This window comes from Pituophis catenifer, unplaced genomic scaffold (assembly GCF_029215685.1).
Source record: "Pituophis catenifer annectens isolate HBS135680 unplaced genomic scaffold, rPitCat1.0.hap2 SCAF_1, whole genome shotgun sequence".
Lineage (NCBI taxonomy): Eukaryota > Metazoa > Chordata > Lepidosauria > Squamata > Colubridae > Pituophis > Pituophis catenifer.
The window spans coordinates 286,918,294-287,034,148 of NW_027256881.1; the positions used below are offsets into that span (position 1 = coordinate 286,918,294).

Below are 115,855 nucleotides of genomic sequence, written 5' to 3' on the forward strand. Positions count from 1 at the left end.
GTTTGATTTTTTGGAGTGAAAAATTTTAAAAATGGCTAATGGCTTTTCAGAATTTATGATACAGTTGGATGCAAATACTAAGTTACTAGAGTCTAAAATGGAAGAAACTCAAGATAATTTGGACAATAGAATTCAAAAAATTGAAAATGATTTGATAAATATTCAAGATAATAGCTCAGAAGAAAAACCTAAAATGGAGGCTGATCAAAAGACTGGCAATGTAGAAAATTTGCAACAGAGGATTGAAAGAGAGGTTTTAATGGTACAATATAATTTCACTGAATATGCGATAAGACTGAGAGGTTTGCAGGAAAATAACAGAGATGATTTAAGGAAAATATCTTCTGAAATTCTAGCTGGGATTTTAAAGGTTCAACCTGATGAAGTGTTTTGTAGGATTGACAGAGTTTACAGAATAAACTCCTGGATTGCAAAGCAAAGGCAATTGCCTAGAGATGTGGTGATTTATTTTACAGATAAAGAAATTAGGAATAACATTGTGCAAAATTCCTTCAATTCTAATTTGCAATTGTATGGAAGAAAGATTTGGATTTACAAAGAACTCCCACCTAAGATATTAACGGAAAGGAAGAAATTTGGTTTTTTGGTGACTGAGTTAAAAAAAAGAAATATTCCATTTAGGTGGGACGTCCCAGTTGGTATTATATTGAGATATCAAGGAGAAAGATACCAGTTAAATACTGTTGAAAGAGCGGAAGAATTTTATCAAAACATTTTGAAAATGAATTTAACATCTTTAGGCACAATACAGGATAAGCAGAAGGAGTTGGAAATAAAGGGAAAATATCGAATTACAGAGACTGTACCAGATAAATTGCCTTTGGATTTTTTGGATACCCCAGCCGGATTATTTACAAATTTGAGAGAAGTGCCATCTGACTCTAACGTGATGACTTATCAAGTCAAAGACAAGTATGGATACCAACCAGATGATATACAAGGGGCAAAAAAGAAACACGAGATACAAAAACAAAACCAACAAGATCAACCTATAAAGCAGAATGAAAACCGATTAGTTGATATACAATCTGTAGAAAGGAAACCAGGATGGAAATTAAACCCACAAAAAGAAAAGAAAAAAAGAAATAGGTCGTACAAAAATAGAAATTTCTAAACCAAGCAACAGTGAAGCCAGTGACTTTAAAAAATGTATGAATATGTGAAAAGATAGTGGAGGCGAAGTATTGGTTAATATTATCCTGAGGACAGTGACAGACCTCTGCATTGCCGTAATTCTGGGATGTGAAAAGAGCCTTAAACTGTTGGATTTGAATCATCTACTTTGGATTTTTTTTATTTTTATTTTTTTGTACCGATAAATATATTATAACTATCTTGAGTTACAAGGCAAGAGAGTTACGTTGGGGCATGCAGAAGATCTGGTTGTTACCCACTAGGATGATGGGAATCAATAATCCTGATGAAAGCCACAATTACAACTATATGGAATATAACTATAATGTCACTCGGGTGGTTGCTTTTACTTTTATATATATATGAAGATATTTACTACTGATGGGGGCAGATATGATTGAAGATTTTGAACAAACTGTTGCATCAGGAAGCTATGTTACCCTATTATGGATGATGGTCTTAATAATCCAGCGGAAAGACTTCAAAGAAGATATTATATGGACTATAAACTTAAAGTCATTGTCTTTTCTTTTCTATTTAGATATATTGGAATATATACGTATATATATATATATATATATTTTTAAGCAGAGTGGGTAGTGATTCAAAGATATTAAGAATTGTTGTGTATGGCAATTTTGCAGGAAAGTGGGTGAATAAGCTAGTTTACAGACTGATTAGTTTAAGAAAAGGGATGTTTAAGTGATATATTTAGGGGAGTGGAGGAAATGGACAGAGTTGAATAAATGTTAAATTAGGATTTATGGGGCAGGCCGCTTTAAAATGTTATATTAATATACACAAAAGATTAAATGTTAAAGCAGGATTTACTATATATTTTTAAAGCGGAAGGTGGTTTTGAAATGTTGTAAAATAATATATAGATAAAAGTTTGAAAGAGGAGAAAAAGGGCAGATTATTGTTAAATTGGGGGTTATAAAAATATGTTAAATTAGAAGTCATCATATAATGTCATAGTAGAATCTTTTCTCTTTCTCTTTTTCTTTTTTTTTCTTTTTCTTTTTTTTTCTTTTTTGAAATGTATGGTTAAAAGGGGATGTTATAATATTAATAATATTTCTAGTAAGTAAAGGTCAGTATTTAGAGGAGGGAGTAAGTAATCTGTTATGAATTAGGTTTTTTGTTATGAAGAAGTCACAGGGGGGGAGGGGGGAGGGGGGTTAGGGAGGGGGAAGGGGGGGAAAAAAGGGGGAAAAACTTGTATTTGAAAACTTTTTCAATAAAAAAAAAACATTGTAGATTGCATTTCTAAGAAATAAAAACGAATATTGAAATAACATAACAAAGTACTATAGCAGGATAACCTAGAAATACACCAAACAGGTTTTTTTTCAAATATCTGTTTTTACATTATTCCTATATTTACTTACATTTGAACAGACTTTATTTTTTAAAACAAAAGTCCACTTATGTTGCAAAATTTCAAAATATGCAGGATGGGAGTGGTGGTTTCTGTCTCTTAATTATAAAAGATGTTTTAAGAGCCTCCTAAGAAGCGGTGAAATCCACTTACTTTTGCTACCAGTTCGGGAACGGGAGTGCGCAGATGCATGCACAGATGGTAAAAAACCGGGATGTAATGATGTCCCAGCAGGTGGGCAGAGCCTCCCACCACCGGTGCTACCGGTTCGGTGAGCCAGATAGAACCGGGGGGGGGATTTCACCACTGCTCCTAAGTTCTTGGAAGTATTCCTAAACTTACAACCATTTATTTAATGTCCAGCACTGAAAAAAGTGATTTGTGACAAGTTTTCACACTTAACAACTGCTGCAACATCTCCATGGTCATGTGATCAAAATCCAGGGGCTTGGCAATTGGCATATATTTATGACAGTTGCACCATCCCTGGGTCATGTGATCAGCATTTGTAATCTTCCAACTGACTTCCAACAAGCAAAAATGACAATGAAGGAAGCCAGATCTGCCTAGCAACCTCATGTTTCACTTAATAACCACAGTGATTTACTTAACAACTGTGGCAAAAGTGTCATAAAGTGGAGTAAAACTCAGTTAACAACTACCTTGTTTAGCAAAATAAATTTGGGACTCATTTGTGGTTATAAGTCAAGGACTACCTATATTTATTTACTCTGTAAATTGATATCCTGCTTTTCTGTCAGTTGGGCTTTCAAAGGGGCTCTTAGTATAAAATGTTGTCTATTAACACACAAACACACCCAGTGAACACTGAACTACTATTAGTACCATTTCTTAAAAACCTTGGCTGAAGAAGACAATTATTTCTTTTCTTGATTGGAGAAAAAATGATATCGAAATATAGCTCCTTAGCTTGAGCATGAGACATGGATCACTGCATTGTGAAATTTGGTAAGAGCACTTCTGCTGCCAGTCCTGAACAGGTTTATGCCAAGAAAGGCATGTTCTACATAAACTCTACATAAAAAAGGGCATCTCTACCAGTGGTGGGTTTCAAAAATTTTTACTACCGGTTCTGTGGGTGTGGCTTGGTGGGCATGGTGTGGCATGGCTTGGTGGGTGTGGCTTGTGGGCATGGCAGGGGAAGGATACTGCAAAATCCCCATTTCCTCCCAATCAGCTAGGACTTGGGAGGCAGAGAATAGATGGGGCGGGGCCAGTCAGAATTTTTACTATCGGTTCTCCGAACTACTCAAAATTTCCGCTACCGGTTCTTCGGAACTGGTCAGAGGTGCTGAAATCCACCTCTGGTCTCTACCCTGATGCTTAACTTGGGCAGGGGTTGGATTAGAAGACCTCCAAGGTCCTTTGCAGCCCTATGACTCTATGATCCTCAGGACCTTTCATATGAATGGACTTCAACTTCCAGAATTTTCCCACTAGCAAGCTAGCTGGGGGAATCCTGGAGTTGTCGTCCATGCAGATTAAAGTTGTTCAGATTGAGAAACATTAATTTAGCTAAACAAGGGGAAATCTTATTAGTATTTAAATGGAAGACTGCCAGGCTTGAAAATTAGGTTGGAAAGACAAAAACATCCTAGAAAAAAACATTTGCAAATTACTTTTGCACTGTTGCCAAGAAAATGACATGTCCACATAGATAGCAGGAATTAAAGTTTACTCAAGGAGATTTTTTTTTTTTTTACTCCTGGCTCATCAATTGTCTTTCCCATTTACCAGGTAAGATGAATAGATAAGTCTGAAAGAAAAGAATAAATACTGAGATATAAAAGGAGGTTACATTTTTTAAAAAAAGCTTTCCTGGACAAAATAGGCTGCCAAGCCTGGAATGAGTTTTGAATAATAGCTAAATTCATGAGTCTATCCAATTATCAAAACCATATTCTATAGCAGATTATTATTTTGTTATTTAACTATTATTTATTATTTAGGTGTTTTAATGAAAGGTGCTGCATAATTCATTTATTATTTCACATGGCAGGGTATTACAAAGTTTGATAGGAGAATGAGAGAGAGAGAATGAGAGAGAGTGACCGGTGTGGTCCCTCCATTCTATCCTGCATTATGCTTTTTATTAGCATAACCTTAGATCACTGATGGCTAACCTTTTTGTTGTTGGATGCCGAAAGTATGTGCATGCACGTGTGACAGCATGCGTGCGTGACACCACCAATAATGCAATGTGGGGGGCCCTCACGCATGCGCACATGACCCCCCCATGCTCCCCGCACATATGCACACAACCCCCACAATGCTCCTCTTCCCCCCCATGCATGTGCATGATCTTCCCGCCCCGTTATATCTACACCCATATCTATACATTGGTATCTCTATACCATAGGTGTTATGTCTGCCTTGTATGCAGCTTTACTCCTCTTTAGCATTCATCTGCATTGTTTTGTGATGCATTTCCTACCTATCTAGTATTTACCTCTATTTGCTCCTGTGAGGTACTTACTGTTCCTGTTGTATATATGTATTTATATTCTTGATGGCTTGTATAGCGTTTTAACTGCATTTTGATTAAAACTACTTGAAACACCTGCAGCCTCCTGGGACCAAAAACAGGCCGCAGGGGGCATCACACAACTCCACCTTCCCCCCCTCCCTGCACATGCGCACTCATCTCCCGCATGCGCCCTGCCCCCATCCTGAAAATTATCTGGCCGGCGGGAGGTGCGCATGTGCAGTGGAGCTGAGCCGGGTGACGGCTCACATGCCCACAGAGAGGACATGTGAGCCAGCTGCGGCACATGTGCCACAGGTTCGCCATTACGGACTTAGATGTATTTTTTTCAGAGAAGGTGTTCCTATTTTGAAGCAGACAACTGATTTCCCACAACTGCCTTTATTTTCTAAAGGCAGTTAGTTTATTATATTATTATTTTCTAAACTAACATTATTAGTTGAAACATCTCTGGTGAAATTGTAGGTTTGAATGAATCCATGAGTAAACTGAAGCTGAAACTTCCTCTACATGGTGCAGAATTCAGTACAAAATATCTCTGCAAATTTGAATCCATCTTTGCTCTTTTATGAATAGTTAACACACAATTTGACTTAAAGTTTGCATGCAACTGTAAATGCCCAAGATCTCCAGGTTCTTCTTACTCTCATTTAGGGTCATCAATATGTTTTGCTTCCAAATAAGTTCCCAATGGCATGAACTTGTAAGAGGAAGGACATCTTCTAATTGATTCTTAAATTGTTTGAGTCCTTCTAAATACCGGAAGCATTTAACTATAATCTTGTTGCAGTAATAACCTAGGCTTTGATGTGTGAAGCACATTCAGAGATGATATCTGATAATGAGATTGTTCCATTAGAATCATAATTTCTTTCAACAATATAGTAAATAGAAACTACAGTATACCTTTGTAATGTAATATTACATATGAAGGAAATCAACACAATCCTTTTCTTAAATCTATGCCAATTCCCTGCTGTTTTTCAATTTGTTAAATTTGTTGAAATTTATAGTTTAGTTATATCATGGTGTGAGGAACATGGCCTTGGCAATTATATTTGAGAAAGACAAGACCTTAGAATATACTTTTCCAGTGCTAGAATGCAATGGAAAATAATATATTTATTAATTTTATTCACCCTCATTTAATTTAGCCTTGTGATAGAACTTTGGACAAAAAAAATCTTCCAGATGGCACAGTCCAAATGTTTAAAGATTTCTATGACACTAATAATCATTTTTACTTTATTTATCAATGTCAACAGCAGATATTGCTTGCATTTATCAAGTAAACATATATACATGTACAAGCTGAATAGATGGAAAGAGCTGTGACCTATTTAGCCAAAGCAAATAAAATCTCATTACCCTGTCTACAAATATTCCACTTAAGACGTTACATCACTGGTTTTAATTTCCAAATCACAATAATTAGACTATAATTATATACATTTTGAGTAGTAAGACGTTCATCAAGGTGAGCAGGCTATGACTGTGTTCAAAAAAAAGGGAATTTGGGAAGGTGTAAAGGGATGGCCATGAAAGAAGGAGGTAGAGGCAATGATTAGTTAAGAAACTAATTTGAGAAAATGTCTCAGACATACCTTTTCTAATTCACACAAAAATAAAAAGAAGAAAAGAAACACATTCAGGCTTCAGGCTTGCAGGATTCCTCTATGGCTGTTATAATAAAAGTAGTCTTCCTCTTTATGGCATTGGTTTCTTAGCCGGGCCTACCTTATAGGATTGACAAAAAGGCTTTCTTTCTTTCTGCAGAATTGGAGGTTTCTCTCCTCATGTAAGGAAACTGTGCCCTTCTCCATTCTCAAGGGTACACTAGGTCCCATAAACAGATACTGAAGAGGGAAGGAATGAAGGGATTTAATATTACACCTAATTTATTTTATTTTATTTATTTATTTATTTATTTATTTATTTATTTATTTATTTATTTATTTATTTATTTTTGTCAAACATATATAAGAATACAGATAAAAGTATGAACATGATTATGAATACATGAAATGGATACGAATAAAAAGGGACATTAGGACAGGGACGGTAGGCACGTTTGTGCACTTATGCACCTAATGGAATAGACAAAATGTATAAAACTATATTTTAAAAACCTTCAGGGTTTTTGCAGCCACCAAAAGCTATGGATGAAATTCCTTAAGCAGCCCTGTCATTAATTTCTAATGTGATCGAACGTATGGATTATTATATTAAAGAATCATCTTAGCTTCTATTAATTATTCTATTTCCATTTAAACTAAATTAATATTTCTTTTTGCTTTGGCTTTGTCTGGTTTTCAAAAGCCAATGCATGCCTCCAATGTACCCTGTTTTCCCCAAAATAAGACATCCGCTGATAATAACCCCAATTGGGCTTTTGAGCGCATGGCAATAAGGCCAAGCACTTATTTCAGGGTTCAAAAACATATAAGACAGGGTCTTATTTTCAAGGAAACATGGTAATTCATCCAATAAATTTTATATTTTAGGGGAAAAAAAATTACTGATAAATGTTAAGCAAGTAAGCTGAAAACCTGCTGCTCCTTGACCCACTTTACACTATTAAATTTTATGCCAGCAACACTACCTGTTCAGGATGCTTTCTTTCATAAAATGAATAAATAAGATCGATCACAAGTCCTTAACTGCAGAGGTATTCAGAATTCAAATAATTGTGTGTATAAAGTATATATGCAAATCCCCATGTGTACATTTGAAAAGACAGCGGAAATACATATTTCCAAATGTCCTGTTCTCTCAGAGTTAATGAATATTCTCTCTGTTTACTTTGCCCTCCCATATAACTTCTAATCCGTGGGTGTGGTGAAACTGGCTGATTAGTACCTGTTTGTGGGCCACAGTTTGCAGAGTTTGAAACACGGTAATATGAAACCAGTCCTCTTAGTTGATGTTCACTCGCTGCAAGCTACATTCCAGACCAAACCTGCACCAAAAGCGGAAGAGTGTTTTCTTTTTATTATTATTATTCAGCTTCAAGGGCAGTACAGTCAGTTAACTTCCACTCTTCAACATTTGGAATTCTCCAGAAGACAAGGCATGTTTTAGCAAAGAACTTCAAATAAATTCCAATCCATCAAGATTTTCCACAATTTCTGATACGTAGCCGCTCTGAAGATTCTGCTAAAGCAGCTTTTGACCACAGTGGGGATCTTTCTGAAATTTTCTGCTGACAGCTTTTTGTGACTCCTGAGCCGGCATAAGGAAATAGCAAACTGCAAGTACCAGTTGTTCAGTACTAACCTTTAACTCTATTTTCTAGAAAGTAAAAAGCTTCGGAATTCACCAAACTGTGCCTTGTGCTTTCAGTCGATTAGTTTGCAGATTTGCCTTGACAAAAAAAAAAAAGGCCTTTTGTGTAAAAAGTAAGTTGTGTTGCTGCTGAGAAAACGTGGCATGCAAAATGAGTGAAATCTTCCTATTTCTTCTGTACTAAAGTTGTAAGCGTTGGCAGGGATTTGCATTTCGTACCACTATGTTGTAGGAAAAACAGTGTATGATTTAGAGAAACAGCTTCCCTCCATAATGATTCAATTTACTTACTGAATGAAAAAAAACATTTCTTGGAAGCAATTATATAGACATAACTAATTCTTGTTCCAGGAATATATGTGTGTTTTGATTTGCCCAACATGGAAAAAAATAGTGATTGCAGTAAACTGCCTAATCCAGGGAAGGAGAAAGAGACTGAAGCAAGCCATGCTTTCTTAACTAAATTTTCTATGAAAGCCCTGTTTGGATTTAGAGATAAATTAGAACCAGGAACTTCAAAACAGCAAGTGGTTTTAAAAGGAGTTCATAATGTCAATGGGGATATTGATAGCCATGTAGACAAAGAAGATGAGAAGAACATAGTAAATGAAGAAGCTGATCTAAATACAGCTGATCTGCTTCCAGAAACGGTGCAGGAGGAAAGTACTGTTCAGGCTGTTCCAGAAGCTGACACAAGAGACATATTTGTTTTGAAGGCGGTCTCAGGAATGGATGATTGGGCTTCAAATGACCCTGCAGAAACCATTACTGGTGCTTCAAATGTGTGCAGAATTTATGCTGGAAACTTTGTTGATTCTGAAGATAATGACAGCATAGATAATACCTCTATAGACTATGCTTTTGTCTCAGATGATCATCAGGCTGATGTTTATGGGACAAGAGACTTGGAAACACAGCAAAGGGAGCAGAAGGAGCCGTCCCTCTCCGATTCCTATTCTAGCCACTCTCCTTTGTGTGAATTCAGCAAACAAGATTATAAGGATTCCATTCTTGTTCAGGGTACTTTGGCTCATACAAGTGACACAGAATTAGACAATGAGGCTACAGATCTAGACTCACATGGAAATGTAACAAACTACCCTGTGTTAAATTGTGCTGTATCATTGGAAGATAATTATCAAAATAAAGAAGACACAGAACTATATACAGAAATGGGTAGTACTATAGCAGGGGATAACACAGAGCCAATTCTACCAAGTTGCAAATGGCCGTCAAAAGAAATGGAGGATACAATACCAGAAATGTATTCAAGTTCAAAGGTTAGAACACCAATCAAGGAACCTATTGGTTCAATTGCTACAGCAAAAGATATTCAGGAAGCTGAAGAAGAGCAGGGATCTCTTTCAAGTAACTGCAGCGCTGATTCTCCTACAAAACCAGCTTTGAGTGAAAAGTCCTTTCAGCTCCCAGCCTTCTTTAGTGGATTACGTGTTCGAAAGAAAGGGTTGTCTGCAGATCCAGAGGAAACTATCACCGAAATCAAACAGAAAGACAGTGATCTAGCTATGCTCAAACTAAGACAGCCCGTTAAGAAGTCAAATCTTGCACCTGAGCCGGTAACCAAGAAGAAAATATCAGAGCCGAAAGGTTCTCCTACCTTTCTAGAACAGCTTTCTCAATTGTTAGGGCCTAAAACTGAGGAGAAAAGTATTGATGAAGTACTACTAGCATCTGGAGAGGTCCAAGAAAGGAAATCTTATGTGAGAGCGGATCCAAGTGAAGAAATGAAATCAAGTCCTGCAGAATCTGCACTGGATGCATTTAAAGCTTTATTTACACGTCCTCCCAAAAAAGAGACAACTGCTGACACTTCAGAATTAGAAGCAATAAAACGCAAAATGAAACATGAAAAGGAAACTTTGATGGCAATATTTGAGAGGTCTAAACCAAAATCCGGTGATGCAGCCACAGAAACAAAACCAGTAGGTTGATTGATTCTCTTGTGTGCTACATTTAGAATATAGTTGCAAAAGCCTGGAGTTTTTGATATTTAGGTTTCTTGAGTGGGAAGAATTAAAATAATGATAGTAACTTCTAATGCAGAAAATGTACCACCAAACTGAGGCTGCCCCCCATTTTATTTTTCTCAGCACAGTATTAGATTATCTTGATAAAAGTTGTGCATAAAAACAGTATTATATAAAATAGCAATGTACATTATACAAATATAGATTATAAATTAGTAGGCAAAATCTTGTATGGATGAATTGTCAGATTATATTTCATTTAGAGAGAGAGAGATGACAATTGAGAGGCTTATTTCCCTATAATTTATAGATTTGTGACTTACTCATTATTTTAATTTGTTTTTAAACAAATCAACAATTAGTCAACATATTGGTAGGCAAATACTCCTGGTAAAAACATTTAAAAATAATTTGTTTATATCTAATGCATTAACATTTTGCTTTTGTCCAAGAGATTTAAATCAGGATCATGATATATGTTACACTTTTATCTTTAAAAATAAACCTACAGGGTAATGTAAATTGATGATTATTATGCTACACAAATTAACACCATGGGTGTTAACAACCTGGACATTCATCTAGTTTGACACTGTCAATTTAATCTTGTGCCATTGTGTGTTGTCTATCATTTTCTATAGTTGGTAATCCCATGTTTGAAATGTATATAAAGATAACATGCTTACATGGGAGTGTTAAGTTACTGTGATACCTTATACAAAGAGGGAAAAATGCAGAAGATGATCCACTAGTAAAAAAATATAATATGATTAAATTCCACTTGAACCACATAAAAAGTCCCCAGATATGTGCAAGCTTTCATATTCCTCCTCTTCAGGTTAAAAGTACTGCAAAATAAAAATAGGAAAAGAAAAAAAAAGTGTATTTACAATAATTTATAAAGTTAATGTTGAATATTGTAATACATTTTTTTATAATACATTTTTCTGTGGTTTTGTTTTGTTTTATCAGGCTGATGTAATTCCTTCAGAACAGGATGACAAGACTCCAGGAAGACTCCAGACTGTCTGGCCCCCACCCAAAGCAAAGGATGAAGAAGAGAAAATAGGCTTAAAATATACAGAAGCAGGTAACTGAAAACAGGGATACATAGAATTAGTAATGATAGATTTCTTACATGAATGTTTACACAATATGCTTGAAAACAAAAGTTATTATATCATTTCCGGGCTACAGTTTCAAAGGTTGACGTAAGTAAATGATTTTGAGGTCAAATAGTTCTGTTCCTTATTACAATGCTTATCCCATAATAAGTTCCTCTTTCAAATAAATTTATAAACAAGAAATGCATTTTGTACATTTTTTGTAAGAATTACAAGGCTCAGATTAAAATACGTAAACATTTGCTGGAAGATTAATAGAAATAAGCAAAATGATTCAAAATCTTAAACACCATACATACAAAAGGCATATTTTTTAAAATGTTCTTCATTTTTTTCCCATATTGATCCTTTTTATTAGTTTAGAATATAAAATATAAAAATACAAATGCAAATAATAGGGGAGAGAGAAAAGAAGGAAAAAAGAAAGAAAAGATGTTGACTTCTGACTCCCTTTGGTGTAATAGAATAAGATAGTAACATCAAACTTCAACTTTTTACTTTTACCTAATAGTATAAACTAGCCATTTCTATAACAACAAATCTATCTAATCGGTAAAGCCCAAAATCAAAGTTTCATTTTTTTCCACCTCAAGCACAAAGTCCAGAAGTGGTTTCCAAGTACAAATAAAAGTAATTGTGTGTTTTTCTGTTATCAAAACAGTCAATTTAGCCATCTCTGATAATTCCATCAACTTTTGCAGCCATTCATCCATTGTGGGAATCGAAATGTCCTTCCATTTTTGTGTATAAAGTAATCTTGCTGCGGTCAACATATACAACATCAAAGTTCCAATTTTTTTCCCAAGTCTTTTTTCATTAAACCCCCGAAAGAAAAGTTTCTCTTTTATCTTTATATTCACTTTAAGAACCTTCTATATTAGAATATGAATTTCTTTGCTTTATCATATGTCCACCATAAATAATAAAAAGTCCTTTCTTTACATTTGCATTTCCAACAGTCATTTGAAATACATTTATAATTCTTGATAAAATGTCTGGTGTTAAATACCACATATACATCATATTATGAAATTTTTCTTTTAAATTGTAATTTAGTGTAAATTTTAAACCTTTTGTCCACGTATTCTCCCATTTTTCAGGCATTACATTAAATCTAAAGTTCCTTGCCTACTGAATCATACTATGCTTTATATATTCACTTTCCAAATTCAAATTCAATAACATTTTATAAACCTTAGCAATAACACGTTCATCACTACCACACAGTAGGATTTCCAATTCATTTTTAACAAAATCAAATTCATAACTCTTTTTGTCTAATTTAAACCTTTTTTTCAACTCTAAATATGTAAACCAGTGACAAACATGTCCTTCTGATTCTAGCTCTTCTTTACACTTGAGGATAGAGATCACCGAAATTAAAATATATTATTTTACCATAAGTCTATTCTGGGTTCTCTTCAGGTTGTATAAATCTTTTGCTTTTTAATATTCTAAAAAAATATAAATAGTGAAAACTGACTAAATTATAAAATTGCTTCATGAAAAAAGTACTAAAATGTTAACATCCTGAGTTATTAGACAATTAGGTGAGTGTATGTGATTGAATTTGTATAGGTGCCAATATGTGTATATTAACTGTATGTTACTGATAATGTGTGAAAAGCTGGCATTGTATAGAAAGACCTATAAAATGTGTCACATTTTTAGGCAAAAAATGATTTTTTTATTTTCATATGGTTTTTTTATTTTAATATTTTTATTTTAGTTTAATATGCTATAAACTTTCCTTTTGCATATAATACCTAGGCATTATGCAGAATGACAAGAACCATTTAGGCAAAGTATGAAAAGAGAGTCATGTAAAGGGTTACTGTTAGGGTTAACCCCTCTTTATTGAAAAGACATAGATAAAAATGAAAGAAGAAGTGCAAAATAAAGTACAGAACTTTCTTACTGAAAAAATAAATCAAGAGGAAAAAGACCAGCATTGTTGCAACAAGGAAAGCTAGAATGGCATTTTAGCAGAAATGTTTTATACTTTGCTGGTTTGCCTTTTGGCAATGCATAGAATGCCTAGGAAATGAAATATTAAGCATTTCATACATTGACATCACAGCTTTGACATTCTATAGAATTCCTAGACATTCTATAAAATGCCTAATTTCACATGTTGATGGTAACCTATATAAAACGTTATCATGGTCCGTGACAAGTGAGACATAATGAAAGACATAGGAACGTAACACAGAAAGCATTAAAACGTATATTTGCAAGGTTCTAAAATCAGGAGTTAATAGCTTTATGATATGTCACATATATATTAGAGTTTCTGAGCAATCCTTCTTAAATGTGATATATATGAGGATACTTTTTAAGGAAATCTTTTTCAAACCATAACCCCAAACTTTAAGAATCATGATGATGCTACTGAGAATCTCAGAAGGAATCTGTAGCATCCTGGGAAGCAGCTTTGACTCCCCCCCCCCAAAACAACTGTTTGATTGGGCTAGGAAAAAGAAACACTGTCACACTCCCTTGGGGAAAAGTTTTGATTATATAGAATGTGCTCTAAATGGCATTTTCACTGTTCGCTGCACATTTAACAAAAGAAGAGAGTTTAGAATGCATGGGGCTGCACTCAAAGATTCTCACCTAGTTTGAGAAATGCCAGAATTAGTCACACTTCAATAAGAAAGTAAAAAAATTATTCATGATGTCTTAATCCACCAATCTTCAGTGAAGGGCTAATACCTTATAATGTGGGCTGCTCTGGGTGGACGCAGTGTTCCAAAGACTTGAAATATTATTACTTATCTAACACATGCAGATTCTCATCACGGCTATTCATCGTTTTGAGCCTAAAACGTTAGCAACTTATTTACAGTCACTTTTGAATCAGCCATTTCCCTCCTAATGAGGGAATTTAGATTGGCTTCCAGGTGAACTTTTAATCCTAAATGACACAATCAAAATCATTAGCTGATTTTTATGCTATAATGACTTCTAGAGAATTCTCCCAGGCTATAGCTGTCACAGAACATTCTACTTACATAACAGTATAAGCACCGAGCTGAATCCAGCTCCTTTTCTGAAAATAGGATCATTTCCTTGGTTGACATCTGCTCAGGATATTTTCACCAGTAAAAAAGGAAACATTCATTAATACCCTTTTTCAACTTCTCCCACTATTGCACATAATCATGGGCATATTTTATCTGATTATGGGAGCATGGTGAGGTTTACAGAACAGAATAACAGAGTTGGAAGGAACCTTGGAGGTCTTCTAGTCCAACCCCCTGCTCAAGCCAGAAACCCTGTACCATTTCAGACAAATGATTATCTAATCTCTTCTTAAAACCCTCCAGTGTTGGAGCACCCACAATTTCTGGAGGCAAGTTGTTCCATTGATTAATTGTTATAACTGTCAGGAAATTTCTCCTTAGTTCTAGGTTGACTTTCTTCTTGAGTAGTTTCCATCTATTCCTTTGGAGAATATGTTGACCCCCTCTTATTTGTGGCAGCCCCTTAGATGTTGGAACACTGCTATCATGTCACCACTAGTCTTTCTTTTTATTGAACTAGACATACCCAATTCCTGCAACTGTTCTTCATCTGATTTAGCCTCCAGTCCCCTAATTATTTTTGTTGCTCTTCTCTGCACTCTTTCTAGAGTTGCAACACCTTTTTTATATCGTGGTGACCAAAACTGGATGAAATATTCCTATTGTGCTCTTATCAAGGCATTATAAAGTGGTGCTAACATTTCATGTGATCTTGATTCTATCCTTCTCTTAAGCAGCCTAGGACTGTGTTGGCTATTTTGGCAGCTACAGGACACTGCTGGCTCATATTTAAATGATTGTCCACTAGGGAGAATTGTCCACTAGATTTATAGGGTAGGGGAATATCAACAAAATTGCTGTGCCATCTCTTCTGCCAGTGGACCTCACCTTTGAATTCCATGGATATCCACTCAGGCAGATTTTGAATCTAATCCAATATTTGATTTATACTATATGCCTATTATCCTAACCCTAACTTCTTGACCTTGGCAACTTTAAGATGTGTGGACTTCAACACCCAGCGTTTCCCAGCCAGCTTGCTGAACTAGAGTTTTTTAAAAATCTCAGAAAAGAGATTCCTGACCTGTCTGTTCTGCGCAAAGAAATTACAGACATGACCATATATTTTGGAAAGCTTGATTGAAGAGCAACTTTCCCTTTTTATTGTAAAAAACTATGTAAAAATCATTAGAAATTTAGAAAATTGGAATTTAATGAGACATCTTATCAAATGTGTCTTACCTCACTACAAAATAAAAAAGGGCATAGGGATTGAGCATTTATCAGATTAACTGCTCTAATTCAGTACTGTCTGGTCATAAATTTGTACTCTCTAGACGGAAACATTTATGTACCACCTCAAATAGTGTTTTTCTGCTTATGGAAAGAGAAAATTGCATCTTTAAAATATTTATATAAAAATAGTATACAGGCAAAAAAGAGAGGTTCTTCGTTATATTATTTGTCAATATGTAAGTATTATATTTCATATTACAACCATTGCTTGTGGCTCTGACAATGTACTATGCTCAAAATGATGCTGTGCATTTCAATTGTACTGAGGTACTGTGTATCTAATTATTTACTAAAATGGCTTTCTGTCTTCCCACTCTGAACAATGGCAGTAATTTGAATTTTTTTCTGATACAAGTAGTATAAAAAGAGAACTTTGATTAGCTGACAGTGTTGGAAATAATCACAGTAAGACATAATTTATTTTATGTTTTTCATTTTAACTAGCATTTTCTGGTAAGTTTATATGTTTCATTTCCATTTCATCGCCTTTTACAGTTATTTAATCCTGCAGCAAAGTCATGCTGTTTCTATGGCACCTTAATTTCCATGGCAACAGACTGTGAAGCTATAAATACTATTTTTAATTTAGTGTGAGAAAAAGAAGTAAGGTTGTGAATGAAAACAAAACCAAAGTACCTTAACTGAAAATTGAAAATAATAGTATTTGTCATAAAAAAGCAGATTTCAGTTGTAATATTAATTGTGTTACAGTATCTAACAATATGTTTTAATTACAATAACCTGTTTTGGGTTCAAGTGATAGGTGATCTGGCATTTTGAGTGATTTCAAGTCACAAACTCACAAGTTTAGTTTTCCTTTTTTCATGACAAATGGAAGGTTTTGAAGACTTGCCCATTGTTTATTAATCTGCAGATTTTTGTACATTCCTGAGTAAAATTGTAAAAATCTTCATTCTTTTACTATTTTTGGAAATTATGTTTTAGCTGAGAAAAATAAAATCCTTCTAAAGAGAATTGAATCAGATGGTGCATTAATTTAACCGTATTTTTTCTCAATATGGTACTCTTAGGGATACTGGATACCAAATCCCATTCAAGCCAATTGGTGCATTGACTTGGGGATATGGAAGCTGTTGGTGAGGCTATTTTGGGAAACACTGAATTGCAAAATAGTACTAAATAATTGTACTATATGTGTTACAATGTCAATTTAAATTTATACTCTGTAAACTGCTTACTTTGGAAAAAGTAGATTTCTGTCAAAAAGGTTCTATTAAATTTAATTTACTTATTTATATAACCTATATAATATTATTTGAATATCCTTCATTGTCAAATACTGTATGTAACAAATATACTACCTTTTATAATTAAATCCATACAATGCTGAAAGTCCTTTTTTTTAACTCAAGAAACCACTCAAATGATAAACAAAAGCTAGCGAACCCTTTTGTGATATAGTTCTGGAACAATTGTCTCTTTCTAAATAAGATTTTCAGTTATTTATTTTACTATTTTTAAGAATAATCTAAAAGAAGGCATAGAATTTACATGTGTGCATCCTGTTATAAACCTTTGTGAATATTCTATGAGAAGATCCAGAATTAATTTAGATGATGTCATGAACTGAAGTAGCAATAACAGTATATCTGAACTATAATCTGCTGTCCGTATGTGTATCCTCCATGCTGAATGACAAACCAATCTTGTATATCGCTTTATAAATTGTATTTGTAGAACCCATGTGGACAATTACGTTCTAGTTGGATGCAGTGATCAATAATGGTTTGTACTAAATATAAAATAAAATATAAGTGAATCTTATTAAAAGAATAAAAGGGATATGGGTGGTTACGGCACATCCTATAATTCAAATAATGTTTGTATCTGAAATGACTCTTTAACAGGGAACTATGTTGTATGACACAAAGTAAACACTCCATTATTATCATTCCTTTGTTTAAGATGGGAAATGGGAGTGTGAAGCATACCAAAGGCATGTCTATTTAACTTTCTTCAATGTTTGCCAGTTGGGCGTAATTATTTGCTGGACTCTAATTTTGAATGTTTGGCCTTACAGCAGAATAACTACTCAGTTTTATCAATTGATCTGGCAGTGGATTAATTTTTCTCTAAGTCATGAGGCAGCCACATATTTACCAAAATAAAAAGAGGGATTATTTATGGGGCCTAATTAGTGTTGTCTATATGATAAATGAATAGGCATGAATGTGCTGTGTATGGACAAGGGAGCAAGTGCTTCATAGGTATTATGTGAATGTAAATATGGTTGAGCATTTACAGATAAATTAGGTAGAAACTCAGGAAAAGGTTTATTTTGACTGATTTGCATTTATGCAAAATTATCTTCCTGTATTTTTTTTTATGAAAAGTTCAGTATCTATAGGAATAACATGTTGCCTGAATTGTTTTTGTAATCTTTAAAAAATTAAACTGGAATAGCAAAGTGCCAAATTTACCAAACCTTGAACTTCCACAATCTCCAATACTAAAAATCATTGAACTATGCCCAACTGCCAGTAACTGCACCTTAGTTATTATTTGTTTTTGTTGTGAACCTTGTTTTGCTTTTGTTGTATTGGCTTGTTGAGACACTGGTCTCCAGCAATTTTTAATTTCAGAAAGTTTCCATCATCTGACTACTTCTGTTCCTGATTGTTATTAATATTGTATACTAATAGTGTATGTAGAAGACAGATTAGAAACTTTAAAGCAGTGTTTCTCAACTTCAGCAAGTTTAAGATGCATGGATTTCAACTCCCAGAATTCCCCAGCCAGCAATGAATTCCACTTGCTGATTTTGAGAAATACTGCTTTAGACTGTTGGAAGTGCAGAGTTCCATTGCTATCTGCAAGTATGTGTAGTTGTTTGAAACCTTTTAATTTAATTGAACCTTTGCCAATTCAGTGGCTGGTGTTGATTTTTAGAAAGTTTATATGGACTTAATATGGCATACCTAGGGTTATTTGGACTTGGAGGGGAAATAAGGTCAGCTCTGGTTAGTGTTTGGATGAGAAACTATGAGAAAATATCAGAGCTATAATCTAGACAGGGAAGTTGTAAATTCATCTAGAAGGCAACAGGAAACAATTTCTGTATTATATAGCATATAGACTTCTTTATTGGCCAAGTGTGAATGGACACACAAGGAATTTGTTTTGGTGCATATGCTCTCAGTGTACATAAAAGAAAAGATACGTTCATCAAGAATCATAAGGTGCAACACTTAATGATAGTCATAGGGTACAAATAAGCAATCAAATCATATTAGGAAACAGTCAATATAAATTGTAAGGATACAAGCAACAAGGTTACAGTCATACAGTCATAAGTGGGAGGTGATGGGAGATAGGAATGATGAGAAGATTAATGGTAGTGTAGACTTAGTAAATAGTTTTACAGTTGAGGGAATTATTTGTTTAGCAGAGTGAAAAAATGTTCTTGTGTCTAGTTGTTCTGGTGTGCAGTGCTATATAGCGTCATTTTGAGGGTAGGAGTTGAAACAGTTTATGTCCAGGATGTAATCCAATAATGGATATGCTTGACTCAAAGGAGACCTTGACATAAATGAATGAATAGATAGATATGAGAGAGGGGTGGGGGAGATAGGTAGATAGACTGTAGCTCATGGAAGAGTAAATTTCCCTACCATGCCAAGATAGGGAAATATCCTGTGCAAGAAGAGCAACAAAGATGATTAGGCTAAAACATATAAAGAACAGTTTCTGGAATTGGGTATATCTTGTTTAATAAAAAGAAGGACTAGGGATGACATGATAGCAGTGTTCCAATATCTCAGGGGCTGCCACAAAGAGGAAAGAGCGAAGCTATTCTCCAAAACACCTGAGGGTAGGACAAAAAGCAATGGATGAAAAATAATCAAGGAGAGAAGCAACCTAGAACTAAGGAGAAAGTTAGAACAATTAATCAATGGAACGACTTGCCTCCAGAAGTTGTGAATGCTCCAACACTGGAGATTTTTAAGAAGAGATTGGACAACCATTTATCTGAAATAGTATAGGGTTTCCTACCTGAGCAGGGGGTTGGAGTAGAACATCTCTAAGGTCTCTTCCAAGTCTGTTACTCTGTTCTGTTCTAAATATATGTATCAGTTGCCAAATAAAAGCCTTCTCTATAGCTCTTAAAGTATTTTCCAGAGGTTCACCTAGCTTCTTGGAAATATATTTCAGAACTAAAATACTGTGTTTCATTGAGGAATATATAAGAACACAGAATGTAATAATATTTGATTGGAAAATATGTAGGAGACATGGAACATTAATCTGTTAGTGTAATCCAGATAAATTAATATTTTCTAGGTTACAGAAGCTGTATTTTTGAAGATGCAGTCAGAATGGATTCCTCAGCCTTTCTACCTGAGAATCTTATACAGCATATCAGAGGGATTGAACCTGGGCTTTTGATGTATGCAAAGATGACATGTAACTGTGAAACAGAACTAGGATATAATTATGGTCACAATATCATCAGTACATTACAAAATTGAAAATATGAGTTTTATTTTACAAAAATCTGATTCAGTACAGTACCGTTGGATGCACTTCCAGTGGAAAATCTTTCAACTGCCACCATGAAAACCAAAATATTTATTTTTCAATCTACTTTTCCTTTTCTTGATTTCATGAAATCCTAATATGACAGAGTTTTTATCACCTTTTTATTGACCTGTTTGCTGCATTACAGTTACTTGATATTAGAATGCATAGTTTGGGAGAGTAAGGTGCAGTCATTCTACCAACGTTTCTTAAAATGTTTACATTTGTGTAAAGAGTCTGTCTGTTGTTGGTCTATATTTTATGTATATATTAAAACGTCTGTTCTGGAAATGATACTGAATTTACCATGACCATTTTATTTTTTTTTTGCTCATACTCAATAGTTCTAAAGATAATCACAAATTGTGTACATCACAGATTAATCTAGAATGCTAGGATTGCTAATTCTAGAACAGTTGGAAGCATTTTCAATTGCCTGGATTAAATGATAAATCAATATATTCTGGTTACAGTAACTATGTGTTGTGTTGTAGTTAGTTTTTCCATCACTTTCAACATATCATTTGTATTCTCTGTCAGTAATTACTACTTTGAGTTGTTGTAACATGATGCTTGTGTCATGAGTGATAGTAGTTGGCCACCTTCTCGTCTGTCAGCTTTTTACTGCCTTCAAAGTTGCAAATGATTTATTCAAATACATTTAAAGTATTCCTAAATCGATCTTTTCTATGCCTGTATTCTGACTTTCACTTAAGCCTTTTGCATTTGTTAGAAGAAAAAAAATGTTCCAAAATGTTGGGCATTGTACCATGTACAGTTCACCTTTGTTGATGCACCTTTGTTGATTTGCAAAGCAAAATTTTATCAAAGCTTTAGAAATAATATAGTGCATTATTCACTATATTATTATTCATTATTCATTATAATTCACTTCAATGTTTTTAACCATGCAGTTCGATTTTAACAAAGCATAAACTACTGACATCTAGTGGCTAAATCAGAAACTTGAGGAATATTGAAAATATATCTAATATCTTCAATATGAAGATAAATGTGAAAATTAAACTGAAATGAGAAGATATTTTAAAACTTTTCCCTTGCCATCACTTTTTCTGTTAAAAATTGTTTTTTCATTTGATTTTCTCCCTAAGAAAAAAGTTCCTAGGTCTATAAATTTTTTAAGCTTGTATTATTATAAATATTTTTTTTAATTGAAAAAGTTTTCAAATACAAGTTTTTCCCCCTTTTTCCTCCCCCTCCTCCCTAACCCCCCCTCACCACCCTCCCTGTGACTTCTTCTTCACAACAATAACCTAATTCATAACTAATTACATAATATTTTACCATTCCCTTACTCCCTCCTCTAAATACTGACCCTTAGCATAATATTATTATAACTCCCATTTTAGCAATAATCTGCCCTTTTTCTCCTCCGCCAAACTTATATCTATATATTATTACAACAACATTTCCTACTTTAACATTTAATCTTTTATATATATTAATATAACATTTCAAAGCAGCCTTATCCCTACATCCAAGTTTAATCATTTATTCAATTCTATCCAATTCCTCCACTCCCCTAAATATATCACTTAAAAATCCCTTTACTTAAACTAATCAGTCAATAAACTAACCTATTTCCACCCAGTTTCCTACAAAGTTACCATGCACTACAATTCTAAATATAATCCACTGCCCACTCTGCTAAAATATATATATATCTATGTATACATTCCATTATATAAAAAGAAAAAAGACAATGACTTTAAATTTATAATCCATATAATATCTTCTGTAATGTCTTTCCACTGGATTGTTAAATCCATCGTCCATAATAGGGTAACATAGCATCCTGGTGCAACAGTTTGTTCAAAATCTTCAATCATCTTCTGCCCCCATCAGTAATGAATATCCTCATATATATATAAAAGTAAAAACAACCACCCGAGTGACATTATAATTATATTCCATATAGTTGTAATTGTGGCTTTCATCAGGATTATTAATTCCCATCATCCTAGTGGGTAACAACCAGATCTTCTGCATGCCCCAGCGTGACTCTCTTGCCTTATAACTCGAAATAGTTATAATATATTTATCGGTAAAGGAAATCCAAAGTAGATAATTCAAATCCAACAATGTAAGGCTCTTTTCACATCCCAAAATCACGGCATTGCAGAGGTCTGCCACTGTCCTCAAGATGATATTAAGCAATAGTTCGCCTCCACTATCTTTTCACATATTCATTCTTTTTTTTTAAAGTCCCTGGCTTCACTGTTGCTTGATTTAGAAACTACTATTTCTATGAGATCTGTTTCTTTTTTTCTTTTTCTTTTGTGGGTTTAATTTCCATCCTGGTTTCCTTCCTACAAGTTGTGTATCAACTGTTCGATTTTCATTCTGTTTTATAAGTTGATCTTGTTGGTTTTGTTTTGATATCTCATATTTCTTTTCTATCAGTTGTATGTCAACTGGTTGGTTTACGTACTTGTCTGTAACTTGATGATTCATCACATTGGAGTCGAATGACACTGCTCTCATATTTATAGACAATCCAGCTGGGGTATCCAAAGAATCCAAAGACAATTTATCTACCACAGCCTCTGTGATTTGATATTTTCCCTTTGTTTCCAACTCCTTTTGCTTGTCCTGTATTATGCCTAAAGATGTTAAATTCATTTTCAAAATTTTTTGATAAAATTCTCCCGCTTTTTCAACAGTATTCAGTTGGTATCTTTCTCCTTGATATCTCAATATTAAACCAATTGGAACATCCCACCTAAATAGGATATTTCTTTTTTTTAACTCAGTCACTAGAAAACCAAATTTCTTCCTCTCCGTTAACATCTTAGGCGGGAGCTCTTTAAAAATCCAGATCTTTCTTCCATAAAATTGCAAAGTAGAGTTAAAGGAATTCTGCACAATATTATTCCTAATTTCTTTATCCGTAAAATAAATCACCACATCTCTAGGCAATTGCCTTTGCTTTGCAAACCAGGAGTTTATTCTATAAATTCTGTCAATCCTGCAAAACACTTCGTCAGGTTGAACCTTTAAAATCCCAGCCAGAATCTCAGAAGATATTTTCCTTAAATCATCTCTGTTATTTTCCTGCAGACCTCTCAGTCTAATTGCATATTCTGTAAAATTATGTTGGATCATTAAAACTTCTCTTTCAATCCTCTGTTGTACATTTTCTTCATTACCAGTCTTTTGATCAGCCTCCATTTTAGGTTTGTCTTCTAAACTATTATCCTGAATGTTTGTCAAATCCTTTTTAATTTTTTGGATCTTGTCATCCAAATTATCCTCAGTTTCTTTCATTTTAGACTCTAATAATTTAGTATTTGCACCCAGCTGAATCATAAAGTCTGCTAAACCGTTAGCCGTTTTTAAAATCTTTCGATCCAAGAAGTCAAACTTAGATTTCACCAATTCACCAATTTCTTTAATTTCCTGCTTAAATTTTTCAAGTTGCTGATTCACAATCTCATCCCTTCTTACAATCTCCTCTAGGAAAAATTCTATTATATTAAAATCAGGTTTCTGAGACTGGAGAGTTAGAACTTGTTCACATAATTTGTTAATGGGGGAATCCCCCCCCACTGCCTGTTTGTCTAACTTTATAGGTCTCAGTGCCATTTTTCCACCCAGACAAGATTTACTAGAAAAGAGAAAAAAAGCTTTTTTTCCCAACCAAGATCAATATCAGATCTCCAGGAGAAAAAGAAAAAAACAAAACAAAAAACACGAGAGTGAGGTTTTGCCTTCAATTGCAACCAGAAGTATTCATTCCGCTACTTTGTAATAGAAAACGGAAGGACTTTCCCTTTCAGCCTCTCTTCAAGCCGCGGCAGTCGCCATTTTAAAAATCTTTTTTCCTTTCCCTTCTTAAGTAGCTTCAGTAACTTTTATAAAATAAGTAAAATACTTGCACTTCAGGATCAGAGGTCCAGCTCACGTCTTCTTTAATTAATTTATCAAATTAGCAGGCTTGCTTTTGCCACCTAGCTCTGCATGTAGCAGAGATCTCCCAAAGCCCGGAGCATCGGCTGGGGATATGGGGAGTCTCTTCCGCTCCGTCCCAAAAGTAAATAAAAAACCTTTGGGATTAGGCAGAGAGCTCTACCCACCCCAGCCGGCTCTATCTCCGTTTCCTCATGGAAACGGAGTTTTTTCGAGCCGCCATTCCGCTGTAAAGGCGGCTCTTACAGGCAGTGGGTTTGACGATCCCGAAGGAGCGTCTGGCAGCAACAAACAGCAAACCGGAAGTCCAGGTATATTTGTGTGGTTACTGGTGGTTAGTGAGGTCCAGTTCATTATTTTCTTTTAAGGTGCTGTCTGTTTCTAGATGCCATTTCTTTTGTATTACATTTTTTGGTTTATTAATATTGTTGTGAATTTTACATTTTATTCACCAGCTAGGATTACTTTGGTGAAAAGTCTGGCTATATAAATAGAAAATAAAGAAAGAAGGCCTCTTCAGATGTTTTTGCCTCTCCAAATACAGTATTTTACTTAGAAACTGTGGTAAGGCAGAGTAACTGTGGTAAATGGAAACATTTTATAAAAGGATAGCACTGTACCTTTAAAACAAAGACATATTGAGAAATGTTCTCAGTCTCTCTCTGTTCATCCCCTACTTCCAAGTGTTGCATTGGCTGCCCCTGCTGTCTATGTTTAAAAAAAACTACTTATTTTTTCAAGGCCCAGCAATGCAGACTTCTTTCAGTGCTAAGCTTTGAGCATTGCGTGCTGTAGATATTAGTACTTTCCTACAAGACTTCTTAATACTTGCTGTACTGATGACTTTATGGCTGCTGGGCTTTCTCCAAAATTAGCAGTTTTCAGTGCTGGTAAGTGAGGAGGAAACAGACAAGCGGGTGGAGGAGCAGGTTTTACCTCCTCAATCTAGCAGCCTCGGCTACACTGATATCATGGGAGGGTGTGTCAGCTTGTGTGTTTACAGGTAAATATGGTGAAAATGCCTGTGTAGAGCCGCTGTTGCATCTTTCCGCACTACTATGATGTGTGAGCTAGGGTGTTTGACTAATACTAGGGAGATCCAGTCTCAACTTCACCCAAAGTCATGAAACCTCAATGAGTGACTTTTGGGCAATCATTCTCTCTCAGTTCAACATCCTTCACAAGGTTGTTGTGGTAGGAAAGGGCACTATTTATTTTAGTTATTAATCAGAGTTGTCTGGCCACCCATCTCACGGAAAGTGACTTTGTATCCTGTCTTGAGATCCTGATGGAATTAGGAGGAATAATTCTAAGTAGCAAGCAAGTACTGGCAGCCTGTGGGTCCCAAAAGGTTCCCCACCCTTGTTGTAAAGAGCCACTTCCTTTGTTTTAACAGCTGTGTGTTGTGGAAGGAGTTCCTCTTCTAGCTCTGCCCTCCACCAGTGAAACTCTTAGGGAGGTGGAAGAAGAACTCTGCTTTATCTGGTTCCCCTGAGGAGGAGGTTTTACTGTATAGAGGTGCTCAAGATGATAAAAGGACTGACAATGAAATCCCATTTCCTCCTTCATACAGCTATGAAGCATGAACCATAATGGTAACCGTGTTGGCAAAATTCAAAATCCAGATCATAAGTTCTTAATTAAGTCAGTCAAGATTTAATAATAACAACTCTATAAACTTTTGAACATCTGTAAGGTATACCACACTATGAAATTGCGGTTCTCATTTCCAAAATTGCTGTAAAACAGATTTTTCAGTGAGGTTCTGTACTGTAACCCTCATGTTTCTTTGCAGAATCCTGCAGCCAATCCTTGCCTATATATAGATTGGTTTATAATATAATGCCCTGGTCTGTCTTCTCTTCTGTTAATCTAATTTACAAGAAGGATTGAAGTACTTGTTTTGAAGGATTTCTCATGAATATTTCCAGCCTGCTTGAAATGTAATAATCCTGAATAATATACTTATCAAAGGCAAATATATTCGCACAGTTTCTTGTTTATCTGAGCTTAGCTGTTATTTAATGTGCAACAAATACTGAGCTTCTGCTGTCTTATCTAAAAACAAATATTAGTCTTCATCTTAAATCAGATTAAAAAAGGTATTTTTGTCCTATAACACAATTTTATTTCTAAAGGATTCTCTCCAATATTTACATCTTATAAAGATCTAAAATGAGTATGCACTTTCAGCAGAATTGCCAGCAATAAAATCGGCTTAAATTCTAACTCAGCCAATTAAACAAACTCATGAGCGTTTCTTTTGATTGGCATAATGGCATTTGGAGAACTGTCATCACAAGTAGCCTCAGCTCTTGAATCAATCCCTCATCCAAGTACCTTCTGGACCAACCACTTGAACATTGGTGCCTTCTCAGCAAGTTTCTTAATGGCACAAGCAACAGCAGAAGCTCAATCTGTGCTTTTTCTAATTTATTTATTTATTTATTTTTGCCCAAATTGCAATTAGTGCAGCATTCTTCTAGGACAGTGATGGCTAAACTTTTTGCCATCACGTGCCAAAAGCGGGGGGAGTGCGGGGGGATTACGTGCATGCACCCATAATTCAATGCCCCCCTGTGCCCCGCACATGTGCACGTGAGCCTCCACCCCCTGCACTCCCCCCACTTTTGGCACGCGACAGCAAAAAGATTACTGGTGGGCCCAGTAGGCCCGTTTTTCGCCAGAGGGTTTCTTGGAGCCTGGGGAGGGCGAAAATGGACTCCCCCACCCCCCCTAGAGGCCAGAAATGCCCCATTTCCTGACTTCCGGTGGGCCCAGAAGGCCCAAAAATCAGCTGGCCGGCATGCGCATGTGCACTAGAGCTGAGCTAGGGCAACGCTCGCATGCCCACAGATATGGCTCTGCGTGCCACCTGTGGCACACGTGCCATAGGTTCGCCATCACAGTTCTAGGACATCTTTCCAGTCCAGTAACCTTACAGTAACTTTACTAATATGGTCAGAAAGTTTTGTATGACCTGGTATTCAGTTGTCCAATTCTATCAGTTGCTGATAGAGTCTTAAATCCAACACTTTTAGCAGCAGTTCAGTGTTATTGGTGTTCCTTGCTTTTATCTTACGTTTCAGCTTTCATGCTGGTCTGTTGGATTGAAATAGAAGCACTTTGTATAAGAGAATGACTAATTGTTTCAATTTAATTACCATAAAAAAACATATTAAGGCTATTTTTTTTAAATTTTACTCTTCAGCTCACTTGATATCTCTTAAGGAGACACAACTGGGTTGATAGAAGATATAATCCATTGGTTTTGTCTGTGCCAAGCTGATGTTACATAAAGGCAATGTCTATCTGATGTGAGGGCCATGTATATGAATTGTATAAAAAACATATTTAATTGATCTAGGACAATAATAGGCCTGCTAGATAAAAAATGTGTGTCCAAGTTATTATTTTTAAGTAAAAAATTAACAAAAGTGGGTGAGAGGGTGTGTCTTTGATGACAATAAGATGTAACAGATTGCTTAAAGTTTTTTTCCTTGCCCTTTTGTGAGAAAAAAAATCTAATTGAAATAAACAGTAGATATCAGCAGTTCATTACTGCAATGGGCATAGATTTATTTTTTCACTCTTGGATACATTTAATTTGGCTACTCACCTAATATATGTAGTTTAATATAAGAACTATACATGAGAGAAGAAGAAATTTCAGGGTATTTGAAGTTACATTTATCTTATAATCAGGAAGTGACGTTTTGTTTTGTGTTTTGTTTTGTTTCGTTTCGTTTCGCTTCATTTCAGGGAGGGAGTTATATGTTTGCATAGATCAGAATGCCTTGGGGATTTTTTAGGAATTTTTTTTCACTTTCATTTTTTTCATTTTCAAAAAAAATGCTAAAACTGTATACTCTGGAAATACCACAATAGTCTTATTACTTTTATAAGATGAGATGACAGAAAAAAGGAAGCAAATTTTCCTGTCTTTCTTTGACATAATGTACACCATTTATCTTATTATGTGCATATATACCCGTTCTAATATATACAATATAGCTCTTTTAGCATTTGCTTGCTTAATTGTTCATATTATCTATTTGTTGTTTTGCTTCTTTGTTGCCCTTTGTCTTGTTTTATCCCTTTAATAAGAATCAATAAAATCAGGAGTTTTAGCTACCCTTTAAAAACTATATTTCTCTTAATAGTGCCTTGTGTTCCTTATGGCCCTGACCCTACAATCTCATAATCGTCTGTTTTCACAACAGTGTCGCCTGCTTAGGGTTGAGAGGTTGTGGGCCAAGCTGCAGAGTCAAAAAAAATTGCTGTGGGAATTAGTTCTGCTTCAACCCAAATTGCTTCAATGGAACTCTCAGTCAGACGCTATCTTGGCTCCTCATTCCTTGACATCTTTCCTTCTTTTCTTTGGAGCAGAAGGAGGAAGAAGGAGAAGGAGAATCCTTGGCAAACATGACAAAATCTGTATGATACATCCACAGAGTAGTTAAAGAGTTAGGTAATCCATGGGTCCGTCCTCCCATCCCTCTGATTCAAGAGCTAAATGAATTTGTAGCTGCCAATTATACTTTTTTTTTTCAACAAAACCTTAGTCAATTCTACAACAACGTCTAGGAAACTGATTTGGCTTTCCAGTAGCCAACTTTAGGACATGGTGGTAAGGGGAGAGGAAATCAGTTAAAATCTGTAATTTCCACAATCATATTGACTTCTGGATCACAGTTCTATCTATAAATTTTAATAGCCCTCCATTCATGAAGAAAGCACCTCAAGAACCAGCCTCTTATGCATAGTAATAGACATGATATTCAAGAGATAGAAGATGTCAAATTTCACTTTTGTATCACAAGTTCATATTAATCTCATAGAAATATATTCTTCACTTGGATAAAAGCCAGTTGTAGAAAAAAAGTTCCTTTAGGTCAACATGAATTTATGACAATATGTACAAACTTTGACAGAGAAGGAAGAATACACCTTTCTCAAATAAGACTGAGGAGGAAATGATAACATTTATTAGTACTTGGGATAACAAAATGTTTATTGTTCTTCTTTAACAATATATATATACATACACACACACATACATACACACATGCTTCATAGTTTTATTTTCTTTAGAGAAAATATGGCAGTTTTGTCTAATTCTGTTTTGTCTATGATCATTTGATGTGGGAATACTAGTACACAATTTTGTACTGTACACAATTTTACCTTATTTAATTGAATTTGCTGTGAATTTTTATTTATTATTGCTAGGTCTTTCAGTAATCTAGCCACTATGACTCCAATATAATTTATCGAATAAGTATATTGAATTTAGATTAAATAGCAACCAATTTATTAAAGTTAATAGCTATATTTAGGGAAATGCTATTTTAGAGTGTTTCTGAGTTATCGAAGTGAGAAAGTGGGACCTTCATATATAGCTATCAAGGTTATGATAGAATATCTCAGATGGTCACCAAGAGACAATTCCATGTGCATTATTTCATAAGTATTTTTTGATTATCATATGTGTGTATCAGTGGTGGGTTGCCTCTAGTTCGCATCGGTTCTATAGTAGAACTGGCGGGAGGCCCCACCCACTGACCCTGATGTCATGAACATGTTTCTGCGCATGTGCAGAAGAACGCGTGAGCAAGTAAAACGAGCATGTGCGCATGGCCCCGTTGCGAACCGGTAGTAAAGGTAAATAGAACCCACCCCTGGTGTGTATAGATTAACTGTCACTTACGTTCTTTTTCTCCCATTTCTTTCACCATCCTAATATCATCTTAAGTTTTTCTTTTCATAAGATACCTTTTCTAACTCCCCTACTACAGGTTAGGAGTTATAGAATGTATGTATATATCAATACACTTTCCATTCCATATTGCCTTTTTGTGTTTTACAAACCATTGTTTAGTTTTGTTTGTACAATATACAGCAAGAACAGCAGACTGTTCTATTACTAAAATATCATTACAGTAGCAATGTAGTAATAACAAAGAACGTTGCTAACATTGTAAATATATATACATAATTCCTCCCTCTTCCTATGTTTCAGCTCTGATACATTTTCTGGATTATTTTTAAGAATTCCTATGTCAGGAAGTGTGTGAGCACTAAAGAATCAGTCACTCACTAACCACAATATTCATCCTCACATCCACAAGAGTCCACACATTGTGCTGACTTGAGACTAAGCTAACAGTTTTGTGGGAGGTCGGAACAGAGTTGGAGTCATTCAGTGCCTGTCTGCATTTTTAAGATACTCTATTTGAAGTAGCTTTTCTGAATACCTTTATAAGTGTCTCAGTAACCCAGCACACAGAGATACCATTCCACTAAGTTCTACTAATGATGCTACATGCTAACCCATATATTCATTTTTTGCTTACTTTCTAGACATAGTGAGTTATGGAAAAGATAAAAATGCTTATACCAGTATTACCCTAGAAGCCATGACATATACTTTTCTCTCTCTTTTTTTGTCATTTTTAACTGTTTTCTTATAAAACCTTTACGTTTTCTTCTTTTTGAAAATGTATGTAACATCATCACTATAATGTTTGTGTTTTGCTATTTTTTGTTATTACCTAATTGAACAGCAATAAAATATAAATAAAAATATTACCCTAACAGCCATTAATACAAAGTGAAAAGCAAAACAATTTATTTTGGCAAAATGTAAGCAACTTGTGCTTCAATATATTTTACAGTTTCCACTTTATCGTTTACTGCATTGCAGCCAGGAAAAACTGCATGATATCAGATCTGGTAGCTCCTTTGATATTTGTGCTGGCATCTCAGGAACCTTTGTAACATTGGTCTGACATATTATTTCACTTTTTATAGAGTACCATTCTGTGATTTTGCAGTTAAAAAGGGAACATAAGGATGAAATTGAGAAACTAAAAGTAAGTATACTTGGGCATTTATTTCTATAAAAATATTTCCTCTTCCACTGTCGAAATGTTATATAAATTTGTTGAATGTTCTTATTAGGCATCTTTTGTATTGAAAATATTTTTCATCTTCAAATATTGTCAGAATTTTAAACAGTCTCAAATAACACTTCCTTAGAGACATAGTAGATCTCTGTGAATGCCAAGCATTGTTATCTGTTAGAAACACCACAGGATAATATAAATCAATCTTGTCCTATCATTCATGCTGAACTGTTGACTTCATTTATCTTAAAGGAACCATCCTGGTATTTAAAGATTAGGAAAAATATGAGTTTTAGGTTAATATATTTGCATTTCTTTGGTTAGCTATTTGCATTTATTTAGTTAGCTACACACGGCAGGAGATAAAGTTGAACACCTTTCATGTGCGCTGTCTCCGACGTATTCTTGGCATCATCTGGCAGGACAAAGTTCCAAATAGTGCAGTCTTGGAACGTGCTGGAATTTCTAGCGTGTATACACTATTGAAACAGCGACGTCTACGCTGGCTTGGGCATGTCGTGAGAATGGCTGATGGTCGGATTCCGAAAGATCTCCTATATGGAGAATTAGTGCAGGGAAGGCGCCTCAGAGGGAGACCACAGCTGTGATATAAAGATATCTGCAAGAGGCACCTAAAGGCCCTGGGAATGGACATTAACAACTGGGAAACCTTGACCACCGATCGTTCAGCTTGGAGGCTAAAGACGCAACATGGCCTTCTCCAATTCGAAGAGACACTTGTTCGGCAGGCTGAGGCAAAGAGGCAGTCCCAGAACCAGCGAAATCTGGGAGCTGGGCAGGGGACAGAATGTATCTGCCCTCAGTGTGGAAGGGATTGTCACTCTCAAATTGGCCTTTTTAGTCACACTATATGCTGTTTTAGGACCTCTTTCCAGAGCCCGATACCATAGTCTTTTGAGACTGAAGGATAACAATGAATGCCAATGGTTAGCTATTTAATGCAATTGGGTTTTCAGGAACAACGATTTAAAGTCTGTTATGTAAGAGCCTTCAGTTTTTGTGTTATTCGGTAACAGTATATCTAGTTAAACTGATCCATTGCTTCAGAACAGGGCCGTCTTCACAGCATTATGGGCCCCGGGCAAAACACTGTACTGGGACCCCTATAACAACTACTCACAGGAATAAAAATGTAAATGGTCAATAAAATTGTATTTATTTTATTGGCACTTCCAACAAAATCGGTGTTGAAACATTAAAAACATGCAGGATTTTCTCATCATCTAAGGGTAAAAAATCAGTGTTAATTTTTATTAATGCTTGTTAGTATTAATTTTTTAAAAATGCAGTAAAATGTAATAAATATGTTGCTGTATTTATATGATATACAAGGTGCATTGAAGGGTTAACATACACAGATTAGTATGGGGCCCCTATGCTTGTGAGGCCCACGGGCAAGTGCCCATCAGGCCCATGCATTAAGACAGCCCTGCTTCAGAAACCCACACATCTGTCTGATCTGAAAAGAAAAGGATATAGAATAAATAATCTCATTTACAAAAAGTAATACTTTTATTATTCTATTTTCCTTCATTAGTAAGTATTCCCAACACAAGAGTAAGTTAAATGAAAAACAGAAGCATATGCCATTGTGTATTGCATTTATATCCAGGGTACCTGATGCGTACATAAGCTTTTTTATAGTCTTTGTTGATAATACCATTCTTCTAATTGTAGTTAAATATTTCCATTGGACTATACTGTAGTCCTGTTATACTGTAAAATGTAGCATCCAGTATACCTATTTGATATACCTAGTGTCAATTGTGTTGTGAATCCAAAACCACCTGGGTCTATATTGTTTCACCCCATTGATTGGGGAGCGGGGGGGGAGGACAATGCATTTCTCAGTTTCTGGGTAACGCAAACTTGGGAAGGTCAACTCTTTCATCCTTTGAGACATTTAAAGCAAAATAGTTGGGACCTTATGGTTCTCCAGATGGTGTTGGATCGGTCCTCATCATTCCTAACCGTTGACTATGTTGGCTGCATCTGATGGAAGATCATTCCAACAACATCTGGAGAATGACGGGGTTCCTTGTCTGTTACATACGACCAAATCTTATAAAAATGCATTTTAAAAAAAATATCCACTAGAGGTCAGTTAAGCATCTCTTTCTTTTCCTGGTAGAGAAAAAAAATGTTACAAGGTTAGTTGCTTCCTGTTTTCTCCTATCTTAGAAATATTAAGATTTTGTAGAATGTCCAGGCCTCTGGCTATATATTTTGCATCCTAATGGAGTGGAAAATTCAGAACTTAAATACAAATACTCAAATGAATTTTCTTTATTGAATATGAGCAACTAATTGCAAAGCAAAGCTCAGTGTTACCGTGTTTCCCTGAAAATAGGACCCAACCGGAAAATAAGTCCTTGCATGATTTTTCAGGATGCTCGTAATATAAGCCCTACCCCCAAAATAAGTCCAGTTAAGATTGTCAGCCAGATGGACGCATTTAGTACATATTTTCCCGAAAATAAGACCTAACCAGAAAATAAATCCTAATGAGTCTTTTGGAGTAAAAATTAATATAAAACCTGGTCTTATTTTGGGGGAAACATAGTAGTTATCATAGTGATCTCTTCAAAAGAAGGTGAAAAGAAATAACATTCTATGGATTAAGAATTAGGGTGCACTTTCATTAAATTCTTTAAGAGAATTACAAATTTAATTCTTTGTTAATTAATCAAATTAGCATTTTCTGGAACATCTCAGAGAGTGAGATCTTCATATGCTTATCAGTTTTTATAGTAGATATCTTTTTATTTTAATGTTAATAGTTAATACTAATTAACCTTTACTTAAATTAATATAATAGATTAATAAATACTAATTTATTATTATAAGCAGTCTTCAAATTTAACAGTAAGGTAAGTCAGGATCCTAAAATTCAAAAATTCAAACCCTGTATAAATGTTAGAACTAAGTATTGAATTTATATTGTAGTACAGTTAGTCTAATTTAAAACCACAATTGGGATTAGAATATCCATTTCTGAGTATGATGATTGTTAAGTGAGTCATGCTCAATTTTATGATTTTATTTGCCATTGTTATTAACTATGTGGTCATTAAATGAATCTTCCCCCCCCCCCACTTTCACTTTACTTGTTGAAAGTCAGTTGGGAAGGTAGCAAATGGCAATCACATGATCTGGAGATACTGTAACCATTTTAAACACATGTGGTTGCCAAGCACCCAATTTTTAATCCTGTGACCATGGAGATGCTGCAATGGTATAAGTATGAGAACTGATCATAGGTCACTTTTTACAGTGTCATTGTAACTTTGAACGATCACTAAACAAATGGTTGTAAGTTGAGGACTTACAACCAGAAAATTGCCCTTGGGCAAGTAACGCGTTTAAGTGAGGTGGCAAACTATAATAGAATACAAAAGAATACTGTGCCACCTTATATTTCTACCAGATTCGTTATTTATTTATCTATTTATTTATTTATTGGTTCGATTTATATGCCGCCCTTCTCCGGAGACTCAAGGCGGCTTACAATGCATTAAGCAATAGCCTTCATACTTTTGTATATACCTGCTTAGTAGGGATTTCGCCCCTCCCCCCCAGCGGTGTTCTCTTTTATACAAAGTCAGCTTATTGCCCCCACAAACCGGGTCCTCATTTTATCTACCTCAAAAGGATGGAAGGCTGAGTCAACCTTGAGCCTGGTGAGAGTTGAACTCGCAGTAATTGCAGGCAGCTGGTGCTATTTAACAGCACTTTAGTCTGCTGCGCCACCAAGGCTCTGCTATGAAATAAACTTTACCAAATGTCCTTCTGTAAAACTTATTTGAGATTTAGTACTATAAAACATATGTGTGTATAGTTCTTTTGTTTTCAAATATTTGCTTTCAAATATACATGTGTAGGATTGGGCTATAAAAATGTGCATTTTGTTGCTGTATCATGTTTTATAGCTCAGGTCTGGTTACTCAAGCACACCCATTTGTTTATTTACTTTGCAAAACACAAAGCCTTGTTAGACAGTGATAGGAGGGTGGCATGATGAGACATGAGTCACTTCCACCTGCTAAAGCAATATATTGCTAATGGCAGAACAAGCTGTTAGGAGAAGTGAGAGATCTACCACTGTTAGGACTAAAAGTAGAAGAAAAGGTGTGTCCAAAGAAGAGATGAGTTACACCACATCAAAATTCCAGACACTCTAAGGGCCTCTTAGGATGATAACACAATGTTAGTTCAGGCTAAGAGTCCCTAACTAATTTCTAACGTTGTGAATTCATTGGGGGCTCTAAAAACACCAACTTCCTCTGTCTGTTATAAAATATGCATATCAGTGTATTATATTTCAATATATTCAAAATATTTGTTTACGGTTAGATATTAGATACACTATTGGTTATGTGTCTTAATTACTGAAAAAGTTTTGAATTGGTAAATTTCTAGGAAGAAGGTGATTGGAAATAGATGTGTAGATATTTAAATGCCTTCATAGGGCAGTTGTCAATTTTCCAAATGTGGGGTGATTGACATGCTAGCTGGTAAATAAAAACTTTGGCTTTTGCAAGGTTGATTTCCAGCAGTTTGGATCAACAATAAGATGCTAGCATCTGGAAGTTATGTGCATAGTCCCACTTGGGATACACGCACAACACACTGAAAGAATTAAACTGTTTTGCAAGACAGAAAAGAGGCTGAAATTCCCACAATCTGAGTTTTATTTTGGAAACAACTGCAATCACTTCTCGTTCAGTCCACATTTATTTGGGATCATTATTTCCTGTTTAAGACAGCAGCTGTAGAAAATGCTTACTTCATTGGCTTGTATGAAAGGCAAGAGCTCTCTCAGAAGTTGTCCTGGGCTTTTACTTGGACAAACTGGGAGAGCATGAGAAAGTGTTGAAATGCTAAGCCGGAATCTTTATTAGATTTGTGTGTTCTGGGTTTTGCTCTCTGCTTTGCTTGGATAAGCTAGCTTCTTGCTTGTGCAGCTGCTGCATAGGTAGAGCAAGAACAATTTTTGACAGCAACCCAGCTGTGGGTGCACAAGCCATGAGCCTTGTGCATGCAGAGCTGACTCAGAACTCTGGGCTAAGTGGAAAACATGTTCTGACAGCAATCACAAAAAAATTCAATGATGCTTCCTTTTTCTTTTTCCAGGCATTATTCCTGATCTATGGCAGGGTCCATTTCCAATCATGTTTCCTATTTCCCCATAATTCCCTGGCAACTCATAATCCACAATTTGAAAACACCCTGTAAAGTATCTCACTAAGTTTTACATGGAAGGATATTGAATCCCAGCTTGGCTATTATCAGTTGTTTATCAGGAGGCAACATGGTTTGATGCCCCAAAATTATTAGAATCCAAATTATTTCTAATAGCTCAACTTTATTGATTGTTGGAAGCTGCCCAGAATTGTTGAGAGTTGAACAGCATGCAAGTTTAATAAATTATTATAACATCAACATGAAATCACGGCTGCCAGTTCTTTAGCTGGTATTGGCCTTCATACACATAAGTGTCCTTCACAAGAAGCTAGTATGTCATAAGGTATCAGTTTGGTATATGGGCGGAGTTAAGCAGTGTCCCTTTGTAATAGAAAGAAGAAAATAGTTACTTTGTGATTTATTATTATTTGAAATTCAATCATTTTTACCAATTTACCGGATGGCTAGAGGAGAGAAAGCATCACTTCTGCTTGATGTCCCAGACCAGAAGATAATTTAAAGATTTTCCCAACCTTGGTTTGATAATCCTTTCTGGATCAGAACCTTTATTCTTGCATCCCTTTAATTTTTGACAAACTTACATGAGTAACAATAACATGGTACTTAATATTTTGCTTATTTGTCTTTTGATTTAGCAAGGGAAAAAATGCACATATATGTAAAGGTAACTTGCCCTGAATCAGACCTCCCATGTGCAATAAGTTTCAGGTCTGTGGAAAGGTGTGTTTGTAGAAGCACATAATAAATGATTATTGCAATATATTCTGTGCATCTCTAAAATCCATAGGGAATAAGGGGGAAATCCTTTAGAAAATATGTCATTAAACAGCTGCATTTGTCCTGTAAAGCCTATAGTGCTTTAATAATATTCTTGACTGGTTATAAACTGCTGCTCTATGCCTAATATATTCTATTTCTTAGTATATTTGATATGCCTGAAATAAATGTCAGTAGAATTTTTATTATTACCAAAGAGAAAGCTCAGCTGCTTGCATGGTTGCAGATTTATACTATATTTACTTATCATGGAAGACATATACAGTATTGATAGTATTATGAATTTAGGCAACCTAAATGTTTTCATACAGACTATTGGCTTTTCTTCCAGTTCATGGAAGAAACTAAGTAAAAACAATGTGACATGCTCCAAGATGTAGAGAATGGTCTTTATAATGTTTACATAATTCTCTAATTGTCTTTGATCTTCAGAGGAAATTATTTCTGATAACTTTTGATATAGTCTCAGAATTCCCCTTTACCCATTTCCCCTCAAAGAAGAATGTCTGGTGTAGGATATATGAGTTTATTTCAAAGCCTCTGTCAGAGTTCCAAGTAACACCCACAACGAAAGATGACTCTGAGGCTAGAAGTTCCTCAAAGTTCCATTTTATTAGAGATGTCATATTGGCACATCTGGGAAAACCCGAATCTGAAAGCTTCCAGGTTTTCTCCACCCAAAAGAAAATGCAAGTCCCTGCCCCAGCACCCACATGTCCATCACATGGTCCAGTCAATGTACCATCCCAACTGGAGATGCCTCCCAGTCACACCACTCCAGGTGCAGGGCAGGATGTCCTTGACTCTCAAAGAAAAGAATTTTATTATGGCTAGATATCTCTCCATTCCATAAAATCTCCCCTCCCAGTTTCCAACAGTACTAAATGTGTCAGCCCTAAAGATCCAAAGTAAAAGATGGCTTCCAGGACTCACAGCCTCTTTTTTTTTTTTCTCTTATGAAGTAGTGTGCAACATTTTTGTTTTGTTTTCAAGGAAAGTAGAACTGATACAAACTGAAAAGTCATTATTTTTTTCCCTACAGTCAGAAGGCAGCACATGGGACTGTTCGTACCAAAATTATAATGTACAGATATTGTATCTCAGAATAATCAGTACATGAGTAAACTCTAACCTTTTTAGTGGGAGGAAAAACAAAGCGGAAAGCTCAATAAATCATATGCTGCCAAGGTGCTCATTAAGGAAAGCTGTAAAATTAATAAGAAGACTTTAAAGTTTTCCTGTGTAAATATGTTGCTGTAAATACACCTGTTTTTGTAGACAGAGTACAATAATCTAACTAACACACCATGGCATTTTACTCACCATAAACGCATAAAACTAAGAGCAATTAATAGTGCAGATTAGCTTCCTGAAGTCTGGTATCTTCCAGATACATTGGGCAAACTCTCCTGTCAAGAATGTTCTTTTGCTGTAGGAGAGAAATTTAATTCTGACATGCCTGGAGAACAGTAGTTTGGGGGAGACCACTGTAAACCATCATAAATCAGTGGTGAAATATAAAATTTGTTACTACCAGTTCTGTGGGCGTGGCTTGGTGGGGGGGGTAATGTGACTGGGTGGGCGTGGCCAACTTTTTTTTTTTAACTTTTAAAACCATTTTTTCTACAACCTCTTTGGCCGAAGAGGTTGTAGAAAAAATGCTTTTAAAAGCCTCTGATGATCCCAGCTGAGTTGCCTGCTCGCCAGAGGCTGTTTTTTTCTTTTAAAAGCCTCTGACGATCCCAGCTGAGTTACCTGATCGTCAGAGGTTTTTTTTAATTTTTAAAAGCATTTTTTTCTACAACCTCTTCGGCCAAAGAGGTTGTAGAAAAAATGCTTTTAAAAGCCTCTGATGATCCCAGCTGAGCCATGCAATCAATTTTTTTTTACTTTTAAAAGCATTTTTTCAGCCAAAGAGGTTGTAGAAAAAATGCTTTTAAAAATTAAAAAAAAGCCTCTGATGATTGCCTGGCTCAGCTGGGCATGGGGGGGGACGCAGGGATTTTTGCTACCGGTTCTCTGAATCACCCACCGCCATCACTACCAGATCGGGCGATCTGGTCCAGACCGGGAGCATTTCACCCCTGTCATAAATTGTATGCACAATAAATAAGGCAAAGGTTCACAATGGTTTATACATTGATTTTTCAATATTTTTTTGCAGTCTGAGTTTGAACTCCAAGTCTTTCGAATTCGAGGAGAACACGCCCTATCAATAACAAAGCTTGAGGAACACATTCTATATTTAAAATATGAACTGGAAAATAAGTTATACAAGCGAAGTGAAGAAGCAAAGGATGCCTGTGTATCCACTGAAGATGACAACCCACCAAAGATATACAGAAATGTATGCATCCAGACAGATAGAGAAACTTTTATAAAGCCAAATGAAGATAAAACACGGATACCAAAAAATAATCAAAAAATTCCAAAGAAACTTTTGAAACCCTATTTGAATAACAGTGTTTTGGCTTCAGCTGATCATAAAGAAATATGCAGTTCGGCCCAAACCTCAGGGAATGTTTTTTCAAAGTTGGACCAAACAGTGCCGGCTCCTCCTCCACCACCACCACCTCCTCTTCCTCTTTCACTATCTCATTCAATCCCACCACAACCACCACCGTTGCCAACAAGCTTGAGATCTGCCCATCCACTGCCGCCGCCACCACCACCACCACCACCACCACCACCACTTCCTTCAGCTTTTGGTATTCCTCAGCCATCTCTACCTCCCCCATCAGGGCCACCTCCAACAGGAACAGGACCTCCACCGCCTCCACCCCTGCCGCCACCATTGCCACTTGGCTCTAATTTTTCATCAATAAGTCAAGGTCCTCGAAAACCTACAGTTGAACCCTCTTGTCCCATGAGGCCGCTCTACTGGAACAGAATCCAAATATCAGATAGCAGGTATAGTTATGTCGTCTTGCTTATACATTGAAGGTATGGGTATATTGTTTAGCCACATACATATATGCATACATACATATATACATACAAACATACAATATATACATGTGCATGGATGTGCAGTTCACGAAAGAAAAAGTGAACAAGGCAAAATTATGAGAAATAGTCAAATAGATTAAGAGAAATTTGAATAATTTGTTTACACTGCTTCGTGTTATCAAATATTTTCCCCCATAACTCCTATAGTGTTCTTGTTCAGACCTATGCTTGTGGCTTACACAACAATGTCATTTGACAAAGTATTCCCAGGTTGACCTATCATATAGTTGCGTATAAGGGCCTCAGAGAAAAGAGTGAAGGTGTTCTTGCAGCTTGTAGCAATATTTTGATTTATTTATTTTTTTACATTTTTGCTGCTATATTAAATGCATGTTAACTATTGAAAAGAGTGAAGCATTCACAAAAAAGGAAGATAATACTATAACCAATGTCTTGGTGAAATCTGACACTTTGCAAAAGCAAATTCACCCTTAAAAGTAAATTTTGAATGATGAATTGTCTTCCTTATCGACCCTTAGCAATTGCTCGTACATTTCTTTCTTAAATATTTTTTTAAAAATACCTTGGATATAATAGAATGCCAAACCTGTTTCTCATTTCCCTGCTAATTACTCTTGGTTGAAATCTCACAGAACAACATTATCCATGCCCCATAGCACCAGTCTGCGGATGACTGCTTATAAGTAAATACCATAGAGTCTGTAAAAACCTTCCCACTCTCTAAGTATGAATATGATAGCAAGTTTAATTATTTAGTGACTCAACTTATTGTCAGAGATAGTGACATGTTTGTCAATAATATCTCATTGGTCCATTTGCTACATTGGCTTCCCTTTACCTTTCCTTCTCTTTCTTTCCATGACCATATCATGGAAAAAAAGACTAGAAACTGTGTTACATGACAGGGATAAGTAGAATGTTGTTTGAGTGACCCCTACTGGAAGGAAAATGTCAGTTGCTACTACTGAAGAAAGTCTCTTTTTCTTCAGAGAAAAGCAATCTGTCTGGAATAATTTCTTTTGCTAAAAGGCAGTGGAAAATAGATGAAAAAAAAATAAATAAAGACTGTTTATTTTTTCTTAAATATAGACTGAATTGTAGATTTCAGCATTTAGCAATAGATTTTGTGAACGTTACAAAAGGAATGTGGGTAGAGTATGCTAGAGTATTATGTGAGATAAAGTTTTCTTCATCTTGTTCATCCATAGCAATAGTGAGAAAATATTGATTGGTTTCAAATATTGTGATAAATTGCTAAATCATGCTTTCCTTTAATCACAATTTGTTGAAGAAGACATTGTAGTCTCGTACAAATTATTCTGATTCAATTCATCTGTCACACTAAACTGAGCATGATATACATAGCCAACTATAATAATAGAAGATTTTGAAGAGTTACATTTCTACTCAAAGCTTTCCTAAAAAGAAAAGTAGTATATAGAGGGGACTGAAGACAAAAGAAAATCCTGTTGTTCATAAAATAAAATATTTGTAATCCATGAGATACCAAAACAATTGAGGTAACTGTTGGGCATTATACATTTCTTCATATGAAAAATTTCTTTCAAAAGTGATCTAACCCATCTGCAAAACATCTGTACCTTTAAGAGATAATTTATGAATGTTTCTCTTTTTTTCTTATTTTAGTGAACAGTCAATGCCAACTCTTTGGGACTCATTAGAAGAACCCAATCTTTGTGATACAAATGAATTTGAATACTTATTCTCAAAAGAAGCAGCTCAGGAAAAGAAAAAAGCACTAGCTGAATCTTATGAAAAGAAAACAAAAACCAAAAAGGTATTTTTATTTTCCAACTACTGTATTTTTAAAAAAACTAATTTTATTTTAATGATTTTGAGTTTAGCATAGAATAAAAATTACAATATCATTTAATTTTTGTTAAAAAAACTGTGGCCAAGGGATACAAAAATTGGACAAAAGTAATCTGTTTCTGATTCGCCAAGAATGTATATGAAAACCAGCATCTGGATTAATTTTTTTCAGACTTGTTTCAGGCTGATAATTAGCCCTTTAAAATAGTACTTCCATCAAATAAAGAACATGACTGTTAGTACCATATCCTTTCATTTCACATAACTGTAACCTAAAATTAAATCTTCCTTGGTACATATGCCATGATATTTTGGCATTGCCCCCAACTAAATGTATGAACCTGCTTTTACTTTTAATACCAATCAGGCAACAGAAATTCAAAGTTATTTTTAAAACACTGGTTCATATTTTACAATCTTCTCTAGATGCTAAATATGAATTATTTTGCTTTGAAAGAAAACACAATTAGATAGAATGAATCTATATTTTGCACAGAAATCTCACTTATAGCAATAGATTGGTATTATTCTACCTTTCTTAAAATAAAAACTGGATTCACACATATGGGTTATTTGATTGTAAAATAAGATGTATTTATGCAATTCATTAAGCCATAATTTACAATGAAACCAAGTTACATGTATAGTTTTGATACTAATCACTAAGGGTCTAAACAACACATGATCAGAAATTAAATGTGGTCAATACCGCCATTCTGTGATCTACTGTCCCCCTAGAAACAAATCATGCACTTGTCTTATTTCAACTGCATTTAAACCATTTTACTTGTCTTATCATTTGACATCTTAGAATGATTCTGTTTTCCTACCCATGGCCATTTGTTTATACAGTTTTGATTTGTACTAAATTGTTTGAAGGAAAAAGAGAAGGAGATGTAACTGAAAAGCAGATAGTTATAAAGTAAGTACATCATGAATTAGGGAGCTACAGACAATCAAGATGTATTACCATATTTTCAGAGTATAAGACGCACCGGAGTATAAAACGCACCTACCTTTTTTGGTTGTTGTTGTTTTTTTAAGATTTTTTTTTTTAGACAAACACACATACAAACATACAATGTACTTTCTTTGAACAGAGTATTTGGCTGGTTCACAAATTTAAACAGTGCTTAGTTATTTCAATTAAATTTACAATTTCTATATTTCCGTTTGCCATATTTATTCCTCATCTATTTTTTAAAAAAACCAATATTACCCTTCATCCTCATCTCTAATCTTAATCAAATTCAATTTTTCCCTTCTATTCTATATTATACCCTTTCCCATTGTCATCTATTTTTATATCCATCCTCATATTGGTTAATTATGTAATATTACAATTGTTTAATACAAATTCAACATTTTTATATAAATCAATTAGTTATATAACAATCTTTTTTGTATATTAATTAATATTAACATAAATATTCCAATTATTTCCATGCAATCTAATTTCTTACAAAGCAATTAATTATATTTACCAATAATAATAAACCAGATAATTTCCCCCATATATTCCTCCAAACCACAACTTAACCATTTCTGCTTTCAATACAATATACAATTAATAGTATCTCAATTATTACAATTCCCTAGTTAAATAGAGCTTTTTTTCTTTTGTGTTTTAAAATCTTGAACTCTCCTCTTTTGCCCTAACTTTCTCATTGTTTGCACCTACCTTTTTTGATGAGGAAAAAGAAATCTCTCCCTGCCTCATTTTGTCATGTTGCAGCAAAGAGCCTGCTTTACTTTCAGTTTCATTTTTTCAGCATAGCTAGGGGAAAAAAATCTGCTCCAGCACTCTTTGCAGCTAGCAGCAGAGCCCTGCACAAAATAGCTGAGAGCAAATCAGCTGAGAGTCGGGAGGCCGATCTAATCAACTTGTGCTAATTAACCTATGCTGAAGCTGAAAGGGGCTGTTTTTTCTTGCTGTTTGCTTACAAGAAGGTAACTGCTGCTTGGCACAGGCCAAAGGGTGGGGGCCAGCGGGTGGGAATTATACATTTGATGTATAAGACGCACCTAAATGTTCACCTCCTTTTGTGGGGTAAAAAGGTGTGTCTATACTCCAAAAAATACGGTAGTTACTAGTATCTTGATACTAGTATTTTTGCAAGGTTTTTCAGAAGTGGTTTGCCATTGTCTCCTTCCTAGAGCTGAATGAAACTGACTGATTCAAGGTCATCCCTCTGGCTTCATGTCTAAGGTTGGACTTGAACCAACAATCTCCCATTTCTAGCATGATGCCTTAACCACTAAACAAAACTGGCCTTCTCGATGTATTGTAATGAGGCCTTAAGGAAGCATATCTGCTATTCACCTTCTGCTGTGAGAAAGTATATGTATGAAAAGTATGGTTATTACCTAAAATGCTGAGTGAAAATTGTCAAATACATAGCTCAGATAATATTTTTTGAAATTTAAATAACTCAGTTTTGCTGAGGTTTATTATTTGCCATATGCCAGTTTATCTTATGGAAGCTAATGTTACCAAACTGAGGCTATTATACTTTCCTTGTACAAGAAAGGGGATAATTTGTGTCACCTGCATGATATAAATAAGGCTCCATCCATCATTTAAAGCTTTTTAGTCCGGCGATTACTATATCAGTGACAGAAGTTTTCTGCCTCTAACTGGCTTCATATAATTAGTAACACATGTTCTCATTTACAGTGAATGTCAATATTTTGAATGAGGAACATTTTTATATTTTAAGAGAATGTCATCAGGTTTATTGCTTATTTCATAACTATGAAAGATTATAAATTACTATTTCATGGTATTTCTGAAAACGATTTGAGAAGTCTCCATCAGCATTTTATAACATCCTCTAGTCTAGGCATCAGTACCAGAATTTGACCAGTGTAATCTTGCTGTGAGTTTCAGCAGCCTTTAGAATGTAGGATCATTGCCAGATGTCACACAATTGTTCAAACATTTGTATTTATTTATTCAACCATTTTCTAAACTCCCTGTTCCTTAATACATGACTTAAAAGGTATTCTTTGGGCAGTTTATTATAGATAAACTCTTGCATTCTGTAGATTTGTAACAAATAGGTTTTCAGATGAGAAGTTATTTATAGACTATGTGATTTTAACACTGTTATATTTTTGCAAATTGCTATTATTCTGCTGTAATAAAGGAAAATTATTCTTCTCCCTGCTAACAGTTATGTTATGAAGTTATGTTATGTTCTGTTATGAAATTGTTTTTAGCTGTTTATTTATTTTTTTGCACAACAATACCAAACCATGTTAGTGTTGCAAGAGTTCTGTATCTTGGTTCTGACAAGCTATTCCCTTTGAGCTTTAGTTATTCTGAAATCAACATCTGTGGTTTTAAATTATGTTAAAAATAACCCTCAATAGTTATTTGCAATTTAAAATGGGATAAATGGGGAGAGGCTATGCGAGTTCATTCTGATCGTATCTCTGGGGCATACTTACAATTTAGAGAAGCATCACAATAAAAGTTGTGGAAAGATTTTATTTTATTTATCTAAAATAATATGGCAAGCAACGAAAAAAGAATCAGTAAAGGTTCTAACCAAACTATGCTAACAAATCTGGAAAATGACACAAGAACCAACAGATCGGAAAAGGTTAATCTATATACCAATACCAAAGAAAGGAGATTGAGCAGGGTACAGATAGTTCTTCAGAATAAAAGGCTCTGAAAGAAGCTTCAGAAAAAAAGTCTCCAAACAGTTTCAGAAAAAAGCCTTTTTTTTCTGAAGCTCTGTTTCGGAGGCTTTCAGAGGCAGAAAAAAACGTTTTTTCTGAAACAGAGTTTCAGAAGTTTCAGAGGCAGAAAAAAAAGCAAGGGACGGAGCTCATAACCAACAAACCTGTTGCTAAAATTCACCACTGGGAACAGTTGATTGGGGGTATTCCAGGAGGCCGATCCACCCACCAATCAGCTGTTTTCTTATTTTCCTTCCCCAAAACTAAGGTGTGTCTTATACTGCGAAAAATATGGTAGTTACTAAATTAATATAGAAAGCTATAAATATAATTTTTTTCTGATTTGATTGGATATTTTTATTTCCAGATTATCAAATTATTGGATGGGAAGAGATCTCAAACTGTAGGAATTCTGATATCCAGTTTACATCTGGAGATGAAGGACATAGAACAAGGTAAGCGTTGCTTTTATTTCAATGGAAATGATATGCCTGAACATTTTTTTAATTTTATATCCCTTTAATAACTTGACTCAGTATATCCATGTATAAATGTTATATCACGCATTACATCTCTGTTGAACGTTTATTACATTTTTTTTTCAGTTATTAGTAATAGTTATTCAATATGTACCTTCTCCCTTCCGTCAGAAGATCCCTGCTGGTCTACAGCAAGAGCACATCTTGCGCGCATCCTATCATCTGGAGATTAACCAAAATGCCTTGAAAAACCTTAAATCATAAAAATTATTATCTTCTGCAACCGTTTTTCACATATAACTGAAATCCAGAAATTCTTGGTTCTATTTGAAAATTGCCTCCAGACTTTTCCATATAATTTATGTTTTAATAAATATTCTGCTCTCAAATCACAGTTGGCTTAGTGATAAGAAAAATAAATATCTAGTCATGTAAAGGTTCTATATTATGTGAAATTAATCTTTAGGAAAACTAAAGTTTGCTGTGGAAACCTAACACATCTAAAATAAATCTTTAAAAGGGGAATTCTTAAGGGTGGTTTTCTTTTCTATTCTGACACTTTTCTACTTCTAATCCTCTATAAGCCAATAACTGACATATTTCACAATTTCTATATAGTTAAGCAATATGTTGATCCATACATCTGGGAGACAGATATTTAAGTTTGCATTTGATTACCAGCCAACAAATTGAAGACTGCCACATTTGTGAAAAAAATCAGCCACAGATGTTTTTTAGGAGAGAGAGTGGCATTTGTTGTTAATAGAAAAGGTAGATCAGTGCTGTCTGTCTTGTTTAAAGGGATTAATATTAGATAAGGAGAGTAGATAGCAATTTTATGGTTTGATTTGACTTCAGAATCATAAAAAAATATGAAAATAGTTCTAGGCCAGTTTAAAATAGGTTTTATGCCTCATAAAATGAGATATTTAATGCAGTAGGTGGTTCATTCTCAGTTTATTGTCTTCTCAGCTGGAATCAAAATGATTCTCCTTTACTACTATTATTTCCCCATTGACAAGAAATCACCTTGTAATTCTTCTTGTTTCAAATTGATACTTAATATGAAATTTTAAAATGCTATTTAACAGTTTTTGGACATTTTTAAGACCTGTTCATTCCAAAAGATTTGCCAGAATCCTTTTATTATTGTTGTTGTTGTTGTGGATCAGCTGAGATTAAATTTCCCACTCACCTCCCTGCTCTTTTCCACAATATAAGCGTATTGCCTCCGTCTTTGCTTATGATTTTATAAAACTATTGAATTATCCCCAGCATTTAAGCCCACATTTATATCTAAAATAGATTGCTGTGTTAGAGCATTTTTATAAAACAGTAAAATGGTAGAAGGAAGTTTTAGTGGTACTGTGTTATTAAAATGCATCTGAAGTCATTAATTGATTTTTTTATTTTATTTTTTTTGCATATTTTGCTCATTCAGAATTTAACATTTAATAATAGAACTGGTCTTATGAGCTTTACACAAGTTTGGACAGGATGGGTTGATTGCTGATATTGTTTCTTCTTTGATTGCCTTTTTTTTTTTGGGTCTGGTGCTGGTTTCTGCTTCTCTGGGTTTGATTAATAATAGTTTTGTTAGCATTACCAATTAGTTTATCAACCGTATCAATTTTTGGAAGCTGCGGATTTTTCTGACTTGATTCTGATGTAAATTATAGACTAAGACATGTGGGCTCCAGTTTGGGTAACTAGTTTTTTTTTTTTTTTTAATTTGATTTATATGCCGCCCTTCTCCGAAGACTCAGGGCGGCTTACAATGAGTTAAGCAATAGCCTTCATACTTTTGTATATTTTATACAAAGTCAGTTTATTGCCCCCACAATCTGGGTCCTAGTTGTAGATAACCACATATTTTTAATGATATTTATAGCTCTTAAAACTACAGAACACTAAAATGTTATTTCCTTTTGAATAAATGTATAGTAAAGTTTAAATCTTGTCTAGTCGTTTCTTATCCATGTTCTTTGTGTCGGGTTTAAAAGAAAATAGTGAAAGTTTGCAATTAAAATGTCCTTCTATTAGTACACTCAGAGGAAACATTTGAGTAGAAGTATATGCTGTTCATGTTGCCTTATTGTGCAATATAGCTGCCAAGTATTTTTATGTCTGTTTTTGAATTTCTGATTCTGATCTGCTTTTTATCCATGCTGACAAGCATTATGTGCTAGTGGGGGAATATTGCACTAATTATCCTTATATATATATAAATTATTATGAGTGGGGACCTCATTATGAGAGGTATTATGAGAGGTAGACGAACCCAATAAAATTACTAGCTTCCACAGCGTTTGGGGTTTTTTCCCCCTTTGTGAAGTCTATATAACATATTCAAATCCAGCTGCCCTAGTCAGAAGAGAAGCTCACCAAGATTACTGTAAATGCAAAATAAGATTTCAATAGTGATTTCAGGATCTAACTTCTAAATGTGTCAGTCCAACTGCCAAAAAAAGAGAGGTTTGGTCACTACTGATACGCAGTTAATTAAAATTTAAGATTATTTTACTAGGAGAACTTTCTGTCAATATAGTCATTTTATGTTTGCCAAGATAGCTTAGTGTCACTTTATTTTTGAAAGGAACATCAATTTTTTTAAAAAATGCCCCATTCCAAATGCAATTAAATTAGCCTTCAGCAGAAATGCTTTTTACTGGTTCTACCTGAAAGAGTAATGATCAAGTTGTTTCTGAGGTAACTGATGTTCTGTCATTATCATAGTACATAGTATGGGATCATTCTGCAGTAATGGGTCCATAAATTAATCAATTTGTTCTACAGAAAAAAATATGACTGAATCAGGATTACCTAATATAAGTGCATGTAATTTCATAACGCTCATATATTCAATGTAAATTCAGTTGTAAGCAACCAGGAACAGGAGTTGAGTTCCAAGCATTTCAAGTTTATTACATGTTACGTATACAAAAGAATCTAATTGACTAATGGTCAAGGCAAATTGGCACTAGATAAGAGTCAACAGAATTCACAAAGGATGGATTTAGTGGGTGCAAGGGGACTCCAAATTGAAAGGGTATTTGACCTAGCCATCGGACTCAGCCTGATCATCTCCTACAGTAAGCATCCGTTCAATGCAATTTATATCTGCTTAAACAGATATCATATTTATTTTTTATTTATTTTTCACCTTTATTATTGTTTTATACAATACTCCTTCCTCCTATTTTCCCCACAACTAAGGTGGGTTGGGCTGAGAGATATGATAGATCTTCAGAGAGACAGATGGTAAATACAGAGATGGAGACATTTATTTTTTTTTTGACAGGTGATACAGGAATTTAAAAATAGCAGGGGAAATCACCTGATTTTTCTCAAAGAAAAGTTGATTTCCCCAAAGTTCTCTTATTTACCCCCTCAACCAATACCACCTTTGAAAAAGTGTCTTGCACCTCTGATGGTGCAATTGGGAACTCCATAGACTGGCAAGTAGGAAAGGGATAAGAAAATCATTATACTCAGACCATTCCGATGTATAATTATTTATATAAACAATTTATATAGCCTGATTCCAACTTAATTTTAACAGGATTGTTAAAATCTATATTTTAACTAACAGGATTAGTTTTTCAATCTATATTTCTTATATTCAAGAAATAACTCTGTGTAACTCTGAACTCTCATTCACCTTACTTGGCATAAAAAGATAATGGTTTAAAAATTACAATAGCAAATATTTTGATTAATAGGGGTGCACAGTTAACATTAAATTCTACTTTTTCATCTTTTCAGAACAATGAAAGCTCTATTATATGCAAAACCTCTATTAATAGAAAAATTGTCCTTCAGACTGATTATGTGGGGGAGGGGTATAAATTTGTTCAAAATAATAAGAGATATTAGGTATTTCTATTGTGAAAGATGTCTCAAACTGATAAGGTGATCAATATCCCACAAAGTTGGGAAAAGAACAATCAGCAAGAAAGGGATAAAACAGGACTATTTCTCATTTTTTTTCCTGTTGTATTTCTCATACAACTCTGAGTTTCTAATAAGGGACATTTTACATGCAAATGATATTTAAGTAACGTATCTGTGCAATATGCAGATAGCTAAGTGGTGGGACGCCACTTGGCTCAGTGGCTAAGACGTTGAGCTTATTGATCAAAAGGTCGGCAATTCAGTGGTTTGAATCCCTAGTGCCGCGTAATGGGGTGAGCTCCTGTTACTTGTTCCAGCTTCTGCCAACCTAGTAGTTTGAAAGCATGTAAAAAATGCAAGTAGAAAAATAGGGATCACCTTTGATGGAAAGGTAACAGCGTTCCGTGCACCTTTGGCGTTTAGTCATGCCAGCCACATGACCACGGAGACATCTTCGGATAGCGCTGGCTCTTTGGCTTTGTAATGGAGATGAGCACCGCCCCCTAGAGTCAGGAATGCCTAGCACATATGTACGAGGGGAATCTTTACCTTTATCTTTAAGGCTACGGTGTATATGTTTATTTATATCCCATCTTTGTTACTTTTACAAATAATTCAAGGGAGGTTCTACAACAACCCTGTGAAGTGGGTTGGGCTGAGAGAGAGTGATTGGCCCAAAGTTACCCAGTTGGCTTTCATGGCTTGAACTTGAACTAGATTTGACTCACTTCTGCTTCTATTTCATTAATATTAAGTATGTTACTAATTATTATCTCATAATTAATTATGACCAATATTAAATATTGATCATTAATATTGATTTAATATTAATAATATTAAATATGTTGATCATGGGATACTTTTTTCTGCTTTGTGTCATTTATGTTGTCCTCTATAAATTATTGTAAATTATCTAATCATCTAGCATGTATCCTACTGATCCAATCTCCAGAGCGGATGGTCAGTAAAATATGTATTTTTAAAAATAGAGAACTGTAGCCTTCATTTTTTTACAGTGTGTTATTCGGGGAGAGTTATAACATTGGCAGCATACAAGAAGCATTCAACCGAAAAAGAAAACATTCCCCAAGTGTTTTTAGTTCATGGCAACAGATAAGCAACAAAGTCAGTTAACATATTAATGTGTTATTTTATTATTTCAACAGCTGTACTAAATATGGATGATTCAGTAGTTGACCTAGAAACATTGGAAGCACTATATGAAAACGTAAGTAATGCTGATAGTTTATTTGAGCGTTAGAAGTAAAACCAGATGAATCTCTCCCTTTGGCACAAGGCTTTGGACCATTATCTTTCACCAAAAAGTCTATTAAGAGCCAGTTCAGCATACAAAACAGCATCATTATATGAACGTAATACAAAACATCAAAAACTGCCCATAAAACTGCATTCTGAACCAGCTACAGCTTCCAAATATTCTTCTGGGGCAGTCCTATATATAGCACCCTACAGTAATCAAAACCACAATGACAGTCCTTCTCTCCAGCCATAGTTGTTACTTGTTCATCAAGCAGTAGCCCTAAATCATTCACTGACTCTAACCAGGGAAGTGCATCTTCTGATGGAAAATCACTGGAGCCAGGCAGCCTTAAAACCGTTAGCCACTCATTTTGCCAGGGTTAAGCTGAAGCCTGTTCAGCCCCAGTCCAGACCTTCACAGCCTTCAGGCGCTGGAAAAGGTGTTCATAATACCGATTGGGCCAATTTGTGTATTTTGTAATAATCTGTATTAAATTACTTAAAGTATCTTCATCATTTTAGAATATTTTAGAATTAAGTACATCACATAATAATAATGATAATGGTAATGGTAATAATACTAGCTTTATTGTCATTGTACGTGTATACACAGTATACCCATACAACGAAATTCATTTAACACCCAAAGACCAGGTTCAACCCCACAGGAGTTATGGATCTCAGATTTTGGACACATTCTATAAATTAGCCCATCTGAAGTACCTTGGTTTTAAAATTATTGTCCTAAAATGCATTGTTTCACCCAGTTAGAACTTACAGACACAAGAATTATAGTAATATGCAGATTTTGATCATAAAAACAATATTTTCTTACAAGCAGATTTTTTTTTGCTCTGAATTAGAGAAGAGAATGGAGAGTAGACTGGCTGAAACTCAATCTGAGCTTAGCTAGTAATGTCCAGCAAATAATAGACCAAATATTTTGCAAATTCACTTTATCTCAGCAGGCAAGGTCTCTAGAAGACTAGTAGCAGAACTGAAGAAATAAATACTGCTGCACAGAGGCTTGAGTTTCAAGGAAACTCTACAAATTATTTCCCCCATATTATTGCTGGACTAATTGTTTAAAGTTGGTTAACTGATTTTTAAGATATTTCTAAAGCAACTGTCAGATGTGAAAAAACAGGACCACACGTGAACACACTCTCACCCATCACAATTCCCCACCCCTAAACCACCCAAACATCCACACAACAGACCACGTAATGCTGTCCAACAGCTTACTGATGGTGGTCCTTTAGTTCATTGTTGAGTGCAATTATAGTTGTGGGTTAAAAACTATTTAGAAAACATGTGGTCCGAGTTTTAATTGTTCTGTATCTTCTGCCAGAAGGCAACAGTCCAAAAAGATTGTAAGCAGATGGGAAGAGTCTCTGACTTAGTCACAATACTTTAATAGAGCAACAGATATCAATACGCCTATACATTATGGTTTAAGAATCCCATTTCTTAAATGACTGCTGAAGTTGTTTCTCTGTTTTGTTACAAAACAACATTTTTTTTAAAATAATAAAGCATTGGAATTGGATGATTGGATTAATAGGTATCTCTGATCACATCTTGAGAAGAATGAAAGAGAAAAAAATACCTTTTTTACAGGAAGTTTAAGAAATCTAATTACTTGAATTATTATTATATAAACCGTATCTTTGTACAGCTATACAAGCTCATCAATTTATCGAGATTCCCAAACTAAAGTTTATATCTATGTTTCCATAATGAATTAAAATATATATATCATAGAATAACTTTTTGTTATTCAGAGATCAGTGTATACAAAGTTTATGTATGTTGTTAGTAGTGTGTATAACAGAACAGAAGATTGTACAAACAATGTAACTGGTTCAATCTAGAAAGAGAAATATGGTAATGGAAGACATTTTTTTCTTGTAGGTCAAAAGCAGTATATAATATGTGCTGCATATATTTTCTTTCTTTGTACTTTTAAACAAGTCCAATTTTTGCACCATACAAATGTAAGATGATCTCAGTTTTGATTGTAATCAACTACACTTGTCAAAGCTAATTCAATCTTTCATACTTCCAAAAGTAGAAGTATGCTTCTACTGCCAGATAAGAAAGATAATCTCATTGTTATTTTTGTCACTGACTCTACAGAGAGCACAGAAGGATGAACTGGAAAAAATAAAGCAGCATTATGACACTTCAACAGAAGAAGAAGTTAAGCTTCTGGACAAACCTGAACAGTAAGACCAGATGGGCAAGGTGCCCCATGTATTTCCCAGTCATTCAAAAGAGTCTTGAAAAGCAGAATGCTTGGTACAGCATTATGACAGAACAACATGTCTGAAGAAATTCCCAAATGCCCCATTGTTGTTTGTTTTTCATTTCTCTTTGGTTGAGTATGATTCTTAGTGACTTCATAAACATGTTCACATAGTTTTTTTGACAATAGTATAGAAGTGGTTTGGCTACTGCTGTGCTCTGGAGGCTTTAATGTTTCCCAGTCTAGCCTATAATCCTGACATATTTTGCTTGTTTCCAAGCCGTTTCCTTAGCTTTTACAGTTAACCCAAGATCAGCTTCAGACTGCCTCCTGATGTAGATAGCCCAGTCTTAGGAGATGTATATCTGTTCTTTTGCTAAAAATCTCAGAATGCAGAGGCAGCTTCTTCCGTTGCTAAATCTGGAAGGAGAACTTCTTAATTAATCAAAATATTTGCTATTGTAATTTCAAAGCGTTACCTTTTTTATGCCAAGTAAGGTGAATGAGAGTTCAAGTTACCCAGAGTTATTTCTTGAGTATAGGAAATATAGATTTTAAAAACTAATCCTGTTAGTTAAAATATAGATTTTAACAATCCTGTTAAAATTAAGTTGGAATCAGGCTATATATTTGGTTAAGGACACCCCTAATTGCTATCAATTCTTTCCGTAAACAAAAAAAGCACTGGAAATTCAACCCAGATTGAAATTCTGTGCTTTTAGGAAGTTTTTCCTACATCCCAGTCATCTCAGTTGCAACCTTTTGGAGATGGTAGAAAATGCCACAAGATGTTGTATGGTAATTGCTGCTGCTGCTCCTGTTACTAAAATAACATGTTTGATGCCATGTAGCATCAAGAGAAGAGTTTAAGGCAACTTATCTTTCCCTTGCTGTCAAGTGGAAGTATTTCATCCATTTTTTTTTAAGAGGGTGAAATGGGAGAGAACTTTATGCTTCCAGTGATGATGAGAAAAGCAATAAAATGCTATGGTATGTGGTATTACATTAGAGATGTATCCTGGTTCAACGATACAGCAGGAGAGAAAGATTCTTCTGGGTGCTAATCAAAGAGAGCTTTCATAGCCACAGAAGGAGCTGATCAAAACCTGCTGCTGTTCAGATGTTTTGAAACTGCAAAAGCTATGTTGGGAAAGAATTCAAGGGTTGGAGTCTCAGTGCATCTGGCAAAGACTTTTTCTCAACTGTCAGAAATGAAGTAGATACTGCCAGTTTATATGGCAACCTCCCAAACTTGCTTTTTATTTAAGAAAATCCACAAATATGTATGTAATATCCAGTTTGGCTTTCTAAACTATTCCTATTGAGTGAGAAGCTTAACATGGAACAACACTTATATTTTACCTGTTATATTGAATCCACTGAAAGGTAGAATGGATATGAACACTTCCAGCGTATTTAATCCTTATAGAGATATAAAGATCATAACAAAAGAAGACACTACGCTAAATTAGAGCCAGAATTCTAGTTCAGTTTAATTAATGCATAACTGATTAAAACGTTGATATCCTTTGTCTCTATAGAAATCTTCATGATTATGATATAATGAAGTTTGGTTATTCTCAAGATAAGAATTGTTCTTGAAAGGAGTAAAATAATCTCAAACAGCAACCAATTCCCAGCAAAGTAAAATTAGTAAAGTGATTTGCTAATAATAATAAAAACTAAATTTCAGATAAGGAGCTTTTACAGGATCTAAAGCAGGGGTGTCAAACTCAATTTCATTGAGGGCCACATTAGGGCTGTGGTTGACCTCGGCGGGCCAGGCAGGCATGACCAACTGAATGGGTGTGGCCAACTGAATAGCATGGCCAGCTTAACACCACTCCCCAAACTGCTGGCATGTTTCTTCTTCGCATTGGGTAAACTGGGCCGAAGCCACGCTGGCCTGATCTTTCCTCTTCGCACTGGGTAGACTGTGTCAAAGCTATGCTGGCCTGATCTTTCCTCTTCACATATGGTAGACTAGACGGCCCCGTGGACCAGATCAGACCACATCGCAGGCCGAATCTGGCCTATGGGCCTTGAGTTTGACACCCCTGATCTAGAGCAATGTAAAAGCTTGGCATATTCAGTATATCATCATCATCATCGCTGTTATCATTATCATCATTTTAACCACTGTCTATCCACTGTAGGATGAAGGCCTCTTCTGTATGTTTCCAACTAATATGTTCCTGAGCTTTCTTTTGTCAATTGGGCCTGCAATACTTGCTGATGTCGTCAATCCATCTCTTTCATGGATGCTTTTTATCAAGTGGGGTCTATTCTATGACTGCCCTGGTGGTCCACTTGCTATCAGTTCTTCTTGCTATGGACCAACCCATTTCCATTTCAGTTCTTTTACTCTCTTGATGATATCGTATACTTTCGTTTGTGCTCTAATCCATGTGTGGGTTTTCCTATCTTGTCTTGTAATGCCAAGCATGTATCTTTCCATGGCTCTTTGCGCCATTAAAAGAACTTTTGTATTGATTGTGAGATTAGTGTCCATGTTTCACGGGCATATGTTAGAGCACATAGGACACACTGATCAAAAACTTTTCTCTTCATGCATAGGGGAAGTTGTTCTTGAAAATTACACTTAGCTTGCTGAATGCCTGCCGACCACATTTAACATGTCGTTCAATTTATTATTTTATTTTATTTTATTAAATTTCTATACCGCCCTTCTCCCGAAGGACTCAGGGCAGTGAACAGCCAGAAGATAAAATACAGAAATACAAAAATTTAAAATAGATTAAAAACAAATTAAATAATTTGGCTGAATTTAAAATACCCCATAATTTAAACAGATTAAAATTTGTATTTAAAATTTATATTTAAAAGGGGAGAAGATTTAGGCCAGGCCAGCTTGATGAAATAAAAAAGTTTTAAGCGCGCGACGGAAGGTGCGCAGATCCGGGATCCTCCGTATCTCTGGGGGGAGCTCGTTCCAGATCGTAGGTGCCCCCACAGAGAAGGCTCTCCCCCTAGGGGCCGCCAGTCGACATTGTTTGGCCGACGGCGCCCGAAGGAGCCCCTCTTTATGGGAGCATACTGGCCGGTGGGAAGCTATTGGTGGTAGCAGGCGGTCCCATAGATAACGAGGTCCTAAGCCATGGAGCGCTTTAAAGGTGATAACCAGAACCTTGAAGCGCACTCAGAAGACCACCGGGAGCCAGTGCAGCTCACGCAGGAGAGGTGTTACATGGGAGCTCCACGTTGCTCCCATAACCACCCGCGCGGCCGCACTCTGCGCCAGTTGGAGCCTCCGAGTGCACCTCAAGGGGAGCGCCATGTAGAGCGCGTTACAATAGTCCAGACGAGAGGTGACGAGGGCATGAGTGACTGTGTGTAGGGAGTCCCGATCTAGAAAGGGACGCAGCTGGCGGATCAGGCAGACCTGATGAAAAATCCTCCCGGTCACGGACTACCATACATAATAATTTTTAATATCTATTTGTATTAGAATCACTTCTAGTAGTGAAATTTCCACTATTCTTCATTGTCCGTCATTTTTTCATTAGTTTCATCAGAGATATTTGGTACTGTACTAAGTGTTTTTCTGGTGGTGCTATAGATGTAGCAGATTCAATGATGTTTTTGACTATTTGCTCATTTTGGTCTGTAATGTTCTTGTTTAACTCTTCCAAATCCTGCAATAGAGCAATTTGACAGATTAATTTCAAAATTGCTTTTCTCCTCTAACAGCATATCATTCCTCTAACAACGTATATTCTTTATTTTTATTTTTGTGACATCTTTATCATTTTCATATGCTGTTTTTGACAGATTATCTTCACTTTAGCTCGTACCATTCTATGGTCACTTCCAACGTTAAAACAATTGATGACAGTACAATTGCAGAATATGGTTTTATCATTCGACATGATGTAGTCAATTTCACTTGTGTACCCAGATGGACTCTTCCATGCCCATTTTCTGCTATCTTTTTTCTTGTAAAATGTTCCTGTCCTTCAGCCAAATCTACTAGACTGTTGCCTCTATTATCTCGTTCACCACTTCCATATGGGCCAGTTGCTTTTTCTCCAGGTATTGTTTTTCCTATTCTTGCATTAAATTCACCCATTAATATTTTGTATCAGCATTTTTCTTTGTCTTGAAGGTGGGTCACATCATCATAAAACTCTTCAACCTCATCATCACTATAGCTTATTGTTGGTGTGTAAGCTTGGATGATTTGAAGCTTGTATTGTTTGTTCAATTGAATGAAGCATTGGGCTACTCTGTCTGATATACTTTCAAATTTTACTGAAATCTTTCAGTTTTTGGTTGAGGAATAAACCAACTCATCATTCTTCAGTATCTCTAATGTAGAGTAAATGCCCAGTCCTGTCAAGTTCAACTAAATTTTCATCTTTTCATCTTGTTTCACATAATCCAATGATATCCCAATGCATATTGTTAGTTCAATCAGCAGTTCTAGTCGAGCATCTATTTTCATTGTTCGAATGTTGACCTTTCCTATGTCCAAAGGTAGCCTGATTTAACCCAGTGATTCTTAGCATTCTCTGCCTTCAGGCAGGTCTTCCCGCTGCCATGGGTAGCTGCCCTAGGGCTCCCAGGGGATGAACGGCCATTTTTGAGGTTGTATTGGCATGTGGAGGAATAGACCATAATCTGCCATGCTAGGTCAATGTGGGTTGGCAGATGTGATCAGTGTTAGTCTGGGGTATCCATGATGGCCTGTTTCTCTTGGGAGATCTTCTGGACATATATATGTCCGATGACATGGGCCATGATCTCATTTACCCACACAAGCCCCTTCACCTTGTCAAGGCTGCAATCATAGAAGGATAGAAGGAGACTCAATATATGCTGGACTATAATTCCAGTTATCCCCAAACAAGGCAATTAACTGTGATAGTATAGATGACTAATGTTGTGATCATCATACCTAAAAAGTGCTATATTAGCCTCAAGACTCTAAACATCAACTTTTGAAAGAAGTTTAAGATACAATCTTGTATCTACTTTGCTACCCTATGGAAGTCAGCAGGATTTACTTTTAAGTAGATCTGTATTATTGAAAGTAGAATACTTACGTTATGTTATTAAATAGAATAGAATTAAAGTTTTTATTTTGAAGATTAATTATTTTTAGGAATAAGCCTGAGAATGATAAAATTGTCATAGAATACTTACTCATTGGACTCTAATCAAATGTCACATAACCACAATAGGACTAGAACTTTTGTTTTTAGTTTTGTTTCTCTCCAGCAGAGGGTGGTATCTCTACCTTTCTATTTCTTTCAGACTGTATTATTGTGCTGGAATATTGAATTTATCTTTTTCAATAAAGAGAAAAAGATTGTTTATTTTACCCACAATTTAAATCATAGCAAGAACTCATTTTAAGTGTTGTAAATATTTCTCTGATACGTTGGATTATATAATGTAAAATGCAATCACTTGATTGAAATATACATGATTGCTCCTATTTTCACAGATTTTTATATGAGTTATCCCAGATCTCCAACTTTGCTGAACGTGCCCAGTGTATAATCTTTCAGTCTGTCTTCAATGAAGGGATAATTGCAGTTCATCATAAAGTTGATATTGTTCATCATGTTTGTAAGGTACTTGGGACAAAATTTGCAGCATTCTAAGGTTTATTATACTTCACTGAACATGACTATTTCTGAGTAAAAATGATAGAAATTTGATTCAAGTCTAGATAAAGTAATATATAATGTTGTGCTTCCTAACAGATGTTATTTTCAGATTTTATAGTTTTTATGAATACCAAGTATTTTAAGTCAAAATTACTTTCTATTAAAAATTAAAATAATTAAAGGTTTAATAATAGCAATAGCATTTAGATTTATATACCGCTTCATAATAGTTTACCGCCCTCTCTGAGTGGTTTACAGAGTCAGCCTATTGCCCTCATTTTACCAACCTCAGAAGAATGAAAGGCTGAGTCAACCTTGAGCCATTCAGGATTGAACTCCTGGTAGTCAGGAGCGTTAGCCTGCATTCTAACCACTGCGCCACCGTGGCTCTATAATAATAGGCCCAAAGTCATCCAATTAACTTTCTAGCTGATAATTGTTGAATTCCTAATTCAATATTCTACTAACCTGAGCAATGTAGACTCTTAAAATAATTTCATGGCCCAGAATTGATTTTATTAATTATAGAATTATAGCATTTCTATGTTAATATATTTCACTGTATAAATTTATAAAGAAAAGCTAACATTAAAATATTTCTTTCTGTAATATTTTTCTGATATTATAAATTCCTGCTATGTTTTTCAGGAGTTGATCACAATGAAAAGTGTGAAAAATATTTTAGCTTTGGTTCTGGCTTTTGGAAATTATATGAATGGAGGAAATCAAACACGTGGTCAAGCAGATGGATTTGGCTTGGAAATACTTCCCAAACTAAAAGATGTTAAGAGCAGAGTAAGTACAGCATGCAGTTTAAATGAAGATTTTTAGTTGAATTCAATCTTTCAATTAGCAAGCAATGTTTTGTGGATAGACATCTGCTCCTAACAGAAATGACACTAAGTGGTGATAGGTCATAGAAGAGGTGTGCATTCTCCCTGATGCAGTTTTTTGTTATGTACCCAATGATCCTGCAGAAGATGACCCAGGACCCAGTCTCATCTCTGTACCAATCAAGCATTCCTGGTTTCTCTTCCCCACCTCCATTTGCTCTTCTAGCACACTTTTCTTTCCTTTGATATAACAGGTAAAAGTCTTTGAACTACCTGAGAGCTAAACTTTAGTTTTACTTGACATCTTAATTTCTCCAGTGGGGCTCAAATAGTGGAAAGGAGAGAGAGAGAGAGAGGGAGGGAGGGAGGGAAGGAGGGGTAGGGCCGGGTATGGCAAATAATTGAACAACTAATTCTCTGCCCTAATGACTGGCTATGTAGGTGTGGTTGGGGAGGGTCATGTGACTGGGCAGGAGTGAGTGATGTCAAGTTGGTGATGCCCACCCAGGATTTGTGGCTCCCGGTGTTTTCTTTTCTGCGGGAAATGGTTCCAAATGGCTCTTTGAGTGTTTAAGGTTGCTGACCCTGATCTATACACACGGTAATTGAGGTATATCTTTTATTACTCTATTTTACTATTAATAGTTGTTAAGTGAATCTGGCCTCCCCATTGATTTTGCTTGTTAAAAGGTCACATAAGGTGATCACATGACACCATGAGACTACAACCGTCATAAATATGAGTCAGTTGCCAAGTGTTTGATTTTTGATCAGGCGACCATAGGGATGCTGCAACGGTTGTAAGTGTGAAGTCATTTTTTTCAGTGCTGTTGTAATTTTCACTAAACAAACTGATGTATGTTGAAGATTACCTGTCATTAATCTGAAATGCTTGTTTTTTGCTGGGAGGAGTGATGATGGTGGAGTGGGATTTCTATGTTAAATTAAATGATGGTGTGAAAAGCATAGTGCCTACTCCTGACACTCCATCACTATGAATGTCCTAAAATTTTTGATATTGTTTGATTCCACATTATATAGAAAGACACATCAGGTAGTGATTTGAAGCAAGGGGCATGGGAAAGGAATTAATAAACAAGAAGCCATTCAGAGTGAGTCAGAAAGTAAGCCTGCTGAAGGACATATCCTTCAGAACCCTGGACAGGTCCTAGAGAAGACTACAGTATTACTAATGTGGGTTAGTTGTGACTGAATTCTTGGGAGCAGAAATGAAGAATCTGTAGATGTCCCTCATTCTGGCCCCAGCCTTTCTCTAGGCCCCACCCCTCTATGATAATTAGGCTGTTAAAAGCTGGCAATGGTCCATAGGAGGCTTTATACACAATTCATTGTTCGTAAGGTGACCTTTAGATTTTTTTTATATCTCACCTTTATTAATGTTATAAATAATGCAAGGCAGAAAACATACTCAATATTCTTTCCTCCTCCTGTTTTCCCCACAAAAAAACAACACCATGAGGTGAGTTGGGCTGAGAGAGAGAGACAGGCCCAAAGTCACTCATCTGGCTTTCATGCCTAAAGTGGGATTAGAACTCAGTCTCCTGGTTTCTAAACTGGTGCCTTAAACCACTAGACCAAACTGGCTCTCTGGCCTTGATGGTGCAGTGCAATTGGAAGGAGAAATGTCTATAATTTTTTGAAAATGACTTTTCCTTTGAGGCAATTGTATTACAACAGAATGATAGATCATGCAGTGTAAACTTTGGAGATCATCTAATCCATTCCCCTGCCATGGCCATCCAGATTCTATTGCAGCACCTGCATTATCTTACTGTTACAATTTTTTTTCTCTATGCCCAATTGAAATCCAAACAGTTTTCTGTCCTATTTTCTGGAACAACTTTGAACACATCTGCCTCACCTTTTACATTCCAACTTTTCAGATATTCAAAAGAGAGCTAACATGTCTCTTTGCAGATTTCTCTTCCCTGGGCTAAACATGTCCAGCTGATTCTTCCAACCTCTTAATGTCTTGGTTTCTTTTCTCTGGTAGCTTTTCTCCCCAAACCTAATATTCCTGTGAGAGATCTGAGAAGAATTAAAATCTCCATCATTTATTCTGTGATCGCTACCATGTTTTAAATTCAATTGGAAAAAAATTTCCATTGATACTTATATAATATTCTTGCCAAGCCCAATTACTCAGTGTGTGTACACACAAAACAAGCAGGGAGAGGTGGGCCTGAGAATCCCATTTTCTGGGCCGCTGACAAATTTTAGAATGGAGATCAGGTACAGACTCAGATGGCCTCATTTCAACTGAGTCCCTGCCCAAGTCATTACTGATGATCATTACTGATCATACAAAAGCAACACTTTTGTATGACAGAACTAGCCACAATATGACAAAAACTTTATAAACCTATTTGATTCTGAATTATCCCCATTAAGAGATAAAAGTTTCTTGGATGAGTTTCTTCCCCTTAAGTTGCTGAAAAGAGAATGCCTGAAAATACAACAATAATAGAAAACAGTAGCAATTTACTATTAATTATTTATACTATTTACTATTATAAATTAGTTTTCACAGAGCTTGTGGTCACTTCACCTTTATTAAGAGTTTAGGAAGTATAAATTACAATAAAATATTCTTTTCAATCTGTATTTTTTTTATGTACATATCCCACATTTTCTGATATTTTCAAATCTTATTTTTCAATTCTTCCTCTTTTAGGATACAGGAATCAGCCTTGCAGATTATGTTGTAATTTATTACCTACGCCATTGTGATAAGGTAAGTTTTTATCAATTATTGCACTGTGTATATTATTTAAGAAGGTTCTGTAGAGTTATGCTCATCCCATTCCTGTACGAGAAAAGAAACAGGAAGGGTAAGGCTAGTAAGCTAGCACACAACTGAGAAAAATTAAACCTGTTGTCTATTATTTTGACTTTTGTTTTTTGTTTTTTGGCATCTTGGATTAAAGTTGAAACATAAACTACATGAATAGCTTTACTTGTCTTCCTACGTCTCCTAAACCCAACAAAAAAGACCTTGTGGGTGTGGGATCCTCCTTGATAAGAATAATAAATGAAAAATTGTTTAAAATAGCAGAGCCACCTCACTAGTTTATTTACTTATTTTGTTGTTGTTGTTAGTTGCGAAGTCGTGTCCGATCCATCACGACTCCATGGACAACATTCCTCCAGGCCTTCCTGTCCTCTCCTATCCTCTGGAGTCCATTTAAGCTCACGCCTTCTGCTCCAGTGACTCCATCCAGCCACCTCGTTCTCTGTTGTCCCATTCTTCTTTTGCCTCAATCTTTCCCAGCATAAGGCACTTCTCCAGTGAGTCCCTCCTTCTCATTAGGTGGCCAAAATATTTGAGTTTCATCTTCAGGATCTGGCCTTCTAAAGAGCAGTCAGGGTTGATCTCCTCTAGGACTGACCTGTTTGATCAACTTGCAGTCCAAAGGACTCGCAGGAGTCTTCTCCAGCACCATAATTCAAAGGCCTCAATTCTTTGGCACTTAGCCTTTCTTATAGTCCAACTTTCACAGCCATACATTGCAACTGGGAAAACCATAGCCTTGACTATACATATTTTTGTTGGCAGGGTGATGTCTCTGCTTTTTAGTATGCTGTCTAGATTTGCCACATCTTTCCTCCCCAGGAACAAGCATCTTTTAATTTCTTATATACTTATTTTGTACTTATAATAAATTTATATGCCACCCCTGGATGACTCTGGGCCATTTATGAACAGCAAAATGAAAAATATAAAAATATAATTAAGATTATATTTACAATTATTACTCTATCACCCTTCTCCTGAGGTCCACAGGCTTGCTGGCATAATCAGGCCTTGAGGGACCTCAAGCTCAACAGGGACAAGGTCACTCTCACCTCAGGGGAGAGAAGATTTCACATTGCTGGTGCCCACACAGAAAAAAGCCTATCACTTAGGGCCTGCCAAATATAAGTCCCTAGGTGATGGAACCCTTAACATCCCTGCTCTATTTCATCTGGTAGGAGAGACAAATGAAACTGGGAAGAGACTATCCCTCAAAGTGGAGCATTAGCCAGGAACCAGCTGGTTCCTAATTAACCAGCTAAATGTAGTTGTTTCAACTTTAAAAGTGTCATGCTAAATATACAGCAAATGAGTATATTTGAATATGTATTCAGAATATTCAGATTAATAATGTATGAATAAATAGTATGAATAAATAGTTAAATTTTACATTGGCTAATGAATTCATATATTTTAAATGCCACAAATAATACATATTAAAATGTATGAAACTTGTTAACATTAAAATATTTTTCAAAATTCTACTTTTGCCAGAAAGTTTAATTTAACCACATTTGCAGTCTTTCATAATTTTAATACTATCTATATTTTAAAGGGAGCAATTTGTAGATCTAGTCACATAACTTTTTGGATATCTTAGATTCAAGAAACATTTAAAGTCTTTATTTGAATACTTCACTAGATATACAAAGATCAGATTTAATAGTTATCAATAGGATATAATAATAATAATAAAAATAATAATAATAATAATAATAATAATAATAATAATAATAATAATAATAATAATAATAATAATAATTTTATTTCTATACCGCCCTTCTCCCGAAGGACTCAGGGCGGTGTACAGCCTATTTAAAAACACAGACAAAACAACAATATAAAATTTAAAATAATTAAATAAATTGGCTCAGATTTAAAACCCCAAAAAATTTAAATACCCCAATTTAAAACTATTGTGTTGATAGTCCGGCCTGGCGGAACAACAGGGTCTTCAATGCGCAGCGAAACACCCAGAGGTCAGAGATCTTACAAATTTCCAGGGGCAGTTCGTTCCACAGGGCTGGGGCTCCCACAGAGAAGGCCCTCCCCCTGGGTGTCGCCAACTGACATAACTTGGCTGATGGCACTCTGAGGAGACCCTCTCTGTGGGAACGGACTGGTCGGTGGGAGGCTATTAGTGGCAGAAGACGGTCTCAGAGGTACCCGGGTCCTGTGCCATGGAGCGCTTTAAAGGTGGTAACCAACACCTTGAATCGCACCCGGAAGACCACTGGGAGCCAGTGCAGCTCGCGCAGGAGGGGTGTCACATGGGCACAACGGGTTGCGCCCATAACCACCCGCGCGGCCGCATTCTGGACCAGTTGGAGCCTCCGAGTGCTCTTCAAGGGGAGCCCCATGTAGAGAGCATTACAATAGTCCAACCGGGAAGTAACAAGGGCATGAGTGACCGTGTGCAGGGCGTCCCGATCCAGAAAGGGCTGCAACTGGCGAATCAGGTGAACCTGATAAAAGGCTCCCCTGGCCACGGCCATCATATGCTCTTCTAAAGACAGCCGCGCGTCCAGGAGGACACCCAGATTGCGAGCCCTCTCCGTGGGGGGCAAAGATTCACCCCCAATAGTCAGCGATGGCACCTGCTGACTATATCGGGGCGCCGGAAGCCACAGCCACTCGGTCTTGGAGGGGTTGAGTCTGAGCCAGTTCCTCCCCATCCAGACCCGCACGGCCTCCAGGCAGCGAGACATCACATCAAGGGCATCGTTTGGGTGGTCTGGGGTGGAGATGTACAGCTGAGTATCATCAGCGTACAGATGGCACTTCACCCCAAAACCACGGATGATCTCACCCAGCGGCTTCACATAAATGTTGAACAGGAGGGGCGAGAGGACCGACCCTTGCGGCACTCCCCATGTGAGACGCCTCGAGGTCGACCTCTGTCCCCCTGCCAACACGAACTGCGAGCGGTCGGAGAGGAAGGAGGAGAACCACTGCAAAACGGTGCCCCCTATTCCTAACCCCCTCAACCCCTGCAGCATGATACCATGGTCGATGGTATCAAAAGCCGCTGAGAGATCTAATAGGACTAGGACAGAGGAGCAACCCCTGTCCCGAGCCCTCCAGAGATCATCCACCAACGCGACCAATGCCGTTTCTGTGCTGTACCCCTGCCTGAAGCCCGACTGGTACGGGTCTAGATAGATAGCTTCATCCAGGTGCCGGGGAAGTTGTCGTGCCACCACGCTCTCAACAACCTTCGCCACAAAACGAAGGTTGGAGACTGGACAATAGTTGGCTAATTCAGCCGGGTCTCTTGAGGAGGGGCCTCACTACCGCCTCTTTCAAGGCAGCAGGAAAGGCACCCTCACTCAGAGAAGCACCTATAATCCCCTGGAGCCAGCCTCGTGTAACCTCCCAGGAGGCCAGTACCAACCAGGAGGGACACGGGTCCAATAAACACGTGGCGGCACTAATCTTACCCAGAACCCTGTCCACATCCTCAGGAGTCACAGGATCAAACTCCTCCCAGATAACATTCTCAAGACCTGCCCCGGTCTCCTCCCGTGGACTCATCCAATCGGAGTCCAAGCCATCCCGAATCCGAGCGACTTTATCATGCAGGAATTGCACAAAATCCTCAGCACGACCCTGCAAGGGATCTTCCCGCACTCCCCCCCCCCCGAAGAAGGGAGTGGGTCACCCTAAACAGGGCAGCTGGGCGGTTCTCTGCAGATGCGATAAGAGCGGAAAAATGGTTAATTTATATACACTACGGAGAACTATATTTTAACTTTCCAGTGCCAAGACATTGGAACTGTGAATTTCTGCAGATCCAAATTTAATGATGGAGTGAAGATTTCCTTCTTCTTTCTTTTAACAACCCCATAATCGCTTGCGGGGTGGAGTCTGAACAACTGACTGGAGCTAGCAGAGTGTTTACTGGACGGATGCCCTTCCTGTTGCCAATGCAGAGTTTTGTTCAGCAGATATATTCTCATTGTGCTCAGAGAGAGAAATATCTGCCTCCTCACAGAACTCACAGCCTCCTGATTGTGAGGAGACAGCTCTACCTCTAGGCCACCACACTACTCTGGAGTGAAGATTTCCATAAGTAGAAAATAAAAGTATGGGGTTTAATTCGTCCTGGAGCACCCCTCAAAACTTCTTCAAAGAGTTGTGATAGTATGAGTAATAGCGCATAAAAATAAAGAAGAAAAGGAAGTATTTATAAATCACTCCTTTTATTTATTCTTGCATAATAATTCTCTGGATTAAAGAATGTCCTATAAAGGGCAAAACACAGTTACAAGCCATTAAATTACAGTTAAAAATTAGGATTTGCTTACACAAAGATAACTTTGTATCTTTGTTTTCCTTGGCAATGCTTTTCAATGAGGTGCCAAGGCTAAGATGAATGGATAAACAGAGAAAACATTTCCGTGATGACTTGAAAAGTTACTATTCATTAACCAGACACTTTTGACACTCTCCCCATTTAGGGAACTGTGGAAATAAATAACGTTGCCAGACATAAATGTGGATGTCATCAGCCACCTGTGACATCACAAAAGCTGGATGTTTTTGAGACTTCTTCTCTCTGAACAAAGATGATAGCTTATTTATCAATTTATTCATTGGATTTATATTTTGCATTTCTAACTAGGATAACTTGCTATATCATAGTACAAATCAAATAATTAAGAGCCATTAAAGCATGGTTCAAACACCCACAAAAACCACATTGATAAAAGAGTGTGCATTTGGTCAAATAAACTTTATCTCAGGAACACAGAGTTTATCCATCATACCTGCCAGTAAAAAAATAACCAAAAAGGAATTTAGAATTTTTGGCAAAAAAATCCACAATTTAGAAGCCAAGCCCAAGGCAGAAGGAGGTATAAAAGAGGGTAAAAGCTGTGCAATTTTAAAGGAATATGTTATAATAAATACAATACAATGAAGTTTTATTAGCATGGTAAGCTGTCTTTAACCAAATATTATTATGTACTACAAATGTAATTTGAAGATCACAAGCATTTAATTGGGGGGATTCCAATGTGTCTTCATGAGAAAGGGGTATTTTTTTTTTAACTTGCATCATTTATTTATATTTATAATTAAGGAAATGTGTCTGTTTCAGTAGGACTTATGGCATTGTTACAGTAATTGTTTTTAACTTTCTTGTTTAGGAAGCAGGAACAGAAAAGAGTGTATTTCCATTGCCAGAGCCCCAGGATTTCTTCCAGGCATCACAAGTAAAATTTGAAGACCTGACAAAAGATTTAAGAAAACTAAAGAGAGATCTAGAAGGTAAATAAAAATATAATTTTCTTTTGAAAATATGCTTTTGGACTTCTAAGTCTTCCAAAATCTTTTTGGACATCTTTCCAAGTAAATTGGCTTTGGATTGCAACTTTGGGTAGATTACTGCTGTTTGAGCTGCACTACAGCAAATCCATGCTATTAATTTATCACAGTTAAAAACAAAGCCAACAATAAATATTTTATAATGATGACTTTAATGAAGAACTTTAAGTTCTTCAATGTTAAAAGAACATTGCATTTAAGAACTTTAAAGAATATTTGCTTGAAGAATATGAATTTTAAGCAAATGTCTTCTAAATTTTCTATTGGATTAAATTTAACCTTGTATATGGAATCCAGTATGTATAATTGGCTCTAATTTTGTAGTAATATTCAGTAAGCTGAATAAAATAAGCAATTTGGGATAGAGTTGACATAATTTACATATCAGTAAAGGCTGTGCTTGCAACTCAAAGCAAAAATTCCATTTGAAAATGATTAAGTTCCTTTTAAACAGAATAGTCTCTTGGCTGCAGCAGGTAGAACTGCTGTCAAGATATATTCTCAAAAGAAGCTTCTACTATTTATGGATTCTCATTGCTTATAGATCAAACACATTGTATCAGGCCATTTTCCAACAAGGGAAACAAGAATTTCAGATCTAGGCCTTCTGCTGTGACTTAAAAGAAATTAATAAAAGTCATTTGCATATTTTTTTTAAAAAGATTGGCAAAATTAAATTGGGAGCCATCATAAATTATAGTATGGATATAAAGCATCTTAATGCATATAAGTTATTGGTCACTTCTGTTCTCTCTAAGCAGAAATTTTCTTGAGAAATTCAAGGATCTCTATCCACAGTTGTCAATAAAATTTGTCATTAAATAATTTATTCTTCTAGCTAGCTATCTCTGAATAAGCTCATATTTGTTCTAAAGAAAATTTCAAAGGTCACCAGTGGTAAGGAAATATCAGTTGTTGTTTATTTAACCTTGGCATCCACGAGTGCTCTATCTTCCCTCATCTCTTGGTTCTGTTAAGCCCTCTTGGCCTCCCCTCCCCTATGTTTGTTCATGCTGAAATAGGATCTGCGTTTGATCTACCATTTTCAAAAAGTATAGTTCTCCTGCTATACATTTGACATGCACAAACAGTAATTATTTTAACAGGAAGTCAATAAAATGCTGGCTTTATTGTAGTTTTTTAACATTGCATATTACTTAAAACAAATAGAGGAATTAATAAAAAATAAAATTAATAAAATAATAAAATAAAATATTAAAATAAAATAAAACAAAATATTATCTTGTTTTACAGCTCAGTCAGAGTTAATATTAGAATCTGGTTTACAAAACGAATTACTCTACCAAAATTAAGTGTACCTGGGTCTAATTATGAGTTCTACATAGGGTAATAAAGAATACAAGCAAGAATACAGACTCCAGAATAAATTTGAATTCTTGAATTTATCATGTCATAATTTGAACTGCTGTGATACATATAGTATCAATTCTGTTCAGTCCTACAAAGCCCAAAAGGGCATAATATATCTTCTCTCCGTGAACTGAAAATTCCACCTTATTTTCCACCAAAGGTAAAAAGAACCTGGTGGTAAAAACTGAATTTTGGTTAATAGAATTCTTTATTGGCAAAGTGTGATTGGACACACAAGGAATTTGTCTTGGTGCATACGCTCTCGGAGTACATAAAAGAAAAGATAACATTGTCAAGAATCATAAGGTACAACACTTAATGAAAGTCATAGGGAAAGAGATCAGTAATAAGAGATCAAGAAGTGGAATTTCAGGAAACAAGGAACATTTTTCCTTCAAACAACTATTTTAGTACATTGTTAGACACAGTACCATGTGAAATGTTTTAATTGAAAAGGATATTGTTTTAGCATGTGCACAAAATATCTGATGAATCTATGTAGTTTCTGGCAACCATTAAAAAGCTGTGGCTGTTGGCAAAATACTAGTAAAAACCTAAAACTGAAACAGATGTCATTTGCAAAAACTGTCTTCCGAAAAGGCTACATCCAGCTATCCAGACAAGCACAAAATTTCCTATATACATTAGATGGACCATATTAAGTTTAACTGTTTATATTGCAGATGTTACACATGCTGGAATTATCCATATCCTTAAATTACTTTTGGTAATATTTAAGAGCTTTACCATCATATTAATTTATAGCTTCAAAATTTTAGACATGCCGAAATAGTGAAAACTTGGAAACTATTCTTAGTTGTAATTGGAAATATTTAAATATATATTTAATGTATTGATCTGTTAATACAAAGATAGTTTCCCTCATCAGAAAAAAATAAATATCCATGAATGACCTAAAAACTTTAAAAGATGTGATTTCTTTTTATTTCAAGAGAAACAGTTATTTCACCTAATGTATTTTTCCCATCAGATATGCATGCACAGAATTTATGACAGCCCTTTGTTGAAGTCAAGCTTCAGTTGTATTCAAAATGTTAAAAGTGTAGCTTTTAAGCAAGTTAGAATTAAGTAAAGCAAAAGCTAAAATTCAAATGAACTCTTGCCACCAATTTCTAGATACCACAGAACCACAAGCTCAAACAAAAATGGAACTACTGGCAATTTCATCCCTTTGAAGAGATATAGCCAAGCTTTTTAAAAGGATAATACTTCAGTTAAAAAACGTTAAAATATTCAGTCTGAATTTCTGTCAGTACAACTATATATTTTTACTTATTGGAATATAGGCAACACTCTGCTTTATAAATTAGTCTATAGGTTAAAGAGCTGTTTTCACCAAAGCTGGATTTTGGTGGTTCTTGTCTCACATTGACGTGAGACAAAGCGTGCTCAATCTGACTGGTATGGTCCTTATCATTAGTACCATCCTAGCAACATCCTTTCCTTATCTTACCAAAAAAAAAAAAAAAAATTATGTGGAAGTCATCAATTGACTAAAGCCAGGATAGGTATTGAGAGTTGAAATTGAAGAGAGAAAAAATGGCAAGGAAGGATGAATTAACAAATTAAATGAAAGAACAATAGGTAACTCAAAGGTCTATAGCAGTGGTTCCCAACCTTTTTTTTTTGGCTGTGCATCTAAGCATCTCTAAAATCCTAATGCCACCACCCCCGTGACGTATAATTCTTTGAGTCTTGTCTATGCATATATTAAAAAGTGTTGCTAAGGTCTAGACTCTAGACAGTTTTCGAATTGCCCCCATTAAAAATCAAATTGCTCCCCTGTGAGGCATGGGGCCCACATTGGGAACATAGTATAGTAAGTTTCATGTTTATAATAAAAAACTGAAATGATAAGGATAAATCCTAAATATAGGACTGGGCATTTCTTAGCAGCATCAAGAGTAGATGTTGGATAGGAACGGACATTGAAGTAATAACAATTAGAAAAAAAGCAAAAGGAAATAATAAAACCTGTGAGAATATTTTTAAAAATGATAAGATTGCATATGTAAATAGTGAAACTTGATAAATAGTAAAAATATGGATTTGTTTGCTTTATGGAGTGATTTTAAAATTTGTTAACATGTATGAAGATTCATCCATTATTCTGTCTTGAGTGACATACAATAAATCTTGAGCTACTTTGTGCATCCTTTCAGGCATTGGAAAGGTCCTATTAGTTTTCTCTTCTCAAGGCAAAACATTTACAAAACCTTCTCTCTTCTTGAAATGTACTCCCCTGACCATTCCTTTTGCCCTTCTTTGCCCCTGTTCAAAAGGAAGACTAGGCTTGGAGAAAGGCAATTCACAGAATGGCTCAAGGAGACTCTCTCCTAAGCCTGTTTCTAATATTACTATGAGTGGAAAAATACAGATGGGAAAAGTAATAGTGAACTAAGGAAAAATGGAATAAGCCCAAGAGAATGATGAAAACCTCACCTCTAATAAGGCTAGTACATGAGTAAGGATTTCTTCCAGTTAATGGAAGGCCTAATATGAATTACTTAAGCAAAGAAATCTTTACTGGTATTTCAGCTTAGAATGATTACATTTTTCATTTCCCTCTTTTCAAATGTTTGGCCACATTTGCTAAATCCAAACAATAGTTTTAAAGCCAAAATACTGTCCAGTGTGTTAGATGAGTTACTAAATATTTAACTGTGTGAAAAGTTCTTACTTTGTTTGTTTTATTTATTTTTACTTTGATTTATTTTCTGAAGCTTCACAGTATAATAACATAGGGTTGATTTTAAAAAGCTTAATGTCAGGGGTAGCATGTCCCTCTACAATAGTACTATTTAAAAAAAAAAAAAACCTAAGTAACTATAGAATGAAAGCAATAATTACATAACTCAGTTTTACCCAAGATTTTCTGAGATTTATCTAGCTTTATATTTCTAAAAGTTAAGTCTGCAAGATGGGTGGGGAGGAGGAGAAACATAAAAGGAGGGAGGGAGGGAGGGAGGGAGGGAGAGACAGAGGGGGGGAGGGAATATAACCCTGAATTAGTTAAACTATAGCCCTTGGAATGGATCTCAGCCTCATTTCACCCTCATTTGAAAATCACACTGTAAGTGATCAATTAAAAGAATAGCAAGCTGTTCCTTACCTCTTCAAATGCGGGTGGGGGAAAGAAAAGAAGCGAGTATTTTTCAACCTCGCCAGCTTTAAGATGTGTAGACTTCAACTCTCAGAATTCTCCAGTCAGTATACATTTTAAACGTGTTAAGGTTGAGAAATACTAGAAGGGGATATTAGGAAAAGGAGACATTTAAAAAGGAGGAAAAGAGATTGAACCCTACTTATTTTGGCTTTGGTTCCATCTGCCACTTGTTTTAATCCATTTTTAGTTCTGCTCATCTGCCACATCATTCCAGATTATTTGTAAAGTAAATGTGCTACACCTTTACTAAATCAATACTGAATAAAAGAAGTAAGGAAGGAGACCTCAGTAGTTAATGGTTCCATAATTTGCTGTTGTCTTGTTTATGGTGCCTTACCTTTCTCAAGGCCAGAGTCAGCTAAGAGCCGCAAGACATGAGCCCATGTGCTATGCTGGTGAATCCTGCAATCAGAATACAAAAAGTTCAGTAGCTTTTTGGGATTCTTTATTCTCCATCCCCCACCCCAAAATAAAATATCTTGCATTTAAACTGGCCAAGTCTCAACATTGGTGCAAAATCAATTATGGATATAAATGGAAGCGCCTTTCCTATAATTAGATACTCAAGAACTTGGATAGGTTGTTAGGATTGGTTCATTTCATTAGTTGCCTTCTGAATCATTACCCAAATTAAAATGTAGTTTCTAGCCAAAACATTATTAGAGATGCCTGGGTTAATATAATATATATACCTCCCTTCTAAGAGAACAGAGTAGGGAGAGGAAAGAGCACTATATATCCCTTAAAAAGTTTTTAACGAATTTATTCAATCAGTTATCACAAGGTTTTTCCTTAAAAATATTTGTTCCATCTCTTCCTTTAAAATGAGATTTTAAATTCTAAAACTTTCTTTGAGATGGCATGGGTTTCAAATGGAATATTAAAAAAGCAGGCCTTTAGAGCCCTGAGTGATGAACATACCTGCTGAGTTCTAAGCAGACATCAGGAGACACACAGAGAGAATGGCTCCTTGAAATCTTCACTGGAACATAACTCATGAAGGATTGTATCAGTGACAGTTTCAAGGGTCTATGCTGTTACTTGGCTTGGTTGGGATGATTCCTGTAAGTGCTAGTGGTAGGTCCTAGTATTTGTTCAACAATTCACCCTTATCAACCCTGAACTATTTCTAGTTTTACATTTTGTTTTAAAATGATGCCTAAAAAACCAGCTCCTCTCTGATTGACAGCACAGTGCTCCTTACATGAAGGGTTGCTTACATGTAATGGAGCTCTGGACAGATTTACAGGGGTCTGTGGAGCTTTAAAAGATTATTGTTCACAGACATTAAGGAAAGAAATTCCACTTTGTAATTATTTTACTTGGAGGGTTTTTTTTAAAAAAAAAAGTTCGGTGCAATAATGCATTAAATCTTCTGGGAGTGGCAAAATGCTAATCAAACTATAGTTTCATATTTTACTATTGAATTTTAGTCATTGCCATGGAAACCACAGTGCATATCTAGCAGTACATGCACTGTGACATTTTAAATAATATTTCTTGCTATATTCCACTGTCATTTTGGAGAGGAAGAATTTTCATGCTAATATTAGATCTGATGCAGTGAAAATAAAGTATATATCCAGATAGTGTACTTTAAAATGTAACAGCAAATGATTAACTAAAGAAGCTTCTTGTGATGCTAACATTTATTTTTACATTTTATGTAGCTGATAATGTATATGTAATATTTCCCGCCCACTCTTATGTTTAAAAGGCTCCCAGAGTAGATCTTGATTAAGCTGAATCTTAGTTAACAGGTTTCATTTCAAACAGGTAATTCAGAGTGTATTATTTTTTTAAAAATGAACAGGGAATATGAGATGCATAGAGAAGACCAAACCAAAGTCACTGGCCATTTTCTGAAATGTGTAGATTTCTTTTGATCTGGTTGAATGGAAATGTAGGATTGCCAATTTGATGCAGTTACTGAATTCTGCAGTCCATAAATAGAGGAATCACTTCAACTTCCAGCAAATTGTCCTCCCCAAGATCTAAACTGATTTAGTCATTGATTTTATATCTTTCATTTCTTCTGGGAAAGGAGGGATACAAATGAATCTCCTTCAGTTATCTCATAGCAGAAATGTTGTGAGACAGGTTGAGCTCAAGAAAAATAACTGGACCTAAATTACCTGGGTGTCCACAATCCCATGCCAATCCAAAAATCAATATATTATGCAGGCTAATTTATATTGGGCCATGCCCTATGGGATGAGTTTTAAGGGAGATTAAAACTGGTAGACAATATCATTTTTTGCATTGTGTACTAATTATTTTTATGTTAAGTAAATAATAACAACCAACCTCAGGATGCCAAGCATTTCAACTTCCTATTTTTGTATTTTTGTTCCATTGTTAGCTGTCCAGCATTCCTTGCTGCTTTCCCTTGGCTCTAATAATTGCAGCTGGCTTGTTCCAGGGTTTTTCTGTTAAAGTAATTTGAATCTTCCCAAAGATATGTTGCATCTCCAAGTTGGATTGTTAATCCTTATTTCTGTCCTTAGCTGTCATTCCTTTGCTATCATTCCAGTGTGGTCACAGCATGAGATATGACTGTTTACAGTTGTATATTTTATTATCCAGAGAGAAGACTGGCAGAAGCATGAAGAGTCATTAACAGAAACTGTTTTTTCCAGAGCTCTCTAAGAGTTAGCTGAGGAAGTAACTTTGTGTCTGATTTAAGATTTTTTTTAAGAATCCAGTCTCCTTTAGAAACCATCCTTATCTGCTGTTTAAACAAAACAGCAACCCCTCCATAAAACTGACTTGAATAAGCACCAGCATGCTTCTTTACATTGAACATGTGTATATCTTGCATTTGCTAAATTTTTGCCTTCTGTCTCTCAACAGAAATTTGAGTTAGACAGGTGAGACTGGGCCATGCTTCTATGTCTGTTACCTTTCAAACTTCCCAAGCCCCTTGCTTACAAGGATTTCCTGATATAAATATCGACCAAATCTAAGTTCTACTTTATTTGTTGATGTCTCTTATGATCTTAACATTATTGGGTTAATTGCCAAAGGATCTTTGGGTGGTATAGAAAGAATGAAATAAATAATGGAATAAATACCATGTTTTGCTTCTCTATTTGTAGTTTTATATCCTGCCTTTCCATTAAGAGGGAGTTCAGTGTGGTGCTTAGACTTACTAGACGCCCAGCAAAAGGAGGACATGCCTTTTTCTTTGTCCTTACACATTGTCTGCCTTTTTGACAACTTATCATGTTATTGTTGTTCTTCAGAACAATATTTTAACAATACTAGTCATTGAAACTGGTCACTTTCTTTCTGTCCCTCATCTGCTGTCTAAATTTACATTATTTATTTCCAGAATCCAGCAATCAGCTTCAATCCAATCCCTTCAAATCCGTGATCTATAATCTATAAATCAAATGACTCATACATTTCTATGGTGAAATTTGCAAAGCTTGGCTTCATCAATTCTATATTATTACCAGCACATATTTTTGAAAACAAAGATTCAATGATTTGAAGAGCCTTGGTACTACAGTGGTTTAAAGCACCCTGTTATTAACACAGCTGCCTGCAATTTACTGCTGGTTCGAATCTCTCCAAGGCTCAAGGTTGACTCAGCCTTCCATCCTTTCTAAGGTAGGTTAAATGAGGACCCAGTTTGTGGGGGCAATAAGCTGACTTTGTATAAAAATATACAAAAGTATGAAGGCTATTGCTTAATGCACTGTAAGCCGCCCTGAGTCTCCGGAGAAGGGCGGCATATAAATCAAATTAAAAAAAAAAAAAATGATTTGTTCTAAAAATATTGAAATTGAAAAAACAGTCTGGTGCTGGAAAAAGTAATTTCATATACCTGTAGGCCTAAGAACATTTTTTGTGGGTTTTCACTGTAATTTTCTTCACAGATGCCAAGAAATTTAACAGTGTCTTTTTTTCCGCCATTTGTCCTTCTTTTCAATTGTCCATGTCCTCCTTAGTCTGTTCTGGTAACCCTAGCTGTGCTAGAGTTATAGACAATCATTCTTTATTTTCCAGAAATATCAGTGCCAGGAAAACAAAATAAAACTTTGGTTCATTGGGAGAGCACAGAAAATCAAAACTATATTTATGGAGAGTAAGAAAGTTCATATACTCAAATTTTGAAAAATAACAGTTATATTTCACATTTGCACTTCCATCCAAAATTTAAGCATAATTTTCTCTAGGCAAGTTCTAATTATAGGTTTAACTTTCCAGTGTACATTTCAATTATAATATGTATATGAAATAATGCTTTTCCTTCACATAATAACAGAGGATCAGAAATAGAAGAACAATTGCATGGGTGAGCTACTTTTTTGGCAGATGGTATTTTCCTCCAAATGCCAGTTATGATCTCCAGGCTTATTTTATTCCTTTGCAGAAAGACCGGAACTTTCCTCTAACACTAATTCAGAAACATTGATGAATTATGGCCTAGCGAGAAGATTCAAGAGAGCAGAGTTGTGGTCTTGACCCAGAATGTAATGCTTGATCTCTTGCTGTCCTGTTGCGCAGCATTTGTCATAAATATAATTTGTTAATATTACATGTGACATAAATGTTCAATAGCCAACATTTAAAAATACTAGTTATGATTTTTTTAAAATTGGATCTTGGGTGTTTTAGTTGATATTATTGAATTTTTTTAAAAAATTGTAACCAAAATTTGATCATATGTGACAGTGTATATATTTAATGAACTAATACATTAAAAATGCCAGATTCATCACCTTACATTGATACATTGAAATCAGTGTTATGTGCTTCAAAATTAATGTGACTAGGATTAGGCTGTGTGTGACATTTAAAGAAACTTTAGAAGTTAAAAAAATGGATCAGGAATTTTAAAAAATTAACATTTCATTTAGTTGTAGAACTAAATGTTGCACTGTGCATTTCTACCTTCTGAAGTAAGATGGGTAAAAACATTTCTCTTTTAATTCAGAGAGTATCTCCCATTTTCTCACAAATTGGATTATCAATTAAGAAATTTAATTTTCCCCATTCTTTCTGCACAGTTTACATATGCAGAGGACACATTATAAAATGTCATTAGAAATTTCATTTTCAATAAGACCATTACTATTCTTTTTATTTTCTAAAATTGTCTCACTGTCAAATTCTCCAAACTGTCACTGCTGCCATAATTGATGGTTCCAATTTCTTTATATTGTTGATTCAAATACCAATGAAGATTTTAACTTGTGTCAAGATTATGTAGACACAGAAGCAGTCTAGCTTTGATGTGATTCTTTTTCATCTGAAGTGGTGGAACACTAGTGATTTCCTGAGTCTTAGCCTGGTGAATGTCACCATTGCCCAGCCCAGTGCTTATAATAGTGGCACTGCAGTGTGTCAGAAATGGGCCAGGTCCCCTAGCTATAAGTGAGAACACAGGAAGTAAAACTGACAAAAGGAATTACACCATAATACCTGCCCTCAGTTTAGAGCATTAATGGGTCTAGTAACCCTCCCCCCAAATAAAATTAAACGTATTGAGAACCTCAGTCTTTCTTTCAGAACCTAGTACATAGACTTGTGTTTTTAAAATGCATCACAAAAATATGAACATCCCCTGGGAAAACAATAGATATCTTAATCTATGGACCTGGGCATATCTTGTGCTTTTTCAAAATAGTTCAGAGCTGTACTATTCCCTTACATAATTATAGGTAGTAATGTACATGGAGAATTGTTTTTTGTTGTTTTTTTATTAAAAAGTTTTATCAAATATTACAACAATTTTTCCCCATCCCTCCCCCCCTTCCCTCCTCTTCCCTTCCTTTTTGATTTGTAGTCATGTTTTTAGTTATTATCTTCGTTTTCCCTGCATTTATTTTAAATCCAGATACTTGCCCATATTGCTTAATTATATCCATTAAACCTACAAAAGACTGTAATGGTTGGGTTAAAGTAACAACCAAATCATCTGCGAATGCTCGTACTCTGTAATCATACTGCCTAATTTTAATTCCATTTATTTTGTCCGACCCACGTATCTTACTCAACAAATATTCCAAAGTCAAGATGAACAATAATGGAGACAAGGGACATCATTGTCTTGTTCCTTTTTCTATATTAAAAGTATCTGTTAAACTACCATTAATTATTATTTGCGCTGTTTGTTTCTGATATATTGCCTTAATAGATTATGTAAAATATTCTCCAAACTGCATCTTTTCTATTATTCTATTATTTTCAATAAGAAGTGCCAATTCAATCGATCAAATGCTTTCTCCGCATCAAGAAATATTAGTACCGCAGGGATTTGGTTGTTCTTCCCCAAATACTCTAATAGGTTAACCACTTGCCTTACATTACTCTTCAGTTGTCTACCATTTATAAAACCAGTTTGATCATTATGAATCATTTGTTGCATAACTGTCATTAACCTATTTGCTAGTATTTTAGCAAAAATCTTATAATCTGTATTTAAAAGTGATATAGGCCTATAATTTTTTGGCTGAGTATGGTCTTGCTCCTCCTTTGGAATCAGAGAAATAAAAGCTGTCCTCCAGGATGGGGCTACATCTCCTCCAGATTGTATGTTGGTAAATAACTCTTTGAGTGGTCCCACCATTTCTAACTGCAAGTGTTTATAATAAGCAGCTATCAAACCATCCGTCCCGGGGGCTTTACCCACATACATGGAGAATTGTTCATTGAAAATCATATGTATAAATCAAAAATATACAGTATTAAGTTACTCAAATATAAATGTGTTAATCAAATTGTTACTATTCTTTCTTATGTTACTACCTATAAAGCCAAGAGCAAGTGTCTGATATCTTTAGATACATTTCACATGCTTTAAAGCTAATTGAATTGATTAGATTACACAGATCATCCCAAAAACAGCCAAAGTCTATTCTCACTGTTATTTATTGTATTTATTTTCTGTGCATAATGAAAATGTTTATATTTTTGTATGTGAATAAGTCACTAATAAAAACATAAAAAGTTATATAATTTTATAATATAAAGATCAATGAAAGGAACTACTGAAGTTATTTACTCAGAAGTAAGCAGAACTGAGTTGATAAAGTACTTATGTGTGTGCTGGGTTGCAGCCAGGCTTTTGGTAAGCAGTGAAACAATATACTTGTACTTCTTGAATGCATCAGAATAGTTTCTTTTTATTGTTCAAATAGTTTGTACTATTTTACTAAACTGCTTCCTGAAACTCGTTGGCACTTTATAAAATGTGGTGGATGCCTTATTTTCTCTTACAGTGATTCCAATGAATGTGAGTAGTGAAGGCTAATTTGGGAATCGTTCATACTAGAAATTTCTGTTTCATGGAACGAAGCCCATTAGTGATAGTGAAGCTAAACAATGCAAGACTGTTGCTATGTAGGAGACTGTTTTTCATAAAGATGCGTTAAGTCATTTTATTACAAATTCACTCCATAATAAATCACCTAAATGACTGGACATTTAAGCCCGTTCTTTTTCTTAATTTAGAAATTCTTTTCGTAAAGTATGTTACAGTTCTGGTGGGTATTTATTCCTATTAGTTGGATATAAACTGTTGTTTGAGAATATTTGATTTATTAATCTTTATTAGAGGCTTTGTGTTTTGTTGTTTAACACTGAGTTTATTTTTGTAGGTTGTGAAAAACAAATGAAAGTTGTTTTCAGAGAATCATCTGAAGAACACCTTCAGCCCTTTAAGGATAAGTTTGAAGATTTTTACTGTGAAGGTACATACTGTCCAATCTGTTTAAGCACATTCCCATTCTTGATATATTTCAATACAAATCTGCTTTTAATTATTGATTCAGATTTATGCAGAATGTGGTTCACATTTCTTTATATAGGTGAAAAAACATTTTCAGTAGGTTTCAGAAATTACATCATTTACCTTAGCTTATCTTCACATGGTTCTGGGGCATTCCAAACATAATTCTTCAACTTCAGTTTAGAGTTCAGTTCAGTCAGTAGATCCATATCCTATTTTCTTATCTCCATTCCCTATCTTCAAATCCTTTGTGATATAGGATTTATATTTTCTCTTCTTGGAATCATTCTACTTTCACTTTTGTTTCTTTCACTTTTTGAGTGGATCTTTTGTCACTGGCATTAAATAATAATTGTCTTTATATGCTAGTCACAATATACTAGTATTAATATATTGAAACAGTAATTTATTAATGTGCTTTTATATGGGTAACATAGTATTCTTTATATTTTTATATAATGCTAAACATATTTACACAGATGATCTCACTGCCTTCACTAAGATTTACAGTATTTCTAATTTAATGTAAAATAAGTTTGTAACCCAGCAACTATACCATTATATACACAGACTTTATTTCTCTACTGACGTTTCTAAAAAGAAATGTAATACATGTACGAAGCGTCCTCATAAACTCAGTAGCAATAATTTATTTATTTATTTATTTTGTCAAGAACGTATTAGGTAATAAGTATAAGCATGGATTGGATACATAAAATAGATACAAATAGAAGAAACATTAGGACAAGGACGGTAGGCATGCTGGTGCGCTTATGCACGCCCCTTACAGGTATATATATAATAGATTTCCCACTGCAAAGTGAATCCATTGATCAACCTAGGGGAAAAAAACTAGAAGCCACTCCTGTTGGCAGGAGAAAATGTTTGTGTTTTTTTTTTTTTCTTTTCACATGAATTATCCTTTCAGATAGAATATGGAACCCATATTAGGCCATATTTTGGTTGTTTTTCATTTTCCACAGAAAGATTCCTCTGCATGCTTGACAACTCCTATTGGGTCTTTGGAGGAAGTCCCCATTTTTATTTAACTCTATCCACAAAGTTCATTTCTATTGCTTACCATCCCACTGAATGGATAGGCATAACTATCTTAAACTATATCTAAACCTTGATCTCTATATAACCATCCATCTTTCTCTTATTTCATCTGTGTGTGTCTGTGAAAGAAAGACAGACAGAGGGAGAGCATTTCACTTTTTAAAAATGTTTGGTGGGTTAGATTGCAGGGCTTCAGGAATAGGTGGAAATTAAACCAGAAGTATGATATTTAGTGTGTGGAAATTATCTGGTACATATAAACACAATGTAAAATGGTTAGTTAAAAATGAGTGGTTGACCAACTGTATTTACCAAGAGTGATTTATGTGTGGTTAATCTCTATAGACTGTACTTTTCTGCAGGGGTGTCATTCTTTCAGCAGATTCCCTGGTAATTGTAGAAAATGTTTTACAGTACAATTCTGGAACTATCTTTGAAAAACAGTGCAATTTCATTCTGAAAATGCATGCTTAGGGTTATACCATAATATAATTATGGTATGCATAATTACATGCCTTTGCATGCTTAACTTGCCAATATATATAATCTTGGTAATTTTCTTCATTCAGTTTAGAAATCTGTAAATACTCTCATCTTGATTTTAATATTTCTTGATTAACCATGACAATATTGTTGCAGATATTATTGGATATCAAATTGCAGAATGGAAAAAGAGATAAAATTTTAATTTAATAATTTTCCATTGGGTGGGATTCAAGCCACTTATTTTTCACCTCTTACCACTCCCCAAATGTAGTTTTTTTTAAATTTGAAATTAATAAAGATATACAAACAAAATTGCTCTTCAGTAGCAATAATAATAATGATTACAGAGGAGAAAGTAAAACCAGAACGTTTCATGTTCTTCCCATTCCAACATAAAAAATATTATATATTACACTGTAACTTTCTTAGGGCAAGTCACAGGTCATCAAGCTGAATGCAAACTTTTGAGACTATAGAACTGTTCATCAGCAAAATAGCAATGTCTCCAGATAATCTGGTTATTGAGCAGAATAAAAATATAATAAACAATAAACAAAGCAAAAGTGTGGCACAGAATGATTGAATGGAATTTGAGGGAAATTACACATTTTCACATTTAGAAGTGCCACATATTTTGATGGTGAAGACCGCATTTTTTAAAAAAGTATAAAACCAAAATTGCACTTTTTATCAGCTTTCTAGGTTTGTAAATGCTAGAAAAACACTGCTTTTCCTTTTAAGCACTGCATTGTCTTATAAATGGTTTGTATTTTTCATTTTACTGAAGATCTATTTTTCAATCTCTTGGTACACTAAGATCTCTTTTGTACATAATATTCAATATCACCCCCATATAAAAAGAACTTTAAGTGATTTGTTACAGAAAAGGCAGAAGATGGTAGTATATCAAGGGCAGCTGTTTTTATTTTTTAAAGGAATGGTCTGGGAAGAAACTCCTGGATAACTGTCAAGCAATGCATGATATGCTACATTACATCGATGACTGCGGTTTCTGGCCCTTCCCAGCTTTCGTGAGAGGGCAGCTGGTTTAACATCTGGCCTCGAAGCGGCCTAAGACTCCATCCACTGCTGTGAGAGAGCAGTGGAGTTTACTGACTTGGAATTGATTGAATATCCCTTTCCAGACTTTGGACTATCTTGATTACCCCCAGGCCATTGATTTTCCCCCGATTGATTGATTAATTAATTGATTGATTAGATGTATTCGCCAACAGAACTTCTTATTCTGCGAGACTCCCCCCTCTCGCAGGTGTGGCCCTCCACTTTATCAAGGGCCTACCTTTATGACGGGCTTTGGCACCCCGAGAGGTGGCATGCTGCAAAAAGGGGATTAAGGGGTTTTTTAGGGAAACTTTTTGATAGATTTTTAAGGGATTTTAAGGGGCGGGAGGGTTGTGTGGGTTTGGGGGTTAACCCACGGGGGGAGGGGTCCGGCCCAGCTGTTAGTGGGGCCACGGAGGGTGCAGATTCCGGGGGTAAGAGGGACATCAGAGTCCATTCTGTCGAGGGCTTTTCTATCAATGTGTTGAGTGGGAGGGGCAGATATGGTGGGAGCAGGGGGCCGCATCATGTAGTGGGGGCGCGCACTCGCTATCTTCGAGCGGTGGCACGCCCCGGTCCCCATAGCCCTTCTCGTATCCCAGGCTGTTCAGACTCTCAGGGCCCGAGCCTTCGGCTGCTGTCGTGCAATGCCAGATCCGTGGTAAATAAAGCCCCCCTCATTTGCGATCTTATTCAGGAGGGGGGAGCGGACCTGGCAGGTATTACGGAGACCTGGTTGGGCCATGAGGGGGGGGTTCCCCTCGTGGATATGTGCCCACCAGGTTTCCGAGCATTCCATCAGCCGAGAGCTCAGGGCAGGGGCGGGGGGGGTGGCGGTTATTATAAAGGAAAGTCTTGATCCGAGGGAGACCACTGTTCCACAGATAGCCGGATGTGAGTCCCTTTTTGTGAGGTGGGGTCGTGGAGTACAGATGGGCTTGTTGATCACGTACCTGGCTCCCTGCCGCGTGGCAACGGCCCTGCTCGAGCTGCTCAACGTCATAGCTGAGGTGGCGGTTGGTACCCCCAGACTTCTAGTCATGGGGGATTTCAACCTGCCGTCTATCGGCGAAACGTCTGAGGTGGCTCGAGAGTTCATGGCTTCCATGACGGCCATGGACCTTACTCAGTTAATTCATGACCCCACTCACACGGGTGGACACACTCTGGACTTAGTTTTTGTCTCTGGTCAGTGGTTGAGTGGCCTTGATACAGGGGATATAGTCATCGAACCCTTGTCATGGTCTGACCACTCGCTCCTTCGACTGGACTTTCTAACCGCTGCACCCCGCCGCAGGGAGGCGGGACCGACCAGGTGGTTCCGCCCCAGGCGCCTGATGGACCCTGATAGGTTCCAGATGGAGCTTGGGCCATTTCCTGAGACTCTGGCTCATGACTCGACTGAGGACCTGGTGGCCGCCTGGGATAGTGCGGCTGCCGGGGCCTTGGACCGTGTCGTGCCTTTGCGGCCTCTGACCCGGCACCGAACTCACCTAGCTCCTTGGTTTTCCGAGGAGCTCAGGGAGATGAAGCGCCGGAAAAGACGCCTGGAGAGTAGTTGGAGGACCAGTCGCTCCGAATCCGACCGAACACTGGTGAGGTCTCATATTAAGACCTACCTAGTGGCGATAAAAGCGGCGAAATCTAGTTATTTTGCCGCTCTTATCGCGTCATCAGATAATCGCCCGGCCGCCCTGTTCAGGGTGACCCGCTCCCTCCTCCATCTGGAAGCGCGGGATGACCCCTTGCAGGGCCGAGCCGAGGATTTTGTGCAGTATCTGTATGACAAAATCGCTCAGATTCGGGAAGGACTGGCCTCTGACTGGGTATGTCCGGATGGGATGACTGAGGCAGGTCTTGAGAGTGTTATCTGGGGGGAGTTCGATCCTGTGGCTCCCGAGGACATGGACAGGGTCCTGGGACGGCTGAACGCGACCACATGTTTATTGGACCCGTGTCCCTCCTGGTTGGTTCTGGCTTCCCGGGAGGTGACACGAGGCTGGCTCCAGAAGATCGTTAACGCTTCTTTGAGTGAGGGGGTCCTGCCGGCCGCTTTGAAAGAAGCGGTTGTGAGGCCCCTCCTCAAGAAGCCCTCTCTGGATCCGGCTGTTTTGGCTAACTATCGTCCAGTCTCCAACCTTCGCTTTGTTGCGAAGGTTGTTGAGAGTGTGGTGGCGCAACAGCTTCCCCGGTACCTGGATGAAGCTGTCTATCTAGACCCGCTCCAGTCCGGCTTCCGGCCTGGGCACAGCACGGAAACGGCATTGGTTGCGTTGGTGGATGATCTCTGGAGGGCTCGGGATAGGGGTTGCTCCTCTATCCTGGTCCTGTTAGACCTCTCAGCGGCTTTTGATACCATCGACCATGGTATCATGTTGCACCGGTTGGCGGGGTTGGGGGTGGGGGGCACCGTTCTGCGGTGGTTCTCCTCCTACCTCTCTGACCGGTCGCAATCTGTGTTGACGGGGGGGCAGCGGTCGACCCCGAGGCACCTTGCTTGTGGGGTGCCACAAGGGTCGGTCCTCTCGCCCCTTCTGTTCAACATTTATGTAAAGCCGCTGGGTGAGATCATCCGTGGCTTTGGGGTGGAGTTCCATCAGTACGCTGATGACACCCAGCTGTACATCTCCACCCCAGGCCACCCCAACGATGCCCTTGAAGTAATGTCCCAGTGCCTGGAGGCCGTGCGGGCCTGGATGGGGAGAAACAGGCTCCGACTCAACCCCTCCAAGACCGAGTGGCTGTGGCTTCCAGCGTCCCGATATAGCCAGCTGACGCCATCGCTGGCTATTGGGGGCGAATCACTCGCCCCCACGGAGAGGGCTCGCAACTTGGGCGTCCTCCTGGACGCACGGCTGTCTTTAGAAGATCATTTGACGGCCGTGGCCAGGGGGGCTTTTTATCAGGTTCGCCTGATACGCCAGCTGCGCCCCTTTCTAGATCGGGACTCTCTACGCACAGTCACTCAGGCACTAGTCATTTCCCGCCTGGACTACTGCAACGCTCTCTACATGGGGCTCCCCCTGGGGTGCACCCGGAGGCTCCAGCTGGTCCAGAACGCGGCCGCGCGGGGGATTATGGGGGCGACGAGGCGCTCCCATGTGACACCTCTCCTGCGCGAGCTGCACTGGCTCCCAGTGGTCTTCCGGGTGCGCTTCAAGGTGTTGGTGACCACCTTTAAAGCGCTCCATGGCTTAGGGCCAGGGTACTTACGAGACCGCCTTCTGCCACCAATAGCCTCCCACCGGCCAGTACGCTCGCACAGAGTGGGCCTCCTCAGGGTGCCGTCCGCCAGACAATGTCGGCTGGCGACCCCCAGGGGGAGAGCCTTCTCTGTGGCGGCGCCCACCCTCTGGAACAACCTTCCCCCAGAGTTACGTATAATAACAGACCTCCGGATTTTTCGTCGGGCCCTGAAAACCTATTTATTTCAACAAGCTGGGCTGGCCTGAGTTAAATTTTAAATTGATTTTAAATTGGGTTATCTTAATTTCGGCCAAAACATTTAATTATTTTAATATTGTTCTTAAATTTTGTATGCTTTGTTTTTTATCTTGGCTGTGCACCGCCCTGAGTCCTATTTGGAGAAGGGCGGTATAGAAATTTAATAAATAAATAAATAAATAAATAAATTACTGTTTCAGTTAGTGAATATTTTTCATTAGTGTTAAAAACAAAATGAAACAGTCATTTGGAATCGTCAGGAATATGCTTCACAGTGCATAATTTTTTTCATCTATGATCTGTGTTTTTAATGAGACAAAGAATAGTTTTAAAAATCATAATTTCCATGTTTTCAAAATTCCAATGATAACGAAACATTTATTGTGTTCATGATTTTCATTGCTTCATACATAGACATTTTTCTCTTTCTTTCCATACCCATGAATTACAACAGCTGCAGGCAACTGGAAAAATATTAGGAGTGCCAGAGATAGAACAATTATCCTGGAATATCACAACTCTTATTTAGATGTGATCATACAGATGTTTTCTTTTTTCAAGAATGTTTGTATGCTCAAGCAGTTGTTATTGGAAGCAAAAGGTCACTATAAATCAATATAAATAATAGATCTAAATGCAATCTATAGAAAATATATACATAAGTAATAGAAATGCAGTGAGTAATATAGGTTGGGCGTTCCAGTTTAAATAGCAGACTGTATCTTCTGTTTGCTTTGAAATTAACACATAATTTTCTTCAAGTAAATTTAGAATTATTTTTGGGAATAGAAATGATCCCAAGTTACATCAGAATTATTTGTGATAATGTATAGAATTTTATTCCAGATTAATAGGCTTTATTGAATTTTCTTAAAGTCAATATAATTTTTAATATAATATTTTATGCAGATCCATGTCCATGGTTCTCCTTAAGTGTTGGAAAATATATAGAAAACCAACACTTATAATACTGTTTATACTATCCACAGAAAGACTACACAATGTGATCTTTGCATTTATAAGCCTCCTTGTTGAAAGTTATTTATACGTGAACTGAGATTTTCTTAATCATCAATGAAAATTGATTGCTGGCCAGTTGAGATCTCATATTCAAACTGTTTAGATTTACAGAAATTTTCATCTATAGTTTTTAGTATTATGGTGTATTATAAGATACACAGTAGTTAACACATAAGTGTATTCATTACAATTTAGGTCTGTGTAGATGAGCAAGCATTTCAGCCTAGATTTAAAACTATATAACACACTTAGTGGTTGAGAAGCAAGAAAGTAGAAACAGGCAACAAGATGTTTTTCTTAGCAGTGAAAAGTACATTATTTTACTTATATTTCTTATTTACTTAATTCATTAATTAGGGGTTTAGAAGGTCACCCAACTCCAAAAGACAACATACAACATTAGAAAAAAGCAGTGAAAAGCACACACTATATATGTCTGGAAAAGACAATTCCTCAAACAGATATAATTCTTTAAGAGGATGAGACCCATCTCAACCCAAAGCTGGGGAAAATGACAAGTTTCAGAGATTTCTTGCACAAACGTATGATTAAACAGATTAGCAACATAAATTAAAAATGTAAACACAGGATCAATAATGTATTAAAAGGGGAAAGTTAAACCAACCTTTCCCATTCTGACTCTCTTCAGATGTATTGGGTAAACAAGTAGAATTTTCCATCAGCTTGGAGAAGAGTGAAGTATAATATAACTAAATCTAACTAATTAATTTAATTTAATTTAATTGATTTAGACACTGCTCTGTTCAAACCAACTTAGGGCAATGATTCCAACCAATTCCAAATAATGTCCATCTCAGCTTCAGATTATTGAGTCTTCATGACAACTAAATTTGGGAGTTTTCATCATATGGAATTGAGGAAATCATATTGGGATTAAGAAGTACCTATCTTTTCAGTGAGATTATATTATTTACCATCCTTGTTTATGAATACATTTATTGCTTTGATATTTATATATAGAACTAACCAATAGGAGAAACATATGTCCATGGTCTAATTTTGGATACAGATTAGAATTTCAAGTTTGACAATTTTACTGAACCAAAACCTACTACAATAGTCTTCTAACACTAAACTGTACATACCGGTAGATCCTGTTCCTTCTCCTGTTCTTTTTAAAATATTAATTTATAAAATGGGAAGCTGTCAAAATCATTTTTTAAAGATATGCTTTATTTTTTAAATTCTAAAAAATATTTTACTATATTATTATATTTTAATTCCTATTATTTTTTAATGTTTTGTGCAAAGAAACAGATGTTCCATATAAAACACACATATATTTCTTCTTATAACTTTCTTGCTCCAATATCTGTCACAAACTCTACAATTCTGATGCTAATTCTGATCTAAAAGACTATGTGGCAGAATAATTCATTACCAGCAATAGAAAGGTAATAAATGAGATGAAGCAATTCACAGTGTGAAAAAGTCTACACAAATCCATAGAAAATTACTTTCAATTTTGCCATTTTCCTGCTGTGCCTTTAAAATGAACCTATGCTCCCAATCACCTGAAATGTTTATTTGTAAAAGGAAAATATCCTAATGAAGAGAATTCTTTAATCCATTCTCCATTCCAGCACTGTAGAAAACTATATCTTAAGTGCAAGAGGCTGCTGTACATATTATATTCCTAAAGTTTTACCTGATTGCATGAAATCAATCTTTACTAAGTTCAATGTATAAAATATAACCTCAGCTTCATAAATCATTCTAAGCATCCCACAGGAGGAAGTAATGCTGTGGGGTTTTTTATTTTCTAAAACAACTCAAATAACCACAACCATAAGCTTTTTTTAAAGTTAGGTTCATGTACAGTAATCGATTTTTGCAACTCTGTATTACCCAATATGCTTATTTGCTCGGTATTTGTGACAGTTTCTTGTTTTAGAGAAGACCTGTTTCCTATTCTTATTAACATAATTCATCATACTTCTGAGCACACTAAACCCTCCACCCCTGCCTCCATAAAAAAAAAAAATCCTTCATTTTTATACGGAAAAGTGTAGTCTGTCTGGTTTATTTTTTCAAAAGCTGAACAGATTGGTTTCATATATATTCTGTTTAAAAGAGATTAAAACCAATTTTCCACTTTCTTAAATTGTTTGCCTGTATTTAACAATCTCAGAAAGATTATTCTTTCTGTTTTCTTTGGAATACAAGCAAATGAAAAATATTCTTTCTTGTTATGTTAAATAATACTTTGTTTAAAAAGTTACCATGTTTAACCACAGTTGGGGTATAATGATTGATTAATAATGTGAATGCAGGAAAATCATATTTGAAAAAAAATCATTTTTGGAGTTGTTTCCAAGAAAAATACTGAGTTTTGAGACATATAGTATCATTGGTCTCAATTTATTTTGGTATTATTTTTCAAAAGAGGATATGAACTGAAACACAATTTAAAATATGTTCCATTTCTTGAGTACATAAAAAAAACAAACTCTTTGAAAAGATTTCTTTCTGTTAATATACAAATATATCTGAGAAAAATGAAAATATAATAACTGACTTTGCTGGCTTCATTGCTATAATTGCCTAGTAAACTGACCTTCAACACAATTTTGACAAATTTATAGGCAACATTATCCATTTTTAAATAGAACATAATTTCTTGGTTTCCTTGTATTACCTCTGATAATAAACAATTGAATTTGCTCTGTGCGTGGAATGTATAAATATAGTCAGTATTTTTGCGTTACTGTTAAGTGTATTTAAACTTTCATGCATCATGTAGTTGAAAAATGTCAGATATTTTCCAAAATATCTCAAGTGTAAGGACAGTAACACTTTACGATTTGCAAGCCCTTGTACAAAAATATTTATACATAATTTAAAAGCAGTTTATTTCCATAAGTTTGCTAAATAGACCAAACTAATGTGGGTTGAAAACAGATTATGTGTAGTATTATACAAATGAAAATAGCATTATTAAGATTTATAACAGATATAGTAAAATATTTTGCTTATTTTCCCTAGCGCCTAAATTTGCTTCAACTGAAGTAAGAATGGAAACTTGAGAAATCTGTGCTTTCGGTTTTTGTGCCTCTTTTACAACATTTTAACTAAAATTCTAATGTTGGCCCTGTAATTGAAATCATGTACAACTTATATTTCTTCCTTTGTTTCTTCATGTGTAAATTGTGAAAATGATGGCAGGTGAGGACAAAAGGTATGAAATTGACTGGATCTGTAAATATTTTAACATACCGTAACTCTGCCCCCTATTCTCTAATATATAAAGACAGGGAGGGGAGAAACATAAAATAGTATTAAAGAGAAGAATAAAAGCAGTTCTGGTCTTCACAATTTTGGTTTCCAAGTCTGATCTACCACAAAGGGATGACATCTAATCAGATTAAAACAGGGATTGCAGTGCAAAAGGAGAGATGTGGTAGAACAATCTTGTAATTCTGACCCTACGTAAGACAACTTTGTATTTAAGCCAATCTCATTTATACGCTGTCAAACTTAATTTTATTTATTCATTTATTAAGCATATTTATATGGCTTTCTACTAAAGCTGTGATGAACCTATGCCATTACACCAGCCTCTTAGTATTTCTGGCATATTTTTAGGATGTCAGTACTTTTCCTTATAATGTTTGCAAGGATGACATAATTTCTTAATTTACAATTCACATTTTAATACTATAAATATTCCTTTTTCTATGAGCAGTGTTAAATTATAAAACCCTTGAAATGTAGCATACTTTCAGATTTCTAAAATTATTTTAAAATGCTTTTTGCAGCTGTAGAAGAACATAAGGCAGCGAAAAGTCACCTGGACAATGCACAAAAGTGGTAAGCTCTCCAGTTTTCTTAACTCTGTGCATTATAAATTCAAAAATATCCTTAAATAAGATTAGGATTGGGATTTTTTCTTCAAATGCATATTACTCTTTCCAGCATTTCCTTTTGGGAGATTGAATTATAGATGAAAATATATACAGTACACAGAGAAATCCAACAGGACTAAGTTAAAGCAAAAGTTGTAGCTTTCCTGTGACAGCTGTCCTTTCATATGAAAGGAAGGTTGTTTGGTTAAAAACATGGAGAGTATTCTGTAACTTCCTAGAAGAAAATAGTAATCAAGGAACAATACTAGATAATAAGCTTACTATTTGTCCAAAAGAGCATTTAAAAATATTTTATAAACATCTTTCAGGTCAAAAATCCAAAACCTCACAAAATGTCTACTGAACATATGCATAGTTTCACCAGCCACATCCTTCTTTAGTATAAGAAACTTAGTTCTAGATCTCAATACCCCCAATTTAACCTTTAAATTGCCCTTAAGCAATAAGTTCTTTCAACTTGCTTGGAAGACACAAATGAAGAAGCAGACAGTACGTGAGAGATGAAAATAATCCTAGGAATAGTCACTATAAGATTGTAACTCCAGTAGTACTATATTCTGGTGCTTGCTCTGGGTCAAATGATGTATTTTCAGGATATTAATACCTGAAAACCTTCAATTAGAAAGAGGTTGCCATGACTTAATAGCCTATTATTTAGAGATTTATTAGGGGAATGTACAATGGTTCAATTCAGTGCCTTTTCGTAAACAACTGTTTTTAAAATGTGATTCTTTCTCAAATCTTACTTACCACTTTGCTTTTTTTTGTTTTTTGCTTTTTCTGTTGCTATTGCCTATGTAGACATCTGTCAACTGAATTCACTTAGCTGATGCAATAAAAAAAAAAACCTCTTATATATTATATTGCATCTGGTCTCTATTTATGGTACAGTTTCTACTTGTACCTGATTTTTTTAATTTGTAGCTTGGAATTTCTAGTCAGAAATCTGTGCCAGCAAAATTTCCATTGAATTTCCCCAATGAGTTTATGTGCTGTCCACCTTTCTCCCACCCCCTCCAGCTTTGAAGAAATGGTGAAGTACTATGGAATAAAGCCAAAATCTGGTGAAAAGGAGACCACACCGAATTATGTTTTCATGGTTTGGCATGAATTCTGCAGTGAGTTTAAGGCTATTTGGAAACGGGAGAACAAAAATATTTCCAAAGAAAGGTAAGGTTCTAATAAAGCCATTAATACCATTTTAGAAGTCTGGGGAGCTGTTCTTTTTCAAACTCAACAAATTATACTCCTGTATTTCTCAGGCGTCATTGTTTTCTTTGAGATCAAATGGACCTCAAGGAAAGATTATTCCCTCAGGGTGCCTAGGAAAATTGACCAAAGGGATGCTGTCCCCACAAAAAGATAAACACATATAATCTGATAAATTACACTTTCTTAACCCCTTCCAATTGCTAGCTAGTGAAATGAAAGAGGAGCTGTGCTAATTTGGAACAGATTGCTTCTCTTTGCATTTTCATGTTGGACAACTTTAAGTGAGGCAATATTGGTGTTGCAGACAGCACTGACAAACAAAAGTGAAGTTAATATGTTCACACTTGCATCAAAGGGAAGCCTGTGGGATTCAGTCTCCATTTAGCACAGTGTCAAAATCCTATACTGAATTTACAGCATTATTTCTTGGTATCCTGCTGTGGAGATCAAACTCCATGCCGTGCCATGTTCTATCATTTCCTGATTTTATTAGTTTTTAGTTAAAACCCTTTTTTGTGTTAAGATTTGGACTGTTTGAAGGTTTAAAGGGGGGAGATTGGGATGATTATTTAATGATTTTATTACTGTACACATAACAATTTATGTTAAAAACGTAATACATTTTAAATTACATATTATAATATTAAATGTTTTCCAGTCCAGTGGTCTTGCTACATTTCATTTTCCTTCCCCCTTCCTATTAAATTCACGTTTATGACTCTCACTTCTTATACAGCCAAATTAACCCCGTGCTCATTCCTCATAAAACAGGCTTGGAGTGATTTGAAAGTTTGCAGAAGTAGAACACTTCCTCTTCCTGAACCCAGCCTAATGATGACTGGGCATGCTTAGTTTTAGGGAAGGGAAATGGAATAAATATTCTAGAAGAAGACATGGCTAGAAACTTGTACTTCTGGAGCACTCCACATTATATTATTTTGAAGTAGGTCCCATTTGCAACTTTCTGGTATATATAGTCTTCCTTCCTTCCTTCCTTCCTTCCTTCCTTCCTTCCTTCCTTCCTTCCTTCCTTCCTTCCTTCCTTCCTTCCTTCCTTCCTTCCTTAAAAATTATGTTCTATGGAACCCCATGGGTTTTGCAAGAATTTATTGTGGTTCTGTGAGAGACTAATACACACATTAAAAAAAAGTTAATTTAAGTCAGCCAATTTTCTATCGTTTGGGCTTTGATTCTTGATCAGGGTAGTGGGATTTTTTAAAAAAAGGTGGTGTTGCCTGAAAAAAACTAAGAACTTCTGTTGTATATTGTTAGTCACACTCATGCTTCCTAATAAATTATATTATTGGTAATCAACTTTTGTAGCATATATGTAAAATATCTGAGTGGAAACGATAAAATGATAACGTTGAGTTTAGTTCTAACATTTTTGAATATTTATTTAGATGTATTTGTTGCCAAACCCAACAGATTCTATTGTTAAATAGACACCAGCTTCTATTTTAAAATGGGAAATGGAAAGCAAAATATTATGGGATTATTTGCCACAGAAATACAAAGTAGGGAATATAGTAGCTTACTGGGAATGAACACAAATTTTGCAGACAAGCATCCCCTTTTTCATGTAACATTTGGTGAAAAGCTAGATGGAAGCTAACAATTACTCAAAACATTTAAGGCATGTCTGTATGTGTATGGGGTGTCCTTATATTAAACAAGCAAAGACTACATTACTATTCTTGAGCCTAAATGAACAACTTGCCACATAAGTAGCTGGCATTCAACATAACAATGTTAATTGTCCAATATTAGAAGCATACGTTTGCTTAAGCAGCTATTTTAAATTAGATGCAGATGTGGATAATTCAGTAAATTGCTATACTTTTTATACAAGGAGATGTGCAAACATTGTGGGTCATTGGTGTCTTTCATCACAGGCAACAATCTTAAGCAGCCGTCAGTTTTTCTGTTCAGAAAGAAAATGTCAGGGAAGGGGAAGTCCTCCTAGACTTGAAATTAGCCATAATAGAAGCTGCTTGCAATTTGCCCTTGAAATGGCACACAAAGATTTCATCACTGCCACCAGCAGCCACATGAAGAACAAGGGCAAGTCAGGAGAAACACAAGCAAATCCTTATCAGGCCTTCTTTTCAAGATCAATAACAGATATTGATTTTTAGAAAGGATACTCATATAAACAGTGTGGTTCAGTTGGATTAATTAGGAATTAATTGGGAAACTCCATCTGTGTTGTTCTACTCTTGAAACACTCCAGTGTTTTGCAACCTCAGCAAATTTAAGTTGGGTGGACTTCAACTCCCAGAATCATGACTTCTGGGAATTGAAGTCTGGAGCCTGGATAGCTCAACAGACTAAAAGCCTGTTATTAACATTCAGCTGTCTGCAATTATTGCAAGTTCGAATCTCCCCAGGCTCAAGGTTGACTCAGCCTTCCATCCTTTCTAAAGTAGGTAAATTGAGGACCCAGTTTGTAATAAGCTGACTTTGTATAAAAAAAATATACAAAAGTATGAAGGCTATTGCTTAACGCATTGTAAGCCGCCCTGAGTCTCCGGAGAAGGGCGGCATATAAATCTAATTTAAAAAAAAAACATGTCTTAAAGTGGCTGTTGCTTGAGAAACAGTGAGATGTAAAATATAAAGATCAAAGCCAGGAGCACATTTTGTATCTTTCTATCTTTCAACAAATTGTCCCAGTCTGCACTTTCTTTTAACCTTACGTGATTTTGCAGTTTGATCACTGCAGCAAATGTCCAGAGTTTTGATGTACATTTATATAAATATGGAGCTTTGGATAATTTCTGATGTTTAGAATATTAATACTTAGATGACATTAGCATGCAGCTAATGTTTTAACTTTTGGAAAAATGCTAGGAAGAAATATATATATATATATATATATATTCTTTACACATAGAATTTTTCTTTTAAGATAGGAAATTCAAGTTTTAGTCTGTCAAAGTAGAGAAAAATTTCTTCCACCATCTCCCCCATGCTCTAGAGAAAAATAATCTCAACCTACTAATGAGAGGCAGGGTTATCAGAAAAGAAGCAGTAGCATTACTTAAAAAAAAAACTTTATTCAATTCTTTTTCATCAAACCTTCTGTCATGAGCAAATAAATCATATCCCATTCATATTACCCTATGAATGTCAGAAAATTCTAAAATATCATATTCAAACAGCTGATTTTTTCTTCTTGAAGTGTAAATGTTCATTCCTCTATATCTGTAATGGCGAACCTATGGCACGCGAGCCGTTGCCCCAGTTTAGCTCCACTGCACACGTGCACACCCGCCTCCCGCCAGCCAGCTGGTCTTTGGGTCTCTGCCGTGCATGTGCAGGGGGTAGGGGCGCGCAGTGGATGTGCATGCATGGGAGCATGGAGCATGCGTGGAGTACATTGCATTTTGGGGGTTCGGGCGCACGTGCGCACTTTGGGCACTCGGTTTGGAAAAGGTTAGCCATCACGGCTCTATATAGTACCTGTAACAATCTAGTCCAGTGTTTCTCAAACTTGGAAACTTTAAAATGAATGGATTTCAGCTGGAAGATAGCTGGCTGGGGAATTCTGAGAACTGAAGCCCACCCCATCTTAAATTGTCAGGTTGAAAAACACTAATCTAGGTTATTCTGTAATCATAGTTTGAAATATGCAGTTAATTACAAAATTATTTGTAATTATAACAGACTTATTTTTGTTATACTTACTTTATTCCCTATAAATTTATTCTCATGGTGACAAATCATGGTTTGATGTTATGCATGAACTCAGCCTAAAACAATATTTATGTATATTAATTTTCAAAAGTAATTGCACACAGACCCACATCTTGAAAATAACTTGACTCAAGCATTAAGTTTGCAATGCCAAATAAAAATTAACTATTTCTTTATCTATTGAACAACATACCTTGAAAAAGCTAAGAACACTTTTTTTAAAAAAAACTTTTAACATAATATATTATAGTTATTTGATCTTTTTTCTTCCTTTTCAGTCATATGTCATTCTCAGAGACTGCTTGGGCAAATCCCTGCAGTTTTCTTGGCCAGATTTTTTCAGAAGTAGTTTTTCATTGCCTCTTTCCTAGGACAGGAAGAAGGTGATTGGCCCAAAATCACTCACTCAGCTTCATACCCAAGATGAGGTTATAACTCTCAGTCTCCTGTTTTCTAGCCTGATGCCTTAACCACAAAACTAGCTCTCAATTATTGTTGGAACCTGTTGAATGTCAAAACAGTCATCAATAGACATACAGACATTAACAACATGCATATAGACTATGCAAAAGAGACTATCACCCAGCCCAAAAGAGAACAAAAAGACCACCAGCAATCAGCACTCCATATCAGCATGATGATGTTACTTACTTTGGATAATGAAATGTCTGCAAGAAAATAAGCAAGCTCAGAGAGCAACAAGGACCCTTTATGTCAACCCTGAGCTACAAATATTCTCCTTTATTAGTATAGTTGGAACCTTTTTTATAAATACTCCAAATTATGTTAATCATAAGGAATTTAATATGTTTTGAGAATGTATTGTGGTAGAAGCTGGTTATATAAGGTTCATTCTGCTGGATTTGATACCAAATCAGTCTTTTGGTATCAAATCACTTCATGCCTTAATTCCTTTCCTTTCCACCCTTGATCCTTTGAATGAAAAGGAGATCATGGGGTTAAGTAAGCAACATTTTTCTATCCTCAGCCTGGACACAACACTTAGGTATTCTTGAAAAGGTGAAAACTTTATACTAGCAAATAGCAAAAAAATTTTTTAAAGCTGGTTAACATTGTTAACATGTGAACAATTTTATTTAATGTTTGTAATTACAAAATATGCACTTTTGTTAATCATATTGACTTGGGTAATAAGTGTGAATGACTATATATGTGTTTGATATTTGACCTACTATAAAAACATTTAGATTTAAAAAATGCCTCTCTCCAAAATCGACTAGATAATAATATTGACAATTTGGACTGAAAGTTTTAGTGCTTAATTTTTTTATAGAAAAGTATTTGCTTGTTTGTTCTTTCATAGAAAATTCTAGTTTAAAGTTTAAAGTTTATTAGATTTCTATACCGCCCTTCTCCCGAAGGACTCAGGGTGGTGTACATCCTTATTAAAACACATAGATTTATAAAATTTAAAACCAAATTAAAATCAATATATAAAATTGGCCCGCAAATTAAAACATACATACACCCATAATAAAAATTGTAATTAGGCCAGTCCGGCTTTCTGGAACAAGAGGGTCTTAAGGGCGCGGTGAAAAGTGCGCAGGTAGTCGTACTTATTTCCATTATTTTCTAGGATTTATGAACCATTAAGGAGACAATTCTGTTCTTTTTTTTTTTTTTTTTTTTGAATTAGTGTCAAACTGGCATTGCAGTTCTTGTTTCCATATTTCACAGTAACTGAATTTTCTGAAGTAATCTGCTGGGCCATTGACTGACAACGTTTTATAATAAAACAGTACTTTGATGGGGCTACTTTAAATGTCACTTAGAAATGGACAACTGATACAATTTAGCTAGTCAAGATTATTGCAGCTTCTGTGCCACTAACCAGTAATCCAACTAACTGTATTGTACATTATAGTCCTACTGACTCAACCAAAATAGTTATTAAAGAAGTTATTATTAGGTTTTGCCGCTAAATTCCATGGATGAAATTTTCTTTATACTCAACTCTGTTCAACAAGACATTCCAGTGTTAGATAAAAATTACAGTTTGATCTCTCAGTGAGCCAGGTAGTAGGAATGCATAGCAATTTTTTGTTTGTTTGTTTGTAATGTGGACCACTTGCTTCTGAACACCATCAAAATGGTCATTAGAGATCAAGAACAATCCATGAATTAAGAGCAAGACAGCCAATGTATAACAGTTTAATATATGTCTTCAGTACAAACTGAGATATCAAAATGCCTGGAATGTCACAGGATTTGCATCTTGGTGTCATTATTGATTGGAATTGGTACTGCATCGCAATGACCTTGATAAAGGTCATACTGGCCTGACGGGTGCTTTCTTACAAGGGAAGGACTATGGTTCAGTAATAGAACATATGCTTTGCAATTAAATACCCCAAATTCATTGGATGGAGAAGCTCTGGGAAACTGCTCCCAATCAGTGCTAATATGATTAAGGGGTTGGATCAATGATTATCTCAGTAAAAGACATTTTGTTAGGAAAACTCTCACTGGTAGTGAATGTAGAATAGGTCAGGTCCTATACCGGTTCTAAAAATTGTAGACAATATTTTTTCCGAATTTGTCAGATAAGAGAATTGGTGTAGATTTTGTGTGTTTGCTTTATAAAGTATAGCTATTTAGGAAAACAACTTTTATGTGGTATATAATTTTTAAAGCTCTAATAATACTTGCTTATATTCTGTTTTAGACTCCGAATGGCTCAGCAATCAGTGAGCAAGTTAACTTCAGAAAAGAAAGTGGAAACTAGGAAAATCAATCCAACTGCTAGTCTGGTATGTTATATTCTTATTGTGATTCTGGTTTCTGGTTCTGTTTTAATTAGAGCTGGAAGTTTTAGTTAATTCTTATGTAGTTAATCTATTGAAAAGCAAATATGTATTTTCAATCTTGGGATGGGTGTCCTAAAGGCTTTCTCCTGCAATGGCATTATATCTTGGAGCCAGCTTACAAAATCATTGTAGATCTTAACATGTTTCTGTATAAAAAAATAATCTGAATGTCAATTGAGCATGGGCATCCTTTCCTGCTGCATTAAATCATCCTTGGCATTGTTTTTGCCTTTCAAGATTCTTTCCATTTCTGTAATATTAATGTGACACTGTAGATAGAAAAGATAATTAATAGCACATTCCTGTAAGATGTCCTCTAAATTTGTCATTTTAATTTATTTAAGAACAAGTTCTGGATTGCTGGATTTTGTCCAGTATTGGCTACTGTCTTTTTTATGTAGACAGATGGAAAATTCTTTTGCTGCATGTAGATGCTAAATACAGATACCAGCAAGCTACAGGGAACTGAATCCAATTTAGTAACAAAGATATGACTATTTGTTTTCGGGACAATCTGATGTTGAGCATGTATATGAAATTAGTTTAATAGCAAATTAAATCATATACTATTATCCAAAATAGTATATGATAATGTATGGCTATCGAGTTTGTATTTGGTCTGGCCTACAGTTATGGTATCATGCGGTTCACCCAGGGGTGAAATCCAGCAGGTTCTGACAGGTTCTGGAGAACTGGTAGCGGAAATTTTGAGTAGTTTGGAGAACCTGCAAATACCATCTCTGGCTGGCCCCAGGAGTGGGGTGGGAATGGAGATTTTGCAATATCCTTCCCCCAGGAGTGGGGTGGAAATGGAGATTTTGCAGTATCCTTCCCCTGCCACGCCCACCAAGCCATGGCCAAGCCACACCCACCAAGCCACACCACGCCCACCAAGCCACGCCCACAGAACCAGGAGTAAAAAAAATTGGATTTCACCACTGGGTTCACCGTATGGACTGTAAAATTCTCATTTTTGAAGGAAAAGGAATGGAAAATCCCTACAAGTAGCTGGCTTCAAATCATGCCGTTACTCTTTCTTTTTTACTTCTACAACTTTTAAACGTCTGTGTTTATTTCACATTTGTACTTTTTACAGACATACACCGTTGACTAAATGTACAGGGTTTTTGATCTATACTTGCTTTAAAAACATATCCTTCCTGTCATAGTGTGGCACTTCAGGAATTAATTTTCTGGAGAAAATGGAGGGAGGGAGAAGCTTATGTCTACTCTGGTTTCAAATTGCTCTATTCTTTTGGCCTAAACCATATACTCTCTGCAGTTTGAAAACAGATGGAAAACTAAAGCAAAGAATGATAATAAACTCCTTTTCTCTTAAACAACAGAAAGAAAGACTACGTCAGAAAGAAGCCGGGGTGCCTCCCAACTGAAAGAAGACCCCCAAAACAAAACAAAAACCAATGAGAGTATGACCTTGATGATGCTACACATTGCCCCTTCCCTTTGGGAGCACCTTATTTTAGATGAAGTTCTGTTTTGCTTTTTTTTTCCGACAATCCACCAAAGACTTTTCAATCCCTTGGTTTATACAAGCAAGGGAAGGCTAAGAAGTTTGTTTACATGGGAATTAGGAAGGGTTCCCCAGTAACTGTTTCTTATGTGGTTGAAACCGAATGGTTTTCTTAAAAGCGAAGAACGTCTCTATCCAAAGTGCACTAGTATGGAAGAGCAAATCTGGATTTTAGGCAGGGAAATAAATAGCTTTATATCATCTGCAACAGATGTATGGGATGGCTAATATAAGTCTATTGAAGATTTGCTGAATTGGTGTCTGCTTAAAATTATTTTTATGGCATTCAAAGGATTAAGTTTATCTTCTATATTTTATTATAATTATTTTTATAAGAAGCTCAATCTATGCACAGGAATAGAAATACATTTTTTGCAGATATGGAGAGAGAATATCAAAATGTATGCTGCACTTGTATCGACTAATGTATTGAGTTTTGTTCCTATTTTAATGGTAAAATGGTAAAATGAAGAAGTTGCATATCTAGATGAGGTTCAGATAGCAGTTTTCAACAATACATTATTTATAATCATTTAATTGGATGCTGTGTAAAAACTGTTTCCATTATTTGTAATTATTCTAAAGCAAAGCCTATATTCTTTAACAGTTAACATTTTGATATAACCAGTGTTTAGATATTTCTACATAATTCTGTAAGTATACATGTGTCTGGAACAGAGTGTGCACTTATATACAAACACATTTTCTACTTACATTATATGTGTGTGTGTGTGTGTGTGTGTGTGTGTGTGTGTCAGTGGTGGGTTGCTACCAGTTCGCCCCCAGATAGGGCGAACCGGTAGCGGCAATGGCGGGAGGCTCCACCCACCCAGACGCTTCTGTGCATGCGCAGAAGCATTGCGCGCAAGCATGCGCGCCCCCACGAGCAAACCAGTAGCGACAGGATTTGAAACTCACTACGTGTGTGTGTGTGTGTGTGTGTGTGTGTGTGTATCGTTGCCTAGATTAAGAAAAAAGACAGCATTGATCTCCCATTTTTCATGCTGTAACAACTTGTATGAAGGGCAGCTTAGAATTAAAAAGTATAATTGAAATCAATAAATAATAAAATTAAAATGCAATCCTATATCAGAAGCTAAATGGTTGCAAAGCAAGCCACATGACAAGAGAAAGAGATTGCAAAGATTGCTGGGTGCTGCAACCTCGTTTAGGAAAAGTTTTGCTGTGCAGCAGTGCCAGCCTTACTCTCACGCCAGCATGTGTTTTTGTCTGTTGCGGACATTTGGGCTTAAATTCCCATATTAGCCAAAAACTGACTAATTTATTAATTTATTACTACTGTCTTATTTACAGACTGTCACTAAACAAGGAGGGGTTGTAATAATAATTAGGTTAAAATTAGCATAATGTTAAAAAGTAATGAAGCATAGGCCAAAGTTGTTGACTCAACAGCTGAAGAAAATGTGGACTCAGAAGTTGGTGGTTTTTATTTTATTTATTTATTTATTTATTAAATTTATATGCCACGCATCTCACTCATAAGGTGACTCTGAGTGGCTATAATCAGGGTTCTGTGGTCTAGAAGTAGCATGAAAAATATTTCCCCTTCTTATCTCAAAGAAAGACGTGCCACTGAATCTGAGTGGCGTGGTTTTCCAACTCTCTTACTGCAGGGAATTGAAGAAAGATTGTTGATATGTCATCCTCATATCAATAGCACTTATATGGCACTTCACAGTGCTTTCTAGCCCTCTCTAAGCAGTTTACGGAGTCAACATATTGCCCTCAACAATGTGGGTCCTCATAGCATCTGCCTTTTCTCCTTTTTCAGGGATGCTTTGCATGATCAGAAACACAACGAAGCATTTTTTTTGTTCCTCAAAATGTCCCATCTTTTAAAAATATAAGAAAAGTGCATTTCGTCTTGAATTATGATGAAGCCACAGAGGGTATGATGAACAACAAAAAAAATGTAAAAGAAAAAGACCGCTGCCTGCATGATAATAAAGACTTGGGTTAAGTGAATGCATGTCATTAAAAGTAATTCATTAACTGTAAAGAAAAAAAAATCAAATATGCAATATGTAACTTTTGCACAATTAAGGAAAAGGGCTCTAAAGTGTATATATTATGATTGCTATTGAAACATGACATTTGTAGAATACATAGTTAAACGGTTCGCAACAAGAACTATTGTTGATGTTAGTAGTGAACAGCAAAATATTATTTTCCTCTTAGACAGAAACATGACGTATTTTTCCCTGTCATGAACAGAAACCAATACAATAAATTGAGAAAATTAAAATGGGTTGTGTAACATGTAATAAAGAATTTTAGTTTTGTGAAAGTTCACTAAACTATCAAGTAGTTACGCACATAATATAATAAATTTCCCGCTTCGCAAACTGTTTTATTTGCCATATACAATGTCAAATCTTTTGCTTCTAAGATTTAACAACTATCCATAAGTAAACAAAATGCTTCTGAGTCTATCAGTTGCAAATTTTAAACTCACAATCCCATTTAAATTCCAAAACTAGAAGTGGGTAACGGTTGCTTTGTTACAGGACCTTTAAACACTCAAGTAAGAAAAAGGAAAACCATGGTAATTTATGCTGAGATGGAGAGAGAAAGAGACTTAGTGGTTAATTAAATTTTATTTAGTATAATTCAGTGTCGTTACTCTTTACTGTGCAAATATATGGCAGCTTGCCATTTTCAGTTAAAAAATTAACATGACAAAAAGAACACCAAACTCTATCTGTTTATATTTTGCAACTAATAGATGAAATGCCACTTAATGTTATTTTGTAACATTTTAGAACGAATCTATTTATTTTGCAAACTGGAAGACATGTTATCATAATCTGCATTATTTCAATGTCAATACAGAAGAACAAAAGAAAGATGATATTCAATGTATCATTTTCCATGTTTCACCCAAGTTGTTGGAATAGGAAAAACAGGAGTAGAAACGTATTTTGTAGAAAAGGAATGTCCTTATCCAGAAAATATACATCTGTTACCCAGTGGAGGGAATATTTGGATCATATCACCAATTGAATCCAATATCTACACATGCTATTTGGATCTTTATTTTTCTACTAATATATAGATGAATTTCTTTGTCCTGGTTGGCTTGGATTGTTGTGATGTAATTTAGATAATCTCAGTTTATAGCTGGATGAATGATATTGTAGCACTATGTGTTTATAGACTTTGGAAATGGTATATCAAAATCTGTATGTGGTACAAACCAGCCATTCAGTAAATATAAAAGTATAAATATACCGAAACTTAGAGAACAGAGTAAAAACAAAAACCAATCATAAAATATAGCTTTAATTTGTTTATTTTAAACGTTTACTAAGTATTTTAAAATTTAATGACATTGTGGAAATAATGTGTTTAGGAATGTACTTATTTTTTAAATAATAACTTGATTCTCGATTTAATCTTCCTGTCAAAGCTATCTCTACTGGAAAGTAGATTGCTGTGCCCATTCTACCCACCAACCTATTGTTCCAGAGATTCTCTGCCCCTTTAATGACAACATTTCTCTTTTCATATTTATGTTATTATGGTGGGGAGAGGGTTTTTTGTTAAATTTATAAACCACCTGACTTTATGACAACTCTGGTCCATGTTCTATCTATAAAAACAGAGAAAACCAATTCCCATCTCATAAATCAGACAACCCACAAGGAGACTGCCACCATTGTAGTTCAAGGCCTAGGAAAAGAGCCAGATTTTAAGACTCATACAAATAAAGTAGGGTGAGATTATATGGATCTCTGGGGGAACATCATTCCAGAGAATATGCCTACGGAAGAGAAAAACCAGTCCCTTGGCTTTTCAGGTGGCATTGCTTAATCAATAGAACTTGATAATGCCAACTTTGTCAAACCATATAGGATGGGCAGCAAGTAACAAGTCTATGCCATGAAGGGCTTTATAGAGGATAACCATAGCTTGAATTTCATTCCCAATTAAGTCTATGCAGCTCCAGGAAAAGATATTTTGTGGGCATAACAAAACATATCCACAATAACCCATGCCTCTGCATTCTGGATTAGCTGTAGCTCCATGTAGCCTATAAAAGCAAAACCATGTAGAATTCATTGCCGTAGACCACAGGCAAGATGACTAAATCATAAGCAGGTACTTTAAGGACCTCCTAGGGCAAATACAGGTACAATTGGTGATACTTGAATCTGTACTTAATCATGGTATATTGAGGTACGAAATCTTGCAGCTGCCGCCTGTTCCTTGATCCACAAAGTACACATCAGTCCTGAAGGAGGCAGTGCAATTCGATGTAGGACTAAAGGGGAGCGTGTCCGAATCCAAGTGATAGAAATGCCCTCAGGCAACGGTCTTGTCAGGATTGAGCCTGAGCTGGTTCCCCTCCACTCAGACTCCCACAGCCTCCAGGCATTCACTAGCTATAGATTCAATTAGGCACTGCATTCTGTATCCTAAGTAATGGACACATTTGACAAATGCTTGCACAGGTTGGCACTTAGGGACAGAAACCCAAGTGTGGCTGGTTCTGACTTCTTTGAAGCAATATATCACAAAAATAAAAGGGTATACATGGGTTTCCGTAAAATCATAATGCAAATCATACACACACAGACATTGCCATTAATCACGGGGCTAGAACTTCTCTTTAAACTGTGATGGCAAATTGCTTGAATGCAGTTTAATAAGAGATGTATGTTATGGATACCATCTATGAAAGAATATCATCTGGTAGGCTGTCAGGTCTTTTCTGCCATTGCTCATGCCCTGTGGAACATCACTCCCTCCCCCAAACCTTAGATTGGCCCTGACACTCTCAGCCTTTAGGAAGGCCTGAAAACATGGCTCTTCTGCCATATCTGGATGGTCTGGTAATGGTGGGGAACTTTTACAGTAGCTGTGTTGAGTTGATATAGGGTGAATTAAACATTTTCTGATTTAAAAGAATTATGGGTGGTTTTTATATGTTGATATAGTATGTTGGTCTTTAACTTGTTTTTATTGGATTATTTTAACCTGTTGTGAGCTGCCCTGAGCTGCTTAGATGAAATGTCTGGCCACAAACATTGAATAATATTAAAGTAAAATAAATATTTCCTTTCAAACTGCCACATTTGACACAGTTGAGAGTGTTGGAAACATTGTTAGAATTCTCCAGTTCCTGTCTGGTCCATAAAACTTTAAAAGGTTTAGTTTCTCAAGTATAGTCCTCTTGTGAGATAGCATGCATTTATTTCCTGATGCTAGTGAAGCATTTTGTTTGTTAGCTTACTTGTTTGTTGTCTTTTAAATATTAAAACATATTTTGACTTAAATCGTCCTTATCAATTAAGCACAATCTGCAGATCACTTTAAGATTGATAGGGCTGGTACAAAGACACATAATCCGTTAGATGTTATCTGAGCTATTGGTTCTCTTATTTTTTCTATCAACTATGACTGGTACAGAAACAGGAAGTGACTCTGCCCCTTTTTTATCGCCACCAAATAAATGCTTTTATAGCATTGCTATGCTGCATAAAAGTTTTTTTTAAAAAAAAAAAAAAAACAAAACCAGTGGGCAGCCGAAACAGACCTAATTATAAAATTGATGTTCAGTTCAATTCAGTGCTCTGGCCCTCTGGCATATGTATTAGAAGACAGGACATTTTCTTCCAAATGTTGATGCTCTTTTTATATGAACCTTTTTTTAATCTTCTCCATCTGGAGTGACCAATTCAACAGGACAGTATTTGTGTTTGGAAGAACCTTTGTTTTCATTGTTTTAAAGCTTGTTCCTGAACTGCTTGGGTTTCAACTACATTGCTTTCCATTTTCAGAAGCACTCTCTAACCAGTGCAGTACATTGCAGATCTGGGGAAGACAATAAATGTGACTCTGTGGAGATTCTCAGTCATCCAGATCATGGTTGTCCCAAAGATGCTTTTTCAAAAGGCAAGTGGACTTTGTTTTTCCTTGAAGACGTTTCACTTCTTATCCAAGAAGCTTCTTCAGTTGGATGACAAGTGAAACTGAAGAATCTTCTTGGATGAGACGCTTCAAGGAAAAACAAAGTCCACTTGTCTTTTGAAAAAGCACCTGTGACTCCTTGCTTCATTGAAATTGAGTCTCAGAGAATTCTATAGCATGTCAGCTCAGCAGCAGTCCCAAAAAAACACAAAGCATTATGCACTGAGGACAATATATACTTAGTATTTTAGCCAATTATAGTCTTTTGGCAATGCAAATCTGGATGAATGTAGAAGCTTTCAGTGAGAAATTGTTTGACATTTCTGGGTCAAAGTTGCATGAAATGTACAGTATATTGGTTTGCTCTTTCCAGAACCCTTTTTGCAGTATTGCTATAATGGCAACCTCTTGCTTGGCTAGTTCTGATAATTGTGATGTGTCTTAGAAAATCTTTTGTCCTGAGGCCATTTATACTTCAGGTACATCACATTTCTGGGATGTTTTGTTTATTTAAAGTTTTTTTTACTTAAGCAATGGGAATGGATCTGAATGATATACGTTAATAACTGGTAGCTCCTTGGCCTAGCCTGCATATCTGTATTCTAATATTTAAGTATCTTACTCAGAACAAGAGAAGTAATCTGTTTCTTGATGCAGCATGGATAATAAGAATGATTATAAATGTCATCAAATCTTGGATTTAAGGGCATTCCCTTAAGTTAATGTAGAATATATGATTCTGTTCTGTAAGTGTAAATTATGGGGGCTACCAGCACTGATTTTATATATGGCAGTATGCAAATACTATAGTTTCTCATATCCATGGTTGCTACAGACCAGAGTTTGATACATATGTGAAGGTTTTGTCTGCATATATACTTTTGACTTCGTTATTTTATCTAATTGCAAAATGCCAGATGGTCGACTTGATTCATTAATGAAATATTTTTAATAGGTTGGATCATCCCTATAAAGTACTTGTGTAGCAAATCTTGCCACCGTCTTCAAAGCAATTTGTAGTGATAGAAGGAGTCACTCTGCTTGCTCTCTGTGGTTTGTGCTAGCTTCTTTACTCTTCATGACCCTTTCAGCTTCTCAGTGGAAGGGCCTTTCATTTGTGCTGCTGAATATTGACACCGCCTAAAACCAATTGTGACTTTCTCCAAGGAGACCTCCCTATGAACCTGGGAGCAGCACAATAAAAATACTCTTCCACCAAGACTATGAAATGAACATGTAGTGTAGGCTCACAAGCAGTCCATGGGTGGTATTTGTGTTCAATGGTGCCTGCCACCAAGATCATGAAGCTACACAAAGTGGAGTTGAATTGTTCGATAAAAATGGCAGATTATTGTAATAGTTAAATTAGGACAATTGCAAACTTCAGTTTCCATTCTTGATTTGTATTAATGTGTGTTATTTCTGTTGGATGTATTTCTGTTGCATTTTTCTTCACATATTTAATAGATCTTTTTATTTAAAATTTTCTATATTAACTTTCTAAAGGACCAGCACTTCTTTATTCCAAAATTAATTTTGTTGGTTTTTTTTCAAATAACTAGTGCATTTTTAGTTTGTTTGCATGACTTCATTCCAGAAGCTCTTTTTTCTGTTTTGTTTCCTCAGTTCTTTTGTATTACCTTTTAACTAAAAAAAAGTGGTCAAGATAATCAAAACAATATTTTATTAAATAGTTTAAAAACATAACTAAGGGAACACTAAATTACATTAGTGAAAGAGAAAACAGCCACCTAACCAGTTTATATACCAAAGGTTATCTTAGTCCAGGGAAAATAATACATTAGAATTTTTATGTAATAGAATATATTCTGGTTTTTTACTGACTGTGAAGGCTTACCAAAGACATACAGTATTAAGCCGCATTCTGATATTTTTCTCAGTATGCTTGAAAATTGTGGCTATAATAAAGTTTCTCCATAGTATCCATTTCATTTTTTGACAAATAAAAAAAATCCTAGCCATATTGGTCCATGAAAATAATCCAAAACCATCTAACTCTTTAGCAGGCAACATACTTCAAAAAGCACTACTTTACAAACGCAACAACTGTGAAACTTGATTTATGTGATAATCTCTATCTATTTTCAACATTATTTATTTGAGCCTTGTCAGTCCCCAAAAAAATGCCTGATTTCGGAAAATTATGACTGCAAAAGAAGATTGCACATTTTCCTTTCAAATATACTTGTGGACTGGAATCCAAACAAATCATGCATGGTTTATCTTGGATTAGCTGGTGGATCTGTTTCTATATACAATGGTACCTCAGTACTCATCATTAATTGCTTTCGGGAGGCGTGATGAGTTCCAAAAATGATGAATACCAAACAATTTTTTCCTATAAAGAATAATGTAGTGAGTCATAAGGCAGCCGACACCAACAATTCTAGCTTGCGCATGAAATACCAAGCAAACTATGAGTACCGGCTCAAAATTTTCACATCAAAATATGTTGAGTACCAAATTCAATGAGTTTCAAAGCAGTTGAGTACCAAGGTACCACTGTATCACTATTTTGTAGAGACTATTGTGTAGGATAATAATCCGTTTTCCCATCTTTATGCATCTAAATCTTGTACATTTGTGATACTTATTCATATTGCTCTTCAGCTTTCAGCTATCTAAAAATCTCCTGTTTCATCAAATGATTTTCCCTTTCCAGTGCCTGAAACTGCCATTGCTAAAACCTTTGTCAAGCATTAAATTTTATATTAAATTTTGACATTAACCTCTATTCTTACTATGCTGCTATAATTATCAAACTTCAAGCAATTAAAGTAGTGTTCTGTTTATCTGTTTCTCATTCAATCTCCGTTGCCTCTTGTGTTACTGAATTCTTGATTTGAAGCCCTGTAGAGTAGGGATTTTATAATTTTAAAATGTTTGCTCCATGAAAGAGAGCAAATATTTACATAAATAACATTTTGAAATTTCACAGAATCATTTCCCACTTCTAACAGTTTTGATAAGAATGTGTTTATGTATGGATTCTGGTCTAAGACCATCATAAAATCATATAAACATGGATATGGTGAGTAAAGAAATAAAACTTCCAATTATATTCCTGTGATATGATCTATTCAAATACTTGGTGGCATTTTTTCCATTGTTCTGAATCACCATGGTTCTCATCAGGTATTTAGTCCTTTGTAAAAATCCTATAAAACATGGTTTTAATAAATTCTCAGAACCAAAATTGGTACAGAGGTTAAGGTATCTTAGAAACCCAGGGACTGTGAGTTTTGGTCACACCTTAGGCACAAAGCTAGCTGACTAGGAACTAGGCAATGGCAATCCACTTCCAAAAACCTTTCCAAGGAAGTTACAAAGTCTAGGTAATCATCAGGAGTCAGCACTGACTCAAAAGCATGCATAAATAAATGAACAAACAAAAAATAAATTGGATTCTGAAATAAAAGATAAATTGGTGTTCTGTAAACTGCCACACCACAAGTTCCTACTAAATATAGTCACAAGCTTTCAGTGAGTATAGTATGTTTAAATGAAACAGAAAATCCAGGTGTGTTAACATTTATAATTCAGTGATGCAACTTATTTGTTATTGAAGGAGTGAGACATATATATAAATTTTCTGGTCAACACTCTGGATAAAATATTCTGCGATAAGATTAATTTTAACAAGTCTTTTTGTAATTTGATAATAACACAAATGTATTTCAGCTCTTGTTCCTTTTTTTGCCAACTACTATGTTAACATTTCATGTTAGTTTTGTCTGCCACAGTTATCATCAATAACTTTGTTGTGATTATAGGGTGGATATATATGGTACAATCACAGAAGTAACTGTCAACCATTGATCAGTACCCCAACCCTAATCCATTTGGAGAGGGGGGAAAGTGTGAGATGTAAAAAGAAGATGTAGTCAGTTGTTGCATGAAATTAATTGGCAAGCAAAGAAGGATGTCTTCTTTAACAACGTCAGAAAACATATAAAAATATTCAGCTTATTAAAACATCCTCTTATTTGGCATCCAATAACACAGTCGTCCGTGCTTCAATAAAATCTCATAAGCAACTCTTCTCAATCTGCATCTCGTATGGAAACCACAGAAACTTTAAGAAGTTCAGGAAAATATTGAAAGTTCCCCTGTAGGGAATAACAATGACGAACAAACAATTTTTATTTGAAGTATCTGTTGGGACATGAATAAATAGCAAAATTTAGAACAGAAAATCATTTTGGTCTGCCTTCTAACCTAGTTCTAAATCGAAGAACTTCATGAGAATCCCAAGAATGCTACAAGGTCATATGTCAAGGATGTCATCCCAACCCCAAAATTTTACCATAGCCTAGCCACAGCAGACAATAACCCACTCTTTCAACAAACCCTGCTCTTGACTCAGCCTAATTGTATTCCTGAACAAAGATAGGCACTATGGGAAAGAGTTCTGGATCTTCTGCATTCTCCTATAGGCAGATTCGTCATAATACTGTTCTCTCAGATTACAAATATCAGTTTCTGACCCCCATGATCAAAGGACATCAAGTTGTGGAAAGTACCATGGGCTGTTCAGAAGTCACAAGAACCTGTTTGGATCCTACAAGAGTTGGGTCGACACTTTAACCCTATACTGATCAAGATAGGCCTGTAATTTAGATTAACATATGGCAAGTTTAATTTATCTAACTTTATCTAATTTAATTTTAATTTTGATTTGAACATAAAAGCTACAGTAGATCACATACTGGCAGCTTATTTTTAGAAATGACCAGCTACAAATAGATTTTGAGTGGGAAAATAGCTAAGCGGAAAATGGCCTAGTAGCTTCCTTTTTTCTTTCCATCACCTTGGACAACCAGTGTGTGGAAAGAACGGGGGGAAAGATTGTTATTGTGTCTAATGTCTGATGAGGACCTGAACTGGTCATTCAGAAGCAGAATTTAGATACTTGAGGTTAAATAAAGTTCCATTCTTTCAAGTTTGGTTTTATGCAAATTGCTCTCTTGAGGCCTATTTTTAAGATTTCTTGAGTTTGTCAGTGCTTAGAAAATGTTGAAATCTAGAAAGCAGGCCCTTACCCAATATTGAAAAAATGTCTGAAATTATAGTAATATTGCATGAGACAAAAAGTCAGTAGCTTATATCAGAATTTAGCCACAAATTTAATGAAATAATTATGTGCTGTGGGCACTTAGAAAAAATATCTATAATGATATTAAGATTATTTATTGTTAAAGTAATAAGGCACACATTTTCTTAAAACCAGTAGCATGTCTCTATTAGCTAATGGACAACAGGATTTTAGGGATGTTTCATGTTGCATAAATTCATTCATTCTTCTGGTATTCAAAAGTTTTACCACAAATTTACCACAAATTTGAATGTGGAAGCGCAGAAGAAATAACTATAAAAAGGTTTTCTAGGACTTATCAACTGATGGTGCCTGACCCACAAATCTGTGTATTTGCTACCTATTACTGGCTATCATTATGAAATTATTATTATAAGATATTATAAGTACTTGATTCATTGATGCAAATATGAAGGATATTTAAAAAGCATATTTTAAAAAGCAGAATAAGTGTTCTCCCTATCTTATTGAAATATGTTCCTTATCTAACTGCCATTACCACCCTCATGTTAAAAATAAGTCAACTAGATTGTGCTTCGTCAGTTTTAATAATGTACTAGTTTCTTTAAGTATTTGGAAATATAATTTTACTAAAACGTCAATATGAGATGAAATTTACAAAAAGTTTTATTTTTCAGAGAAAAAGTTGTTTTTAAAAATAAGGTATATTTTCCATACTATTATTGTGATGTATTTTATATGCTATATATATTTTTATCAAATCGATTACTGTACTTGGCTGTTTATTAATCCTGTTGCAGTGAATATGTATTTTGACTTTAAGATTAAAAATGTACCTTACAAATATTTGCTGATATTCTAATACAGCTTTTAGTGTCTTCAATACTGATCCACACTTTCTTTCCCATAATTATGATCCTGTGTATTGTTAATACACTATTTGATTTGCTAATTGCTATTTGGGAGCTATGTATGTTGTTTTTTAAGACACGTCACTTTCTTTTCTAATATTCATAAATTAAAAATCATAAAACGTAAATTGTTCTTAATCATTTTCTCTGTGCATTTGCTTACAAGTTGTTAGGGTACAAAAATTATTTATTTATTTTTATCTTACCTTTTTTAAATAAATAAGGCAGAAAACACTGACACTGATCAGAAGTGAAATTCAGCTGGTTCTATCTGATCATGATAGAGCATGATCCAGTAGGGCTGACTGAGCAACCCACCCCCAACTCCCCGGGCAAACGTCATGACGTCCCTTTTTTGCGATGATTTTCAGCCTCTGCAAATGTGTGCACACATTTGCAAACCGGTAAGGAAGGTAAGTGAAATTCACCCCTGACACTGATACTAAAATACAAAATTGTATACTTTGTATACAATTGTATGAAATTGTATACTTTGAGTAATACACACCACTGAAAATAGAGAGCCACAGACGTATAATGGTTAAGATACTAGACCTGAACTACAAGGACTCTGGTTCAATTCATTCATTCTTGGAGTATGGTGAGTTAGATAAAATTGAGCATATTACTATCTCTCAACCCAATCTACCTAAGGATTGTTCTTCTGGGGATTAAATTAGTGGACTACATCATATAATTTATTTTGAGTTTGCAGAGAAAAGGCAGGAAACAAATGCTAATGAAGAAATGAAATTATATAATTTGTTTTGTAATGTATCTTGACTTGTGCAAAACTCACTTCTCTAAATAGAGTCAATCTGTAGGAAGGATTCCTCCCAGGAGAAACTGCTGATGATGCTCCAGTTCTAAAAGATAAGGGGATGGGATGGTGTTCAAACAAGAAGTGCTGTTTTTCATATTTTAGAATAGCTAAATTGCCTTCCTGAGTGCCATCTTTCTGGAATTTAATGAATACCAAATTCTTCCGGTGTATGTCTGTTCACAATTGATGCTTCATGTCTTACGTAATGTGTATTACTTATTTTGGATCTAAGTGTTATTTGGTGTTATGTTGCATTTTATTGCATTTGTTTTTATTTCTCAAGTGGACATATTACTGTAATTTTATTTTTTTGATTGTTACATTTATTTCCCACCCATCTCACCATGGTGCTACTCCAGGCAACAATAAGACAGGAAAAAGGTAATAAAATGTAAACATAATAACAAAGGAATAAAACAATAAAAATAAACAATAAAAGTACAATAAATAAAGTTTATGTTTAATAGAATATCAGAGTTGGAAGGGACCTTGGAGGTCTTCTACTCCAACCTCCTACTCGGGCAGCAAACCCTATACCCCGGGTGTCAAACCCGCAGTGTCACGTTGCTATCACGTGATGTATCGTGATTTTTTTCCCCTTCACAGAGCTGGGGTGGGCGTGGCCTGCACATGACACATCCGGCCCGTGGGCTGCCAGTTTGACACCCCTGCCCTATACCATTTCAGACAAATGGTTGTCAAATCTCTTCTTAAAACTTCCAGTGTTGTTCCACTGATTAATTGTTTAACTGTCAGGAAATTTCTTCTTACTTTTAGGTTGGTTCTGTCTTTGGTTAGTTTCCATCCATTGCTTCTTGTCCTGCCTTTAGGTGCTTTGGATAGTAGGTTGACCCCCTCTTCTTTATGGCAGCCCTTTAGATATTAGAAAACTTCTATTGTGTCTCCTTCAGTCCTTCTTTTCATTAAAGACATACCCAATTCCAGCAACTGTTCTTTTTGTTTTAATCTCCAATCCCTTGATCATCTTCATTGCTCTTCTCTGTATTCTTTCTAGAGTCTCAACACCTTTTTTTTCTCATATCGATGAAAACTGGATGCACTATTCCAAGTAGGGTCTTTCCAAGGCATTGTAAAGTAGTATCAATACTTCAGTTGGTTTTAATTCTATTCCTCTGTTAATGCAGCTGGTTTGGCATACAAAATGAAATTATCATCTAGCATTTCTCAACAGTTATTAAAATTCTGCTTTCAGTGTAGTTAGTGATTCCCTTGATGTTTTTCACTCCAACATCAATAGTTTTCTTTGTTTGGAGGAATTCTTTGGCTAAAGTTTAGTTTTTGATGGAAAATATGGCTATTTCCAAAGGTGTCTTAAAATTTATGAATCACAATTTTGAAAATTCACCTACTAGGGCAGCTTTCATGGTGTTTAGTGACTATGGAGATTACTGCAATAAGATTTTTCTAGAAATTCTAACTCAAACCTACTTTTCCAAGCAGGCAATTCCAATTAAAATACATCCTTCAGTATTCTATTTTTCCCTTAACCATTTTCTCTGATAAGAAACAAACACAGGGATCTAAACGAGGGACAACCATCTAATCCACCAGCAGCAGTAAAAGTCTATGAACAATATAATCATTTTGCACTAAATCCTCATTTGGAAGCACCCCTTATCTCTGCAACAGAATGTAATTCTACACTTGCTTGTTTAGAAGGGTGATTTTGCTCAATTCCAGTATATTGGTTACAGCTATGGTGAAAAAGACTCTCTAGCTGAAAACAGATCTGCTTAAAAACAAAAAGACTCCTAGTTCTGTTTTTATTTTTTTAGGGTATAGACGTTACGGTATAAGTTAATATAGGGTTTCCCAGTTCCCATGTGCATTGTTTTGCTAGCATGTGTTTGGGAAAGAAAAGTGAATGCATGGTTCATGTCATAACCTTGTCAAGTTCTGACCCACAGCAGTTCAGGTTGACACCATACAAATGCTTAAAGGAAAGGCCACAGCCAAAATTAATAATAAACATTAACCATAAAATATTACTGTTGACCTTGCCGAGTGGCAGACCTCTAGGAATAACATCCTGCTTCTTAAGAAAATAACATCGCTGACCAACTGAGAAGAGCAGACGGTGTCGCCTATCCATGACGGACATACTGACCTCTTGCCTCAAGGAGCAACATCCAGATCTAAATGAAAGGGTATGAGGGTGGGTTTCAGGTGACTGATATTTTCTCCAAACATGTCCTTATTTAAACTTCAGCTTCACTTCCTTCCAGAGTCAGCCCTATTCTTGCCACAGTGGACTAAAGTTTGATGTGAGCCCCAACTAATGAAGTATTACACAGGGATCTTGGAGGAATCCATTTACTTTAAAAAAAATCATCCTGTATTTCAGTTTCAGGGACCTTCATACATTTAGACTGTCAAACCTTAATTGATTATTTCCAGGTAATTGATGTAACTACCATCCTTATCTCCAAAGATAG

General features: G+C 35.7%; 1 protein-coding gene across 1 annotated transcript; it reads left to right on the top strand.

Moving 5' to 3' along the window:
• Nucleotides 1–8,707: 8,707 nt before the first annotated feature.
• On the top strand, nt 8,708–100,543 carry FMN1 (formin 1). Its single transcript, XM_070931344.1, has 17 exons — nt 8,708–10,270; nt 11,288–11,405; nt 31,044–31,105; nt 39,306–40,051; nt 41,759–41,909; nt 46,002–46,089; nt 51,174–51,235; nt 53,407–53,495; nt 58,986–59,115; nt 59,800–59,946; nt 62,680–62,739; nt 67,950–68,070; nt 80,296–80,388; nt 91,277–91,328; nt 92,405–92,554; nt 98,982–99,066; nt 100,470–100,543. Exons 1-17 carry the CDS (start codon nt 8,708–8,710, stop codon nt 100,512–100,514), a joined length of 3,762 nt encoding a protein of 1,253 aa, XP_070787445.1. The 3' UTR covers nt 100,515–100,543.
• Nucleotides 100,544–115,855: the final 15,312 nt, after the last annotated feature.

Excerpts from the sequence above, each read along its gene's own strand:
- FMN1 (XM_070931344.1), top strand. The coding sequence starts at position 8,708 with ATGGAAAAAAATAGTGATTGCAGTAAACTGCCTAATCCAGGGAAGGAG. Across the intron at positions 40,052-41,758 it reads ATCCAAATATCAGATAGCAG|TGAACAGTCAATGCCAACTC; the intron begins GTATAGTTATGT and ends TTCTTATTTTAG. Across the intron at positions 59,947-62,679 it reads TAAAAGATGTTAAGAGCAGA|GATACAGGAATCAGCCTTGC; the intron begins GTAAGTACAGCA and ends TTCCTCTTTTAG.